Raw genomic sequence first — 121,896 nt, forward strand, 5'->3', positions numbered from 1 at the left:
CTCGTTAACAGAAAAGGTAGATGGGTAGCTGTCAATCATTCTCTTACAGTTAGTAACGTAGTAACTAGGTTACATTTTATTTTATTTATATCCTATGTTTATTTTTTAAGGATAAAGAGGATGTGATGAACAAATATTAGGGACAGATAAAGACAGAACATTTTAATCGTCGTTTAATCGACTACAGAACTATCGAGACGACAGAGCTAGGTAGAGACTATAGAGCTTGGGTGCCCCCTGGTGGCTTGGGGGCCTTAGGCAGCCGCCTACTTGGCCTATAGCAAGAAACCCGTTATGCTTATTTAAAAAGAAAAAACATCTAGAGAAATAGACAAAAATAGATTTCAAACATTAAAACCAAGGGTATTGAAGGAATATTAAATTACTAAATTAAGTGTAATCTTTGCGTGTCCAAAATAATTGTATTCAGGATCTGATGAAGAAGTTTTCTTGCAAGAATTTATTTAGAGGCCTCTAAAGACACAGTCAGGACATCACATCAGAATGCAACGATATGATCCCAAGTGTGTGTCAATTTACAGAACATCGACTCATTTATACAAAAAAGATAAAAGGTTCCTCCTCCCGGCTCTTGATTGAACAAAGGGCAGACATGTCATCTCCTAGTGACCAAATGTTGATGTTATTAGCAAGCAGACGTGATGTTATTAGTAAGCAGAAGTTTACATACAGACATGTTGATTCCAGGTTGAACAAAGGTGTAATCTTATTAGTAAACAGACATTTACATTCAGTTCCCCTTCTTGACTGGGGGAGAAATGCAATTAGGATCTAACCCCAGACATTTAGTCTCTAATGCCAAAAGGCTCTAAATAACATCATGCACATTCCTATCTTCAATAGCTTTGAGGGTGAGAGGATAAAATAAAGTTCACAAAATCATTATTCTACTGTATTCTATTAAACACTCATGATTATATCACATTGATATGCCTATAAGTAAACTCAAAAACAGTAAAACATCAAATTGAAAATATTAAATGTCTTCAGTATCAAACCAATGGCCCACAGGCCAGAACTTTTTACTACAGCTACAGTTACATATTTGTTTTTTTTTACACCGGACAATTTAATCAGTTCATGTCACTGTATTTTATGCATTATTACCATGGATTATATGAAGTTTTATGGAGGTGACAGAAAATGTTTTGGAATAAACCACTACGCCACTACCACTACATTACGAATAACTCTCATACTGCTCACCTTTCACATTGGTATACCTTAGTCACATTTTGAGTTGTTGAATAATATTCTGCATGGGGCAGACATAGGCTCTCTTTCAATCACTATTGTCTACCCCCTGCAGGACATTTAGATTATAGCAACACAAATTTGTCATATCCACCGTGCAAATAGTACCAACAGATGGCAGCAGTCTCGCTGCTACGAAGTGTAATGCCGCCATGCAATTCAATCACATGCAATTCCTACGCTACGACATTACTTTTAATGGGGGAGAGTGGGGTCATTTGTGCCAAGGGGAAAGTAGTTCCACCCCTATTATTTAGAAAACCATAGAAGAAGTTAGTCATGTGACCACAAAAGGGAGACACATGGCTTGAGAGGTAAGCACATATACATCACGAGTCTATATGGTTAGCATGATACTGTCTTAAAACATAATCCTAATTTAGGGGAAATTGTGCCAATTACTTTATTGCATTTTATTGTTGTTGTAAACTGTATTCTTACATTTGATCACTAAAACTGTGTGTCATTCTTAATTTTTAACCAAAATTAATCATGCCACCAGATACAAAAGGAAGACAGACAGGGTTTCAACTACTCTTGAGGAGTTGGAAAGGGCAGTAAAAGAGGGTAAAACCATATGTCTGATTGGAAAGGAGATAAAAATCTGCAGGGATAAGAAAAAAAATAGGCTCAAGTTTACCCTGAGTACTCAACAAGTGACAAATCCGGTTGTTTTGCTCACTTGCGTTATGTGTCTTCAGAAGTTATTTTTCCCTTGCCAAAATCCACAGAATAAAAAGAGAATTAGAAAAAAAAAAAAGAAAATTCAAGCAAGAATTGTGACTGACACACCTAAAATGGAGTTCACGAAGAAAGAGAAGATAAAAAAGCTGAACAGGAAAAGAAAAAGAATGAAAAAAAAAAAAACCTGCAAGTCAAAGTTTTGTATCGAATTTGTCTTCCTTCCAGGTGTGCGACGACAATGGCCAGACACACCTGGGTTAATCAGTTTGTCCAATCATGAAAGACAGGAAATGAAGGAGTGGTATTGAGTTCAGGAAGTAGTGGGTTTGTGCAAAGAGCCCATTAAACTTCACATGTACTTTCTCAATATGTTCAATTACAAATCAAAACCTTACCTTCCTCTCCTTTGCATTACATCAATTTGTAACACCTTGACATGTAGCAGGATCGGTGTTGTCATAAACAAATAATTGGTCTATGATTTATTATCCACATTAGCTGGCAGAGGTTGTGTTCTTCATTTTAATTGTGTACAAAAAAACACACACACAATTATGCACTTAGAATCTTTTCATTGCAGTCAATGAAGAGCCATTATCACTGCTAAATTTACCAGGAATTATCCAACCGACATAGCCATTATTCTGCTCGGCCGCGTGCAAACCCAATCTGATGTAAATCAACAATGACAAGGTACATCATTTAATGTTACTTTAATCAAAGCTAAGTAACATTAATGACTTATGTCAGGTGCTTACAATGTTCGTTTGAGTTTCTGTGTTAGAATCTTAGCTCAGGGCTTTGAGTTTGCATGTTTTCCCTCCCACCCCCCCCCCCCCCCAAAAAAATGCATGTTAGGTTAACTGAGGTCTTGTAAGTGTGAACAGTTTTCTTTTGTGTCTGTGTACAGTCGATTCTCAGTCATCCGAATTGTTATAATCCTCTAAGGTTGAATCAAGACTACTGGACTTTTCTTGAACTGATGAATCATCCTAAACAAACAAGAAAAGTACATTTGCCTCAATTCAACCTTTGTGAATTGTTAGCCAATGCTCTATGGTCCCTGCGACTAGACGGTGACGGGTTCAGCGTGTACTACGCCTCTCGCCCAGTCAGCCGTCCAATTCACCCATGACTAGTGTTAATTTTATCAACCATTTTTAAATTTAGTCTCAGGTTTAGTTTAGTTTCAATCATGATTGTTAGTTTTTATCACAGTTAGTCAACCTCATCCTGTTTTTGTTAAGTCAATTTTTAATCGACTATAAATCTAGCATTTTAGTTTTGTCGTCCATGGAAACATTTTATTTGTCTAGTTTTAGTCAACAAAAACTGTCAACATTTTAGTCTAGTTTTAGTCAGGACAAACATTTTACCCCTGTATATTTTTTGTCAGCAGGTAATGTTGAACATTTCGGATCTTAAACTATTTCATAAAATGTTCTCTCATCTTTTTGGTGAAAAACAACTTGACACACAATTACAGGACAAGTGGCTACTATGGCTCCATGCTACAAGCTAGTAAATTAGCCAGCATTAGTTAGCGGTCGGATTAACATTATTGTTGAACATTATAGTCGTTGGATTAATGCTATATCTATAATTTACTTCTTTTATTTTTAACCTTTCACCGTGAATCCACCTCCTGTCCTGTCCGTCCCATGCGTTTGTGCATGAGGCTGCAGATTTCAGGGATGTGATTTGACCAAAGTGAAATTATCTGAAAATTTAGCCGGGGGTCTGGGGGCCGCTGGCACCCAGCTAGGTCCAGGTCCAGCTCATGGGTTTTCCCATTTCAATGCACTCACATGACAAAGAAATAGACAAAACAACAGCATAAATTTTTAATGTATATTGAACTATCCCATATAAAATGGCAGTTTTAGTCAACTCAAAATCAGTCACATTCAAAAACATTGGACTGCCTTTGCTTTTAAAAACTATCACTGAGAATATCATCATATCTAACTAATGTGATTACTAAGTTAACACATAAATAATGTTGAAGAGTTCAAATTTCATGAACAAATAATTGTATCATGACCAAATGAAAAGTAACTCATATTAGAGCATACCACAAATGTCTTTGTTATAGCAGAAGATGTTATCTGTCGGAGTCATGTGCATACACAATGAACTACAAAAAAATATATAAAAATTTTAAAAAAAAAAACTAAAAAAAAAAAAAACTAAAAAAAAAAAAATCAGATTTTTTTTTTGGGGGGGGGAGATAAAAAAAAGCGGAATCCCGCGAATTAGCGGAAAAATCACATCCCTGAGATTTGAAAGGGGGTACGTCACTGTGTCGTTTTTGTTCATGAACTAAAATGTCCATAGATTTTAGTCCAGTTTTTATTAAGTGATTTACATTTTCATCTCATCTTCATTAGTAGGCAAAAATACATATTTATTTAGTCCCAGTTATTGTTTATTAATGAGGGTTTTAGTCAAGTTTAGTCTAGTTTTAGTCCGGTGAAAAATGTGTGTTGACGCTATTTAGAAAATGGCTGGAGGAATATCATTTTGACAGGCTTGCTTTAAGCCTGCTTAAGGCAATATAACTGTACCAATACCCAGGCCTTTGCACTGTTTGCTTAAGGACAGGGTGTAACCAGAACATGTCAGAACCAAATGAGCAGTAACAATGCAGTAATCTACCCTGTCATCCTGTGTTAGTGTACATGTTTATGAAGAAAAATGGGTTTTTTTTGTTCTGCGGGTGGCCAGCTGTGTGGTAAAAATTCCTATCTGTCATCCTGTCCATTACCATAGCGAACAAGAAGGTCAGAGCCGATCCCTGATGTAGTCCCACTTCCACTTTGAACTTCTCCGTCACACCGACAGCACACCTCACCACTGTCTTACAGTCCTCATACATGTCCTGCACCACTTGAACATACTTCTCTGCCACGCCAGACACCCTCATACAAAACCACAGTTCCTCTCTGGGCACCCTGTCATAAGCTTTCTCCGGATCTACAAAGACACAATGCAGCTCCTTATATACTGCATCTCTGGTCATCTTTTTTTTGGCATGAAACCATACTGCTGCTCACAAATGTTCACCTCTACTCTCAGTCTAAGCTTCAACTACTCTTTCCCATAGCTTCATTGTGTGGCTCATCAGCTTTGTTCCTCTGTAGTTGCCACGACTCCGCACGTCTCCCTTGTTCTTAAAAATGGGCACCAGCACACTTTTCCTCCATTCCTCAGACATCTTCTCACTATTTAAGATCCTGTTGAACAACCCAGTCAGAGATTCTACTGACCTCTCCTAGACACTTCCATACCTCCACAGGTATATCGTCAGGACCGAGTGCCTTTCCACTCTTCCTCCTCTTCAATGCCCTTCTCACTTCATCCTTACTAATCTTTGCTACTTCCTGGTCCACAACAGTCACCTTCTTCTACGCTTCGTTCTCTCCCAAAGAGCACTTTGAAGAGTTGAAGAATGAGGACATTCTTCAACTCTTCAAAGTACTCTTTCCATCTTCTTCATCTATAGATCAGTCTCTCCCTCCTTACTGTCCAACCTGGCATACAAGTCATCATTGTTTGGCCTTTGCCACTTCTACTTTCACTGCATTTCCCTGAACTCCTTTCTTCAGTCCTCTCAGTGTCCCACTTCTTCTTAGCTCACCTCTTTCTCTGGATCTACTTCTGCACCTCCTCATTCCACCGCCAAGTCTCCTTATCTCCTTTCCTTCCAGATGACACACCAAGGACTGTCCTACCTGTCTCCCTGATCACATTTGCTGTAGTTGTCCAGTCATCTGGAAGCACCTCCTGACCATCCACAGCCTCCTGACCATCCACAGCCTGTCTCAACTCCTTCCTGAAGGTCATACAACACTCTTCCTTTTTGTCCTCTGCTCTGCCTTTGCCATCTTTGTCTTCCCCACCACCAAAGTCATCCTACACACTACCATCCTATGCTGTCTGGCTACACTCTCACCTACCACGACTTTGCAGACGCTGATCTCATTCAGATGACACTATCTACATAAGATGTAGTCTACCTGTGTACACCTACCTCCACTCTTGTAGGTCACCTGCCTCTTCTGGAAGAAAGTATACACGACAGCCATTTCCATTCTTTTTCTAAAGTCAACCACCATCTGTCCTTCTGCGTTCCTCTCCTGAATACCAAACCTGCCCCATCACCTCTGTTTCCTGCACCAATTATGTCCATTGAAGTCTGCACCAATGACAACTCTCTCACTTCTAGGGATGCTGTGCATCATTTCATCAAGGTCCAACCAAAAGTTCTCATTCTCCTCCAGCTCACATCCTACCTGTGGCACATACCCACTAACATATAATCAGGGATGTGATTTTTCCGCTAATTCGCGGAATTTCGCTTTTTTTTATCTCCCCTCCCCCCCAAAAAAAAAAATTCGATTTTTTTTTTTTTTTTTTTTTTTTTAGTAGTAGTTCATTGTGTATGCACATGACTCCGACAGATAACATCTTCTGCTATAACAAAGACATTTGTGGTATGCTCTAATATGAGTTACTTTTCATTTGGTCATGATACAATTATTTGTTCATGAAATTTGAACTCTTCAACATTATTTATGTGTTAACTTAGTAATCACATTAGTTAGATATGATGATATTCTCAGTGATAGTTTTTAAAAGCAAAGGCAGTCCAATGTTTTTGAATGTGACTGATTTTGAGTTGACTAAAACTGCCATTTTATATGGGATAGTTCAATATACATTGAAAATTTATGCTGTTGTTTTGTCTATGGGTGCCAACGGCCCCCAGACCCCCGGCTAAATTTTCAGATAATTTCACTTTGGTCAAATCACATCCCTGATATAATTTACTAGGATTATTTAAAAAAAAAAAAAAAAAGTTAGCCACTCATTTTTTTTGGACGCTTAATTAATTTTTTTTTAACAGTAATTAATAAAATTGCCCATTTTATGCAGAATATATCTTGTCTGGTGTACTGTAGATAAGAAGACATAGATTAGAGCAATAAATATGGAAAAACTTAAACACATTATTTTTATTTTTTTATTTTTTTTTACAGGAGAGCTCAGTATTGTTCATTCGATTTGACATCATCATTGCTCTTTTTTTTTTTTTTTTTTTAAAAATCCAACAAATCAATTAAAAAAAATTTAATAAATGTTTGTTTTGTTTTTTAAATACATATACATATATATATACACATATACATATATATATATATATATATATATACACCCTTTTTTTTGTATATGGGTGAGCATGTGTATGTGCGTGTGTGTGTGTGTGTGCGTGCGTGCGTGCGAGCGTGTGTGTATTCATCAGTTCACCTAAAGCCCATTAAAAAAAAATCCCATACTAATAATATAATATAATAATAAATTGCCAGATGCAGAAACATCAATGTAAGTTATCACGATGTAGTGGCTCTCGCTAACAGACAGAATTAAGTAACCGGAATTAGGTTAAAAAATTCTATATACGTAGACCATGTTTCTATAAATTTTGATATTTGGTTTTTATTTGAGGCAGATATTTTTTCCATTAAAATGTGATTTATGAGGAGGTTAGACCATTGAACGATATTCAGAGTTTGTTTATTTTTCCAGTTAACAAGAATTGTTTTTTTAGCGATAGTAAGGGCTACTTAAACACATTATAAAGGTGCAGTAACAGTCTTGGATAAATGACGCAGCGGTATGGCAAATGGTTTCTTTTATTTAACAGACACTGACAAACATTCAGGTCGGAAATGGACAAAGAAAAAAGGGAAGATGTCGTTCAATTACAGCAACTACCTGCTTGCGAATCAGCACATGCATTTACAGTATTAGTTGATCACAAATAATGCAATAAAAACTAATGATAACAAATGGCAAAAACCAAGCGTCCCACCAAACCACCATCAAGAACATGGAAAGAAAAAAATATTTTTGCATTGCTCATAATGTCCCTGAGCAGAGAGCTAAATTAATATACAGACATACAAAGCATTATTTCCAATGCTCAAAAGGTGCACATGTTCAAAACATACATACCGTACAGTAGCAGGTCAATGGGAAACAATGTCAATTTAGCTGTACACTAAGACTATACCGTAATTATTTGCACATTGTTGCCACTCTATCTTATTTATTTTTAGCAAAGATCTTATCATCTTGTCTGTTAGGTACCCAGTGATAGTCTCTATTCATTTTGGTGACAAACATGCTCGCTGAATGCTTATGGAAATGTTTAACTTTTGCATTAGAAATCAATAGGTTCATTAAATATTTCTTTTGTTTAAGACTAGATGCGGACAGGGTGCCTGCCATCAGTAATGCCACATTACTAGCATAGAGTGGACATAAAGCATCATCATTAACAAAGGGGGATTTCATTAACGTAAGTTTTGACAAGATCATGAAGCCAAAAGTGTTTCAACTCCATTTTTGGGCGAAGGAACAACATTTAAAACACAGAGAAAGAAAAAGGCATTAAATGAGCATAAAAAGCCCATACTGATTTATGAAAATACTCTTTGGAAAGTAATGGATAATCCAACAAAGAAGCAGATATTATGTGGTAGCACCTACATAATGAAACTGAAAACTGCTCAAACTGTGTTGCTGCAAACAATAATATTAATTTACTAATAGCAATGTGAACTATGATAACAGTTGTGATTGAGTATTTTATTTGTTAGTCTAACAGTAACAAACGATGGTAAACTACATGCTGTAAACATCAACACATAATAGGCCTAGGGTTAAATTCTCTGCAATACAGTTAAATTATTTTTGCAGTGTAAACAGCAGAGTACCTCAAACATATCCCACGTGACAATAAATGTTTAATACAGGTTTACGGCAAAAAAAAAAAAAAAAAAAGCTCAAAATTTGGTTACAATGAGGAATTTGGGTAGCTGAAAACCACATGGACCGCATTGAATGCAAGCGAGTCACAGTGCAACGTAGCTCAGACAACAAAGGCCAGCAAGAAAGTTGGAGATGCATTTTACTACTTCTCAATCATTGGCTATCAAGTACATTAGTCGTTTTTGTTGCTGTGGTTTTGAAGACAATGATAAATAATCTTAGTTATGCATGATTTCCAGGAAGCCGTGACTTCAAAATACACTATATACTTAATCTTAATGTAAGCATGAGTAAAAAGAAAACAATTGTATCAGTATTGCTGTGAATGGAGATTTTTCGGAAGTTAACGTAAGGGGGAAAACACTTGTGCACAGGTAGACAATCACTTACATATGTGATGAAAGTTTTTTTCTTCTTCTTTTCTAATGAATACAGTCGTGTGCGAGAAGGAGCAGGAAAGCCCAAAGAAGGACACCATCTTTCAGTCACCACCAGACCCCCCCCCCCCCCCCCTCACTCTCTTGTTCACACTAGTCGTCCACGGTAATGTTTCGGAACAAGTAAGCCATGGACTCTCCGTTGTGGATGCGGCGGATGGCTTCAGCCAGGATCATACTGACGTCCACAGTCTTGATCTTTGGACACTGGAGCTTCTGCACTTCATGCGGGACTGTATTGGTCACCACCACCTCAAATACATAACAAATCCTTAAAAAACTAACAAAAAATGACTTGCAATTTGTAATATGTATATAAGTCAGATCTGTTAAATCAAACAATGATTTCTACTGGTGCTTCTAATCTGTCATGTATGTCTAAAATGTTTTTTTAACAAAACAGAATGCATACCAATTGGAAAAACAACTGGTACAGCACAAAAAAAAATGACTATCACAAAAAACACATTTCAGAAACTGAAACCCATAATATTATATCGATTCATTACACTAAGTATAGACCGTACCATTATCTGGTTGAATGACCATAGTGTTAAGCCTGATTTATACTGCGTTTGCTCTTGCGTAAATGACCGGCGCACATCACGTGATCTACGCCGAGAAGTGCGCCGTAGTTTGCGGCCGGGTGCTGCGCGCACATCACCAATTCTTGTACACCATTAATGGCAGGGTGTATTACCGCTCGTGATTGGTCCGTTTAGTGACATACTGCATTGACGTACAGACGCTCCCCCAACTTACGAACGAGTTACGTTCCGAGCGATCGTTCGTAAGGTGAATTTGTTCATAAGTTGCTTCCGTGCTATATTTTGTATTATAATTTATGTTTAAAGAGAATACGTACAGTACTGTACTACGTATGTTAGAGAGAGAGAGCGAGAGACACACACAGTATGTACATGTACATAATAAGATAAATAAAATGAAGTTTAACTTACTTTTGGAAGATGTACTCAATGCTTAAGGATTTGATGGAGGAGGAAGAGGAGGATTTTATATCATGAGAGGTTCTTCGTCGTCGCTGGAATCGGCTTCAAAAGTTATTTCCTCCTCCGTAACTTCAATGTAGGAAGAAGTTGAGGGTCGCGGAGAAGAAGATGAGGGTTGATGAGTATCTTCCTTGGAGGATTTACTAGAAACTGGCCGAAAGAAGCGATCTAACGACGATTGCACAGTTTTCTTCTTTTTTCATCATAAATGATGCGGTAGCACTGTATGGCATCATTCAATTGATTTGCAACCTTTGTGCAACGTTCAATATTTGGGTCTTGCTGCTCGAAGAGTGCGATGGCTTTATCTATGAGCGACAGGCGTTTCTTCTTCTTCTTCCTCCTCCTCGACACGTTGCTGAGCCTCCAATGCTGGGTGAGCTCTCACAGCGCCAAGCGTCGGTATTAGCGGCGGAAAGAAGCACTACGCGCAATACAAAATCTAACTTACAGCATCTCTTTCCGAACATTTTTTGACATGCGCGCAGACATGTTCGTATGTACCGTTGTTCGTAACTCGAATGTTCGTAAGTAGGGGAGCGTCTGTACTCAGTTCCCCCCCCGGATAGTTTCTGTGAAGTTAACTGTAAGCACAGGCGGCCGGCCGGATTCACTTCCTAAATAATCGCTTGGCCTAATCAATGCTCAAACGTTACAATATTAATTTGTATGATGCAAGTTCAAGGCATTAAAAGACACACAAATGGCAGCCAATTTTTTTTTTTTTTTGCTTTGCTCCTCGTTTCAGAAACGAAAAACGACTTCCGGAATTGACCATGAAAGGCAGAGGAATTTCCACCCTGTGGCGTCCTAGCTAATACCAGCCGTAGCAACACAACTTGGGAGTGAAACTGCAGCACATTGTCAAAACAACTGCATGTGTATTGTGCACAAGAAGGAAGGCAAATGCATAAGCGGCATTCCGCCGTATCGTGTCCGCCGTCGCCTCTCGCATAAGTATAAGTGGACCTTTACTGTGTTTGATGGCCAGCAAACACACCTGCCCTAAACCCCATGAAGAACCTATGGTGTACTTTTCAAAAATTTCTGTTGGAAATATGCTATCTTATTGATCTTATGCAATCATCTTATTCCCATTGAAACTTTCATACTATTCAAGTTAATTAAGAACAATATTGAATACACTTACAACAACTTTTTTTTTTTAATTGAAAACGATTTTGTCACAGTTGAGAGAGGCAGAATAACGGTACAACCAACAATAGGGGACAATTTGTTGCTTTTCTTGTTGACTATTTTTGACATAATTAGGTCCATTTGATGTCAAAATGCAGAGGCAAATTGTACTCTCTCACTAAAGACATACCATAGCAAAAACATGCATCGATTTTACTCTTCCTGCACATTTTAGGATCAATATTTGGATATTTCAATTCCACTTGTTGGGGAAATCGCATTGACGTGGATACATACATGCATGCTATCTAGTGGTGAGATGCCGTCACGTAGCGGCTCACACATTGTATTGTGGGAAATGTACTCAATGCACGCTTTAGACTTATTTACGACAATCAGGTATTTTAGGGTGTATTCACACCTGCGCTGTTTGGTCCGCTTTAAACAGAACAGAGTTCGTTTCCCACGCTGATCCGGACCTTTTGTGCAGGTCTGAATACACACAAACAAATCCTGGTACGATAGTGAGTATTGTGCCAAATCCATTCATAATCATCCGTTCTGTTTAGGCACGCTGCTGTCAACGTGTTGTGGTGGGGGGCGGGGCACGCGGTGTGCAACTGCCCTTCCGGTTACTGCGCGCAATCGACGATGCGTTCCAAAATTTGAAACAGCGTCGCGGAACCTCCGTTGAATGAGCTACTCTTGACGCTCGCAAATATCTTGCATCTAATAATGCCACAAATACGCAGAGCAGCAATGCAGCACGTGGAATTTCATGTTTTCCTCTATTTCCGGGTTTGGTTATGCCTTCAGCCCTCGTCATTTTTGTCCAATGGGAGCACAGATCGTCACGCGGGTCGACGTGATTACGCAATATAGTCCACTTGCAAAAAGCACAGTGTGAATATGAACCGCACCAAACGAAAAAAAAAAAATAAAGTCCACATTGTGTTGCGAAGCTTCCAACCCTACAATGGGCACACATGAATGAACAATTCAGATGTCCTCACCTCATCAATGGCTGACTCCTCTATAAGATGTGGAGCATCAGCAGACAGCAGTCCGTGTGTGGCCATGATGTAAATTTTATAAGCGCCTCTCTCTTTCAGGATCTCAGCAGCTGCCACAAAATCGCCTACATCGTCTATGATGTCGTCCTGGTGGGGAAACAGCAGTCAAGAATTAGTTCAAAAACGGTAAGTACTGCTAGTGGCCACACATAACCTAATAATATCAAAGCAGACACCCTAAAATTGTTTGATTTTGATATGGGGTAAAGTGCTCTCAATTTGGCTTTTCTTTTATTTTAATTTTTTTTTTTTTAAGTATTATGTGCGACAAGCTACTCTCACAAGTGTGGGCCAATGATGGCAAAATCTCAAGTACAGTACTTTGTAGTAAGCACAAAAATAAAATTGTGATTCAAAAGAATGCAGCGGACAGTTGAATGTATCCCCTGCTGGGATACAATCAACAAGACACTCTAGTAACCTCTTACCACAATGATGGCAATTCGTCCCCCCACGTCCCCAACAACAGTAATGGGAGGTTTCTCCTTGGCCATCATTACTGAAAAGGAAATCAGTTTGTGTTAGCAGATTTGCAAATTCTGCATTCCGCCTTATCACAAGTCATTCTCAGTAGATTGGGTAAAATGGGTTGAGAAAATGGTTTGCATTTTAAGGAAATTAGTGTGCCAAATTCCTTCCTAATAATGGACCGATCTAAATGTTTAGTTGGTAACACGGTTAACTTTAAATTGGCAATAGAATGTGTAATGATGTAACAGAATTCTTCCCCCCATTCTACCCCACCTACTCTAGAAGGTTGATCTGAAATGCCAAAATGTACAGCACATGCCATGCAAAGAATCAAGAGGGTTTTCTGCCCAGGATACCCAATCGGAAGGCAGCAGTGTGCATATGAACAACTATGCACCAGAGAAACTTAGTTGACAGTGGACAACAGTGTATGGCAACTACTGCTGAGGGTTTCTTCTTCATTCACGCTTGCCAACTTTAAGGGTCAATCGTCAGTCCGACATCACTGCTTCCAGCAAATACTTGCATACATGCGCACAATAATCACAATGCATTTCACCTGCCAATCATAGGAGCCGCTTTTTTGTGCGAATAGCAATCAAATCCCAACAATACACGTTAATTTAGCCCAATGTGTCATTTCAAGTCAAGTTGGGGCAGCTTGAACAAATCGTACTAACTTTGACAACAAGGCAAACAAAACACAAACATGTGGGTTTAATTTCGCCCAACTTACTTTTGTCTTTCAGGTTTGTGCCAAGTCACAATATGGTCAAAGCAATGTTGCCGTTGTGTTGTTGTGAATCATTCAAACACATTTGTCTTTTGTTCAGATCCAGCTGCATTGCGAGAATTGTTGCCCATGTAAATGCTTCGATTAATCCAAAGGGTTAAAGGAGACAATCAGCCAACCAAGCCAATTGTAAGAGGAGAAATATCAGGAAGAAGAGAAAGGAGGCGCATGCCTTGTGCAACACTACTGAATACCGTGAGGCACACGGCATCAGTCAGTCACGTAAACACCTTGAAGGCAAACCAATGATAGCCACGTTAGCAGTCAACACACTTTTGGCAAGTTCTTTACGACTTGCCGAGACACTTTGAAACATGAGAGGTGTCTGATCTTGGCACTGCTTGAAAGCTGCACTATTCTAAACAAATGAAAAATCAAACAAACAAAATGAACATGTATATCACTAAGCCGGTAACTAAAACTGAGTTTGAAGATATTAATTGAACGCTTAAAAAATATAAGGCAAATTCATTGTTTACGTTTCCTCTTCCTGCAATTAATGTTTTACGTTTTTAAAAAAAACATGCTTCATTGGTCTCATCGCATGCAGTCGAGAAGAGCAAAATGTTAATCAGATTTTCCAAAAAAAAGCAGCTTTTACAAGGATGCAACATGTGCAGATTGGCAAGATGAGTCCAGATATTGAAGTAAAGAATAACAGAATACAAAAAAGATGTTTGGCATGGTTCTGGTTTGATTTATGGAAAATAAAATCAGAACACGACAAAACAAAGAAAGTTTGGGCCATCTTGTAGAACTATCGGTCTGGAATCTCAGGTGAGGTGCAATCATTTTATCAAACACAATTGTGCCATACACATGGCATAGACTAAAAGCAAGGACCTTTCCTTTGACAGTACTGCTTAGAACTTTGAACGTCTTTGCACCAGTTGCCTTTCTTCAATCCAGACTATTTTCCCAGGATGCAACACAAACTCTTTGTCGGCACATGCACGAACAACTGAGGAACCGTTTGAAGAGGAACCATTTCATAGTTTGATGTAGGTTAGGTTTACGCTCGTACTTGGAAGCTCAATGCCAGGGAACGGCGCTTGTTGTTTGCCTGCTATTGCCAACAAATAAACACCACGTTAAACACAAATGCACACATATTTCACAAACACATGATGCCAAGACTTGGAAAATCCTCTTGCGGAATCACTATTCGTCAGTAGTTTGGACTTGTTGTGTCAATATTTCTAATATATTGGTGGAATTTGACAATTACTGCTCCAGGAGAGGATTTTTAAAGTCAATGGTAAGAATAAAAAAAGATGTAAAAACAGAAATATTTCTACTAAACAAAGGGGAGGTTGCATGTGAGCTTTTTGGAGTCATTTGCCAATGACACAACCATTTGATTTATTTTTTGGCAGATCCTAATAAATGTAAATAAATACTAGGAAATGATCATCTATGAATAATAACTTGAAAATCCACAGATGTCAATACATGTTCCACGCAACAAAATATACAAATTTACAAATCCATCTTGTCTCACATACCAGTTAGTATACTGTATTGGGCTCTTGCTTTATGACTGGACTACAATGCCTGACATTTTGGACATTGTTATTTTGTTCCTTACGCATTGAACTTGGTTAAATAGAGCATTTGGGTTGGATGTAAAATCAATCGGTTTCCTGCTTTTACATAATTAGACAATTGCAAACAGAGGACCAACAAACAATTACATTTAGGTTATTTTTGTGGTAGTTTGAAAGTTGCAATATGATAAGTAATGGAATATTTAGGGAACCAAAGCATGCAAACACACACATCCTATTTATTTATGTATGACTTATGGCATGAGTGAAAACAGTCTAAACCGAAAATCAAATAAACAGAAGGCTGGCAGAAATGATATATTGGTTCCAATAGATGAAACAATGTGCTGCTTTGGGGTTCATCCAACCTACAAAATCTGAAAACACAATTAAAGTCATCAATTTACTATAATAATTAAGAATGGCTCTCTTACAAGGCAGCTCTAATCCCGTGTGTCCTGTGGCGTTGCGTACACATGGCGGCGAGTGCCTTCCGTCAGCCATGTCGGACTCAGAACATTGAGCCTCGCCATGAATCACAGCCAGACCCAAACGCAAGCGTTCTGCATAGGACTGCGCTCTAGGAGAATCAATGAGACAACGTTGCACTCTTTACCCTCCACATAATAAGTTGTGCATATTCATCGGTAGACTGCTAAACAATTTGTATGATTACATTAGAATGAGCATTATTCATTTATAATTTTAGCATAATCCATTGCCTTAAGCAGACAAGATATTGAGTCGTTCAGCCTTTCTTCAAAAATTTTGGCTTTAAAAACCCCCAAACTATATTATGTACAGTATGTATATATACATATAGTACTGTCTACATATATAATTCCATTCCACTTAAAACAGCAAAGTGGAAATTAGTGGTGACTCTATTGCATATACACAGATCATCTGTGACACGTCTCAATAATAATGCGTGTCATCTTTCATAGGTCGTCGCATGAGACTGACGACATCAAGGAGTGATCAAAGCATTAACAGGCATTTCCAAAACTTTCTCCTCCTCTGGTGGGAGGGGCGCATATGTAAACATAGGAGCGTTGACCTCCATGATTTTATTACAACACCTCTTGCTTTAGTGCGTGAATATATTAAATTAAAAGTAGAAATAGACTCATTAACGAAAGAGATCTCAGAACTGAAGATTAGCGCTGTATTTGGATGACAAACATTCGCGATATTGAGATCCCATTTTTACGACATTTGCGTCTGCTCTAAGGTAAGTGTTGGTTAACTTAACGTCGTCGTTAGGCAACATAGCCATGTGTCTTGTGTTCAATTTCGTGCTGGAGGGTCACATTATTGTGTATTTTTTACTTGTATTGGTTGCAATTGCATTTATAGAAACAATTTGTGAAATAACGTTAGCAGAAAGAAATTACGAGTTATATTGTCCCAGGTTCCCCAAGACACGCTCACCCCGCGTTTGGCGTTTAATGTACCAATCGCCAACATGTCTCTGATGTCTGTGGTGTGGACGCATTTCAATTTATATTGAGCTTTGTTAAAATGCCCGTGCTAAATAGGCCTAAATGTTTTATAATAATATTATAATTTAAATTAATTATAATAAAAGCAATGATAATAAAAAATTGGCATAATTTTTTTCCCTCCGTTTCGGTTTTCGGCCAAGCATTTCTCATTTTTGGTTTTCGGTTTCGGCCAAAAAATTTCATTTCGGTGCATCACTAATTGAAATGTTTGACCCCCCCATCTATTTTTGTCGATTACTCAAAACAAACCTTAAGCCAGGGCGGGTCACACATAATGCATGCATAAACCAAGCAAAAGGCAGTTATAGGAATACATTTCCGAGAGAATTTAATTAATCTTAATGAATGTATTATCCTTTCATTTTCTAAGGATATATTAAGATTTTTTTGTTACCGGGTTTGGCTTATTTATGATGATTGAATTCCATGTTGCAACATCATATTTTCTTTCACATCCTGCCATGCCGTGGCAATGTAGAAAATGCCACTCGATACAGCATGGCCAGACACCCCTATGCCTCCCACCAAAAAAAAAAAATCACATTTTTTTCCCCTTTTGTAAACAGTTTAATCTTAAATGGAGGTCCACAATCTCTACTGATTACCGTTTTTTTTTTTTTTTTGGAAAGATTGGATTGTGGGAAGAGGCAATCTTTTGTAGTTTCTGTTTTCAAAAATGTTAGGCATCCTGCTTGTAACGCACATGCAGCTAGTGAGACACAGCAATAAACTGATATTTTTAAGATGTGGTCTGCCTTTGTACACGTGATGTTGACAGTAGAACAATAGGTCAACACAAAAGAAATTGGAATTAATATATTTTTTTAATTTATTTAATCATTATTTACAGCAAAGCTCGATTTACGACTATAGGACTTCCTCATATGCCCATACTAAGATTGAGTATATTTTGTGACACAATCTCATTGATCACAGAAAGGCAACATGTCTGAGTGACTATTTTTGTTTCCATGCCTTTACCTCTTCGCTGCTGCTGGGGATTTGGCCACAATGATGGCATTCCTATAATCTGGAATCTAGAGACATATGAGAAAAAAACATATAGCAGCTTTAAAGACGTACATTACTTAATTGCTAAGAAGTTTGCTTGGGTGCAATTATCACCTCCTCTTGGATGTACTGGATTAGAAATGGAGAGGCCCGCAAATTGTCCACCGGAAAAGAAAAGAAACCCTGGATCTCTTTCTGGTGCAAGTCCATGGTGATGATGTGTGTCAGCCCTAATAGAGACGTTAATGAGATTTTTTATGTGCCAACAGGAAATGAACTCTTGCAATAGGTATATCCAAATAAGGTGACTGAGAAGCTCTTTACCTGCTTTTGCCAACATGGATGCTAACAGTTTACATACTATGGACCCCCTCTTCCTCATCTTGCACTGTTTACTGTAGGGGAAGTACGGAATAACCCCAATGATGTTCTTTGCACAGGAGGTCTTGAGGGCGTAGGCCATAACCAGCAGCTCCATGATTGCCGTGTTGACATCTCTGCTTGGAGTAAAGGGACAGTGTAAATAAATCGTCTGAAGTTCAACTACTGACAGAATATGAATTATTACATTTCAGTGTAGTGTGCAGATGTCTCTAGTCTCTACACTCACCTTGGTATGGTCTGGATGATGAAGATGGTTTGTCCACGAACAGATTCTTTTACATCCACTCTTGTCTCTATACAAATAAATATGGAACAGCCAGCACATTTGTGATACATAAATCATTGGCATTTGGAACATTTTAGCTAAAAAAGCAGTGCTTCCACAAACCTGACAGGGCCTTTCTATTTTATCATGTCTTTGAAATACAAATTGTAATTCAATTAGAATGTATATCACTGTGTTTGATACAGAAATAACCTCGTTAATGACAATAGCTTTATGAATCTCTTATGTATTGACAATTCCGAGCTTAAGAGACAAGTCAAAATGTCGGTCTTATTCGGTGAAATGACCCTCTCTGTCCATTGAAAAGCATTGGGCTTTGGATCGTTATAATTTGATTTGTGAGGATTATTATTAACAATTTGCCTGATTTGTAGGCTAGTCACAGACAAAAGCAATACAATATACGCCTTTTATTTTCACCTTGTCAAAGAAGCATTTTCATTACGGAAATATCAGATGCCCTGGATATTCGGAATTGTCAGAAGCCAAACTCAAACTACCAAACTTAAAAAGAGCCCGTTTGAGATTAAAACAACCATACGCAAAAATAAATAAATAAATGAAGAGTGATGATGATGATGATGATGATGATGATGATGACATGTTGATTCAGCCAGGCTGAACGCTCTCTCTCTCTTAAAAAATATATATATATTAACACAACTACTGCCTGATAATCATGCACTACAAGAACGTCTTGATGTTTTTACACTACAGTCCCTTTACAAGCACTGTAGCACAAAGCAGTTTGATGTTTTCTCTTACCACTGTTAGACTCTTGAAAGACAACAGACTTTCCCAGCTCAACTCCAAGTCGCCTGAGATGCAAAAGCACAATACTTACAATAATATTCAACGTGCTTTCTACATTATATGTAGTCTAGTCAAATACATTTAACAGGCTAACATAACATGGAAACAAATACGTTACTTGGATAATTCAGTTTAGCATGGACGATGTAGCGTTACAACAGTATCTTACTCTGTTATCTTCTTCGCCAGCTCTGTGCACGCTACGGAGGAATTTGCCGAGAAAACACGATAACCACTTTTTGCGACGTTCATTGTGTTGTTGTTGCTGATGTTATTCGTCCACGATCGACGCTATATTTTGGGTGAAAACTCAGCTAATTTATTTGCAGTTTCTTTCTCCTGACGTTGAAGTTAGCTCGCGTGCTAGCTACTCTTGCGCAAGATGACTTAAACTGCGCCAATCTAAACTACAACGTTCAATGGGTTACAAATGTAAGAATCGGTATAGTGCGGAATCATTATGCGTCACTTGAAATTTTCCAAAACGTGTTGCGGTGTTCCAACGACTGGCTGACACCTGACTAGTACAGGTAGCGTGCTGCTGCGCTAAACATCAGCCGACATTTGTGACTACGGAATCTTCTTTGGGACAAACTTTATGATTCGCGTCGACCATGCTGCATAATCGTGTTTGTGTGTCACCTGGTGAGCAGCCATTCTTTCCTAATGTAGTATTTCAAAGACAATGTTGAGATACATTTGGCCTCTATAATGGGCGGTTAAACGTTGATCACTTTGTCCAGACACATACACGGATCAATTTTTTTACACCAAGTGCCAGCTCAAACATTATTTTTTTTGCTCTCCCATCATGCTGGCCAATATTAAAATTAAAAAAGGAGGCCCAGAGGTTTTATTCATTGAATGTAGTATACTGTACAGTACTTTTAATATAAGTCACTGTAACAGTATCCACATTATGCACATGAACACTGTGCGTGAATATAGGAAAAGAAAATGGTCCTTAATTAATTAATTTTGTAAAAAATTTGAAGATGATGATTCATAAAAGAGGTAAAAATTGAATGTGGTAATAAAATAACTCATGTTTTGATTTAAAATAACTTTTAAAATGTTTTTATTCAATAAGAAGGAATATGTTAAGAAAGATAAATACCATAATTTAAACTTGCGCTCTGCTGTACACTTAGTTTTTCACGGCACACAGAGAACCGCAAGCATGCAAGCAGAGATTCAGAGTGGAAGACACATGCAAACAGTGCTGCACCACTTGAGCTGCCATGCTCAAAGCGTCAGTAGCCAGTGAAGGAATTGCCATTAATTGTAATCGTTTGCGTGTTCAAATAATTCCAAGATGAGATTCTGGTGAAGAGGGTCCTTGCAAGGTTGGTTTATTACAGAGATCTCTGGTCACACAGTTGCACATCACCCAAGCAGTGTCATCCAATGTGTGTGTCTTCTTTTGCCCACACAGCCTCTTTATTCAAAACATGAGGAAACGCCTCTGTCATCCCGTGAGGCACAGAATGGGTTTGCATTTTCCCAGTAAACTAGATTGTCCTTAAACTTTTGACAACCGGATTTCTGATCAACAGCAACTAGACTTCTTAGATAAACATAGAAACATTTCAACTTTCTCATTTCTGGGAAAACAGTAGAAAAGATAGCAAGAATGTCAAAAGCATTACTCACACAGGTTATATCAGGTCAACATAATTACACCTTCATCAACACATCTATAATGAAATGTAAAACAGGTAAAATGTAAAATAAAACAATAAAAATGTTAATAATGTCAACACCAGCAAGCAGACTGGCATCTCTCCAAAGCCCAAGTCTTTCCAGATGATCTACAGTACACTTTAGATTCCCATTGCTAAAGCACAAATTTTACTCAAAATTTAGCCAGGCTATGAATAATTTTGGGCTTCCTGTGTATCTATCCATAGAGCATCTTCTAGGTGACTGGGCGAGAGGTGGGTGGGTTATACCCTGGCGTGGTCACCAGCCAAATGCAAGGGACATGCAGACAGCCATTCACACTCACATTCAGCCAGATTTGCTAACCTCTATAACATCCTTAAAGCAAATATAACATGATATTAATGAAATTAAATGTCACTATATATGTCCATTCAAATGCAATTACTTGTGTGTCCTTTGGATGTTAAGTATTGTTTACTTTACAGGATGTGAATTGAACTGAATCTCTATCTTTCGTAAGTTAACCTGATATGACTTGGTGAGCATGATATCAATCATCTGACTCTGATGACTCTTTAAGATAAGCTACCATGAGGTGCAACTAAATCAACAAGTGAGCTCTGCAAACAAGGACAACCTGGTTGCGCAAGGCTGGCAGTGGCACGTCCACGCAACATTGTGGTGCCCCTTTTTCTTTTCTTTTTTAAACCAGCTTGATCATTAATGACACACTTGTTAATGTTTAACCTGCGTCTGTATGTTGTTCACACCTTCTGCATACACATTGTAGCTCTCCAAATAAAAAGCTATGAATATTAAATTCAACATTTGTTTCTCTCAACAGGTGAGCCGGGGCTAATTCATGACTGATTGGTGTTCCTTGTCCAACCAGCAATGAAATCTGTGCACCTTCTCAGCTGTGACAACAGAACCAAGATATACCACTTAAGGAACCTTTGTCACAGGCTCACAGCAAGGGTGAATAGTATACATTTCAAAGAGTACACCACGGGCTGTGTGTGGGGTGTTTCGGGGGGGAAGAACAGACTTGAAACCATGCTGTGACGCAGTCTGTAGCAAAGAACAAATCAAAATGAATGAGTCTGTCCTATTTCTCACTGACGTCATTCTGTTTAATTTACACCCATTGGTGTGCATTTACATTTATGTTGGTCAGGCTTTGTGTGGAATTGAAAATGATTCGAGGTTAATCTCCTAAACAGTCAAGAATGGGAATAGTGGAAGAAAAGGTCGCAGTGGTGTCTCTCTATCTTTTTTCCGAGGTCTTAATCTCACATTGTATCCCTGACGGCGGATTATTTTTTCAAACTTCTATCTCATCATGTTTTCATCAAACAGCACTTAAAAAAAAAAGTGAGGTGGAAAGGGGAGCAGGAGGAGAGGGACTGTGTGAAAGGGAGGGTACAGAAGCTCCTCCTTGTTCGCTGCGTGTGTTTCTTGTGTTTTTTACAGCCTGTTCTTCACTCACACTAACACTCAGCAGAGATTCAGGGCTAGAGAGCAACGGTTCTCATTAGGCAAAGACGGAAAGGGAAGCAGCTTTCTCCCACCTCTACCCCAGCATTAGCAAAGAGCCAAGACAAGGAAAAAAAGGTAGGATTTGACTTTTTAAAGTGTTTATTTTGGGGGTTGGGGGGCTAATCTTTACCCTGCCTTCTGCATGTGTTAAGCATTGATCAACTGTGCTCCTAGATGGAGAGGATGCAGGGAGCAAAAGAGGAGGACCACCAGAAGAGAGAACTGACTGACAAAGATCGGGTGAACATCCAGGACTCCTGGGCAAAGGTCTATCAGAACTGCGATGATGTTGGAGTGGATATACTCATCAGGTATTTAGTTTTACTCTCTTGTTGACAGCATGAAAAAGAAATAAGGGAAGCTATTGGACATACACAATTTATGTCTTAAGGCTGCACATATGCAGCACTAACTGCTTATTTGAACTATCATTAATTCATTTTCTGTAGCTGCAACATCAGTTAGTTCCTTAATGATCAGATTTATTTGACAGGAATCATCAAGCAGTATTGATGCCTACAGGTGAACTTTTTGGACATTTTTACATGATGTGCAAAGGAATACAGCCAGTCATAATTTTTCATGTAATAGTCTCACTTTCCGCCTTGTACATAATCCTATTCATCAAATAGTAGAAGCAAGCCATAAACAATAATCCATCAGTCAGACTCCCTTGGCTCTCACAGGGCTCCCTCCCTTGAAGCAGGTCATGTTTTGAATGCCAGGCATCCCACGGTGGCTCGACTATATCATAAGCAATCAGACCTTCAAAGCAGTCCTATTTTTTTTTTGAGACTGTTTTCTTTAAATACTGCATCATTGAATGCTGTTATGCCGTCATGTAAACATCTACTTCATCCAAGTGTGGTGGAACATGCAATCTGAGATTTCACAGCTGTCATCTTCTCATTGAGTAAATAGAAACAGCAGGTTTTTCAATTTTTTCTATGAAGATTATGACCGTCATAATTCATTGCATGACCCTAGGTATCTTTCTTTGTGCTGTATGGGGTGAAAGTTGAAGGGAACCTCACATGGAATGTGGAGCATTTAACTCCTCCCATTCCCTTTTAGTCATATACGTATTACTTTCAGATGTGTGTGTGTCAAGGTTGACAGAGGCAACCCTGATTTAAAAAAACAAAAAAACATTGAACCTTCACTAAGATTTTCAAGAACTAGATATAATGTGGGGAGATCCATTTGAAGAGTTGCATTAAAAATCATACCTGTATCTTAAACACTGTTAGAGGGACAGTAATACAGTATGTGGGCTATTGCGGTCTATTTTGCAGTTGTGTACAAATGCACTGCATTTATATTTTGGTTCAAGCCACATAAGTAGGAAAACAGGAAAAACTGCTTCCCATAACAATTTTAAACCTTAAAATGAATACTTCTTAAACAGTGTCAAGTGTCAACTAAAACAGAATTTTCTCATCTGATGCTCGCAATGGATTGTTGATAGTGTGCCTAATGTTGCCCAGTGGGTCAAACCAAGATACTGTGTTGCTTTGATTTAAAATACATTTTTCCACATATACTGTACATTCCTTCCTGCAATCCCCAGGAAGTCAAAAAATGACTCGTAATCGATGAGTGTGGCCATGGTTAATTTCCTGCCTGGTGCTGAGAGTCCTCTTTATCAAACCTCAGAGTAAACTTTTAAGCTTTTAAACTGTCCATACCCTCTTACGCGTTGCAGATAATATCTAAAAGAGCAGACTTTGACACAGCCTGTGAAATTAAAAACTTTTGTTGCTCCTGGGTTAATCTTGAAGAACAGATAACGAAGGATTAAGACTCCAATGGCCATATAAAATACTAATGAGGCTATTTATATGCAACCACAGGTGGTGAAATTCCATGCGCGAAAGATTAGACATCATGGTCCCTCATTAGCTTGTAAGAGTCAAATTGGAATACTTACACAGAGGCCATCCATTTACATCGAGCTGAACATCTATCCTCCATCTTTTTAGGAATTTCAATTTACGAATGAAAGACTGAAAGAGGGAGCTCTGTTTTAAAAAGTTAATTAGTAGTTGATTGGTAAAAGAAAATGAAACAGGACATCAGGATTAGATTACGCTTTGGTCCTCTTCTTAAACAGTGGGAGGGGTTCAGTCCATGTGCCTGAGAGCGTATTAGAAAGAAAAGAAAAAAAAATATTTTGGTGATTAGGGATCAACAACGAAAGGTCAAAATTTAGGAAAAAATGTGAGGAATATAGCATTGATGCCAAGTGAAACATTTTTTTTTCATTTGCATGACTTCTGATTTAATGAAATATGTCAGCAGCAGCATGAATCAAAAGATTACATTTTGATATATGACGACTGCATTTCTGCACAGTCATGGCATGTTGTATTTTGAATCATAGTAAATATCTAAAAACATCCATCCATCTATCTATTTTCTATACTGCCTTTCAATAAGGTAAACTGGAGCCTTTCCCAACTGACTTTGGACAGCAGGCGCTGTGCAGCCTTGATTGGTCGCCTGTCAGTCACAGGACACATTCAGCCAAACAACCATTAGACTCACGTTATCACATATGGGCAATTTAGAGTCTCAATAAACCTAACACACATGTTTTTGGAATGTGGGAGGAAGTAAAGAAAACCCATGCAATTAAAGTGGGAAATCCGAACCCTGAACCTTAGAAATGTGATGCAGATGTGCTAACCTCTCACAGGGTTTTTCCCTGGCTGAAAATGAGGCAGAGGTGATGTCATCCTGACTATGATGGGTGACTACCGATACCAGGTATCATAACGGTGCCAATACCAGTCTTCTTAAGTATCTTAAGGTATCGGGACCCGCGGCGGTGACCTATACCATTATCGGCCGCCCTCCTGCAGCCATTTTACGATCAGGGACTAGAAATGAGAAATTATATGAATACATATATGCCATAAATTTTTGACTTTTTTTTTTAAACTACAATCATTAAAAAGTCATCCACTACTACATATTAAATTGTAAATATAGGTCAGCATTGTTGTAAAACACTATTCTGTTTATTGTATATTCTGTTTTTTTTTTTTTTACTTTGGCGATGGCTGGAGCGCACCACCTCTGCCTCACAACCAGGAAATGGGTGTGCATTGCTCCATGATCTGTGGCATGTGCACCCTACTCCCTATAAAGTGCCCTACTTAGGGGTCACGGCATTTTGTAGTGGCGTCCGAATGTCCAGGGAACAAAAATGTAGGGCACTCAAAATTACCCACAATACACTCTGAAAAGTAGTGAACATTGATGTTCACGCAACCGGGTTGATAACGCATTGCGAGTATGAAAAAAACATGGCGGGAGCGACAACATAAGCGCGGGAATCAAATCCAATACATTAATATATACTACGAAAATAATTTGTTTTAGTTGAAAATATGTACAACAAAGGAAATAGAATACAGTTTTAAAAGATTTTCATTCACAATAAATAGTCGGTGATTTATGCGCCGGTGCGACGTAAGAGTTACGGTGGTCACACGATATGCGACGAGGAGAAAGTAGTTAGCTGGCTGTCCGAATCACCAAACAGAATGAGGGCACTATATATTAGGCCACTATATAGTGCGGGGCTATGTAGTCAAGGGGATAAGGGTGGACATTCAGACACAGCCTGTTTTTTCTTTAGTACATTAAAGTTTTTAAAAAAAGAAAAAAACTTTTTGCTTCAGGTTGTTGCGGTTGTTGCTTCAGGTCTTTCCGGTGAACTGCTGTTGATATAGCGCCTCCATAATGGCACTGCAACTGCAGTTAAAATGCATTGCTGGAGCACTGTGTTGAGCGATATCAGTGGCCCAAGGCTGGAGACGGCAAGCAAATTAGGTGGAGGTGGTTGCCTCTGAATTTTGTACACAGGAAAAACCTTGCTCTCACTAACAAAAACAACTGTTGTTGTTATGCTGGTCGCATATATAAAAGAATGGAAGTCATTATTTCATGTATTACATATGTTCACTAATAACTTTATTTTCACCAGCTACTATTAAATTAATAGGTTTTCCTTCTCAATATTCCAATACCAAAACTTAATTGTGAAATCAAATTCCTTTGAGCCAAAATCAAATCTTGTTTATTTTTTTCTTATATTGGGACGTAATGTTTCTGCAATGTGATATTTTTATTGTAAATGCCTTTGAATTGAAAAACTTATTTCTGCCCAATATTAGATGCACTTTGTTTATTATCATTTGAACAATATGTGGTGTACAGTGCATGTATTTGCTGATAATATCTTAGCCAATAAGCTAGTGCAGGTGCAAATGCAATGGTTTAAAGGAGCTATGCACCCTCGTGCTCATATGTCCCATTCATATCCCCCCCACGACAGGCTGTTTTCTACCAACCCCTCATCCAAGCAATACTTCAAGTTTAAGAACATAGAAGACCCAGATGAGTTGAAAAAGAGTACCCAGCTGAGGTATCATGCCCGCAGAGTCATGAACAGGATCAATGCACTGGTGGAGAACTTGGAGAACCCAGATAAGGTGGTTACATTGCTGGAGGAACTCGGCAGAGCTCATGCGCGTCGGCACAGAGTGGAGCCTAAGTACTTCAAGGTAACATAAGTGGAAAGATGCATACACATATACACTAACTACAGACACATAAAGTGACATTGAACGCAACATAAATACTTAAGGCGCCACTGGTAGAAATTCCATCAAAACACACCTTGTGACCTTTTGTTGTGTGACTAGCTGAGAATTAGCTTCAACAATTAACTCTTCATCATCATCATCCTCATCATGTTGAGTCAGAAGGTTAGAAGTTGGATAGAACTCAAAGACTTAATACCCAAATACCGTACCACTGTTGGATGGCACTTGATGCAAGCAGAGTGGGCAATGTAGCCACTGTTATCCAACCTTTATTGAACAAATGCACATATTTCATATCTGAAACATAACCAAACAAAGTTCTCTCATAAAATGCATGCATACACTGCTTAACTACCTACTGCACCTATCTGTTCATATCTAGTTGTTCTGCCTGCTGCCTGTCACTATATGTCACTAGCATTGATAGATGAGCAAGAGAGAAAGAATTTTCTGACCGATCAAGTCAATCCATTCGTCTATACTGCTTATCCTCACTTGGGTTGCAGGTGAGCTGGAGCCTATCCCAGCTGACTGAGTGGCAGGCAGTGTACAACACTGGGCCCGTCAACTGCGGACCAATTAAGTAAAAATTGGATAATAATCTTGGCATACCTGATAATCTCTGTAGGCACATTAATGTACCACGGCAAAGTGGTTACGAACTACTGTACTGTACAGTACGAAATACAGTAAAAGTCAATAAGTGGGTGTCTCTTTCCTTCATCGAAAAACACAAAAGGCCACACACACAAAAAAATGAAGAACCAACTAACACTTTCACTACACAGTAAATTTGAGTAAATTTGACTCTATTTAGAGTGGGACCAAATAGACTCAGTTTTAGAGTAATATTTACACTTGGAAGAGTGTAAAATAAAGAAGTGGAAAAAAAGTCACTCAAGGGTTGAGGAACGAACTCAAGACCTTCTGCTTGGGAGGCAGCCGATCGACGCCCTGAGCCACAGAGCTCCTGCCATGTGTTAGTGGTAATTAGTATATCGCTCGTGTCGGCTGGAATCTTCATAACTGAGACCAAAAACATCTTGGAGCTAAGCAAACAGTAAAAGTGGCATAGCTCAGGTGGTATATCCAACATGAAGGTTCCTCAACCCTTGAGTGACTTTTTTTTTCCCAATTCTTTATTTTACTCTCTTCCAAGTGTAAATATGACTCTAAAATTGAGTCTATTTGGTTCCACTCAAAATAGAGTCAAATTTACTCCACAGAATTTACTGTGCAGTCACTATCGTCACCTTCCCCCTCTTAGCCAACCATACGCTGCTCTTTGTTTGGCCAAAGGTTTTTCATCCACGTCGCAGCCAATATTTTCCCTTGCAATGCTGCGAGGAAAAAAACGGTGTGAATGTCTCAACCATCCTCTACACTGATCCCCTGTGATATGCTTGACTCATTTTGACAATTGAACAGATGGTTTTGCATACTATGACTTACACACTGAGATCCTGCTGACATGTTTTGGAGAGGATAGCCATTAGACTGAAAAACAACTAATCCAGTTCGATCAGTAAGATTTATTCATTTGGAAAATGTGCTAAATGTAGGCACATTGTGCCAACTGTAGGCTAAATGAACACAACCACTTGCACAGATCCATTGAGGCAATTGAGACGTGTACTAAGACATTGGCAATTTGATGAAAGCAATGAGAAATGCCATTCAGTTGACACCAATTGTAAGGTGGTTTTGGGATTTGTCCATGGTATTTTGAAAATGTTATCACAGTTTCAATAAACCTATGGAGAAAAACTGTAATGATGCACCCTCTTATGATGTAAAGTTTTTTTTTTTTAAACACATTATAAAATGTATTTGAAAGTGTACATTAGCGCTACATATTTGTCTTAACTGACCCATTTGTGTGCATGTCAGGTCCTCAATGGTGTTATCCTGGAAGTTTTGGAGGAAGGGTTCCCAGACGCTGTGATAGCAGCGTGGACTAAACTCTTGAATGTACTCTACGCCACTATCACAGCCACCTATGAGAAAGAGGGTTGGCCAAAGCTCTCAACTTCAACTGGGTGAAGGTTTAAGCGGATTTAATGAATGGTACGCACCTATAGACCTCTGACTGTGTGTCCTCAAGGATGAACGACTTAGCTTTAAAATTATGTATCGCCGCAGAACCTACACTATATCTCAGAAATACCGTATCATTTTATCTATTGGTGGCTATGGAATAGCACATGGGATCCACACATGATTTAATCCAATATGAACCAGTATGGTTACCTTTCACTTCATGAGTCTGTATTAGACTAGAAAAGTGTTTCTCAACCCTGGTCCTCAGGGCACACCATCCAACCTATTTTCCACATCCCCCTATTCCCAACGCAGGTGATTCCAATGATACCTCATTAGCAAGCTCTGGAGAAGCCTGATAATGATCCTCACCTGTGTTGGAATGGGGAGACATGGAAAACAGGCTGGATAGTGTGCCCCGAGGACCAGGGTTGAGAAACACTGGACTAGAAGACGGAACATTTGAGAAGAAACTGGAATCTTAATTTTTGGTACTGAACCTAGCTAGTGAATGGAAGTTAGGAAAAGCAAAGGGTAACAAAGTGCAAGAGGACACATTTGACGCATAGAATGTGCCTTGTAATGAATGTGTATCGTATATCCTGAAAACTGCCATGTAAATGTCTCGTGATGTTTTGCTCAAGTCTGTCTTCACTTGTGTGCACCATACGAGATACTGATAATAAACATTTTTACATTTTTAACAATAATGATTGGAGATTTTCTCATCATGACTCACCTTTGTATCCATGTTTACCAACGTTTTGAAATAAAAATATGAAGACACCATGTGAGTTGTTGATATGGGATACCAGTATACGGCTGCTGTTACTGTATTTGTATTTCTACTCATTTGTTGTCCAACTTAGATATTTGGATTTGTCCTGTTGTTTCAATGAGTCAGTCTCAGAGGTTAGGCGGAGGCCAAGACCCACACCGACTGAAATTATTTGTGATGATTATTATTGTTGTTATTAAACCTTCATACTAACTATGTCGAGTGGGGGGGTCTGACCAATATGTGCAATAAGAATTCACATGTATAACGGAACATACACTACACACAAAAAGGTAGGGATATTTAGATTTAAGGTGAAATTTATGGAAAATGTCAAAAGTTAATGCTACAGTGATATCATATCATATGAAAGTAGGACATTTAAGTACAAGGATGAACTGGTGTTTTTTTGTGAGTAGTGTATGGTGTTCCACAGGGTTCAATTCTGGGGCCTCTGCTGTTTTCAGTGTATCTGCTGCCCCTGGGTTCCATATTAAGAAAACAGGTGGTTGTTTTAAACTGCTCTGTAAATATAGAGTTGAGTTGAGTGATGGGAGTCGGCATCCTAACTGCGTGCTTTGTAATGCCATGTTGAGCATTTCTATTCCAGCACAACTAGCTATCTAGTAAAACTAAAGGAACACGTTTTTTTAAGATGCATGGAGGACGGGAAATACAAGAACACAACGCTTTCTGAAGGCTTCTCTCGCTGTTCATTTTGTTCATCAGTAAACCTTGTCTTGAATTTGAAAACTAAATCATTTTATTTTTCAATAATGAAGGGTTTGGTGAATGTGCTCAGTAAATTGGTGGGGTTCAGTACCTCCAACCAGGGTAAGAACCACTAATTTAAAGTTTTCAATTAACCTAGCATGCATGTTTTTGGAGTGTGAGAAGAAACCCAGAAAGTATTTGGAGAAACAGAGCCAGAGCCGAGATTCGAACTCTGAAGGTCAGAAAGGCGAGGAAGACATTTTAACCAGTCGGCCACATTGTGGCCACTACAGATATAATGCATGAAGTAAATGTATTGTAAACTCTGCTGTCATGCTGCAAATGTGAAGCATCAGATCATGTTTTCGCCCTGTGAAAAAAAATGACTTGCATTATCCAGGTGGATTAGGTTTGCTGTGCTGACAATCAGATGATGGATCTCATGATGGTTGTTTTTGGAACAGAACCCCACAGCAGGCTCTGTTTGCCTCCTATTCCTGCCAGCCAGATCTAACCCCTCCTTGATCCCAGCTAATCCTCTGAGCTAATCTTCACGATCGAGAGTCACAGCCAAGAGGAAGACAGGAATAGTCCGATTGATACACCACAAACATTTGCCTTTTCAATTCGAGGCTTTCAATGGGAGCGGAGGTCTGGCTGCTCTAACCACCAGGTGATCCTAGGAAAAGGATCATGTGCACCACAATGATGGTCCTTACCACCATTGGGCTCATCCTGCGGCATCGATTTTCCAGTAAAATCAATCCGTAAGTAGTAGCTTATTAGTAATTTTCTGGAGAAAATCCTCTCTGGGGCAAAATATTGATATTTTGAAGCATCACTTCTTTATAATACAGTATGGATACAAAAATGGCTAATATTGATATTGTGACTATTATGGTTGTTTGCAGAAGCACCAAAGGGGGAGAAAAGTGTGCAAGAGCACATGACTGACAGGGGCCTTGGAAAATCGTATTTTCAATTTGCAGTATTGAAGTAGTGGGGCCAAAAGTTTAAATTATTTTTGGAGGAGCTCAAATCCCTGGTGGTACACCTGCTTGTCTGATATCTATGTATGAACACTTGACAGTTTTTCATATGATGAGAGTCTCTGTAATGTATTCTCCGTTATGTACCATCACCGCCTTGAGTGAGTTAAAATTTTGCAGGCTTCCACAACAATTATTTCAATTAACTGTAATTGTTTTAGGATTTATTATGAGCAATAATGTGAGGATCAAGTTGCACCATGTTCAATAACAATGGGGTCTAATCAATCAATGTGCTAAAATAGACTCAAAAGTGCAACCTTATCAGCTTACATCACTCAACCACTTACGCAAAGTGTCACATTGCAACAGCACTACGGATCAAATGAACTTTTTCGAGCAATGCATTCACTATAGAATGTGAAACTTTATCCGCTTATTGTAAAAGAGTGCAATGCTGTTAATGTTGAGTATGAATATTTTTTTATCATTGAACACAGGCAGAAGGAGGAAGAGGTGCCATATGTGAAGAATAACCAAGATGCAGAGAATAAATGACGGTGAGTATCAGTCACAGGATACGGAATAAACAAGCAAGCATTTGTACAGGAAACAGTGTCGAAATAAATTACAATGATAATTCTTCTTTCTTTCTTTTTTAACTCTACATGATGACATTCATCAATATTTAAAACTAGGGATTGGCTTGAGTAAAATAAGCAGAAACCAGGTCCTAGGATAACGTTGTCTTGTTGTGGTTTTGTGTATGAGACTGGGGCTGGGGGTGGGTGAAGGGGTTGAGAAGGGGCTCCAGACAAGGGCGGAAAGTGGAGCAGTGGAGCATGTTACTGAGGCACAGATGCATAAAGAGCTCAGACTGCAAAGATGCCTGGCCCACATTTTTCTTTTATGCACCGGCTGCAACTCTACGAACACTAAATGATTCAGAGGCTGAACAACAATCCATCTTCATCACTTTGGAGGCTTAATGCAAATACATTACCTTCCACATCTGCAGCTGTAAGAAATGTGACGAATGTAATATTGCACCAAAAAAAAAAAAGAGGTTCATGAGTCAATGATCAAGCAATTCGGTTGATGAAAGAAAACATTAGGAAACTCATTTTATTAGATTATTATATATTATAAAATATATCAATGTTACACCATTAGAAAGTCATCATTTCCCTTTTGTAGTAAAGAATGCAAAACAACTTATAGTTATACAGTACTTGTGATTTTGGTAAGCCAAGAAGTTAACAGATGAGCAGCCATGGGTGTAGTGTGACGGTGCCAGGCCAGCGTCATGCTCATCACTGGAAAAACAGCCTTGCCATTAATGAAAGACTTCAAAACAATCGGAGGCCAAATCAATTCCATCCACCAAAATGACACTCGTGCACACAGGGTGGTGTTTTTCATAGAGATTACCTCGAATAGCGTGGCCTGCCAAGCAGCCTGACCTTAACCCAAATGAACAATTGTGGGATGCGCTTGGGTATGTTTCTACACAACCACATTGGCTGACCTTCGATAACGCATGCTTTATGAGTGAAATGTCATCCCGCAGCAGTGTGTGACTATCAGGAGGGCGGTGTGTAAGTGTATGGGTTTTACACATGCTACTGATCCTAAACAATATGTCTTGTTTCTTCCTTGTTACTCATAAGAACTCAATCACCCATTTTATTATAGAGCACCAAAAAAAAAGAGTAGATTGTAACAACAAAATAAGATGTTTGTCAGATGAAGTGAAGATTTGGCACACTTTACAGAATTTACATGCTTCGTTGTGTGGCTCATCCCCACTGATCTGTATTAAATTACTGGATAGCCGATAGCCCATACACGCCCGTGCAAGCCGTTGCAGCCACAGGGCGGCCATTTTACCCCTCCCATCTCCCGAGCAGACGACTGTATACTTTAACTATACGTATACGTACAGATTAAACATATACCGCTCATAGCCTCTTAGTATAGGGCCTGTGGTCGGGGTGGTCACTATTTTTTTAACAAGTAGACGGTATGTGCTGTCATGTTTATTTTCAGTCTTGTTTACTCCCTGTCATGTTTTCCTTGTGTTTTCCCCTTGTCTTGTCATTTCCTGTTTTATTGTGAAAAGTCTGACTCCTCTCGTTTCTGGTCACTTGCCCTTCCTCGTGTGGTGTCTGTGTCAACCCTGATTGTGTCCACCTTTCCCCATTACCCTCATGTGTCATCCAATCAGTGCCCTCAGCCAGGTGTGTCTTGTCATGTCATTAGTGTTGGTGTATTTAGTCGGTTGTCTCCCCCCTGTCTGTGTCGGTTCATTTTTGCTGTTGCAACTGTCGTAAGTCTTTCGCCACGTCACGCTGACCTCTTCGCCTGATCAGGATCCATGTCATGTTGTTAGTCTCGCCTTAGTTGTTTTGTCATGTTTAGCTTCATGTTTTGTTAGTTCAGTTTATTTTGTATTTTGAAGTTAGTTTTTTTGATTAGATATTAAAACCTCTTTTTGGACTGCACCTCTGCCTCCTTGCTCTGCCTTCCTGCATCTGGGTCCTAAAGCCCCATCTTTGTGACATGTGCTGCTTTCAACACCTCCTTTTTCTTTTATCGCTCAGTTCTTTAGACCGCAATGTTAGATTTGGCAGAGTCATCTTTTGTTGAATAATTATAATTCTATAAGAAAAAATATTCAAGCTTCCTCCTGTAAACATCATTAAGCATATAATTCATACATGTATTTCAAGCCCCGTCCAGACGGAAGCAAAGCCGGCTTCGTTCCTCAAGGGGTGGCCAAGTTCGGTCCTCGATAGCCCCTATCCAGCCTGTTTTCCATGTCTCCCTCCCTCAGCGCAGCTTATGATCAGTTTATCATCAAGCTTTGCAGAAGCCTGATAACGATCTTGTTCATGAATCAGTTGTGTTACTGGAGAAAAACATGGAAAACAGGCTGGATAGTGGCTCTGGAGGACCGAACTTGGCCACCCCTTCTTAAACAAATCTCGTACACACAGAAGGATTTCAAGACTTGCGTGTGTCCAAAAGTCTGGAGTGGCGCTGTAGCAAGAATCGGCAAAGAAGACGGGCACTTTTTTTTTTTTTTACTTTATTGCAATCTAGAGAACAAACATGGCTTTGCATGTATCAAAACAACATGAAAAAGACAAACACAAGAGAAGTGACAATGGCGGGTGATTCAAGTACAACACCGCTGGTTGAACGTGGGAATAAAGAAGCAAAATATTTTGCTGCAAAAGCATAAGCAAGCTGAGGAGGCTGCGCAAAACAACTACAACACGGCTATCCGCCTTTGTTGTTGACAGACTGACGGTTCGCGCGCAGTCACGCGAGAATTGGCGCATACGTCATCAATCTGCGACAATGCGTCGTCATCGAGCTGCGACCATTACATCATCGCTCGAGGAGTATCCTGCATACGGTGTCCAGTCGGATGCGTACGAGACGCGTTTTGAAATTTTTCCACTCTGGAGCCCGGTTTCAAAACTGATCGGTTTCAAGCTCCGAAATTGTGCCATCGTGTGGACAAACGGCCTGAACAGTAAGAAACTTGTGAGGAAACTGGCTTTCGTGTGGACGGGGCCTAAGGCAAGTTATAAAATGTCGGAAGTCCTCTTGTTTATGTTTAACACATTTAAAACATCATAAATCATCAAGTACGATCTCAAATGTCAAATTTCAATACTGTAAATGTATAGGATCGTATGCTGAGAAACGTTTTTTGGGAGTGGTAATGTGGCGGCCTCGCGGCTTCAAAAATCTTGGCCTATCAGCTATCCAGTTATATACAGATCAGTGTTCATCCCTCGAGAACGGTGATCCTTAACCATTGGGCCGGGCCACGATCACCATCTAGTGGGCCCCAAAGTATATTTATGCTGTCAGACACTGCAAAAATACAAATTAACCAAGATAAAATATCGCAAATTAAAATGTTCTTGTACTTGGTCTGCCATAAAAAAAATTCTTACCAAGCAATTTGTGTATAAGCACATTTCACTTGCTTTAAGCATTTGTTTCACTTAAAAAATATATATAATAACTTGTTACTAAGGGTTTTATTACTGAACCAGTATCGTTTAAAACAAAGAAAGAAAAGCTCCCAATTCTATGTGAGTGTATAGGTTCACTATTTTGTTGTCATTAGTGAGTGTTTTTGAGGCTACTGCATGTTTACTTGGTGTAAATAAAAGAGCTATACTGTAAGTGCACTCCATTTGTTTTCAGAAATCATGCCAAGTCAAATGAAATTTCCTATTCTATTGTCACTTAAAGTGGCTTCAATTAAGTATAAATTCCTCGTTTCATTGATTCATCCATTTAAGAGCAGTTTTTGCAGTGCATAACTACACTCTCCTCCAAAAGTACAAAAACCTTTATTTTTGCTATTGACCATTTGCACCGACGTCACGTGATCACGTGACTGCCCTATGACGGACGGTGGAAGGAAATGATTGTTGAATCGAAGTGGACGTGACCTGGAGCCACTTAGTGACTGTTATTTTACAAATTAAAAGTTGTTATTGCCCATAGAGAGATGGAATCTATTACTTCAACCGAAGATCGCCTGTCAGTCGAAGTTGCACTTTTAATCGGGACTCATAGAGTGCGATATTTACTTAAGTTGGCGATCGCTAGTTTGAAAACAGTCCTTACCTTCTGTTGCCTGCTGTTTTTACCAAGTTAATCAAATCGCCGACCTCTTCTCCTTACACCGGGGCTGATTCAAAAGCTTGTCGCTGGCTGAGTCTCTGGGACGAGAAAAGTAAAACTTGTTTATCATGCCAACTGACTTATTTTTACATCGTCCGTTCTATATTGAAACGCTGTGATGATGTTATGTTACTATGTTTACTAGCGTGGAACAAATGACTATCGTAGTGGCAAGCTATGCAGTAATTTCATGAATATGAAAACCTCCAAGCACAAAGACAAAATCCCCCATTATTAAACAGTCAAATGCACTTCATAGTTTTGAAGAAGGTGCATTTTAAAACTAAGCTTGTATGTTCGTGCAGTTGGAGTGGACGCTAACTATCTGGCTCGTTAATGTGATTTGAAACACGCAATTCAACACCTGTTAAAATCTTTGTTAGCGTGTACGTTTACTAGTAAAATGTATGAACATTTATCTACTAATTACATTTATCTACTAACCTCACAAAAAATGATCGCTACAAATCCGTGAATACTTTGTGGGCTGCCAGTCCTTTCTGTTGATTGCTGTTATCAATCGACGTCGTTAGTCTTCTAGTAGGTATGCGATAAAAAGCAACATTTGGTTTACTCCTTTGTCTGTCTGTACAACTGACTGCAAAGCAAGATATGACAATTTTATAAGATAATCGATTAGATAAACGACTTTACGCTGTAGGAGATTCAATGGTTACAATACAGGCAAGTGGCTCTTTTGCCGTCCAGCGTCCCGGAGGGGACGTTCCCATGAGGGCTGTGACGTCACGTGCAAAAGGTCAATACAATGAAAACATTTGGGTTTTTGTCATTTACTTGTACATCAATCACAATTTACTCACTATTATACACTATTTGGAACATTTTTTTGGTGAGCAAAAGCAGTGGAACAGATGGAATTAAAATAGAATAAAGTGAGTAAGAGTGTATTATTATTATAATTTTTAATATTTTATGTTTGGTATCAAATCCTTTGCTTAGCCTGTGACCGAGTGACCCATCAAAACATTTGCATTCTTCTTTTGTGATATTATTCCTGGCTTTCTCTTCAGCTTCTTACAGTTGTGGTTTGTGATGAAGTTTTAGGATAAAATAACCCTTAATTGCTTCTCAAAGGCAAAATTTAATCTACTCCCTTCACTATCTACTTCAGCATGTATTAGGGTTTAAGTGGCAATCGGCCAGAATCCCCTTGATTTCTTGTAACGGATGAATTACTTGTTGTTTTTGCAGTGTGATTTAATGGGTCATTATGTTGCTGCATGATGAAGGATCATTTTAGTTGTATCATTTATCATTAAATTGGCAGATAAAATGATTGTAACCTGACCTTCCCATTCTTTTTGCGAGTGAGTGGTTTGCATCTTGTGTTGAGGGGCGTAGCCATCATCTCAGATATGAGGGTGGCGGGGACAAATTGTTCAGGGGCAAGGCAACTTTTAGGAGCAAATAATTATCGTCTGGCATTCAATAACCAAACTGTCAACCTTTGCTTGAGATGCAGTTGTGCTTGAAGTTTTACATACCCTTATGAATGCTTATGATGCTATTAATCGTCACCAAAATTCACACGCATTTCTCTACTAATGTCAACTTCAACCTCCAAAAAGATTTTAAAAAATTGCCACAGTATTTTGCATTTTATTCCGCTTTTGTGTCATCATACAGTGCGCTTATAAGTTTGTGTAAACTTTCAAGCACAACTGTAAAACACGACAGTAAAGCACAAGTAGACAAATATTCAATAAACAATGGCAACACCAAACATACACGCACACACAAAAACAGTAACACGATGTTTTTGCTTGAAAACTCATTGCCCACAAAATTAAAAATGAAACCCTTTTTTCACCACCTCTGATTTTATCCCCTCAAATGTTTATTCTTTCCAATTGTCTAAGTTCTCCACGAAAAAAGATAAATTGCCCTCGAGTTTTAAGCAAAACAAAACATTCGTGGACGCTAGCTTGTACCTATGAAGAAAAACGGATAAACATTTTTGCCCATTTTCTTCCATGTTTTGAAACAAACACTAAACGAGTCAATCACAAACGTAAATATCGCTAAGGCCCTATTTAAAGTCTGGAACTTCCTGAAAAAACAGCGGGCGGAGCAGGCCGACTCACTGTACTGGCTCATGCAAGAACCTGTCCTGCAGGGAACCCTGCTGGACTACCCTAGCTGGGGGGGGAGCGACTCTGCGACGCTTGGCAAAGTGGTGGAGCTGACCGGTCCCAGTCTCGAGGACGCCGCTCCGCTGGCCTCCATTCTGGGGCTACATTCCGTGAGGGTCGTTACACAGCTGCCGAACCACTGGAAAAGTAGACTGGCTGGACATGAGCGCTCCCTCCTCAGTCTGTATGGCAGTGTTTCCCTAATTCCGAACCCAGAGGACGGCTTCCCCCACATCGGCCTGCTCCCAGACTTGGGTGACTGCGGCGGCCCCCTGCTGGAGAACATTCCAGCAGTTTCTTTGGGAGCCGCGCCCGGAAAACTATTCTATCGAAAAATGGTTAAGACCTTACACAGAAACAAACTTGACGGACGCTTGGACACTCCATGGAGGAAAGTAATAGACGATAAACTGAAGCCAGCTTGGGGCACTTTATACAAGGCCCCAGTGGTCAAAAAACACGGCGATGTTCAGTGGCGGATCCTCCACGGCAGAGGTGGGCAATCTCGGTCCTCGAGGGCCGGAGTCCTGCAGGTTTTGTAGGTTTCTCACTTCCAACACAAGCTGATTCCAATCAACAGGATCGTTATCAGGCTTATGCAGAGCTTGCTGATGAGCTGATCATATATCAGCTGTGTTGGAGAAGGGCAACACGCAAAACCTGCAGGACTGCGGCCCTCGATGCCCACCTCTGCTCCACGGCATCGAGGCCGTGAACTCCTATATATCCGCGATAAATCCAGCCGTTGCGGATACCTGCCCCTTCTGTGGACACAGGGAAACAGTATTTCACTGTTTCTATCAGTGCGAGCGTTTGAGATCTGTTTTTGATTTGGTTGATAGGGTTTTTACTCAATGTAAAGTAGCTTTTCACAAGCACTCTTTTATTTATGGTTTTAACCACAAGGGCCAGATCAAGAGGGAAAGCCGGGTTTTAAACTTTGTTTTGAGCCAGGCCAAGATGGGTGTGTGGTTGTCCCGAAAAAGGAAAGTTGACGATGGGGCAGAAGTCGATCCCACAGTTCTGTGTAAAAAGTTGATAAAGTCCAGACTCTTTATTGATTTTAGTTTTTAGAAGAGAGCAGGAGATTTGGATAGGTTTTGTGAGATGTGGACTGTTAACGGGGCACTGTGCGACATGAATGAGGAGGCGCTATGTTTTAGTGATGTTTTGATGTAAAAACTTTTTTATTTTTCTATCTATTAATTGAATTGCTCTTGCCGAGCTGTGTGTTAGGAAAAGGATGTAAATAAGAGCGGCAAATAAATGTATTTTTTCAAAATCAAAATCAAAATCTTCTTCTTTTTCTTCTTCAAATAAATGTATTTTTTCAAAATCAAAATCAAAAAATCTTCTTCTTCAAGACATGCTGAATGATGGTTTGGTTTTCATGTTGGCTATATTTATGTGTACTCTTCACAGGCAAAACTAAAATATGAAGAGAGTCAGAACACGGAATCACCTGTGCAATCAAATACACACGTTTCAATATTTTTACTCTAAGAAAGTGGTTGCTATGGCTATCCAGATCCAGATTTAAATACAGTAAAAACAAAACTATTAATCTCTCACCTCATATTCATCTACAGTATTGATGTCAAACCAAATGTTTGCTTCTGCTCTCAAGATTGATACATGGTGTGATGTAAGAACACTTGTTATTAAATGCATTCTCGCTTTTTCTCATTGCTGATTCGGACAGGTCTGCACATGGCAGCTCATGCCAAGATTCCAACCAGGAGTGACGAAACAACAAAGAGGGGGGTTACCGTTCTTTTCTGTCCAGCACATGCTCTCTATTCTGAGGCAAAGGGAATTTGGGCTGAATTCCACTTTGACAATAACATGTTGTGTTTTTGTGTCAGTTTAAGCTGGTTAGATTTACACAATGACCCTTAATTGTTCTTTGATTTCACCACATTAAAGAGTTGACATAATAGCCAGAGCTCTATGTGAAACTAGCAATGTGCCTCCTTTAAAAAAAATAAAAATAAATACATAAAATGAACATTAGCTTTTATTTGTGGACTTGTTTTCTTCAAGAACACAGAAAGCCAATTCTCAAAAAATCTTGTGATGTTAATTGTCCTATTGCTTGAGAAAAAGTACACACATCTGCGTGCTGATGGTGCTTAATCCAAGGAAAAGAGTACAAACACAGAGAAAATTTCAACAAGTATTACTATAGGAATGTACTATTGCTTTGAAGTACAGTAAGTTCTGAAGCCAAGTTATCTCTAATATTTAATTCAAGTCTTAAAAAAATGCAACAATAAACATATTCCTTACAATGGTTAAATGATGGCCTTTTCTTTTTGGCCTTAGTACAAAGAGGGGGGAAAAAAGATATAGAGAGGGATATTCTTGTAGGCATCAGATGTATCCCCCAAAGTCCAAGGCGTAAATCATTTTGATGGGAAATGGCACATTGATTCAGATGTTTTAATTGCTGTAATGATATCTATTACTGAACTGGAACTGAACTCACTTCTTGCATCACTTCACACTGAAACGATTCAAGATGTTTTATATTGTTGCTTTTAGTGCCTTCATTAGTTGAGGAATAATTTTCAGTTCACAAAATAAAACGTTTTTGTGCTGCATGTTGGACAGAATATCAACCTACACATTTAAATACCTGACGTTTAAAAGTCTACCCAGTTAAGAAATTGAGTAAGTAAGTTTTTGTGCACAAAATGAAAAGACTTGCAAGATGAGCAATGATCAGAGATTTTTGGAAGTGACTTTGAGGTTTTGCTGATTAAGGCGCAACATAAGATAAGTCTTACTGAATTAAATAAAGGCAAATATGAATCATTCAGATGCATTTTCACACTGTTGCCACCTGGTGGTGAAGGTGTTAAGAAGCGTTAATGTGACATTAATTACAGATTAAAACAGATTAAAACAACAACATAATTTTAAATCTATAATAAATAAGCGTGTCCCATTTTAGAGGCATAAACATGCGAACGTTCTTACAAAAGTAAACATGGTTGCAGTGACCAGCGCAGTGATTCAACATCTGAAAACTGATTGAATTAACTGCTGCATTTAGGGCTAATAATGAAGGCCATCTGCCATGTAAAGGCTCCCTGAACCCAAAATGTTCAAGAACCCCTCAATGTGTGTACTTGAGATGCATTAACCCTTATATTGTGTTCAGATCAAAGTTGACCTATTTTCAAGTTTAGATATGTGTAAAAAAGTACCTATTTTTTTTGTAGTGGAACAAGACTTCATCTAATCCTCATACACACCTATCTTAATGCAGCAAAAATCATTTTCACCATTTTAAGAAATTCTAAATGTATATTTAAAAAAAAAAAGAAGAAGAAGTGACATTTGTGTTATTACGGGTCAAATATGACCGGGGAAGATATCAGTTGGATTCTGTTGCCGCATTAGTCAATATGAACGAGAGGTATCCTGGTCATGAGTCGCTGGATCATATCTTTGGTCATGACAGGTCTGAAGACAGAAAGGAAAGCTAAGGGGGATGTGTTTGCGGATGTGGTTCAGTATCACCACACATGATAAAATGACCCAGATGTCACAGATGCTGAACGAGAGGTCTTCAAGTCATGAAAAGGTGACATTTCATGGTCATCGAGCCCTCTGGGCACCCAATGGGGAAACTCTAGAAATTGCCCATGGCCAGTTTTGTTTGTAATTGTCATAACAGAGGTGGGCATTCCGTCCTAGCGCGAAGACGTGTAAATCTTAGTTCATTCATGGTGGATGGGGAAAATAAATGAGCAGGGTTGAGCACCAAACAACAACCTCCGGTGCTCATTTGAGAACCATGCCAAAATTGTTATGTGCACCCTCTGATTATTATAATAATAATAATACTATGAAATTACATTGTATATAATTGATGTTAAATAATTGTACAGTGAATATTATGTGAAATTGGACTAAAATCTGCTCTAACCAGAACTCAAACCGTGATTCCCCCACATGCCAGCCATTTGCTTTAACCACTGGACGATTGTAAACTTAAGAAAATCTGTGACATTGGATGTAATTGTATTGAATAATGAATTGACATTGAGGGAAACAACAAGTTGAAGCCATATCTGTAAAGCAGGAAGTCAAGTATATTTGTATTCATATTTGTAAGAATGTTAAAGAGCATCAGTCCGCGTCAACATTTTTCAACAAAACTGGAAAAGACAACAACCATTTTGGATTAGTGGCTCCAAAGGGATCTTTGGACACTGGCTAGGGTGATCTTAAAGGGTAACTCAATACTAAAACTTTTTTTTTTTTTTGCTGATAAACTGTATAAACTGGTGTCTACAAATGCTGTTCACATGTCTTGGTCATTATTTTGACATTTTAGTGCATGTTTATTAAAAGCTTGAATTTCGGGCAAAAAAAACGTGTGTTTGGCGCCATCTTAAGGTTAAACACTGGGACAAACACAATTTGGCTGTTTGTCCTCTCATTACACGAGACAATACATACTACGTCACTTGTGGCGCATGACGTAGTCGCCCCCGCGACCCACCAGCTCATTCTCGAACACGCCTCCTTAAACGTCTTCTTTAGTGAGTTGCTGCTGTCAATCACAGCCACACCACGCTCAACCCTCTCCCCATTTGCAACCCAACGGTCCTCCAGGCAAGACCCCCTTTGAGCGCCCATTTTAAAACTTAGTGAGGGGTGGAGCAAGAGTCTGTTGAGTTACCCTTTAAGCAGGTCACAGTTTGTTTATCTTGCTCTCTCCCTTCATGTGCAAGACTAAAGATATCGAGAGCATGTTTACAAACTTTTTGTGGAGGAATAAGCGTTGACATTTGAAATAATTTCTGAATGTAGAGCAGCTTTGTAATACCCTATAATGTAATAATTTGCTGAAAATATAAATTTGCACTTGATCAGGAATGTAATAAAACCCAAAAATGTCATTAAAAAAATCCTGAATGAAATTGTAATAAAAAAAAAAATTTGACTGAAAATGTAAAACTATTTACTTAAGTGTAAATGTCTAATCTTTGTATCTGATGATGTAATTGAACTGGAGTCTGATTGTTTGTATACATTTTTGTTTTTTCTCATTTGTTGTTATAATGACACAAGTATGTTATTGAATTATCAAATTGATTATGTCGATTAAAAAACAGTTTGGTGCTTGTCACTAGTTTGACAGTTTTTTTTTATGTTCTTTCATCACACACACACACATCCACACAAACGTGGTCTCCCGGGCTGGAAGCGAACCCGCGCCACCTGCACTGAGGTTCGATTTCACCACCTCACCACCCAGAGCTACTGATTATCTACTATTGAAACTATTGTATTGAACAATAATTTGTTACTGTAGTTTGTCAGTAATGGTGACCACAGTGAAAAGCAACGTTTAAAAGTTTAAGATCTTGCAAATACGTGTCTTCCAGCATCGTAAATGCTATGAGAAAAAAATAGTTTTATTGCTGGAAGATATGAGTGAGGGTCAGGGAATGTTTCACTCTTGACTGACATAGGCTGCTTTGACTTCTTTCGAGATGCCTCTAAATTAGCTTTCACTGAAGCAATTTGACAAAAGCGGAGAAAAGTAGACCCCTCTCCAATTTGAAGGAAAGCCTCAACGCTTCATGAAGTTTGATTTTTGAAAGTTCTTCATTTTGATTTTGTACAAAATAAAAACAAACAAATGTGTTACCCTAGATAGCTTAGCCTAGTTTAGCTCGTTAATTTGCGACTCGTGACACTTCGCCAACTATACTTACAGCTTTGCTGACAAAGGTGAGAAAATGTGCACAAGAACGACACCAAAGGGTTTTTGAATTGTTTGTTTCTTTTCCACACACACACCCACACACAAACATGGTCCCCTGGGTGGGAGCAAACCCACGCTACCTGCACCGAGGGCAAGCGACAACACCAACGGTTATATGTAATGTACAATACATATATATTTATACTAGTCCTAGAGTGAGTAGGTCGGCGAACAAGGAAGTCTCGCCGCCATCGCCGGCTTGCATAGAGAGCTCCAGCAATGGACGACTATCTTGTCCACTGTCACCACAACTTGCAACTTGAGTTGCTGGACAACAAGCCGAGGTGACAGTGGACAAGATAGTCGTCCATTGCTGAAGAAGTCTCCATGCAAGCCGGCGAGACTTCCTTAATCGCTGACCCCACTCACTCAACCATTGAAAGGAAGTTTACAACCGCAGAGCCCAACTCAAGACACGCTTAGGACCATTTGAATAACATTTCGACCTGACAGAGCGTCCACAGCATGAAACAAATAAATGTGAGAGCAGAGTGTTTTTATTTATTGATTGATATTTACTTATTTATATATTTATTTGTGTACTTATTTAAACGTTTATTTTTATTTTTTGAATCTTGTTTTTTAATTTTGGATTAATATTTACTTTTATTTATTTATTTAGGGCTACATTTTTTTTGTTTTTATTTCCATTTATATACATTTTTTGTATTTAATGTTTTAATTATATTTTTTACATTCGATTTTATTTTCACTTTTATTCATTAATTAATTGATTTAGTCATTTATTTATTTTTTATTTTGGCAGTTTTGGTCCTCCATTGGACGAACGCCCATTTTGTTGACGACTGACGATCGCCAGGAAACTTCAACGAATTGACGAACTAAGCAGTGATGGAAGTATGTTTTCGTCCGTCAATGTATTCGTCAATCCGTAAAATTCAGCAATCATGGACGGACATCCCATTTTGGTGACCAAATGATGATGAGGATGCCCACCTTAAATGACGGAAACATTGATGGACGCTCATTTTCCTACGCAATCGACGAATTGTCTGTTCGTCTTGAAAATTATATATATATATATATATATATATATATATATATATATATATATATATATACTGTATATATACAGTATATAGTCACTATTATTTATTTTATTTTATTTTTATTTTTTGGGCACTTTTGGTATTCCGTACATATTGACCTATTTTGCATATCTGTGGTTCCCAGAATGCACTGCGTGGCACAATGCGTTTAATTAAGGAAGTTATAGGGGTTAATCCGTGTCACGGGTGTTTGTGTTGCCACTTGCCAGTAATTGAATATTTAACTGTCACATTTAAGTTGCACCGTTGCAGTATTGTTTTGTTTGTTTGTTTGTTTTTGTTTGTTTTAAACAAACCCTGACAGTAGGTTGTCGTCAAGGACTGGACCACATCATAATTGGTACATGTTATAAATTATGCTGATAGCTATATTTGATTGCTATAAAATAACAATTTAAGCAGGTAATTACAGACTGTGGCTGCTGTAAATAGTGTTAAAGTTAGTAAAATTGCCAAATTGGCTTAATAATAAGTTGGCAATTTTGAAGTTACTGAAGCAGACTGCCAAAGTGACTGAAGGATAGCGTCAGTATTTTTTTGTGATTGGCCACCAGCTATTAGCGGGGCAATGTTGTTTTGTTTGAAAAAAATTAATAAATTTGGACTGCAAGTCAGTAGTTGTAGTAACTCAAACCCAACTTTTGACTTGTATCCTGCAGATGTCACTCAGCTGATTGGCCATCAGGAAGAACTTTAACTGAAGGCGCAAGGGGGCAGCTCCAGTTTGGTGCATGCAGTTTCACAGCCCCACCACAGCAAAGAGGAAGATGCAATGCTATGCTATGGACAATTTGGAGTGTTCAATTAACCTGCCATGCATGTCTTTGGAATGTGGGAGGAAACCGGAGTACCCGGAAGAAACCCATGCAAGCACGGGGAGAACATGCAAACTCCACCCAGGAAGGCTGATGCCCGACTCGATCTCACGTCTTCTGCACTGGGAGGCGGACATGCTAACCAGTCACCACCGTGCTGTCCCTGCTCATTAATATGAAATGTTAAATATTGTTACCACTTCGTGAATTGTTACAGCAGGACGAGGGTTATTATAGTTTGGGAATTTTTCATTTTAGTTGTTTTTTATTTCGTTTTGAGTTTTGTTTTTTAAATTTAGTTAGTTTTAATTAGTTTTCAGGGTGGTTCTGTTAGTTTTTATTAGTTTTAATTATTTCATAAATGCTTGGTTTTAGTTAGTTTCAGTATTAGTTGGTTTTTTTTAAGTGTGTATTACTTGTGCGCAATATTTAAAAAAACACCATAGGAGCAACGTCTTCTGAAGGTGCTTTTCTATTGGCTGCTGCTAGATGACATCACTTTTGTGTGGCACACTTTCAAATGTCCTTATTCCGGTTAATATCAGAATAAATCATCCCCAAAGGCTCATGCATTAAATTGATAACCAAAGACTAAAACGAAGGACATTTTTGCTATAAATATAGTTAGTTTTGTAAACATAATATGTAGTTTCAGTTAGTTTTCGTTTTTTAAAAAGCATTTTCGTTGTTATTTTATTTTGTTAACAAACTCGTTTTTGGAATTTTAGTTTTCGTTTTTTCGTTAGTTTTAGTTAACTAAAATAACCTTGAGCAGGACCCAACATGCTGCGAGTGCCATGCAGGCACAGCTCAGTTGATCCCACCCCGTGCCTGTTGAAAAGGAAAATAAATTGAGGCTGTGTACATCTTTTTCGTTGTTATGAAGATGCATTTTCCTTTGCAAACTGGAAATTATTAGCCTATGTTGTTACACCCCCGCCTCAATATGTTTTCCCAAAGATAAAGTGCTGAGATGGCTGTCTGAAGGACTTTTTGTTTGTTTGTTAGAGAGCTTTGTGAGAATCACATGGTTTGATTGTATGTTCACCTTCTGTCTCCAATTAAAGGACAACTTTAATTCAACTTCAACTGTTATTTCATTAGTCCTTTTCCTCCATGACACGTACACCATAAGTGTCATAAGTGTCAAGCGGATGTGAATGACAACACAAACCTGAATTTGGAAGTAAATAGCAAGTAATTGAATAGTTAAGTTCCTTTTTAATGGGTTGATCGTATGAATCACTATGGTAATGAGTGATTGGCACACACGACATTGCAAAAAACAAGACGCCAATACGGGACCGGCATAATATCAGGACAAAACAAGTGAGTTGGCAGAATCCGCTGGGATGCGGGACCCATGGCTCCAAACAGTTCTGCCCCGGCCAAAATAGGATCTGGTCAGTGGTCACCCTACATACCTCACATAAGACTGACATCCCTGCATGCATGTAGCATTTCTAGCTAGCAAAGATGGCTGTTGAAGTGTAATTAAGTAAAATTCTTAATTGAAATTATAAATGTTTAGGTTGGAGCAACATTACCAGGACATTTAGGGCTACACATCGTAGTTATTTATATTTGGCAGTTTGGCACCAAGATTATGAAGGTCATTTGAGGACGTTGCCCCAAGAACACCTCAATATGTGTGTGCTTCAGAGGCATTAACTTTGTGCACATGTAATATGGCGGAGGTGACGACGCATCACGTGAGATGTGGTACTAGAGGACGCTGAGACAAGTTGGGCAGGGGGTAGCGAGTTAACTTGGGAACAAATATACGATGACTTGGAGAACAGGTCAAAATAGAAAAACAAATAGAGGCAGTACCAATATCACATGGCGTGCACAGCAGTGGCGCTTTCACGGGATCGCTGGAGACGACATTACCCACAATGCAAGTGGACGAGTGAACAGGAAACGTACCTAATCTACAAATTCAAATCTCTAGATAGATTGAGTTTGTGTGCAAAAACAAAACCGCCAGACTCTTTTCATACGTGTTTTGCATGACTTCTATATGTTAACCGTCTCATTTTAAATGGTGCCTCATGAGTGGATAGTGTTTGCGATCACCATTGGAGACGAGACGCCTCACCAGATTGATGCTAAAGTAGCCAGCTAAGTGCTGCTGTAAAGGTAAACAAACCAAAATGGTGAGTACACCGTAAGCGTAGCGGCATCGTTAATGTAGCTATCTATTTATTTATTCATTTATTTTTAATTGTGATGCCATTTTCAGGCCACCAAGCCAAAAGGGAAGCCACCTAAAAGTAAGTTTCTAATGTACTTAAAGAAGAGCTGACATACAGGAGAAGTGCCTACTGCCATTCCAAATATAATACACAGTTACAGCCTCAAATGTAACAAAATGAAGAGCTCCATGCTGATGAGATATTTTCATGACTCTCCCAAGGCTCATTCGGTGATGGAGAAATCCTCGACAGCTCCTTCGATGGTGAAAGTAAGTGATAGCAATTATGCGGATTAAATGGGGGGTGTTATGAATATGACTGCAATAATGGGCCCATGAACCCGTGGGCAGTATTTTATTTTGAAATGGCTTGGTCAGAACCAACAAAAAGCCCAAAACGGGTCACAATACCTCCTAGGGGTTAATATTTAACTATTTACTCACCAGAACTTCCACTGAGAAGGAAATCAGGACATGGTGGATTACTTCATAGGTATATGTTCGACTAATTAAATATAACACATAAGAAATGGTACCACGTTTTACATATGAATACCTTTTTTCTCCTTCAGCACACCTGACATTGAAAACCTCTTCAGTTTGCTCGACGACATAAACCTGGATGAAGACAACATTGAGGTGTGTTAAAAGCTATCCATGTTATGGCCCTGTATATTATATTCATGATATAAAAGTTTCAACAATTATTTCATTTTTAGCATCTTTATATTTTATTATCTAAGCCTGTGCTAGAGTTTTTTTTTTCAGGATAAAATTTGATTATTTAACATTTGACATTTTCTGGTCTGTACACCATCTTCAACCTATTTTTTTTCATGGAAAAACTGTTTTTAACCTGACAATGATGATGACTGATTAATTTAAGTGGATGATCCTAAAAAAAAACAATATTAAAAATGCAATATCATGTTTATTTTGTCGCATTTATTTATGGAATTGTACTGGCACAATCAAAAAACATTAAGGAACAATGAAATACAAAAATACTTAACAGAAAAGGTGTTTGTGCCAGTAGGGGGCACATCATAATCACTTGTGTGAATTATCAGAATGGTTTACTGTTTACCACCTGAATTTAAGCAATGCTTGTTTTTGTCTTTGTCCATGTTAACTGCTCGTATCTGTTGTTTTTAATCTTTTCAGAGTCAAAATGATATGAATGCTGCATCAAAGAAGGCAACTAATTCACCTTCTGCAGCAACAAAACCATCTGATTCTGAAAGGTTCTTGCCAGAACCAGATATAGCGAGTGATACAAAAAAAACAAGGGAAGCAGGTAATGCAGTGGCGCACTTATGAAATGGTTTAGTCATACTCATGAAAACTGGCTTCAAGGTTTTCCTGAAAGCAATGAGAGCTTTGTTTCCCCCCGCTTGACCTAGATGAAGCTGCCATACAAGGGAAGAAGATCCATTCATCTTTCGCACGTACCAAAAAGTTCAGCTTCTCTGGTGAGTCTGCCATTTGTCTTTGTCATCTAAAACTGAAGCTTTTAATGACTTAACAAACCGTACACAAAAACTACCCTATTGACTCAACATTTTGAAGGTATTACCTTATCATTTGAATTAACCTATCTTGAAGTGGCAGCGTTTAACAAGCCTCACTTCAAATCTAATGTAGGCTGCAGCAGCAGGTTTGGTTAAACAATGTGATCCACTTGATGCCTCTCGCGTCGTGACGTTGAGTATAATCATTTCATAAATTAAAAAATAATATTAGCTGGTTTAATAATAATCTACACAATATTAATTTTTGCTCATATGTCAACATGGTTGCTTATGTAGGAATTTAAATGACAACTTTGGATTGTTTTCTATTTGAGTGCAGAGCAGCCCCTAACGTGTTTGGCCAAATCGTAGCTAAATGGCTTCTTATTTATTTTTATTTTATTTTTTTTAACTGCAGACCTCGATGACCAGGATGATATGGATGACCTAGTTGACCTGCTGGGTGGTTTACCGCAAAATAAAAACAAGACGCCATCCAAATCCAGTTCACACCCGACCAAACCTGAAAAATCGGTACCTTCACATTCGGCATCTGTCGTCCAAAAACGTAAGCCTAAAAAATGTACAGGATGTCATGTTTCTCATGTTTCAATGTTAACCTCTCATGCGGAATTCCTCTCTTCTTTCTCGTGTGTGTATGTTTTTCTTTTCTTTTCTTTTCTTTTAACCAGCTAGTGCAACAAAAAAACTAAGCGAACTTGCGTTTGATGATGAGAAAGACGATTTGATCGATGAACTTGGCCTGGACTGTGAAATTCCCAAGAAAAAGGAGAATGTGGTTTGGGCCAAAGGGGAAAGGTGACATCTTAACTTTCCCTTTAATGTCCTGCTATTCTTCTTCTTTTTTTATTATTCTTATTCTTTTTCATTCTTTTTATTTTTATTTTTATTTTTATGTAATACTGCTGATTTGGTGTGCATCTAAAAATAATTCTAACTTTGTTGATTCCCACTTGACTGAATTATTTCGGTCTGGTTGCTTTTATTGTATTTTTTTTTATTTACGGCCTAAATTCTTATATATGTGTTATCATCTCAATTCTGTAGTGAGCAACCACAGAGAGCTCGTACCAGACTCGATGAGATTCTAGAGAACTGTAATTCCCTTCGTCCGGAGTGGTCCTCGGGTGCTAAGGACCAGCCTCTGTCTCGGGAGAAGAACTACAATATGAAAGCTGGTAAGATGTAAATGTGTCTAATCCTAACACAATGTGTGGTATGTAGACTTTAAAAGTAATTGAGGGCCTTTATGTCCATTTCTCAGAGACCCTTTTAGAAGATGACCTCAAATTTGGGTCCTATCAGCCCACAGTGGGAGACACCGCTTCAGGGCACCAATCTCGTAGGCAGTCTATTAGGTGTGTGCGCACTCTACAAGTACAGTGGTACCTTGTGAGTGCCCCAACTTTTTTTGGTGGACATTCTCTTTTACTTTGTTTGAATGTTTATGTTCTATTCTAATATGATTTCAATTTATATTTTACAACCCAGTGCTATTTTTCTTTATTAACTCTTTGACTGCCAAAAACGTTAAATAACGTTTAGTAAAATCCTATGGAGGATTGCCAAAGACGTTAAAAGACGTTTTTTTCAAAACTGAGGTGAAACTAACCATTTTCTATTGTTGATTACTGAAAAACGGAATAAGGTAGAAACAAAAAAAAAATTCTGATGAAAGATGAGAGTCCAATCTTTCATTTGGTAGTATGTGTGTTTCCATAGTCTAAACACATAATTTTCTGTGGGCCTTGAAAGATCAGTCAAAAATGCTTAAATCGGCTGGCACCCACGGCATCCCTTTTCTGAAAACGTCTGGCAGTCAAAGAGTTAAAACATTGGTGGTGGCTTTTTCGAGCCTGGATTGGGTTAATGGTATTTCAATTCATTTCACTTTTACTTAAAAAAAAACAAAACAAAAAGATTCCCCACAGAGGATGTCAGTGTTTCCACCCCGGAGAAAAAGCCACCCATTGCCCCAGCCTCCACTCGATCCCGCAACCCAGCTGACTGGCTGTGTCTCAAGGCAAACGATGAGCACAGCTACCTTGAAGATGACATCAAAGAGAAGAAGACTTCTACAGAGTCTCCAAAATCTCCTTCTCCTTTATTGGAGAGAAAGCGCTCCCTGTCTGGTGAGCAGAATTTATCAGCTGCTAAAATGGAAGTGAATGCCTCACTTTCAACTGACACCAAAGCAGCAAAGCCTGAGGCGATCAAAAGCCAGAAGAAAGAGGATGACTGGTTGGCGGGAGCTCTTAGCAGGAAGAAGTCGTTCTCAGGATCAAACTTTGATGCCAAAATCTTAAATCAGGAGCAATCTTTGGGTCTTGGAGAAGAAGTGGATTCACTTGTTAGGTAATGTGAATACGATTACGCAATCCCTCAATGGTCATACATGGAATCAGTTTCATGATCTGGTTTTTAGTAAGGAAGCCCCTTCACAAGCCCGCAGAGGCAGAAATAACATCCCTGAGAAGCAATCGTCGTCCTCCAAGGATGCCGGGTAAGCTTTGGGTGGGAAAACAAACACCCTAAAAGATTGTATGCTTTTCAACATTTTCTTTTATGTAATATATATATTTTTTCTATATTGTTGAAATTTGTGTCAGCTCCTCACTTGGACAACCGAGCCTTGCTGCACAACATGCCTTTGAAAGAGAAGAGAGAGCCAAGCAAGGTATTGAGTGACTGCTTTATTCAACATGTACTGTACATTATAGCGAAAAAGTATTAAGGTACCCATTACACCTTTTTGTCCACTCAGCCCTAAAAATATTGTGGGAAAATTAGAAACTGGCATTCCCAAAACCACATTTGAGGGCCGCGTACAGAAAAACAGAAAGATGCAAGGGCTACTTTATTTATTTTTTTAATTAAAATGGTATTCATTTCTAGGTTTTTGAACAGCTGCTACATAACAGCTCTGTGTTAAAGGCAGTAATAAGGCAAATAGTTTAGACCGTGTACTTCACTCGACTAGATCCAGCCCTGCAATGAATAGCAACATAATCTCATCTCCTCATTCAGAACCACCACAAGATGAAACTGTAGTAATCAGACCATTTTTAAAACAGTTACTTGAGAACCATTAATGTTATAAATCAGACCTTCACACAGAGCATAAAGTGGAAGGGATATTTTTTTCTTAAGTTTAATCATTTTTATTCCCTACATTATTATTGTTATTTTTAGCGGCAAATAATTTATTTGCATCTTTGCATATCTAGAAAAACTCTGAATTTAAACAATTTATAAACCAATTTATTTATAGCAGTGGCACAAATTTTGACTCCCTAACTTTTTTAACTAGCCTTATTGATCATGTCAAATGTCATTTTATGTACAGTTTATGCCGCAGGCCACTTAAAATTGGATGGTGGGCCACATCAGGTAAAGATTATGGTTTAAATATAGAATTTTTGTGCGACATTCACTGATCCATAGCGCCATCTAGTGGTGAGCTAATAATTCATTCATTTAAAAAAAAACGACTGTTTATGTCAGTGTTCACTAATTCCGGTCCTAGAGGTCTCCGGAGTCCTGCAGGTTTTTAGATGTTTCCGCCTACCAACACACCTGATACTAGCGATCAGAATCGTTATCAGGGATGCTGATGTGCTGATTATATGAATCAGGTGTGCTAGTGGGCAGAAACATATAAACCTGCAGGACTCTGGACCTCAAGGACCGACATTGGTGAACCCTGGTTTATGTCAATAGAAAGCAAAAAAATATGTTGTATCACATAAATGTCCTTTTTTTTAAATGTTTTTTATAAATATACTCTTATGTCCAGTAATCACTAATTATATTACACGGCTGTAATCTCAGTGCCATGTTTCGCCACCATCTTTCTGCTACGGATGCCCAAAAGGACAACTTTGCGAACGTAGTTTGCCTTGGTGTGGTGCTTTGATCGAGTGTCGGACCCAATGGGGTCAACCGCAGCTTACCTTCCACAGCTGGGGCCTGCAGGTGGTCGTCACTAACTCCCTTGATTTCTGCTTTGTTTTCGCAAGCTTTTACTATTTAAAAATAATAATACAAAATACTAGCTTCTCCCACTAGCCGCTCTCGTTAGCCACTCCAGCCTATGGCTCCGACTAACTCCTGTTAGCCGCTCCTGTTAGCTGCTCTGGCTAATTCTGGCCCACTTGGTCTTACGCCGTTGCTCGCCAGGCTTCACAATGGCTGCCAAGTCGCTGTCCCTCGCGGAGATGCTCGTTTGCTCACGCAAAATTAGAACTGGTGTTAGGCTCTCTCTCTCTCTCTCTCTCTCTCTCTCTGAGTGTGCGTCCTCCTGCATGCTTCTAATGCTAATCTTTGACCACTAGGTGGCACTTAGGACTACACACTCGGTCTTTAACATGGGACAAAAACTGATACACATTTGAACTGACTTTATTGTTAGACCCTGGTATATCCATTACCATAAATTTCTTTCATTAGTGCATATTGTCATTCCCATTGATGCTTTTTCCAGCACTCCCACACCAAAACCTAAAGCTAAACTCATCAGCTCCTGTCCAGCAACAGGTATTGTTTTAGTTTGTATTATTTCGATTTAGCTTGCTGTATTTGAATTTCTTGTCCTGTTAGCAGGTGCCGTTTTCGGCTGACAGCCTGCAGCAATTGCTACTACAACAGCAGGTAAACAACTTAACTCTGTGTCAGGTTCATTTCAATTATTTTCACTTTGTAAGACTGACGCAACACACTTTTGCATGATGGCCACTTCTGTCTGAAAGATGATGCAGTCACAGTTATTGGGGTTCCGGGGTGCTTTGGATGTTGGCGCCCTGAAAAAGCTCAATGAGGAGCACCATGGTGACGGAGAGGATTTGCAGGCACGCATCATTCAGCTGGAGGGACAGGTAATCTAATACTATAGTGTGAAACAGGAGAATACGGCCGTATGCAGTTAATGACTGGTTATGTAACCTCTGACCTCTATCTGTTGTTGTCCAGGTTAAGACTATGCAGCTGGAACGAGACCATAGCCAGATGTTGCTGGAAAGTATCCAGAAGCGACATAGACAGGACATGGAACTCATGGAAAACGCACACAAGTATTAATTTCTAGATAAAATGTACACTCTGTGTTGGTTCCATCCACCATCTGTTCAAAAGTGTGAGTCATGCTACCAGGGATGTGATTTTTCCGCTAATTCGCGGAATTCCGCTTTTTTTATCTCCCTCAAAAAAAAAAAATTCCGATTTTTTTTTTTTTTTTTTTAGTTCATTGTGTATGCACATGACTCCGACAGATAACATCTTCTGCTATAACAAAGACATTTGTGGTATGCTCTAATATGAGTTACTTTTCATTTGGTCATGATACAATTATTTGTTCATGAAATTTGAACTCTTCAACATTATTTATGTGTTAACTTAGTAATCACATTAGTTAGATATGATGATATTCTCAGTGATAGTTTTTAAAAGCAAAGGCAGTCCAATGTTTTTGAATGTGACTGATTTTGAGTTGACTAAAACTGCCATTTTATATGGGATAGTTCAATATACATTGAAAATTTATGCTGTTGTTTTGTCTATTTCTTTGTCATGTGAGTGCATTCAAAGTACTTAAAAAGCATACCTGGACCTAGCTGGGTGCCAGCGGCCCCCAGACCCCCGGCTAAATTTTCAGATAATTTCACTTTGGTCAAATCACATCCCTGTGCTACACACCGTCTTATGTGCCACTTGCAGGACTCGCGTCAAGCTTCTCGAGGAATCGGCAGTCCAGAGGGAGACGCGGATGCGGCAGGAGAGCGAAGACTTAATTGAACGGGTGGCCGCACTAACGCAAGCGGCTGAGAAGGAGCGTTCAGACCTGCAGGCTCACTACCAGCGTAAACTGGCCCAGTTCCAGCAAGACCAAGACCGTGACAGAGAGAGACTCCTGGATTTGCAAAGGTAAACTTCTTGTGTGGATAGACCTTGCTTTCAAATATATCCATGGTTTTGTGCATTAAACAGAAGATCCGCAAAGGTTTGGATTATGGGAATGATGAAACGAATCTAGCAAAAGCAATATGCTTACTCTGCATTATACTAACAATTGAACTCATGAATTGTTGCTTTACATCTACCGTTCTTTCTATGACATTTAGAAAATCTATCACGGAGATGAAGAAAGATCATGAAGATCATGTCAATCGACTGAAAAGGCTGAAAGAAGAAGAGGTTGATGCTGTAACAAGTGCAACATCTGAGACCAGGTACGTCATGTAATTGATTTTTTTTATATGCATAAATGTTGTGCATAAACAGAGTGTCTAAAATGTGTTGCATTGTCATGCAATGAAGTTATGGTAGTTAGGATTTGAGATAAGAATACTGAATGCCATCTTTGTCCAGGTCACTGACGCTCGTCATCGAGAAAATGGAGCAGTTTTCTTTTCGTCTTGGAGATCTCTCCACTTTGGTCGAGAGCAGGCATGAGCACACAAACCACGGCTTGGAGCACGGGGTGCGGCACAGAGATGAGCAGCTTCGAAGTATGCGCTTCACTTCACACCCACAGCGATCGAGATTCTCTAGTGGACACGATCGAGCGTTTCATCTCTATATGTTTGTTTCAGTCATGCAGGACCGTTTGGCTCAGCAGCAGAGACAAATTGAGAAGGTGAGTAATGTACTAACTTGACTCCAATGTATGGGCTTTAAGTTTTGAGGTTTTTTGGCTTTCTTTTGTGAGCCAAAATTTGAGTTACAATTGCTATTTAAAGTAAAGTCATGCCTTGCAAGTGGGCAAGAGCCACAGTTGCTGATGCACTTCCAGCTGTTTAGTGAACGGAATAAGTCAAACACAGAAATGAGTGACTTATCCAATATAAAATTATTCACAGAACATACATTACTCAATATATGATGAAGAAAATGGGACTCTCAGACTCCGACATTTGTCTCCAATGTTTACAAAACACTACAGACACTTATGTTCATGCTTTATGGTTATGTACTCCGGTTATGTATTTCTGGACTAAAGTCTTAGAAAAACTTTCCGCTATTTTGGACTGTAGGATACCTTTATCTCCAAACTTGTGTTTGCTAGGCGACCTAACAACAACTGACTTACCACATAAACAATTTCAATCTACACTTGTAGCCCTTACTATCGCAAAAAAAACAATTCTTGTTAACTGGAAAAATAAACAAACTCTGAACATCGACCAATGGTCTAACCTCCTCATGAATCACATTTTAATGGAAAAAATATCTGCCTCAAATAGAAACCAAATATCAAAATTTATAGAAACATGGTATACGTATATAGAATTTTTTAACCTAATTCTGGTTACTTAATTCTGTCTGTTAGCGAGAGCCACTACATCGTGATAACTTACATTGATGTTTCTGCATTTGGCAATTTATTATTATATTATATTATTAGTATGGGATTTTTTTTAATAGGTTTTAGGTGAACTGATGAATGCACGCACACACGCACGCACATACACATACTCACCCACATACAAAAAAAAATATATATATATATATAAAAATGTTAATAAAAAAAGGAGAGCAATGATGACATGTCAAATCGAATGAACAATACTGAGCTCTCCAAGAGAAAAAAAAGGAGAAAAAAAAGAAGAAAAAAAGAAATGAGCGACTCCAGTTTATATGGATTTTATTGAGACAAACTGCGTTATTTGTTAGAATAAGATTCTGATATTTTTATTATACTTATTTATTGGTCCGTTAACGCTTTTAAGAATAGATGTGTATTAAATGCAGAACATTTGACTACTTTGTCCTTTATTATTTATTTAAAATTTACAACAGAGAAAAATTGGTAAATATGAGCCAATTTTTTTTAAATATTTTTTTTGTCAGGAAAATGTTAGAATGTCTTCATTTTTGTCTTATGTTGTAATGTGTTGATGTGCAAAAAAAAAATATATACATAATCGGCAAGAAAAATTGCAGATTTGGGATGATTTTAAAAGAGCTATTATCAGCCAAATAAATGAGGCCCTAGTTTTCACAGCAAGACACTTAAGATAATCTAAATGTAATGCATAATGGTGCTTTTCATACAAAAAATGCAACTCAAAGTGCCTTACATGGATTTAAGTCCCACCACCCACCCACAAGGATAGCCATAACTTTTGACTATTAATACTAGCAATTATTTGACAGGAACGCTGGAAGATGACAGCAGAGCAAGGCAAAGTCGAGTCTTCCCTAAAAAGCCTGGAAGAAGAACGACGCTCTCTGACTATGGAAAGAGAGGAGCTGGAAAGAGCCAAGGTAAGGCTGAAACCTGACAAGAATGTGAAGATGTCATTTGATTTCCCATCACTCTTCCTTTCTCGCTACACATTAAGAGTGCGTTATTAGAAGAGCAGAAGGCAGTGATGCAGCAGTGCGCAGAGGAGAGAAGAAAGCTGGCGGCGGAGTGGAACATCTTCCATGCCCAGGAAAAGCAGCGACGAGAAAGGGCCGAACAGGATGTCAGCACTTTACTAGAGAGGAGAGAGGGCTCCATTATGAGTCTTGCGCAGGTGAGCTGAAGCTGCTTTTCAGCAAACCCACTTGATTACAAATCCCAAATACATTAACCTTTTTCTTTTGTCATAGGAACAAGCTGCTTTGAAGCTTCGCAGCGGAGAGCTGAAACTGAAAGAGACGGCTGTGGCACAGGAGAGAGAGGCTCTGGAACAACTGAAAGGAGAACTGGAGCAAGAAAAAGAGAGAATAAGCAGCACTGCTCTGAGGCTCAAAATCCGAGCACAGGAGGTTGATACCTTCAGCAAGGTAAATCACCCATTGTCTGAAATGTCTCAATTCCATCCACGTAACTACTTTTTTGCTAAGAAATAAAAGGCCCTTTATCCTCATCCACCCCCAAATGTTTGTCTGTCCCGAATTGTGTGGATGCTTTTGCATTACTATGCCTCTTGATGTGTGCAGCTGGCAGCAGAAAAGTATGAGGAAGGAGAACAGGCATTGCAGGAAGCCAAACGTGTGGAGTCTGAACATGAGGCAAGGCTGCGAACGATTCATTCTCGGATTGAGAGGCTGAGGCAGCTCGAACAACGTGCTCTTCAGGTATTTCATCTGAATTGTTATCAACCCCTTCTGACCCCAAATATAGGTCACTTGAAGGCTGGCAATATAACTTGCACTCTCAATTGTAGGAGCGAAGACGGTTTAATCCACAGGAAACAACGGAGAAACCTAAAACAGACCCTCAGAGTGGCCCCTTGACACAAACCAATCCCACTCTACCAGGTGATGGAAACCTATATTCAGTTTTACAAATTGAACCATTAGGTGAATAATAACCATGATTTGCATAATGATTTGTAGAATGGGGTTCAGCAATGCGAGAGCCAATCTTGACCCCAACCTTAAAAACCTCTCAGGTAACACCCAATTCTCAATCTGTGGCACTCCGGGCAAGTCTGGCTATATGGAAATACAATGCGCAAAAGGTAAGCAGAAATTGTTGAATATTAAAAGGAGTCTGTATGTTCATATATATCCTAAGTATATACAATATTTAGAATTTTTATTTGTAAATTTATCAAAATTTAGTTAAATTCAAAAAGTTACTCAGTGTATAGAGCACCTCACGGCGAAACATTTTTTGAGGGGTAATTTTGATTATAGCTTTAGCAAAAATTTAATTTTAAGAAATTACAAAGCCGATTTTTTATTTAAAATAAGTAACAAAAAGTTTTTACTGTACCATGCATTAGAATCTAACCGCATCTTGTAGAAAGTGCATGGAACTTTTGTAATGCTTACAACTTTTATTGCAAATCTCACAATGAAGAGTAAACAGATCAGCAAAACACATATGCTTTATTTTTTTTAAATCAAGTCTTTCAACCCTTGTATGGATTTCCACTTAACTGAGTTACTCATGCATACAGGACAATGACTACCTGCAAGAGCAAAAAATCTTCCTTGAAAACTTGAAGAAAAAGTCTTATAGACAGAAGTCACACTGACTCCAGCATTGTGATTCTTGCTCACTTTCAGGAGCTTTACATAGATTTTGTACAACATTGTTTATTAAATGAATTCAGAAGTCAGTTTTCCTTGTGACTCGTTTTCTTCAGGCCATTCACACCAAACAGATATTCACCCTAAGGGGGTACAAAAATAAGACATTACAATCATACATTGAAGGCATCTAATGAACAAGTGAAACTTTAAAGATAGTCAAGCCTCAGATTACCATGACTCAACATTTATGTTCAGACAGGGATAACTTTTATCATCACTGGCTTGCTTGCTTCTGCACAAATCCGACAGTAAGTACCTGCTAATCTCCATTCCCGCAGAGAACGTTTGTTCTGATGACAGCTACTTTACTGCACCTAAATAGAAACATATCACAGTCATTCTCTTTTGATCAGCTTTCATACAAAAAATAAATTTGGGGGACTTTCTCAGATCAGCTTAATGCCATCGTCAGTTATCGCATCAGACGGCACTTCCTATGCAGCAGTTATCATCATTGAAACTATCACGCAACGTGGTGTGACTAAATACAGTACAAACCTTTACAACGTCCTCTCGTTCGGGCATTTTAAACCATTTGGAGCACAAGTGACCTGAAACAAGAACAAGAAGTTAATGAGAGATGGAAGATCAACGAGTTTCTACGGGCCCCAATCGAATGCTGATCAGGCACCATTGTTCTCTACACGTGGTTTTCAGACTGGTGCAACAAAATCATCACATTAAGTGAGCGGATTACAATTTAAAAATGTATATCACACCAACTATGAGACCTTACCCGTGATAATTGACTTCTACTTTACATGGCCGAGGGACTGACCTGCAGTCTGCACGAGGTGCTGCATCCAATCAAGCTAAAAAGCTAACTAGCCAGCACCATTTCAAAGTCGCTAGATTCTGCACCCAAGTACTCGGGAAAGGAAATCGCTTAGTTCAAGGAGGAACATCTATGTTCAATAACTTGATATTTGAACAGAAAAGCATTATATGCGGCTGCATGTTGGCCTGGTTGATAGCTGCATCCATTTTCAACGCCGAAAAGAGAAGAGAGACCGGAAAGCTCGCGTGATCTGGTTTTATTTGGCGCTTACGTCACAATCAACGCGTTAAAGAATGGGCGTGGCTATAATACGTGGTTATGAAATGGTCAACATTGGATATCATATACCTACTACACTCAACACAGTCAAATGTAGACTTTAGAATAAAAGGGGAAAATCACGATAATTATAATTTTGTAAATTTAAAGAAAACGACAATATTGGTGATTTGTCACAATTTGTCACATTATTGTTCATTTAATGTTAGCCTATCCTTGAAATATGCTTACAAATAATATACACAAACAAATCAAAAGCCTGTTTGGCAAATTGTGTATTCCTTGAGAATAATTATAAATTGTGCTACAAAGTTAGTGTACACATATGCGGCTGTTCCGGGTAAATTTGACCAGTGTCAAAAATAGATTGTGTTGTATCTGAATTTCCCTTTTATCTGAGACGTTCTTCAAGGATTACTCATCCATCTGTTAATGTCAGACAGGCTCGTAATACATTTTGAATTTGACATCGATATTTATTATGAGGATATTATTAGCCGGCTCAAAACTGGCCTGAAATGTAAAACGTGTGCATGGAAAATGGTGCTTGTTGGCTGCACTCCCTCTTTTAGCCGCTAGGAAGAGACTCCGAACCAAGAATGATGTCCTCGCGCTCGGAGCGTCCCGCAGCAGAACTCCACTTGAGAGTCGGTACCGCACCACCATCCTCGTACTGGCCTGGCCGGGATGGAGACGGACGCCCCTGAAGCGGAGCCACCCCGCCAGCGGAACGGCTTCGTGGGCATGCTTTATGGGGAGTTTACGGACACACTCGACGACAAGGTCCGCTACTCCGTGACCCTGACGGAGAGCGCCCTGACCATTCAGAAGATCTCCTCGTCCCCGGGCCGGACCAAGGTGGTCTTCAACTTGACGGACTGCGTCGGCTGCCGGGCGTACAGAGGAACGGATAGCGCGGATGTGGGCGCCTACTTTACCGCCTATTTCTACCCCTTCAAAAGGCGCTGGATGAGCGCCGGCGTGGCCCGGCAGCGAGTGGAGCAGTGCTTTCGGGTGGCGCTGGTCCAGGACCCCCGGACTAACCTGCGGGAGGCTGAACGGTGGGCTTGTGCCATCAGGGATGCCTCTGTACAGCAGGCGCTCCGGAAAGACGGTGAGCAAGGTCACGCTTGTTTACATTCATGCATTATGTGGGTCATCCCAGAATTGGAGAATGAATAGGCACGGACTGTTTTTATGTTATTGTATTTTGTGGGCGTGTTTAAGCTACGCTATATATCTATTTAAAGAATACCTTTGATGATAAAGTGTCTTTTTCTTATATTATTATAGCTTCTTTTTTGGCCTTGTCAGAAAAATATGTATTCATATCAAAGTTTTTCTTAAGTTACAAGTTTCATTGGTTTGATTTGCACACACTATCATGGGTGAAAATGTTGAGAAAACACCTTATAAGTATGCGTCAGAGCAATTAACTTTAAGATATAAATTCTGCTGAGTCATATCTCCCTTTTTTTCCCCTTCCTAGATGTTGAGAGACACAACCTCAGAGTATAACAACCACTATTTAAAATGTATTTGATATAATGCATTTTTATAACAGTCAAAGTGGCGCCTGGAGATACATGTCACCTAGCTCATAGTTGTTCGAGATATGAGCCATTGTTCGGCCAATATTCTTTCTTTGACTGCGAGCAAAAATTTGAATTGCAAGTGCAGTATAGTGGCAGTGAACTCACAATTCTCAAAAACAGGTTGTACGTTCTTTATAGCCACTCGCAAATGAAATGTACTGTCAAACTAAACATAAAACAGATATAGGCCTAAATACAATTTGTGTATTTAAAACAACACAAAAGTTTGTCTAAGAGTCCGTCAACTTAGCGAGGGTTAATTCTAATGGGAAAAACACCATGGATGGGCTAGCATCAGTTCCGCAGTGTTATAACATTTCAGCAACAGCCATTTGAACAAACATTGAAGCAACACATGTAGACAGATAATAGAATACTCACATGCATACATATATTCCATATCCTTTGCCAGGAACAACTAATAGTGTGGCTTACTGACGTGTTTTGACTGTCTCCTTGTCTATTCATTTAATGGTCAAAGATGAATTAAGTTAGGTTATAAGTGTTTTGAGTTACAAGCTTTGTTACAGAAGAAATTAAACTTGTATCTCATAACAATGTTTTTGTTTTGTTGCATTCTCTTCTACAACAGCTTCCGTTGCATTTTATCTTAGGACAACTATAATTTCCAGAACAAAGTGCATGGTACTCCAATTCTGGAACGACTCAAAATCAAATAAATATAAGTTTATGAGAGCATTCAAAACAAATAGCACTTCTTTCCAATTTTCAATCCTATCTGTTAAACACGTTTGTGAGAGAGTATGCCATGCTTGCATTCCTTCTGCCAATAACCTGCTGGACTTGCTTGGGAGGGGATACACCTTCCATCCATTAAGTCAGCCAGCCCGTGTGAAAAGCATTCTAGAATAGCACACATAGCTGACTGCATTAGTAATATGGGCCAAAGTCTTGGTCACTGCTGTTTTATGCACATATAATATCCTAAAAGTAGTTTTTGCTGCTGAGTGAATGAAGTAGTTATGATGAATGGTATGCAATAACGTTGCTGAGTGGATAATATGAGGAATAACAAAAAAAACTGTCTGCTTTAAAGTAGCTGGTGCCTGATGATCACAACTTGCATCACACGACAGCAGGGAGTTTGGCCAGTGAGAAATTCCCACTCTGAAATCTTGGTGCGAGTTTGGAGGCTGAAACAAGGGACCAACTCTGTTTTCTTCCATTTTCCTGAAGACTGACTCTCCCATTATTCTAGTCCACCCGGGCTATTTACATTTCAAACTGCTGCACTGTCAACAAGAGTGTGGCTGCTGCTTACGCTCCATTCATCTGTGCAGTCAATTCCCAGCGAGGGTTTATTGTTGATGTGTGGAAAAATTAACACATCTTTTTTTTGCTGCAGCTAAAATTGTCTAATGAGGTCTAGTCCTCCTACCAATCTCATTAGCCTCTCATCGTGGAGTTGTTTACTCTGTTAATTACTCCGTCACTCATATGGGAGGAATATGCATGTGATACTTGGTGATGCAGTACATCTGTTCGTGCGCAACCATGAACTGATAACTGGGCATATATCTATTGGCCACTTGGTTAGCTACTCCAACAGTCTAATGAGGGTCAAAACAATATGGACAGTTCTTATGTTTGATCTGGTGAGCGTACTGCAATTACAATTCAAAATTGCAAGAATCCACTCTTAACAAACTGCAGTTGGTTGTGGAAGGAACTCATTTGGAATGTTGGTTGCCAAAGATGGAAGCAAGGAGAAGACATATAAATAAGATGTTGTGTGCATCCAGCCTCCCTGCGGTCTGCAGGCAACGGGAGGTTGGCAGGCAGAAGGCAAGACGGTAACCTGAGCGGTAACAGTGGCACTTGCTCTCTGTCCCTCTATTGGCTTGATCACAAAGCGCCATCTGAGGTTGTGGAGTCTTGAATATCACTTATCATTGATCCAGTTTGGCACTTTGATGAGAATCTCATGCAGATTGTAATCTTTTCTCTCTTTTTTTTTCCCCCTCAAGATCACACATCTTTAACTCATTTACTGCCATTGACGGCTATAAACTTAAAAAAATTATTTGAAATATTTCTATTAGTTTAACATTTTTTCCACTTTTGTTAACAATAGTATGAAAACCTAGATTTTTTAAATTGTACATTTAGAACAGATATAAAATGTGTGATTAATCGTGAGTTAACTAGTGAAGTCATGCAATTAATTACGATTAAAAAATGTAATCGCCTGACGCCCCTAATTTTTAATAATCTTTTTTTTAAATCACGTCAGGCGATAATTTTTTTTTAAAATTGTAATTAATTGCACGGCTTCAATAGTTAACTCACGATTAATCAAAATGTTTATATCTGTTCTAAATGTACAATATTTTTTTTTCTAGGTTTTCATACTCTTGTTAAGAAAAGTGGGAAAAAATGTTAAACTAATAGAAATAATTTAAATGAATTTTGACGTCTATTGCCGTCAATGGCAGTGAATGAGTTAATTTATAATCTTTAGCATTCCAAATCCAAAGCAGCCTGTAAAACCGACGGACTGCACAGAATACTGTTGTGGTAATAAATGCTGCTTCTGTTGCAGAGGGTGTATGAAAGTCAGTGTGAAACACTAATCCCTTATAGAGTATTTATCCTAAAGTTAATTACATTTGAGCTTGCTGCAAATGGGAAGGTTAGATTAGAACTGCAAGAGAAGTGCACTGCGCAAGGTTTGTTTTGCGTCAAATAGCTGGCAAATGACAAAGAAACTCAATAAGAAAAAGGAAATGTGTAGATTACACCTACAGACAATCACATGCGTGAAGTTGTCCCCCCCCCAGTGCAAAATTTGATGAAAATAGTCTGTTACGTTTGTGCCATAAAAAGTTTTGTTTGTGCTGCTAGTGTTTTGCGGTTATTAGAATTTTTTTTTTTATGGTCATCCAGTTCACCTCTATACTTTGCGCACCTGAGACACGGTTTGCAGAGAGTTAGAAAATGTTCATCTGATTTGGAATCAAAAACATAATGACTTGTGTCGTCAAACATGACATTTGTATTACCCTTGCTAGTGAAGTTCAGTTTTCTGTATTTCGTTGTTCTTCAATTCTAAACAACATTTAGTGCAATGGAAGCTCCAAACATCAACTGTTCAATGACACTGATTGACTTTTAAGTTTTGTCCCATCACAGATAATATAAAGTGAATTCATTCATCAAAAGAGTGTTAGAAATGACATATTGTAACATTTTAAATAAAGACAAGATAATCAATGTAGAGTAAGACAGAAACAAAGCACCTTCTGATGGAAGGTGTTTAGCCTGATACTGTCCATTTCTGTTTCTATGTAGTGGATTGATTTTGCTTTCTTCTAGCAGGGTTATGAGGATTATACTTAGGGAAGCCATTCATTGTTATGCCGATTGGCACAGAGGTTTCATTCAATGACCGCTGTCAAATTCTCACTGGGATGAATGAAATGTAAATAAGGAGGCCAGTCATGTGGATGCTAACAGAATGTGACAGTGCTGCATCCAAGCCGCATATAAAATTTCGCCACATGTGCATATTAATGTAAACTGCCCACATACTGTACTGCACGACTGCTGAGTTCACATTCAGCAGGACTTTTCCTTTGTATCTTAGTTTAAAAACTCCCATTTGTCCTCATTTTGAGGGGGGTGGGGGCTAAAATCTTTGTGAGGGTGACAGGTCGGGGACAACGTGGACTTGCGTCACTCGAAGACCTCTGACCTCAGCCAGTATCTCAAACTCTTGTGAATCTATGTCTTCCCCGCTGTGGCACACTGGCAACATATTTTCCCTTCAGCCTGGTGATGGAATTTTGCTTATTTTCACATATTAATCTTATGCACAGGTGGGCAAAAGTATGGTCCTATGGCACCAACACCAACCCATGTCCTTAAATTCACCCCGCCAAGTGTTAACATTACCAAGAGCCACATATTATTTATTAATTTAGCTGTTTGACACACAAACACACACAAAAAGTTGTATAATTCAAATATTTATATAATAATTTCTGTGCATGTATTTTTATTCATTAATGATCATCAATTAATTGGTGAATTTATTTATTGTAAACAGTAGCATTTAAAAACAATAGTGATGATGATGATATTTTTAAGCAATAATTATTTTGTTAAATATTTGTTAAATATTAAATTGTTTGACACACACAAAAAGTTGTATAATTCAAATATATATAATAATTTCTGTGCATGTATTTTTATTCATTAATGATCATCAATTAATTGGTGAATTTATTTATTGTAAACAGTAGCATTTAAAAACAATAATGATGATGATGATATTTTTAAGCAATAATTATTTTGTTAAATATTTGTTAAATATTAAATTGTTTGACACACATAAAAAGTTGTATAATTCAAATATATATAATAATTTCTGTGTATGTATTTTTATTCATTAATGATCATCAATTAATTGGAGAATTTATTTATTGTGAACAAAAGCATTTCAAAACAATAGTGATGATGATATTTTTAAGCAATAATTATTTTGTGAAATATTTGTTAAAGATGAAATAGTTTGACACACACAAAAAGGTGTATAATTCAAATGTATATAATAATTTCTGTGTATGTATTTTTGTTCATTAATGATCATCAATTAATTGGTGTAAACAATAGCATTTCAAAACAATAGTGATGATGATATTTTTAAGCAATAATTATTTTGTTAAATATTTGTTAAATATAAAATTGTTTGACACACAAAAAATTGCATAATTCAAATAAATATAATAATTTCTGTGTATGTATTTTTATTTATTAATGATCATCAATTAATTGTTGTAAACAATAGCATTTAAAAACTATAGTGATGATGATATTTTTAAGCAATAATTACTTTGTTAAATGTTTGCCTAATTAATGATAATTAAATCAATTCTAAATTGAAAAACATACGAATATAATAAATTTGAATGTTATAGTTGCTGTAAACTGCTTACTAGCATATTTTGCGTATCGCTGGCATCAGGCCAAAATCTTGTACCTTCAAAATCGTCACTTTTCGGCATATTTGTTCAACAATTACAGGAGCATTGTGGTCACTTTTTTTTGTACTCGCAACTGCCACCTCTGGCCTAAAGTGTAACTGCAGCTTCTGTGTAAAGCTCATGCATAGTGCCACTAGCCCCCCTCAAGAAACTGTGGCGTGCTCGGGGAAAACAAGCTGATAGGCAGGGCTCTTTGTACTTATCTGGGCATTAGTGGAGCATGCATGATGTGGAAAAACCTTTAACATTTACATTTTCAACTCCACATTGCATCTTTAACATTGTATCATCAAAGAGAGCAAGCCTTTTTCAACACATTGGATTGGTCGATAATTCATAAGAAATACAACCACACGTGCGTCTGACCAAAAGTAAGGATTTTTGAAAAATATTTTAATTTACCAAATCGTGACTTATGAGGTTTCAGCTCGACGGCCAGCGGTATACATTTGTTATTTTAACCTTTTTACAAATACCCATCTACCTGTTTTAAAAATCAAAGGTGGCCTTTGAGCACAAAAGTTTGACCATATTGCTCTGGTTAGGGATGTAACGATAACGGCACTATCGCGATATTGTGAATTTGTGATATTAAAAGAACACCTCAGTATAACTCATTTTCCAGTATTCGATCATGCATTGTGCATAAAGGATAAAAGGGCATCTTATTCCCTGAATGTTTTAAAAAACAATTAAGTATCGAAATAAGAACATATACTGATCTTGTGATCGTGATGACGTATCCGGTGCGTAAATGACAGCCGACTTTGTTCATTTGAATAGGCGTTTGTGTCATGTTTATTTTCAGTCTTGTTTACTCCCTGTCATGTTTTCCTTGTGTTTTCCCCTTGTCTTGTCATTTCCTGTTTTATTGTGAAAAGTCTGACTCCTCTCGTTTCTGGTCACTTGCCCTTCCTCGTGTGGTGTCTGTGTCAACCCTGATTGTGTCCACCTTTCCCCATCACCCTCATGTGTCATCCAATCAGTGCCCTCAGCCAGGTGTGTCTTGTTATGTCATTAGTGTTGGTGTATTTAGTCGGTTGTCTCCCCCCTGTCTGTGTCGGTTCATTATTGCCACTGTTGTAAGTCTTTCGCCACGTCACGCTGACCTCTTCGCCTGATCAGGATCCATGTCATGTTGTTAGTCTCGCCTTAGTTGTTTTGTCATGTTTAGCTTCATGTTTTGTTAGTTCAGTTTATTTTGTATTTTGAAGTTAGGTTTTTTTTTTTTTGATTAGATATTAAAACTTCTTTTTGGACTGCACCTCTGCCTCCTTGCCCTGCCTTCCCGCATCTGGGTCCTAAAGCCCCCAGCTTTCTGACAGTTTGCTGACCCTAATGGGCAAGAAAAAGGCCGTCTTCGATCACAATTACTGCGCCGATTCTGATCGGCGTAATCTTCGGACTTAAAGTCACCTGGATGTTTATCGTCCAGGTTAGGGAGTGTGTGCTACTTTGTCTTTAACTTTCACATAAATAATGAAATACACTTGTGATTATACTTTTGCAATGTGCTGTACATATAATATAAGTTTACACAAAAGCGTCATGCCAACTTGAAAATAACTTAGCTATAAAATATGCTTACATTTATCTCTTGATTGCTCTAATGGGTGGCTGTGGCTGTAAGAAGGCCAGTCCTGATGGCACTAAATGGTATGCAATGCTTATTTTTTACTTCCATCTGGTCTCTGCAAGGTATTCAGTAAATGTAAAATGCAGTGATATTGTATATGGGTAATTGGAAATGTACATGTAAAAAGATATTGGCACCGCATCGGAATTGGGAACTTAATCCTGCAGTGCAAATCCAGCCACTAAGAGCGCACCAGATTCTGTCCACCATCATTCTTTGTCCTCCATCAAGCTAGTGTGTGTTTACTTTGTGTGTGACGCACAGAATGTACCTGAACGTGTCTGACTTCACGTCATGCACAACACATCCTGTCTGCTCTTTTTGGATTCTTTCTCTTTTAACTCTAGGCACAGCAAAGGACAAATAAGATACATTTTCGATCAATCAAGATGAATCAATAAGACTGTGAAACCATGACTTGTATCAAATCCTTATGAATCTGCACTAGTAGGCGAGCAGTGTTTCTATTTCTGTCTAGCTCCAATCCATTAATGATTGTAATGAAATATTTAAATTCAATTACATTTTAGCGAGGCAGCACGGTGCAGGTTATGAGGTTCCGGGTTCAAATCTTGGCTCCTGTGAGTGACTAGCGATCAGTCCAAATTCGCCCAAAGTCAGCCTGTGATAGGCTCCATCTCCATGCAACCCGTAACAGGCTAAGTGGTCCGGAAAATTGACGGATGGATTAAAGTCGTGCCACAAAAAAAGCTCTTTCACAATTCCCACCATTGTATCTGATATTCTGGAAGTGTGAAGGCCCTTTTTGTATATGAATGCCACATTGTGCTTTGATACAAATCAAAACAATGCTGACCGTGTGTGGCTGAATGGAGTCACAGTTCGGGCATGCGCGTGTTTGTTTTTACACTCTCTCCTCACTCCTCCTGTTGGAATCACACCTGTATACCGCATTGCCAACGTACAGTCATATGTGACTAATAGGTTTCAAGATGACTGATGTTGGATCACAGAGGGTTCTTTTTTGTTTCTTAACTCTTTGACTGCCAAAAACGTTAAATAACGTTTAGTAAAATCCTATGGAGGAGTGCCAAAGACGTTAAAAGACGTTTGTTTCAAAACAGAGGTGAAACTAACCATTTTCTATTGTTGCTTACTGAAAAACGGAATAAGGTAGAAACAAACTTTTTTTTTCTGATGAAAGATGAGAGTCCAATCTTTCATTTGGTAGTATGTGTGTTTCCATAGTCCAAACACATAATTTTCTGTGGACCTTGAAAGATCAGTCAAAATGCTTAAATCGGCTGGCACCCACGGCATCCCTTTTCTGAAAACGTCTGGCAGTCAAAGAGTTAAGTGTGTGAATGGATAGATATCCTGTTCAATATATATATTTAAAAAAAAATACTCTTCTACTTTGTGATTGATGTGATCAACCCGGTGTGAAATGTTTTTTTTTTTACACATTTGCAAAGCACGTACTTGCTCAGATCCATTCATGCAGCATCTTTGTGTTTTGATTCGCAGGCGTCACAAACTCGGAAGTGCGGCGGCCTTGCAGAGTCATGATACTGGTGAACCCTCTCAGTGGACGCGGCCAGGCTCTCCAGCTCTTCACCGGCCACCTGCAGGGCATGCTGACTGAAGCCGCCGTCCCCTACACGCTTGTCATCACAGGTTGGCAATGCACACACGCACAAAAAAAGCTTTCTTTCCTCTGAACTTGTGACTTGCGAACAGTGTTTAAATCATGAGGTAGTCTGACGTCATTCATTCTCTCCCAGTAGAGCTCTGTTTTAAAATGCATAACCTTAATATCTGGTGGTGCATAGTGAGGGCGCTCGCAGCTGTTGGTATGTGAGTCATGCATCAATGTACTTTTGTGGTACTCAGCAAAAAATGTTCTCATTTCTTTGTCCAATTTATACAGAAGATGGGAAATGTGCGATTTTTCATTATGATAGGCGGGCTTTACCATGAATTGGTCTGACAATCTCATGGCACACCCGAACCTGAACTGTTGGCAATGAAACTAGTGTATCAATACTAAATTCAAAATTTGATCATAAATGCTTCTTATTTTGTGTTAACAGTGTGTATGAAAAGTGTTTCACTCCCATTCTGACCCTCCTCCATCATAAAGAACCAGTGTGCGTTCCTTGGCGCCCTCCAGTGTTCAAAGAATAGCATGCAGGAGCACGCACACTACGGTGGCTCAGAGAGACCATATTTCACAAGCCTACCACTAATTCTTATTTTGCGTGAGCAAACGAGCATCTTGGCGAGCGACAGCAACTTGGCAGCCGTTGCAAAGCCCGGCAAGCGACGCCGAAAGACTTAACAATTAGCCAAAGCAGCTAACAAGAGCGGCTAGCTATAGAAGCTAGTAAAAAAAAAAAAAAAAAGCAAGTTAAAGCTTGCGAGAACAAAGCAGAAAGTGACAAGCGATGGGCCCAATTCACGGGAGTTAGTGATGACCACCTGCAGGCCCCAGCTGTGGAAGGTAAGCTGCGGTCGAGCCATTTGGGCCGACACTCGATGCAAGCACCACCAAGGCTAGCTACACTCACAAAGTTGTCCCTTGGGCCTCCGTAGCAGGAAGATGGCGGCGAAACATGGCAGCTCTAATAAAGTGAGACTACAGCCATGTAATATAATTAGTGATTACTAGACCTATGATTATATAAATAAATAAAAAAAATTATGCTATACAACATATATTTTGCATACTATTGACATAAACAGTAGTTTTTTTAAATGAATGAATTAATAGTTCACCACTAGATGGCACTAGGGATCACTGGAAATCCCTCTAATATCACCTATATGACAATGAGAACAAGTGACATTGACAGAGGTGGCAAATCCAGGTCCAGAAGGACCTAGGCACCTAGCTCGGCACCTGGGGCTAAAGCCAAACTGTGACAGGGATTTTTACTTTCTGGACCTGGATTTGCCACCTCTGCCACAGTTTGGCTAAGCAGCTAGCTAGCTGGGGCTAAAGCCAAACTGTGGCAGTGTTTTTACTTTCTGGACCTGGATTTGCCACCTCTGCCACAGTTTGGCTAAGCAGCTAGCTAGCTGGGGCTAAAGCCAAACTGTGGCAGTGTTTTTACTTTCTGGACCTGGATTTGCCACCTCTGCCACAGTTTGGCTAAGCAGCTAGCTAGCTGGGGCTAAAGCCAAACTGTGGCAGTGTTTTTACTTTTTGGACCTGGATTTGCCACCTCTGGACATAGAAAATGGATGGATGGATGTAAAAGTACTATTTTTAAGCCTTTTAAATGATAATATGAAAATAAAGCCAAAGAAGCGAGCATCTCAGGGTGTGAGGGATTAAACTTTTAATCTCATCGTGGGACCACTGCACTGACAACTGGGCCATCCAAGCTCCCACTTACACATTCTTAATTTGGAATAGCCCCACTGTCAACAAGCTTAAATTTTTGCAGATGTTATACACTCTTTGTATAAAATTAAAAAAGATACCCGATTCAAGTCATACTGTATGCACTTGCAATATGTGTCCCGTTCTGTATGATGTGCTGTTGTGCATCATTAACTCGCCGAGCCGCATCTTTCTCTCACCCTGTATGACTACCGCAACCCTGTTTTGACAGCATCAAACCACTTAACACACAAGAATACACAACTCTTCACACACATAGCAGCATCAGCCTGTCAGTGCAGCAGCTGAATCGCTCGTGCAGTTGAAACAAAGGTAGAGTGGATGAAAGAAGAAACGAGCAGGATGCTGGGTTTATTCGAGAAATAGTACTCTGTGGAAAATACCTGTAGTGACAGGCAAACAATTAACTCTTTGATTGCCAAAAACGTTAAATAACGTTTAGTAAAATCCTACGGAGGAGCGCCAAAGACGTTAAAAGACGTTCACCAAGTTTTTTTTTTTTTTTTTTTTGGAAACGGGTGGAGGAAAGCCTTGGCCAGCTGTGCTGAAAGTATCAAGCAGATCTAGTTAGTATAATGACTATTTTTGGCCCCTAGATGGCAGCGATGACTCTCTTTGGACAAGATCGGGTAGGCGTCAGTAGAAGACGTGAGGCGGAGCTAGAGTGTTGAGGGGACAATGGCTGAGAAAGCGAAAATGGCGACCGGTGGCAAGCAGCTCACGCTTGATCGTTTTTTTCAAAGAAGAGAAGCATCAACCAGTGCTAAAGAGCACATTGATGACGACGATGATGATGATGGTGACTCCGAGGTTGACACCGAAGTTGGAAGCGTTGACGCGGCGGCTATGATCACGTCATAAAGCCTCACCGGCTAGCGATGCTAACGCCGGAAAAAGCGGAGCACAACCGAGCACTTCTGCACAGGCGGACGTTCAATCGGACGACGAAGAGTGCCCCAAGTCCAATGCATATTCATCGGAGGAGTGGGTACAGTCTGATCACGGAGAAGACACTGGTTATGGACTACGATGCCACCATGAATGGAGCGGATAAGATGGATCAGAACATCTCTTACCAGCCGGTATAGGAACTGAAGGACATGAGGAAGCCAGACGTAACACCACCGTAATGTCACCGTATCACGATCCTGAGAGTAGACTTGATGGCAACATGGCCAAACACACACTGCAGTATATACTTGCTATTCCCCGGAAAAAAAAGCCAGCAAGAAAGTGTAGCGTCTGCACGCTAAGGGGCAATCGCAGTGAAACTAATCTGTTGTGCAAATCCTGCTGCGTCTCCTTGCACGCAGGGGAGTGTTACAAAAAGAAAAACTGTATTTGAAACATCCACACAATTGTAAATAGTACCACGGTTGCACACATTTGTAAATAGTTTGCCAAATTGTTTTGTCAAATTGTTACACTGTTGAATGTAAATAAACGTATTTTGCTATCAAAAAACACTTTTTCATTGTTGGTGGTAGTGTTTTACAGACTTAAAGCACCGTTTAGGTGTTTGTGGCATCATTCATGGGAAAAAAAGGTGTCAAATTCACTTTGTTTCAAAACAGAGCATTTGGGTGAAACTAACCATTTTCTATTGTTGATTACTGAAAAATGGAATAAGGTAGGTTTTTTTCTGATGAAAGATGAGAGTCCAGTCTTTCATTTGGTAGTATGTGTGTTTCCATAGTCCAAACACAAAATTTTCTGTGGACCTTGAAAGATCAGTCAAAATGCTTAAATCGGCTGGCACCCACGGCATCCCTTTTCTGAAAACGTCTGGCAGTCAAAGAGTTAAAGGCTCTGCCACAATTAGCCTGCACCATTTGCCATTCATACAACACAATTTTGCTTTGTGTTCAACTAAACATGCTCAGATTTCACATTAAGTAAAAAATTGTACGTAAATTGAGACAAAATCCTCATTATTTTAGGATGCAGTGCATGCATTTTGGGACCTTTTTTTGGGTGGAGTGCAGTGAGATTTTTCTAATGTAAGCACTGATTTAAATTGTATTCTTTAATAAAAATCCCATTATCAACTGACTTTAGCATTTCCCACAATAAAGTGCATTTTCCAACTGGAAGTCTAGAAACAACAATTTAAAGACTGTCACAGAGCATTTGCCTGAGGTGAGGACAAGAACCAGTGAAGCAGCCTCCTCCTGAGTCTGCAAGTACCGTTTACATACTGTATGAAGCATCCAGTGCACCCTGCCTCCTCTTCATCCTGTCACATGCAGGAAGCTTACATATGCATTTGAAGTAAATCAACTGGAATTTGCAAAAAGAAAAAAAAAAGTGGTGCATGACCCATCAGACTGATTTCTAATAACTGAGCAGCCCCTCCCCCTAGTTTGAGGTTAGCATGTCACTCCTGAATAGGGAAGTGGCTGGGAAGTAATGCATCAGCTTGAGACCTGGCAGGCTCCAAGTGCTGAGTTGGCTGCTGAGCACAGTTCACTCCTTCTGCCGCTTTGTCTGTCAGCACAGCACAAAGCACCTCGTCACCACATCCTGACATATTGTACACACATACAAGAGGCACAGAAGAGTGAGGGAATTGTTGTTGTGTGTGTCAGTAATTCCTTGATCAATATTGCGGGTGAAACATACCTTCAGTGCATCGATTAGTGCTAATTAGCTGTCTTTTTTTTTTTTTGCTTTGTTGACAATTATCTGCACACTGCTTCCGGTTCCACGCATACACTACACCACTGCAAAGAAGAAACAAACTGTTCTGCTTTACCAGCAACTCCTCTTTTATTTGAAGGCATGAAAAAGACTAGCCAAAAGACAAGACAAAGCAAATGTGATTGCTTTGTTTTAATGAACCCGGTGCTATCAAACGTAATGTTTGGGGTAGATGATTGACAATAAATATATATTTTTTGGTGCATGCTCATTCACATGTAAATCACACCCTGTTTTCATATCCAATGTCCGGCACAGAGCACAGTCTGACAGTGTGGATTTTGCTACAGCACATATAAAATAGGGCATTTGCACCATTGTGGGATGGAGCGCTGCTGACTCCTAGCCAATTGAAGCGGCTCCCCTCATTCCCATTAAAATCAGGGTGGCGGAAGCGCACCCATTGCTTGACATTGCGGAAGCAGAAATAGTGCTGCGGGTGTCCGTGCATGAGATTGTTGTTGTGTTTATGAACGAAATACGATGACATCCACCCCACACGTCCGTGGCGCTCTGAATCTGTCCACCTGCGCCTCGGTCAAACCAAAAAAATCGCATTACACCACCTGCGCCACCGTTTAGACGTGCTTTTTACAAGTCTAAAATCTAGTCTACTTATTGTCACCAAATCGCGAGATGCACCGGGTCACAGAATGCCGATTAAAAGATGAAGGATGAAAATAAGATGCGTCCTTTTTTACGCTGATCGCACAGGCACTTGTTTCATTCTGTTCTGTCTTCTAACTATACAGAATGGACGGTTAGAGCCTTTGTGTTTGCTCACTCACTTTATTCCACAGCACGTCAGTGACATCACTCATACACTTACTTCCGCTGTGCAACAGTTACAAAAGTCCTCCCGGAAACACCTACCGCCAGACTAACAATCTTTTCTTTTTTTTTCTGTTGAAGTAACATCCCTTGTAAAAAAACAACATATCTCAACAGTCAACATCTTTGTGATTTTGCTTACTCTTTGACAAAACAAAAGTACTAGGATCACAATTATTTTATAACCGAAAAGTTTGCAAGTAATAGAAAATGTAAAAAATAAACGCAATCACAAATAAGGCACTTTACCCTCTCTCCACCATCTTACTTAAATGATATGCAATAAATAAAATACTGTAAACACAAACCCAATGTATCCTACTTTAGGTTTCAGTTTCACCAAACAAAGAAAATTTACACATCAAAAACATGTGATTGCTTATACATATTTATAACCATGCACAAAATTGTATCCCACCAACAAAAAAGATCTGTGGCTCACCGGTTTCACCACCTTCGCCTTCCTCCACACTCCTTGTGGTTGAAACGGCTGAACTCTCACAGCGTCCACAATGTCCATATCCTTCGCCGTGCGATTGTAATATTTCTCCTGTCTCTGCCTGTTCTTCAACAAGCCTTGCGCATTGCTGGTCACCTCCGTCTCCAGCAATGTGTCCGTCCCTGATAGGAACAAGGGTCCTTGTTCTCCTACTCAGCCTTCCCATTGCTTTGGGCATATTCTGGCAAAGACGACCTGTGCTCCTGTGCTACTTGTAGTGCCAGGCAAATAATCCACTTCCCAATAGTTGGAATAGTAGTCCACAGTTATTAAGTAGTCCTTGTTGTAAAATGAAAACAGGTCTGTTCCTATTTTGGCCCAGGGCCTGCAAGCTACATCATGGGGAACTAGCGTCTCTTTTTGCTGCTTGGGGTCCACTGACCGGCAGATGTCACACTTGGAGATGAAGGTCTTTATTTACTCATTCATTCCCTGCCAGTATACACACTCCCTTGATGAGACGAGTGTACACGGTCTTTTTTGCTTTGTGGCCACCCCGATAGAATCATCCCTATCACTCGCTGCAACTTCCCATCCTCTGTCGTAGCCTTCCTAATGGAGCTCAGCCTCTCAGCTGAAATACGTGAATATAATAATACCATATTCACAGACTCTATCACAGTCTCTATGTGCGCTTTAGTGTCCTCTAGTAAATATGCCCTGCTCAGTGTGTCTGCCAGCAACATATCTCAGCCTGTTACATAGGTTACCTTCATGTCATATATCTGTAATCTGAGTGACATCCTCTGTCGCCTCTTTGGGGCACTCAGAAGTGGCTTCTTGTGTATATTTTCTAGTGGTTTGTGGTCGCTCTGTACAGTTACCTGCCTGCCATACGTGTATTGGTGAAATTTCTCCATCCCCAATACAATAGCTAAGCATTCTTTTTCTATTTGGGCATAGCCCCTTTCTGTCTGTGTTAGTGCCCTGCTCCCATATGCTACAGGCCTACCTCGCTGTGTAAGAGCAGCACGCAGACCCGTTTCCGAGACGTCACATTGTAGTGTCAACTCCTCATCCTAGTACTTCAAAACCGGTGTACCGTAATGGCTTCTTCCTATATTTCAGCCCATTCACACACATTCTCTTTGTGTGTAAAACACAGGCCAGTCGTCATTAAAAGCAACCACATCAGCCAGGTGGGTTCTGAAGAGGAATAAAAAATATTTGTCCTCTTTGCGTGTTCCAAAACTTGAAGACAGATTTAATGTAAGAAAAAACACCTTTGCAAAAATTATTTTAATCTAACAGAGATCTCTGGACATCGTGACAGGTTCCAAACATCACATAACAGGTGGAATTTCAGAGTGCCAAATGTGTCTCTTCCGCGTGTAAAATGGCTTCTTATAGTTAAAACCGACCGCCTCTCTTTCATTTGTAGACAAAACATACTCTCTGGGCACTTTTCCATGAGCGATGGCGAAAACAGAGTCAGGGGTGCGTGTTCGAAACAGATTCTGTTCTCAAGGACCAAATGTGTTTTCCCACAGAGAAGGAACTTCTAGACCAAATAATATGTCCCATCTTAAAGTCAAATTATATTGAGTTCAACACTACTTACTTTACACGTCTATAAAACCTTTCAACATGGTTAATTTAAAGAATTAAGATGTTAATAATGTATAACAGTGGTTAATATATGAAAATAAAGAATTTAAATGTTAATAATATCTAACAGTTCATACAGGTATCTGGTCCACATCGATAACAGACTCAGCTGGAGGGTACATGTTGGAAGTCTCTGCTCCAAACTCCAACAGCGTCTCTACTTCATACGCAGACTTAGGGTCTATGGAGTGGAGCAGAGGATCATGCTGTTATTCTACCAGGCTGCATTGGAAAGTATCATCAGATACGGCATTGCGGCCTGGTACGGCAACCTGACTGTGCAGTCAAGGTCACAGATTGCTGGTCTGGTGCGGACTGCCATGAAGATCATGGGGGTCAGGAATCTTCCTTCCCTACAGATGCTTCATGAGCGGTCCGTCACCGGACTGGCACAGAAAATTGTTACTGACCCGACTCACATTCTGCATCATGAGTCCCAGCTACTGCCTTCCGGCAGGAGATTCAGGGCCCCCAGTACCAGGCTGAACCGCTACAAGAACTCATTGCTGCCGACATCCATCAAACTGCTTAACAACCGACATTAACTCAGTGCAATAAGATATATATACAGACGCTTCCCACCTTACGAACGAGTTACGTTCCGGACGATCGTTCGTAAGGTGAATTTGTTCGTAAGTTGCTTCAGTGCTATATTTTGTATTATAATTTATGTTTAAAGCCTATATAAGTATATTGAAGGTTTATATAAGTATGTTTAAGGCTTGTACAAGCAACCTGCATTGGTTTGTACTGAAAAAAACTTAACAAAATGGAGAGAATACGTACAGTACTGTACTACGTATGTTAGAGAGAGAGAGCGAAAGACACACACACAGTATGTACATGTACGTAATAAGATAAATAAAATGAATTTTAACTTACTTTTGGAAGATGTACTCGATGCTTAAGGAGATGATGGAGGAGGAGGAAGAGGAGGATTTTATATCATGAGAGATTCTTCGTCGTCGCTGGAATCGGCTTCAAAAGTTATTTCCTGCTTCATGGGGACCGGCGTTTTCTTCCTCCTCCTCCTCGCCACGTTGCTCAGCCTCCAATGAGCTCTCACAGCGCCAATCGTCGGTATTAGCGGCGGAAAGAAGCACTACGCGCAATACAAAATCTAACTTACAGCATCTCTTTCCAAACATTTTTCGACATACTGTACGCGCAGAAATGTTCGTATGTACCGTTGTTCGCAACGTGTGTATATATATATATATATATAGGAGTGTGTGTGTGTGTGTGTGTGTATATGGGTGTGTGCAATGTACTTCTCTACACATGTATACTTCTGTGAAGACTTCTGGGAAGTCTTCTACTTATTGCTGCACTTCTTATTGATTTAATTTTAATTTTATCTCTTCTATTCTGTTGTTTTCTCTTTACTGTAAACTGGAGCTGGACGGAGTCCAGGAAAAAGTTCCCCACGGGGAAAATAAAAGTATATCGTATCGTATCGTATCGTAGATTGTCTCAAAATGTCACAGTCATCAGACAGGCGGTCATAAAACTTTGACAGGTAGTTTATCATGCCAACCGGTCTCTGTACTGCTTTAACATATGTTGGCCTTGACATCTCTCGGTTTGCACGCACCTTCTCTGGATCCACACGTCTATCAGCTGTCAACAGATGTCCAATATATGGTACTTCCTGCCGCCATAGTTTTATCTAGTCAAAGTTCAGTTTGGTGTTCCGCTCCCTGCATCTGTTTAGGAAGCACCTGAATTTGTCATCACGGTCTTTACTCCAATCCGTGCTACACTCAACCGGTGCTATAATGCCTTTCCTTTCCAGACCCTTTAATTCCTCTTGGGTACTCTGCGCTTTGGTAGCTTCACTGGCGGCACACTGCTGTCAATTTCGATGGTATTTTCTCCCTCCGAAAGCCATCACCAGTGAACACGTCTCCAAACTCTGATTTCATTTTCCTCCATTGAAATGTGGTCACTTTGTCCTCCATCTGCAACCTGTCTTAGTTCGTTTTTCACAATATCATCAATGGTAAGGATGTTCTTGTACTGTACATTAATCAGCTTCATCGCTTCGCTCGCCTTCCGGCCCAATATGGGTATTTTGTCCACCTGGTCGACCACTTCAAACTCCAGTCTGTACAGTTTATTGTTTCGAGGGTTTCTCACTTCAACCCCGCATTTACCTAATGGACACAAACTGGTCTTGTTGTACATCACTAGCATTTTCTCTCTGTGCTCCACCTGTGTGTCCGGGCTTAAGAGGTTTATGGGGATAATATTGCAGGTTGCCCCACAGTCAATCTGAAAATGAACATGCGTGCCGTTTACTAGCATCCCTGCAAAGAGCTGCTGTTCCTTGTTGATATTTCACCATCCTGAGACAACATGCATTTGTTTACTTTTCTCGCTGTGTTCCACTTTTGACTTGCACTTTCGAGCAAAATGGTTTTCTTTCCCACACTTTTTGCATTTTTTCCGAGTAGCTGGGCATTTAGTTTTGACTCGCTTGTGTGTTCTGCCACAGAACTTACAATCAACTTCATCATCTTTGTTTTTTTTAGTATTTAGTTTCACTGCATGTATTTCTTCCACAACATTTAATTCCAACGTTCTGCTATTTTCTTTTTACAATTCAGCAGCCCTACATATTTGTAGGCATTTGTCTAGCGTCAGCCTATCTTCCCTGACACCCAATTCACACTGACTGTGGATCGGATGCGGTACGTTTTCCGTATGGCCGCCGCAAGAAATAGAAAGCATTCGAGTCTGCGTGTCAATTCACACCAGCTGCAGTGCGTTACGATGCGCTGCGGAACGGATGCGGCGCTGCGGAAGGTTTCTGCAAAGGTCCTTTTTTTTTGGGCGGACGCCGCATGCGTATTTTCATGAGGTTGAAGAAATTACACGAGCCGCACAGGAAGTCGAGTGTCGGCATCAAGGTAGATCCGGTATATTTCAAAATAAAACCGTTTGCGAACTCTTTTTTTTCATACACTTAGTTCCGCTGTGTAACAGTTACAACAGTCCTCCCGGAAACACCTACCGCCAGACTAACAATCCTATGGGGTTATATGCCACAGAGGGGGCGGGACTTCCGACTGGTTTTCACACACCAGCTTTGTTTCCGTTTCCTGTTTGCAACGTGTGGGCCGTGTCGCAGTTCGTGCGCTTCCGTCTTTGTGCCCCTCGGTTGTGTGTTCCCGTCGCTGAGTGCGAGTGTGTAGTGTGTCTGTCTCAGTTGTCCGAAGCATTTCAGAGTTGAGACGCCCTGTGCGGTTCCGCCGATGGGCGGGTCAGCGGGAGTGCGCGGTTGGGGGGTGCAGGAGTATTGGAAGTTGTAAGCCCGTGGCATCTACCCCATTGTAACACTGTCTATGAAAATAGGGCCCTGTCTGTCAGTCATTAAACTAAGAATTTTGCTTATTTTAATGTAAAGTATCAATGCAATGCAATGCTTTTGATGACACCATGAGCTTTATGTAAACATTTTTTACAACCTGAGAGGAACATGCCGCTCACAAGGAGACCTTTATTTTATTAACACAGGACTCAAACGGGCATCAGAGAAGATCCAAAATATTAATACAGACGCTCCCCAACTTACGAACGAGTTACGTTCCGAGCGATCGTTCGTAAGGTGAATTTGTTCGTAAGTTGCTTCAGTGCTATATTTTGTATTATAATTGATGTTTAAAGAGAATACGTACAGTACTGTACTACGTATGTTAGAGAGAGAGAGCGAGAGACACACACAGTATGTACATGTACGTAATAAGATAAATAAAATTAAGTTTAACTTAGTTTTGGAAGATGTACTCGATGCTTAAGGAGAGGAGGAGGAAGAGGAGGATTTTATATCATGAGAGGTTCTTCGTCGTCGCTAGAATGGGCTTCAAAAGTTACTTCCTCCTCCGTAACTTCAATGTAGGAAGAAGTTGAGGGTCGCGGAGAAGAAGATGAGGGTTGATGAGTATCTTCCTTGGAGGATTTACTAGAAACTGGCCGAAAGAAGCGATCTAACGACGATTGCACAGTTTTCTTCTTTTTTCATCATAAATGATGCGGTAGCACTGTATGGCATCATTCAATTGATTTGCAACCTTTGTGCAACGTTCAATATTTGGGTCTTGCTGCTCGAAGAGTGCGATGGCTTTATCTATGAGCGACAGGCGTTTCTTCTTCTTCCTCCTCCTCGACACGTTGCTGAGCCTCCAATGCTGGGTGAGCTCTCACAGCGCCAAGCGTCGGTATTAGCGGCGGAAAGAAGCACTACAGTACTCGGAAAAAGGTGCGCAATACAAAATCTAACTTACAGCATCTCTTTCCGAACATTTTTCGACATGCGCGCATGCGCGCAGACATGTTCGTATGTACCGTTGTTCGTAACTCGAATGTTCGTAAGTAGGGGAGCGTCTGTATACAGTAATGCCTGTGAAAAGATTATGTTTCTGACTCTAAATCTCTCCAATATCAGTCATTGATGTTTTTATCATTTGTTTTTGTGTTGTTTTTTGCTCTGACACCATTTTTATTGCTTAAAGGTGTGAAAGTACTTTTATCAACAAACAACGGCGATATAAGCATGTACAATTGCACATCCATAAAATACGCGAATGCATCCAGCAAGTGCAATGTGTAGATACACATGAGTTGGCCACAGATGTTTGCAGAGTGGTTAAGCTGCCTTGGAGCTGCCGAGGAGCCATCGGGCAGCCTAATGTCACGTCTGGCCTCATAAGGGCAAAATAAACGCGTAATCTCCCCTGGCCATGATGTAAGCGTGTCTGTCTTTGCCCTTGCCCTGATTTTTTTGTTTTCCTGTCCCTCTGAGAAATCTATGTTCTTCTTTTGTTTTCCCTCTCTCATGTATCTTTCGCTGTTTGTGTGTAATCAGAGCACCAGAACCACGCACGGGAGCTGGTGAAGAAGGCGGACCTATCACAATGGGACGCTCTGGTTATCATGTCGGGAGATGGGCTGCTCTTTGAGGTGCTTGGACTAGGCCCAACTTCTGTCCTATGTCTAGCTAATATTTGTCCTCAGCACCTGTCTGATTGTATCTTTGTTCAACCAGGTGATAAACGGTCTGATGGAGCGTGACGACTGGCAAGAGGCCATCCAAACCCCTCTGGGGATTCTCCCGTGTGGCTCTGGCAACGCCCTGGCTGCCTCTGTCCACCACTACTCTCAGTGAGTCAATCCATTAATGAGTCATTTAAATGCATGGGCTAATCGTGCAAAAGAAGAGCCAAGAAAAATACTTGCTGAGCCTAAAAAAAAAGAACTGATTTATCTCCTTTCTGTATAATCAAGCTCTGAGGGAGGAGAGGCACAAGAGTAATGTGAATGTGCTTCACCGCAGCAGAGGTCACTTTAGGCAGCTGATAAGCTACAAGAAATTATGTAATAGTTTACAGGGGTGTCAAACTTGTTTTTGTCATGGGTCAAATCGCCAAATCATTTGTGTGATGTTACAATAAGAGCGTTTCCATTACAGTTTTTTTGCAAAAATAAAAGCGATATTGTACTATTTCGATGAAGTACAATTTCGACTTGCCGGTGTTTCGCTTCTGAGGTGCATTTCTTCTCGTAATGTCCCGTCTCGCGGGATCTCCTAGTTCTGTAGGAGGTGCTCATTTATGGAAGACAGACGCCCGCAGTTATTAACATTACTTTTTGGGCGGGTTTGGGCATTTGGTGTTGTGTGTGTGCGCGCGCTTAAAACTTGTGTTATGGTGCGGACGGATGGATTTCAACAAGAACGTGCGCCGTATGCCGCTCGATTGCTCGTTGCCAGGGGCAACAGCCATTTCTCATGCAACGATATGGGACATGCATTGAACAGCAGCATATTGGCTCCATAGCTGAATCGCTTTGTACTTTAAAAGACTTGTTATCCCCACCGGAGGCAGCTCCGACACGAAAGCAAGTTGGCCCCGTACTTCCTTTGTCCTTTCCTCCGTGCCGGGCGGGGGTCACATGACTACAGGGAATGCGCAACAAATGTTTCCATTACACTTCTGCGAAATACTTGTTACGGACGCTCCCCACCTTACGAACGAGTTACGTTCCGGACGATCGTTCGTAAGGTGAATTTGTTCGTAAGTTGCTTCAGTGCTATATTTTGTATTATAATTTATGTTTAAAGCCTATTTAAGTATATTGAAGGTTTATATAAGTATGTTTAAGGCTTGTACAAGTAACCTGCATTGGTTTGTACTGAAAAAAACTTAATAAAATGGAGAGAATACATACAGTACTGTACTGCGTATGTTAGAGAGAGAGAGCGAGAGACACACACAGTATGTACATGTACGTAATAAGATAAATAAAATGAAGTTTAACTTACTTTTGGAAGATGTACTCGATGCTTAAGGAGATGATGGAGGAGGAGGAAGAGGAGGATTTTATATCATGAGAGATTCTTCATCGTCGCTGGAATCGGCTTCAAAAGTTATTTCCTGCTTCATGGGGACCGGCGTTTCTTCCTCCTCCTCCTCCTCGCCACGTTGCTCAGCCTCCAATGAGCTCTCACAGCGCCAATCGTCGCTATTAGCGGCGGAAAGAAGCACTACGCGCAATACAAAATCTAACTTACAGAATTTCTTTCCAAACATTTTTCGACATACTGTACGCGCAGAAATGTTCGTATGTACCATTGTTCGCAACTCGAATGTTCGTAAGTAGGGGAGCGTCTGTATTTCGACATGTCTCAAAAACCACCTCATGAAAGTGTAAAAACGTTTTTTACGATATTTGAGAGTTTTTTTCCCCCGAAAATCGCATGTTTCCATTACCAGCTTGCTTTTGCGCAACTTGCCTTTTGAGGGAAATGGAAACGCACCTAATAACAGTAGGAATTATGTTGCTTTATTAGATTATTTGTGGCGTAATTTCTGGCAAGCTTTTGCGGGCCGCCTAAAATGATATGGTGGGCTGTATTTAGCCCACGTGCCTTGAGTTTAACACCTGTGTTTTATGATCTGATCAGCAATTGCAGCCTTGAGGATGGCTGCACTGTACAGATACTCCAGGTGACTCCTATAGTGGGAATTATAAAGGGAAAAATATTTGCATTGTTTGCTATAATCACATTCCTCTTTGCGGGCGGTAGAATAATTCCGCGACCTCCTTCTACTTTGATAGTGTGGGCCAAAAAGTCCTGCTGGAGCGTAACAGTTTTTCCCCTGTCTGGTTCTCCCACATTTACCAAAGCTGCACACTCAGAAACAGAAGACAACTTCAATCAATTAGGGTGCAATTAATTTCATTCACACATCTGTTCCTACAAGCGACTGCCTCTTGCTCAAGCTAAATAAAAACGTAGGTGGTGGTTAAGGACCTTGTAAAGTGGTTGACGAATAGTAAACAAGTGACGGAGAACAAGTTATCTATCATAGAACACAGTGATAAAAATGTCATGCTCTCTCCTTTACCAAACAAGAAACATAACATCCTGCCTCATGATTTGCACCAGATGGCAGCAACATTTGATAACCTAACACTCCCATTCTTTAGACATTCCAAACCTAATGGTACAAATTGTGTATTTTTTTTCTTTGTATCTCCCTAAACCCAAACATTCAAAATAATCGAATAGATTAAGTACACAATACTCAAAGTATCATAAAATCTACTACTAACTTAACTTTTTGGAGCTGGTGTAACTTTGTGTGCTTTTACGAGTAATTTGTATTAATACTTTTTGATTAAATTGAACTATACTAGTTTTTTTTGGTATGGATAACTTAAAAAACTAAATATAGCTATTTTGTGATAACATCTTGTTTCTATTATTTCAAAAAAGGTCATATTTACAAATACAATTATTTTTATACAGTACATATTAAAAAAATAAAAGTTTAGGTTTTATTGTATGATTTGTTTTATGTTTGGTGTATATGTTTCATAATTTATTTTACTTGTTAAAGTATCATAAAATCTACTACTAACTTAACTTTTTGGAGCTGGTGTAACTTTGTGTGCTTTTACGAGTAATTTGTATTAATACTTTTTGATTAAATTGAACTATACTAGTTTTTTTTGGTATGGATAATTTAAAAACCTAAATATAGCTATTTTGTGATAACATCTTGTTTCTATTATTTCAAAAAAGGTCATATTTACAAATACAAATATTTTTATACAGTACATATTAAAAAAATAAAAGTTTAGGTTTTATTGTATGATTTGTTTTATGTTTGGTGTATATGTTTCATAATTTATTTTACTTGTTAATGTATCATAAAATCTACTACTAACTTAACTTTTTGGAGCTGGTGTAACTTTGTGTGCTTTTACGAGTAATTTGTATTAATACTTTTTGATTAAATTGAACTATACTAGTTTTTTTTGGTATGGATAACTTAAAAACCTAAATATAGTTATTTTTTGATAACATCTTGTTTCTATTATTTCAAAAAAGGTCATATTTACAAATACAATTATTTTTATACAGTACATATTAAAAAAATAAAAGTTTAGGTTTTATTGTATGATTTGTTTTATGTTTGGTGTATATGTTTCATAATTTATTTTACTTGTTAATTTGTAATTTTATACTAGCCTTATTTTACTGTCTGCAGTTGACATTGTAAATAATAATCTGTTCTCATATTCTTAGATTATGAAAATAGCAACCACAACTCTTTTTTTTTTTCTTCTTCCAAGCATTAATATGATTCATCCTCATAGCATGGTGGCCGACTATATGTATCAACAAAAATTAAGTTGGGTGTCATCAAACCATTAACGTTCTGTAAAACTTAAATGTTTGAGTTATTCAACTCAAAGAAAGTGAGGCAATCGATTACTTCACTTTTTTTTTTTAGTTCTGTTTATTCGGGGTTAACTTATTTGTTGTGTCGCTCAGGTCACCGCCTGCGTGGAATGAAGAACTCCTCCTGAGTTGTGGCTTCATACTGTGCAAGGGCCTGGTGGGTTCCTTGGACTTGGTGTCCATCCACTTGGCTTCCAAACAGCGCGTTTTCTCCTTCCTGTCCCTGGCCTGGGGCTTTGTGGCCGACGTAGACATCGAGAGCGAGAAGTACCGGCACGTGGGCGCCATCCGCTTCCTGATGGGCACCCTGGTGCGACTGGCCTCGCTCCGAGTCTATCAGGGCAGGTTGGCGTACCTGCCCGTCAAGGAGAAGCCCAACCTTTCTTCCACGCCTCAGCGAACCTCACTGTGCTCCTCTCTCCCTTGCCAGCTCATTCCAAACTCACCCGCTCACAAACTGCGCCACCATTGCAACTCCTCCATTAACGCCAAAAGACTCAAACCTCCCAAAGGCGGCAAAACCCGAGCGCCCCTTGACTCTCTGCTACCAGGACTGGAGCAGCCGGTCCCGGAGAGCTGGACTGTTGTCAAGGAGGAGGACTTTGTCTTGGTGCTGGCAATTTACCAGTCTCACCTGGCCGAGGACTTGTGGGCAGTCCCCGGCGCCACGGCGGACGACGGAATCATCCACCTGTTCTACGTGACTGCCGGAATCTCCCGACCGGCCCTCCTGCGCCTTTTCCTCGCCATGGAGAAGGGAGCGCATTTAGCGTGCGGCTGCCCCCACCTGGTCTACGAGAAGGTGCAAGCGCTGCGGCTGGAGCCCATCTCGAGGGAGGGCGTGATCACGGTGGACGGGGAGACGGTGGAATACGGGCCGGTTCAGGCTCAAATCCATCCCGGACTGGCCAGACTCATACATGGATGAAGGCAGATTATGTTAATCTTCTTGTTGGAGAGCTTTCAAGTTTGGCCTTTTCACTCAGTGTTGATCTCTTTTTATATGCTGTTTTCATAAGTGCCAAAGACGTTCAATCAGTCTGTGAGAATTCCTCTATTTTTATACCGAAACAACTTGTCCTGTTTTTTTTAAGCTCTTCGCCAGCCTTTTGGATTCAGGATCCAAGCCGTGGATTGTTGTCCTTCACTGCTGGCTGGTCCCAGCGCAACCGCTTGACAGTCGTAGTGAGCTCCTCGCGCACGTTTGTGTAAATGTAATACAATGTATGTGTGCGACCGTGCATGAGGAGCTTTGGCACATTGTTGCCGTGGCAGAGGAGTGCGTTGTGCACTCTGCTGTCAGACCTCATCAGCGACGCACACATGAAGACAAGCACATTTTCTCATCCGGGGGAGATTCCTGGGGGAATAGCTGAAGAGTCCGACAGAGCACAACATTTTTTTTTTTTTTTTTTTTACTAATCTTTGTGTAGCTTAGAGAAAGTTGAGGGAAAAGCTGATCTAAACTAAAGTGAGCGTTACGTTGTCTTTACTCTGACCTCCATCATCTGCCGCCATCATTAGACTGGAGGGAATGAACCAGTGTGTCCCAACTTTCAATGAGCCACGGCGCGAATTTTACATTAGAAAGATTTGATGGAATGCCGTCAAAATAAAAGTGCTTTGTACGTACCTTCTGCCATCTATTGGTACTGAATTGTTCTGCCTGTCACTATATATTACTGGCATAGATAACAAAGATACATGATTTGTATTAAGAAGAAAAATCAAGATCAATTAAGTGAAATTGGATAGTACACCGATGATCTCTCATGGCACACAAATGTGCAGTGACACAGTGGTTGGGACACATTGGACCCTTCACTTTATACACTCAGATCAACACACACACACTAGCAAACATTACTTTAGGCCTCACCTTTTCAATCCTGCCAATTTTAAATGTTTATTTCCCATTTTCTATCTTTCAATCATGTGCCCTTAGAATGGTCATCACTTTTCTCTCCCTTACGGCACCCCTGGATAGGCGGCCATTATTAATCGCTGTAGGAAAGAAAATTGAAAGAGCTTTACTTAATCTTTTCCTCTTTTTAGTTGCTATAATAGCTTCCACTGTTCTGGGATGTTATCTTGAAGAGACATGGTATGGGTGATGTCCAAGAGAAGGCCTGGCTCACAATTCCGTTGTAGGTCATTTGATGGGAATGAAGTCATTTAGGGCTTCTTTTTTTTTATTTTATTTTTTTACATCATGTTGGGACAGAAAAGAACCTTTGCCAAACAGTTTCCATCAAGTTGTAAGCACAGAATTGTCAAAAATGTACTACTAAGATTTGTGAATAATGGGTTTAGGTTAATTGATCAGTTCAAGTGTTGTCTGAATTCTTTTGTCTCCGTATTAAGATTCTATGCCTATTATATCATCTACTCTTAAATTGTAAGATTGTACTCGCCCTCCTTCCCTTTTAGTTAATGAGCCATCACCTAATGGATGCAAAAAAAAACGTATGTGGTGTGTTGCATTTAGAGCAACATGCAATCGAGTGTTGCTTGGGAGTTGTGCACTGGCCGCGTCATTACCTCATCTACACGCTCAGGCACAAATCATGTTTTTGAACGGTCCCGTTGACCACGCCGCACAACAGGTATGCAGCAGCTGAATAGCATCATGCAGCAGGAAGTCTTAGCTTGACACAACGAGGCTGTTTTTGGACTCAGACGCAGAGGAAGAGGTTGGAGGGTAAAGCAACTTTTAATTAACAAAACAAAAGCTCTTCGATGAGAGGGAGAAAATAAAGACTATACAAACATTAACTGAAAGCGCTCCAAAAGGGAGGAAGTTCAAAACTACATTCAAAAACAAAAATCACTCTATGACTAAAAAAAACTAAGCTATACAAAATTACAAACAAAGGTTCTCTCACGAGACAAGGCAATAAAGGCAACTGGGTATCAAGGCTGTGGTCTATGGCAGGCTTCAGTGGCTCAAACGAAAACACTTCGGCACAAGACAGGGAAAACGCAGACTATTTAACACATGAGGGTAATGGGGAACAGGTGGAAACAATCAGGGATCAGGGTTGACACAGACACCACACGAGGAAGGGCAAGTGACCTGAAACGAGAGGAGTCAGACTTTTCACAATAAAACAGGAAATGACAAGACACCCTCACCGCGGTGTGACATAGCTGACCTTTAAGGCAAATTCTTCTTTCCTGACACAGCAGATTAAAGGAAAACTGAATTACGGCTAAAGTAAAATGTCAAATATTAACATTCATGATCCAGCCTCTGCATTTTTTGAGGGCATGACAGTAAGGTAGACATAATCTAAAAAGTCTGCACACCCCTGGTCAAATTCTGGACTTTTGTGATATTTCAGAACATCAAAATAAAGAACAAAAATTCTATTCATATTTTTCCACACATTTGGGCGCTTTCTAGTGGGCTGATGAAACCAAGGTTGGAAAGTTTGGCCGTAATTCCGTAAGTTATGTTTGACACCAAGAGGACCTACAGTAGAGTGAAGCAAGTTGACAGCATCATTACTTGGGCCTGCAACCCCCCCGCCCCAACTGGGGCCTTATTTACAAGAGGGTGGGCACAATTATCTGCAAGCACATTATCTCACTTTATTAACCGGTTATTTGAAAAGGGGTGTGTTTACTTTTTACTGTATGTATACTGTATGCCAAAAATAGCATTGTGCTCTCATACTCACAGAAGAACTCTTACAGCACCAAAAAACCCTCTCACATGTAATAAATCAATTTTCTCTCTCTTTGTGTAAAGATTTGTTTTAGTAGGAGGTTTTATGGTGTGTAAGAGGCCATTTTTGTGTGAGTGGGAGATATTTTTGTGCATGTGTGAGTAGATTTTGGTAAGTATAAGAACTTTTTGTGTAAGTGCATGGGATTGTTTTGGGGGAATGAGGGTTGCTTGTGTGAGACTTTGTGAGTGTGAGTTTTTTGTTGTTGGTATCACATTTTTTATGTATGTGAAATTGATTTTGGTGATTGTGACATTGAGTGCGGATGTCAATTTATATATTTTTAGTTTTGGCCTAAAGCATTTTCCATGAATGTTGAGGTGTTTTTTTTGTTTGTTTTTATGTTAGTGATAGTTTTTGGGATAAGTGTGAGAGGTTTTTTGGTCTGGATGAAGGTTTTATTTTGTGTGTGAAAGTTGTTGTTTTTTCTTAAAGGTTTTTTTGGGTGGCCCTGCGTGTGTGTACGTAAATGTGCGTGTTTGCTTGTGTGTGAGTGTGTGTTTGGTTGCGTTTGAGTGTGAGAGAGGGATTTATGAGGCGTTTATGAGAGTTTTGGGCCGAGTGTAGGCAAATGAAAGTTTTTGGGGTGAGTTCAAGATTTTTTTTCTGGTTTGAGTGGGAAAGTGATTGTTTTTTTTTTCCCGAATGTGAGAGTTGTTGTTTTTTTTGACTGTGAGAGAGGTCTATGTGTGAGTTAGGTTTTTTTGGGTGGATGTGAGCATTTTTTGGTGCATGTGGGAGGATTTTGCTGAGCGTGACGAGATGAAATGAGAGCTTTTGTTGATGTACTGTATGTAACAGTTTTTTTTTTTTTCTGAATGTGAGCGCATTGTGTGTGAGAGAGCTTTTAGGAGGTGAATGTGTTTATTTAATTATTTATTTATTGTCGTGAGTGTGAGAATTTTTGGTTGCACGTTAGGCTATATCATAGTAATGCAGCAAAATATTTGCACACATTCTTTTTTCTGGACCTTTCATTTGAATTGTAAATCAATATTGCAATGTACCTTGAAGCAGACTTGACCCAAAAGCATTCTCATTCCAGTGCCCCCTCCCTTTTTTTCCCTTTAAAAAAAAAAAAAATACATTTAAATTTGTTGTATAATGCTCATGATTGACCACAGCATGTACAAATTGCATCCATATGCAATATTTGATCAAGGTGCTGTCTGGATGGCATGCCAAACAAATGCATCGTCATGGTTACACACATGAGGAGCGAGGGTTCCACCTACTGGATGACTTACAGTAAATATTGCTATCTAGATTTACCCTAAGCTTTTTGATTTATATAACGCACTTTCCTCAGACTGCCACTACCAGTCATGTCTTTTTACTTCAATCTTGAGAGGATTAAGCACAGTTGTATTAGAATTTGATGGGGAAAAAAGCCAACATTCATCTTATTGTAACTTACTGCCAGATATATTTATTGAGAGCCTTGCATAGAAATGATAAACAAATATACTCTTGGTAGGATGTCGTTGCACTACATGTGGTTTGCTATGATAAATAATTCCACTTGCTGTTGTAATGCAGCATTAGTCTGAACACAATTAGAATGGCTAGTGTCTTTGTCATGAGTTTTTATTCATAATTTAGGAGACGTCTCACTGAGTTATGTGCAGAAATCAGGTCAAAACTAACTGATGCAGTGAGGTTTGTTGCTAGATTTTTATCCTACTTATTTTTCCCCCTCTTTTGTGATTATATAATGATGTACAATGAACACAATGCTGGACTCAATGTCTCATTTGTGAGTCGCCGAAGATATCATTTACAGATGCAGTAGGATATTCATTCAGTTTTGTTATTAACGTGACTGCAAATGAATTTTAAATGCAGTAGATCTGTATACTGTTCACTAATGCTTTATGTTGGCAAGACAATAAATTTTGTATCTGGAAAATGCTGGCTAAAATGTGATGCTTTTTTATGTTTACAAGGACAAGGACAAAAGGGAAAACAAAGGTAAATAAATACATTTTTACATTCAGCTGTGTTGCCCCACTCACTCTCCATAGATGAAATAATGAGTGCACACAAGAATCTATGCACAAACGGTAGTTATTGTATGTGCATTGGCCTGCCCTATAGACTCCATATAGACAAGCACAGATTTCTCCATACCCTTTTACATTATTGTAATTTCTAGATTAGGTTTTTTAGATTAGCATATTGGGGACAACAGAAATGCACATTCTTTGTTAATGATATAATTAATAATGGTAATAATAAGAATAATATTTATTACTCTTAATTATTACTAATACATTTTATTATTTTTTGTGCATGTTGCAATGCACTTACCGTATGATGGCTAGTACAAATCCTGAAAATGCACAGTTTAAGGTTACGGTTAGTTAATATAAAATGCAAAGACATGTAGAAATCCTTATCTTATGAATGTGAGTGTGAATGGTTGCATTTCTATATATACCCTGTGATTAGCCGGTAACCAGTTCAGGGTGTACCCCGCCTTAACGCCTCAAATTAAAATTAAAATCTATGTTTTTGTTTTGTCCTTTTGCTTGAGTTGAAGTGTGAGATTGTGGTCTTCCACAGATAGAGGGCGCTAGGTGTTCACAGCGGAGCTTTCTTGTAAAAATGACGGCACGTTTGTTAGACTGTAAGGTACCCTTTTGTCCTCTAGATGGCGACAATGACTTCTTGAACCAGTCAGGCATTTCCTTAGTGTGGGCCCGTGTTTGTTTGTCGACATTTGAATTTTGTATTACAAACCTTTCTTGTCCTGCTGAATGTATTATGTATTTATTTGAGGAAAAGACTACTTTAGTTTTACCGGATTCAGCTGGTGTGCCACTAACCGACCGCCATTTTTGTCAAATCTTTGACGTTGAAAGTAAACAACACAGGTGACAAAGGAGGGTGGAGACGACAAGCCAATAAACAAAAACAGGTAGAATCGTGCCAACGCCCAAAACAAAACAAAAAGGGGGAAGAAAAAAAAACAGACACCTGATGAGAACCTGCTCGCAGGCAGAGAGGAAAAGGAATGGTGTCCATTAATTAGCATAACCAAAGCCACACTCGGAAATCTGGATACAAACGGCTGCTTATGTACTTGAATGAGGAAATGCATCTGTCTAAACGCCACAAACGTGCCTACCACTTTGCTTGATACCAAATCATGCGATGTGAGGCAATTACAACAGTTTTTTTTTAAATTGTTTTCAGAAACAAGCAAAGTACAGTGTGACAACATAGTGATCGTTAATTAGCTGTGAGATTAATTTATGAAATTACCACCAGGAGGCTTTTAAGAGTCTTTGAACATGAAAATGATTGGGCTACTAAAACTAAAACATGCACTGACAAGAAATTCCAATAGATCATCACATCATGGGTGACTAAACAAAGCAGTAAAACTGTCAGACATGATTGGGACAAAAACTAAGCCCTATTTTAACATAAATCCGTAACTTTTTGCACAATGACAAGTTTAGTAAGGGTGTCTGTATGTGGAGCTAGTAATGGTAGCACAAGGTTGTAGAGGCAGTTCCACATTACAGTCAAAGGGTGCTGGGTTTGAATTTGTATAATTTAGAATTGATTTCAATCTGATCTACTGAACATTGTCACTATGATATGCTTCATGTGTATTTACATGTTCTGCTCTGTGTAGGTCATTGCCTTACCAGACCAGGATCACAAAGTAAGTCCAACGAGGAGATCAGTCAGTGAATGATGCTTCAAGGTTTCAGGTTAGTATAGCTTCTCCCTTCATCCTGAAGGCCAGGATAACTTTACTTTACTTTTACTTCCCATTATTATATGGAGTGGTGGCAATTTTTGAAGTGGGGCAAGTTTAAAAGGGATGTCTGCTCATATTTTATTTAGCGTCCCCAAGTAGTTGTTAGAATGTGTGCAGATGGATACTTCCAGAAGCGGCAAGCCACACCTGTTTTTCTGTGGCAGCTCTGTATACACCAGCTTCAGCTTGTCATCAGTTACAGAAAAGCATGATGATGTAAGTGAGATACACCTCAGAACTAATTAGGTAATTGGCTGCTTGGAAAGAATCCTTAATTCCCCCTGAATCTTAATTATTTTTCATATCAACATTGTAGACGACAGAAGTCCAAGCTCTCAATATTGTAAACAGTGAGAACACGTTTTCTAACCTCTTGCAGGAGCTGATATACGGTCTACTTTTCTCCATGTGCGTTGTAAAGTACATCAATTAGGAAATGGTGAGATCGTGTCTCTAACGAGGCAGTTAGCACATCTGACTATGCATTTCAAACCCCTTTGCAAACCCTAGTCTCAGGAATTCCACAGCCTTCTGTGAATTTGTCTGACCTCCATGAAGGCTCAGAGCGGGACTGTTTGACCCACATTTAAGTGTGATACTGTATTGAGGTTTATCATGTTCAGAAGCAAACGGGTTGAGTCTCCCTCCCTGACTTCACACCTATTTACGCAACATTATTAAGTGTCATGTTTGTTGCACCACATCCCCCCACACCCTCTAGTTGGTTGATTAAAATATCTTTATTTATTTATTTATTCATTCATTTTGTGTTCATTTATTTTATTTGTGGTTAGGCCTAGTCAAATTGTCTTGGGTATTGTCATTAAAGCTACTATGTGTAAAATTGAGTGCCATCTGGTGGTGAACTAATAGAATAAAATTTTGTAAGCATGCACACTATGGTACCTCAGACAGACCACACTTTGCAAGCCTACAACAAATTACTTCTAATTATTATTTGGAGTGAGAGTGCAGGCGAGCAGGAGTTAGCGTGAGAGGTGAGCCAGAGTGGCTAACGAGAGAAGCTAGCAAAAGTTAGTGAGAGAGAGCAAAGCAGAGTGGACAAATGCTAGGAGCCTGAATTAGGGACTCAGCGACAACCTGCAGGCCCAGCTATGGAAAGGTAAGCTGTGGTCGACTCATTGAGTCCGACACTAGCTGCAACCACCACCAGATGCTAACTATCTTTGCAAAGTTATCCTCCTCCGGGAAATCCATTTTCGGCATTCGGCCAAAATAAAATTGAAAGTGAAAGAATTTGGCCGAAAGAGGACGTTGTAGTGACGCAAGCAAAAAAAATAAAAATAGAGAGAAACAAGAAAGCGTCTGTTTCAACTAAACACCAAACGCGGGGGTGAGTGTCCGCCTCACTGCTCGCTGGTGTTTGTCAGTACCGGCAGCTTCATTGTGCACACCGGAAAAGGAGTAAAGCTTGGTAAACTATGTCAAAAAAAAGAGCGCTGCCGAGTCCTACTGCACTACAGGTGGGCCACTCTTTCTCCTGCAGCGCCTTCCTTTTTTTTTTTTTTTTTGATGAGAGCCCCTCGTGCGCTTCCACTTTTTCACTTGCATTCTGGTGACCGCGATAAATACTTTAGCTGATGTTAGCACGATTGCTATCAACAGTTTTAAACAAGTAAACACTTACCATTATCTCCGGGTGACTACAGACCTGTACAGGACGGCGTGTGTGACTTTGCAGTCCGTCCCTAAAGCCCATTGTGAAGAAATTAAATAAAAAAATTAAATGAAACGTTGGTGAATATGTGAATGTGACGATTTTAAATGTGCCACACCGTGTCCCGCTCCAGTCTGCAAATGCCCCATCCGCACCGCACGCAGTCGTGCCCGCCAGTGCGAACTACTGTACATTTAAAATGGTCAGTTGCTCACCCCGCGTTTGGTCTTTAATATACCATTCGCCAACATGTCTCTGATGTCTGTGGGGTGGAATGTGCTAAATAGGCCTAAATATTTTATTTTATTTTATTTTATTTTATTTTATTTTATTTTATTTTATTTTATTTTATTTTATTTTATTTATTTATTTATTTATTTTTTGGGGGAGAGCTCAGTATTGATCATTTGACATGTCATCATCATTGTTCTCCCTTTTTATATATATATATATATATATATATATATATTTTTTTTTTTTTTTGGAATGTGTGTGTGTGTGTGTGTGTGCGTGCGTGCGTGCGTGCGTGCGTGTAAAAAAAAAAAAAAAAGAATTATAGGCCTAAATATTTTATAGTAAAATTATAATTTTAATTAATCATAATAAATGCAATGCTAACAAAAAATTGACCTGTTTTTTCTCTGCGTTTCGGTTTTTGGTCAAGCATTTCTCATTTTCGGTTTCGGCCCAAAATTTTCATTTTGGTGCATCCCAAATTATTAGCAATTACTAGACCTATGATTATATATATTTTAAAAAAATGTGCCTTTGTTGATGTGAAAGAACATACTTTTTTTAATAGTGTTTTTTTTTTTTTAATGAATGAACATAAAAAAATTGACAAAATCTGCACACTGTGAGTCAATCCGAGGGCTTTCATGAGACACCTACCATCTGAATTCAAACTGTCTCTAAGTCTAGATATAGAGACTGGTGACATATAGTCTTGTCTACTCGAATGACATTTAATAAACAACAGATAGACATAATATATGCTCTAAATATACTACATTAGAGGATCTAGCATCCGATTTTAACACTTGGTCCAGCATTGTCAATCCACACATTTTCCTATCATTCCAGAAAGACTGGTGAAGTTCAGTCCAGCTGTATTAAAATCCTTTTTTTTTTTTTTCATCATTTTCAAATTTACTCTGTGAGTGGTTTGGACACTGCCAGATGAAGTTAGGCAGTGAAGGTAGGAAGGTATGGCCTCTGGAAAACATGATTCTATATGAGAGTTGTACTGGATGAAGTCAGCATTCTCCACGCCATTTGTAGACTTTTTATTTGAATGGAAACTGCGCCTAAAAAGCAAGCCATAAAAGCATATCCAACTGTACAAATGTGGAAACCCTGCGGCTATATGTGGCAAGCTGCCACCACAATTATCAGTGTGTGCCGAGTTGCACTGCATTAATGCTGCTTCGCCGCTTTCTCTGCAGACTGATCTTTGCCCCTGTCACATCTTCAAACCAGCTGTTGTAATGCACCATCTGCAAGTCAAAGCTGTGCTTTGCGTGACGATGGTGTCTGTGTTGGTGTTGGACTTAAAATGACACACGAACATACCAAAAAATTAATTAAAAATATAAAAATCACACTTGACTAGGCAAGTTTATTTGTATAGCACCATTCAAACACATGGCAAAACCAGAGTGCTTTACAGAGGCAAAGGAATAATGATTAAAAACAAGCTTAAGATATTGATCAAGTTAAAATCAGTGATGGAGATAGTGAAAACTAGAAATTAGATTTTTGACTTTATGAAAAAAGCAGCAGTGAATTAAACACGTTTTTAGGCCCAAAAGCTAGACACCATTATCCGCCAACCTCCTGCAGCCGTTTTACGATCAGGAACTAGAAATTAGAAGTTATATGAATTTCCATTAATTTCATGCAATGTTAAGGGAAAAAAAAATACTGGGTATACAGTATACTGTAGGTCTTTCTTTAAAATCATCTGTCATTTTTGGGTGGGGAATTGTATTTACTAGCGGTATCGGTATTAGTATTGGTGACTACTCAAGAGTTGATTATCGGTAGGAAAAAAAAGTGGTATTGAACATCCTTAATCCTTGACCATGCGCCATTACATGCATGTATTCTGTAAATTAACTGACTCGCTTTCATTTTTTGCAGCCAACATATAATACTCCCATGTTCCAATAATAATAAATACAGACGCTCCCCAACTTACGAACGAGTTACGTTCCGAGCGATCGTTCGTAAGGTGAATTTGTTCGTAAGTTGCTTCAGTGCTATATTTTGTATTATAATTTATGTTTAAAGAGAATACGTACAGTACTGCACTACGTATGTTAGAGAGAGAGAGCGAGAGACACACACAGTATGTACATGTACGTAATGAGATAAATAAAATGAAGTTTAACTTACTTTTGGAAGATGTACTCGATGCTTAAGCAGAGGAGGAGGATTTTATATCATGAGAGGTTCTTCGTCGTCGCTGGAATGGGCTTCAAAAGTTACTTCCTCCTCCGTAACTTCAATGTAGGAAGAAGTTGAGGGTCGAGGAGAAGAAGATGAGGGTTGATGAGTATCTTCCTTGGAGGATTTACTAGAAACTGGCCGAAAGAAGCGATCTAACGACGATTGCACAGTTTTCTTCTTCTTTCATCATAAATGATGCGGTAGCACTGTATGGCATCATTCAATTGATTTGCAACGTTCAATATTTGGGTCTTGCTGCTCGAAGAGTGCGATGGCTTTATCTATGAGCGACAGGCGTTTCTTCTTCTTCCTCCTCCTCGACACGTTGCTGAGCCTCCAATGCTGGGTGAGCTCTCACAGCGCCAAGCGTCGGTATTAGCGGCGGAAAGAAGCACTACAGTACTCGGAAAAAGGTGCGCAATACAAAATCTAACTTACAGCATCTCTTTCCGAACATTTTTTGACATGCGCGCATGCGCGCAGACATGTTCGTATGCACCGTTGTTCGTAACTCGAATGTTCGTAAGTAGGGGAGCGTCTGTATATTAAAACAATGATGATGATAATAATAATAATAATAGTTCCAATAAGAATATGACTATTATCATGTTAAAGCGGTTCTGCCGTAGCATTTCTCAAGTGGGAAGTATCGGCCACGGCCGTTGTTTTTCCCTGACGGAGTACGTGCTGCCTCGGGCATATTACCGTGGGTTAATTTTTTCGTAAAATAAATTTTCCCCATGACGCGAGAAGGCACATTAATTTATGTATGGCGGCGTATTAAAAGTATCGATTCATGGTTTTATGTGTCGATATTGGGCTATGAAAAGGAATATCGAGTCGCTATATCAATTTGATTTTATTTTTTAACCCAGCCCTAGTTCTGAAGACTTAATTAGCCAGCGCCAGACTACCTTAAGGTTCTGGAAGTCTCACAGGGAATGAAAATGTCTTGAATTTAGCCCCAAGGCCATTCTGAGTTTTGTACAGCAGTAAACCAGTGTAAGGATTTTAAGACCGGTTTGTTGTGGTCCAGTTACTAGTAAGAACTTTAGCAGGAGCTCCAGCATGTATGTTAGGCAGAGCGCATGGTTTTCATCAGCCTGAGGGATCCTCGTGGATTCACACCTGAAGATGAAGTCGTCTTGCCAAAGTAACGGCACCAGGAAGCTCTTTTTGAAAGTAATATCTTCTTCTTAGATGCGCCCCCCCCCCCGCTGATCCGCGTGTGTCCTGTACATGATCAGAAGGCCGATTGAAAATCTAATCATCCACAGGATTGAGTGAGCGCCAGCACGCTCATTATAGACTCATTCGACATTAATGGCTGTCATGAGCAAACTCCTTGCTTCGCGTATGCACGCACACACCAGCTTCCTAATTCGTATCATATCTGAGTGTTTGCAATGATAGTGTGTTTCTTTTTTTATCTGTGTTTCCGTGTGTGTGGTTGTTGCATCATCGCCCCTAAGGATGAGTATATGTCAGGAATGATCACTTATGATAAGCGCTTGGAGGGTCCAGTTGAATGGATGACTTTACAATAAGCCCTAGAGCATAATGTCCGTGCTCACCTTTATTTTTATGCGACACCGACCATCACATCCCACCTTTATTGTGTGGAATTTGTTTTGGAAGGGGCTCCTTTCCCTATGTGGATGCGAGCGTGTCTGATGGGGAAGCCAAGTCTCTCATCTCCATATAAATGGCTTCAGGGAGACGAGATGGTCGCCATCCAAATGTGTATTTGAATGTGTGCTGTGTCCTATTCCGGGAGGTGTCCACTATCATCCAGTCCAATCTCTCATAAAAAACCAAAACATCATCATGTGTGCGTGTCTGTGTTGCACTTAAGAGAGTTGCAGGATGTTTTGCGCAAGAGTAGAAGGTTCACAGTTTGGTCCTGCCCACTCACTCCCTGTACGGGTTTGACAAAAACTTTTTATCGGTCTGGAAATCGTTCAAACAATAGATGGCTTTCTTTTCTGTTCAGGTTGTCCCTTGTCAGTCCTAACAAATACCGTACATACATGCCCGTCCCCACCCTCCAGCACAGACAAGAATGTACGTAGTGCTTGCAGAGAGCACAGTTTTGCGGTAGTGTAAAACTGCACTGCACTGGTTGTAGCTTTATTTAGGTTTTAAGAAAGGGGCGAAATACAAAATAGTAAAAACAGTTGAAAGGACACAGGCATTTCATTGTCACTTTATTACAGTTTACAGTTGTTTTCATACAATATAAGATTTCCTTGGCGGATTTTCCTCTTAGGTTCAGTGTGCATGCACACTTACATTAAAATAAAAAGATTAAAAGAAGGAATTGAACTTTTTTTTTTAAATATAACTTGTGACTCTGATTCAGATTAGGAAAAAAGATTCCTGTGAGCATGGTTACATTACTATCTATATGTGTTAACACAGCATTTTTCGGTGAATATTTATTTGAATGTAAAACCATCCCATTACTTTTAATGGTAATTATTGCTAGCTCGACAATGAGGTTTTCCATCAAATGCTAGTAATAAGATGGTAATGTTTTCAAAATGAGTTTTTTCGTTGCTGCTATGTGAAAAACACATTTTTTACATATTCAATTTTTTGGGGATGTCTGCATTCAGTTTCATCCCCCCCCCCCCCCCTCAAAAAAATATAAATATATGCCAAAAATGGACGTACCGGTAAGTGTTTTTCACATAGCACCGACAATATGTGTCTTCTCATTTTTTTTTTATTATTATTTATTTTTACATTTGTATGTTTTTGGGATTCCTGCATTCAGTTTCATCCCAAAAAACATAAAAATGTTTAAAAAAAAAAAAGAGGCAAAAATGGACTTAAGTGTTTTTCACATAACAACAACGATATGCTGTATTTACATTTGCAGCGTGTGTAATTTTGTTTATTGTATGTTTAGATTTACAGAAAACTCCAACTAGGATGTCAATAAACGGGAAGAAGAAGAAGAGAAAATTTAGCTCACATTAAGAGAAAGAATGCGGATCGGTTTGCGTGGTGCATGCAACAAACACATGGCCAGACACAAATAGGCTACTAACCCTGATCACGCTTTTAGGTAGTGATGATCTCTGCTAACACTGCAGTTTTGCTTCCCTTTTTGGATTTGACACGGTACGACTCCGACCCTCGCTTATAAGTGCAAATCTTTAACCAGCCTCACTGCCAAGTCATGGGCGGAGCAATGCGGTGTGGGGGCAGTAGAATGTAAATAATGAGCTCAATCATGTTGGCAAAATTCAGACGTGTTCGCTCTTAGTCACGTTTTCAAAAAATAGGAAGCTAACAAAAGGGTTTACTTGGTTGCTTAATTTCACACTTCATGGGTAGGCAGACACTCGTGGGATCTAACTATTTGTATGCTGTACAAGCAATTCAAATAAGATGTTACACAATATGTCTCTTTAAGCTTCTTAAACAGCCATTGACATACAAACAGTTCACCTGCTTGCTGCTACTCAGAACTCATCTTGGGTGACAACGAGCCCCAGATCAAATGTTTTTCTTTTAATCATCATATTAGGTGTCCTTATTTCACGTCTACTGTGAAAAGTAATTTACAACCTGTGCTGTCAAAACAATGAATCATGTTGCTGCTGTCAATGATGCATTCTCAAGACAACGCAGCAGAAATATCAGATTCCAACATATGAAAAAGCATTTTTTTTTTTTTTAGATTGATGATGAAGGGTTAATCAATTGTGTTTAGTAGATTCCCTGTGTTTGCATCGCTCAGCCTCCGACGCCAGTTGCAGTTTCTTTCTTCTTCTGACTCCATCTTTTAAGATTTCAAATCTTTTCTGTTCCTCTCATATTCTTATCAATGTCTACTCTCAATCACTGCCTTCTTGATCCCCTGCTGCTTCCTCACACAGTTTTACTCATTTTTAATCTGGATTAGGAACCCAGACAAGTATATCCAGAGTGTTTCATCTTGCATTTCTATTGTGGATTTTTTCCTCTATTACCGCAGTTAGCTGTATCAAGATTTGTTGGTGAGGAACCGATATTCTCACAGAGACATAAATCTGTGTGTGCTCGTGCCTGCGCCTGCTTACTCATCACTATATTTTGCAACAAACACACTAATCTGTCCATTTTATCTCCCTCTTGTTCCCCCCAAAAATGCTAATCCAGGCTTGTGTAAATGAGACAGCAGACATACCAGTTCAAGTCAGAGTGATCCTTTAAAACAGCAAAGAGAATTTGGAGAAAGTGAAACTTTTATGCAACTTGCACAACCTCTCTCAGGTTTTTTGGTGAACTAAAACATGGTTCCCACCCATGTCCGATATTAACAAAACTTGAATGGGACTGTGGTTTAACTCTGCAGCCTTATTTAAGACGTACTTAGATATTCAATCCGTCCGTGCTTGTTCTGCCTTGAGGCATGCATGCGTTTTGGATGCAAGTCAGCGCGCAGAGTCTTTCATAGCTGCTAAGAGGAAGTCATCCATGATTTAAGAGCCATAGCCGATGTCGAAGAATTGAGGTCATCTGACTTTGTGCAGTCCAAAACAATGTTTGCCTATAAACTTGTCAGAGGAACAGTTTGAGAAATGTGGCTTAAAATGATGAATTAAACATAGCAAAGTGAGACTTTGCTTTTTAATCGTTCAATAGCAAATAAATCATATTGCATCACACTGTGGTATCTAATAGGAGTAAAGTGTTCTTTTGAGAAGATTTGTATAAATGCATGTGCCTAGTAATGTTCAATAATAATACACAATTCTTTATGGTACAGTTTTTTTTTATTTTCTTTTAATCCTGTTTGGAATAAATACTCTTAAAAATCTCCTTCAGCTAAAATGTTTGTTGATTTTCTCATAAAAGACTAAATACTGTATCAGGGATGGCTGTCTTATTTCATAGTATTGGTACTCGCGACGGCGACTGATACCAGTATCGTTTGCCATCTTGTGGCTGTTTTATGATCACTAGAAATGAGAAGAATAAAAAATTCCCATTAATTTCATGCAATTTCAAGGAAAAATGCTATTTTGGATAGAAAGGTCTTTCTTTAAAATGATCTGTTGTTTTTTCGGGGGGAAATTTTATGTATCAAAAGTATTAGTGGTATCAGTACTTGGTATCGATACTCAAGAGCTGAGTATTAGTAAGTGTCTATTTGTGGTGCGGAAATATTTCAGTCATTAAATAGCAGCCATGTAATTGATGTCTTCAATGGGTTTATTTGTCCTGAAAACAAAAGACTGTGCAGATCACCAATGTCAAACTTGAGTGCCAACATGCACGCTGTTGCTTTTTATCGGTAGTCTCCTCACAAACAAGTTGGCCGTTTGTACATAAACTGTCTCTTTCTGCCAAGAAAACTCTAAATATAAATAGTAAAAAGAAAGAAAACAATCCATAACTTGAATTCACTCAATATACATCATGTCCAAAAATAGCATGTCATAACAATAGTAATGCAACAGAACATTCTGTAAAACAGAATATCTACCTTCAACATACTTTAAATGTAAAGTGCACAAATGAGTGTCAACTGGAAAATAGCCGTATCGTCACTCTAATATACAGTACAATGTTCCTGCACATACTGTACTTGTGTTAGATCTTCAAATATTGTTATTATTATTATTGTTATTGTTATTGTTATTGTGACTATGACTAGACAAAAAATGTACACATAAAAAAACTTGATAAAATATTGGTTAATTCTGTGAAATTCTAGTTGAATCACAGTTCCTTATGTTACGACTGGTCTGTGAGCATATTGGCATTTAATAATACATCTGGAAAAAAATAACAAAACCAAGCGACCCACTGTTTTTGATTGGCACATTTTAATTTTCAAGCCAGTTGTGTCTCTTTTCAGATAAACCCGTGGGAAGCTTGGTAGCTATCTTTGGTAGCAAAAGACTCCGCAACTTCGCACTCACATTGTGTGATATTGTTTGGATGTTTAAAATTGACCAACTGGGAATAATGAACATTTGTAATCAAACGATTTATTTTGGTGCAAAAACACAAAATATAATTTTGCATAAAAAGTATTTGTGAAGCATGTAACAATTTTAAATTCTGTATATAACAAAATGTTTACATTTTTTCATAATTCTCCATAACAGGGGCACCGTGAGACAAGAATGATGAATTGTAAGAGCCCAATGACTGACGGGGCCTAGAAAATAGGCGTTTCAATTTGCAATCTGGATTGAATTTTACTAAATAAATAAAAAAATAAAACTAGACCAGTGGTCCCCACATCTTTTACCCCAGTAGGGATCAGCTAATAGTATAGTACATCCATGAATTGACGACAAGGGAGGAGGTGACGATGGGAAACTCTGGGCGTATAATGCTCCACTACATTAAAAAAAAATATAATAAAAAATCCCCAATCTATCTGGAGGTTTAGACTACTCACCAAAGTCATTCATTCGCAGCTTCCTTCACAACTGATCAATTTAAATTCCTGTACCAATAATACCTGATAACAAGTTTAAACACAAAGACTATGGTCGTTCACCCAACTTGAACGTGCCCTTAGTTGTAATAGTTCTAACAAGGGTAAGTAACATTTGTCTATCCCTTTATGATAAGTATAAAAAAAAATGTTTTAATGTAAGATGAGCTATCAATATGAACACTCCGCCACCATGGCCCCAGGTCTCATTACATGTACTTACATGTACAGTAGACATTTAAGTTTAACTAGTAGCACATAAGTGCATCAAGCTTATCTGTAGTATGATGGCAGTGTGCGCAGGTATGGACGGCAACATTAGCAAACGTATCAGCTCGATAAAGCAAAGTGTTATTGACATGAGTGAATCCCGATGCGCACAAATTTTCATTGATTTCATTTGTTGGTGTGTTCTAAGTACTTTAAATTGTGTGATTTGCAAATGTGTTTGTGATACTGCAATAAGAGAGTGAGCATGAGTTCAAAGACCACAGCGCGTACCAAGATAGGTCTGGAAGTGAAACAATATTCTTGAGAATATTGTGTTCAGTATTGTGACTGACTTGTTCTGGAGCAATTGAAAATGACTCTTAGGTGTGTCGTCTTGTTGCTGAACTGTCTGGCTTAACCGGTCAGACAGTGCGAGGGAAAGGCATGTCAAGTGGCAGCCCATCTGGAAGTTCATCTAGTTACCAAACTGTCAGTTAGTACTCTCTTGTGGTCAAACAATGGCAGCGCTCGGCTGTATTCAAAAGTGCGCTTTGTTAGTTTCTCCTGTGAAAATAAAATGACTAATTGCCGTTTTGCAGAAAGCAAGTCGTCATAGTGAAACTCCGGTTTTCCGCCACATCGCCAAAACATGCTTAGATAATTAAGGACTGTCATTGCACATAGTGAATGTGCGTGAATGTGACCATGAATGCTGTCTTTATGCGACTATCTACAGTACCTGTCTAAGGTGTACCTTAGTTCTTGTCAAAAGCCTGCTAAGATTTAGTTACCTGTGACCCAAACCAGGACAAGCAGGTATAGAAGATGGATGTCACTCTGCAATTACGGGAGCTTTCTTAGTTGTCCATCCTGCCGAAGGTGACATAGAATTAAACTCATTTGTTCCTACTAAGATGGCTTTCTAAGAATGACAATAAATCATTTGAGGTTCAGTTGTGAATGGAGGCAAGTTGTTGCTTTAGTCCAGCTCTTGGCATGTTGTTCTCTCGCTGAGAATGCCATTATAGGAAGTCTTTTCGTACAGCTTCTCATGAAGGCGGTTGCCCCAAAGATTCGTTGTGAGAAGACGATAAATAGTCAAAGACCTCTGAAGTGCTGCGAGTCGCTTTCCTTTCTGTTTTGCTCACTGGCGCTGAGATGGGACGTTTGGGTGGAGCTGTGGCTTTAAGCTGCGGCAAAAAGCAGAGTTGCAACACTTCTCAGTAATGTCGTGCCAACTGACCCAAGATCATTGTTGCAAATTAAGGAGGAATTCATTATATTTTAGTTGTATTTACTGTATATATTTTTTTATCTAATGTCTGAATTAGGTCGAAATGTTGCAGTACATGCATGTTAAGCCGACTATCTGTCAAGACTGAATTAAAAAAATGTGGAATGCCAGGAAATGTGACACCATCAATCTTTAAACGATTCATCAGGTTGTGCTTCTATCCTTTATTAAACATCACTTTTACACACTCATCTGCTTACTCAATTATAAATAATGACAATGTTACATGTCTCAATGTAGTTATGCTCTGCTGGTTGCATACTGCGCTGGCAATAAACACGAGAACGAGGTACCGTAATTCTGTCCAAACTGAATGTGATTTACATGTAAGTTATTGACAGTAAAGAAATATCTGCTATAGTCAAAATATTTAAACATAGACACCTGCACAATCAAATTGGACCCAAACTCTTGGAATTGACTACATTCCAAAACACAACATGCATTATGATTCTGTCCTATCGACTTGCAGAAATATTTGTGAACCGGACCTTTTTAACTCATTGTGGACACCTGATCAAATGGGATCCAACACCTTTATGAAGATGTCCCCCCCCCCCCCCCCCCATACAGGTATTAATTTAGTATTATTTGTATTCTTGAGGTTGTGGATTATAGTGGTTTAGAACTGCTGTTGCTCTCATTGTATGTTCATACCTTCTGACCAGCAACCTCTTTGTTGGATCCTGTTGCCCTTTGATATCGTGACTTTCTCATGACAGCTTGATTTTGGCTCTCCTTGTCTTTCTCAAAAGTCTTTGGTTTTGATTCCTCGCTATTTCGCCCCTCTTTCCCTTTGGAATCTCCATTTGAAGCGTTTTTGATTCCACTGTCTTTACTTTTCACATCCTCCTTTTCCCTCATTTTCACTTTACTTTCAAGACCCTGGGTTCCTTTGCTTGAGGTATGCTTGTCTTTATTGTTAAACAATGTAACATATGCACTATAGTCTATGAATAAAGGACTGGTGGCACCCTTGTTAGATGTATTTGTTTGTGTGTTACTTGGATTATAATTATCCGCTGTACTGTGACTGCCATATTCAACATGGTCCTCTGAGGTTGTGGAGCGATAGGAGCCATCTATTGAGCGACGCCTGCCACTCTTATCTGATGTAGGGGTTCGAAAATCTGGGGTGAAGGCAGGTGAGTCTGGAAGAGCTTTCTCTGGTGTGTGAGAAAGTATTTGTTCTTTTGGAGATTGCGGGTTTTCTTGTGAGACTCTTCTGGTGTTCTTTGCTGAATTTGCTGTGTGTTCATCATAGAGTTTTCCCGATGTGTTATCCATGCCATCATTGGACGGCTCAATCATTGCAGCCTGAATCCGCTCCCACATGGTCAATGGGGAACTTAGAGTGTAAGATATTCTTTGTGGTTTGTTTTCTTTTACATGGTATGTTTTCTTTTCAGATTCATTTTCATTCAGGATTTTTGGAGATTTAGGATCAGTGAGCTGTCTCGATGTAGTCTTGCTGTCACTTTCTACAGTGGCTACAAGGTTTTTCTGTGGCTTTAAACCTCTATCACAGTCAACTGTCCTCACATATTTTATGTCATCTGAATTTTTTTCTTGAATATGAACACTGTCTCTATTTGGTGTTAAAGCGGCCACGGCATCTGACTGGATTTGTTTATTGCTCCCAGAAACTCCTGGAGTTCCTCCCTTTCCATCATGTCGTCCAACTGATGTTTTATTCTGACTTCCCGCAGAGGTTTCTTTTTGGTGATGCTGTTGATTTTTCTGAAAGGAGTCGCTCTTTCTGTCATCTTTCTGCAGTCCAGTTTTTCTGTTGCTATTTTCATGCATTTTAGTGACAGTCTGTTGCTTGTTTTCTCCAGTGGACTTGTGCACGGCTACTTTATTATCTGTGGTCAGGCTGTTCAACCTCTTAAGTGTGCTACTATTTGGCATGCCCAAGCCATTGCTGACGTTGCCGTCTTTGGTATCTTGATGGATAGTGTGAGGTTTCAGGGTTTGATTATTTGAGCTTGAAGATGAGGAAGTGGAGGGGTGGGAGGTGTCAACGGTATGATTAGCTTGAATGATATGTGGTGTCGTTTTAGTTGCTGTGTGTTTGGTTCCTGAGTTTGAGGCATTTAGCAGGAAAGGTGATTGTGTAGCAGGATATGAACTAGACCCAGTTTTTGCTGATATTCTATTCTTTTGTTGAGAGGGTTGCTCCATATTACTGGTACTTCGATTAATGTGTTCATTGCTGCTGGACAGGGGTGATACGCGTTTCATGGTCTGACTTTCATTTTGACTGGTTACTTTTGTACTGGTGGAATCCATGTGCTGCAACCTGTCATAGACAGACTCTTTAACTTTGATCCGATCTTGCAATGGTGGAGGGTTTGTCTTCTCAATTTTAGAATGAGTCACTCCGGGCTTAGCAACTTCTGACACAACTTCTGACACAACTTCTTTGGGCGTGGTCAAAGGATTTTTGAACCGAATGGCTTGACTGGTTTCAAACCTCTCGGAACGTTGCAGATGCACTTGAGTCGGTTTGCTTGTGTCCATGATGTTTATAAAACCAATGACATCGCTTGGAGGGTCAGGTTCCGGCCAGGTGGGCAAGTAAGGGATCAAGTTTGCCTTCTCTAGATTGACAAGCCCAGGATGGATGCTTTCCTCTTCTTGCCCAGGTTCTTTACTTCCTCTTCTTTGCCTTCTCTTCTTAGTATCCGGCACCTCTGGTGTCTGGGACTCCTTGTGGCTCGCTTGGTCAACAGAAGTAGGGTTAGCATTTTCTCCAATAAGTAAGGCATATTTGGGATTGTACAATTTCCTTGTTGTGGTAGCGGAAGGAAGGGCTACAGGAGCTAGCTGTGGGAGAGGCTCACGCTCAGGCTCAGGGTCGGTGGCGACTTGCTGGAGATCAACAAATACTGAAGTCATGTAAATATGGCGAAAGAGATGATCAAAGGCCTCTACTGCCTGGCCAGTAACCACGGTGACAAGATTTTTGTCCAGTCGTGATGACATCCAGGTGAAACTGTAGATCATTCGGAAAACACAACATACATTATACACGGTACATTCATTGCAAAAAAACAGCTGACAGCTGATTACAAAAAATAAAACTGATACAGTAAAGTACTGGCAATGAATGAATCAACACTGGCACCAAATTCTAAACCTGCCAAGAAGTGAAGTATTACCCTACTTATTAAAACGTTTGGTTTAACATGGTATCACTATTTAGTTACTTTATAAAAATACATTTTCGCTGTTATTACAAAGTATGACACATTTTAAGCATGTCTGTCAAGTATCTAGAGAACAGTAAGAGACAGTAAAATGTATTAACACAGAACATGTATTATTCATGTGTCACTCTCAAGCTGACAATCAAGTACACTGACCTGAAAGATCCGGACACAGCTTTATCTCCATCGATGAACATGAATCTGTGTCCCAGTCGACCTTTCACCATGGTGGAGGAACGAGTGTAGAACTCTGATCCCGCTGTGCAGCGTACTCGTAGGTGCTAAAATATATAAACATACACATAGTATATGAACTATTGGTCATAGGAACACAAGGACAGTTACTCAAGCTTTTGCCAAACTAAAGTCCCTGTAAACTAAAAATAAAATTGTCTTGTAAATCTGACACATGACACATGGTGGGCATCGTCATTGACTGGACTTGATGATTGATGGAAGTGCCCACCTTTTGGAGTGTACTTCAGCACTTTCAGCGAATGCTGGATAATGCGAAGCCTTACAAAAATACATGGATTGCGAAGGACCGTGTGTACTCACCGTGATTGACAGAAGTAATCCTACTACACCCGGTGCGCAGTCTGTGCATTTTTTTCAAGGTTTCACATTATCAAGCATTCGCTGAAAGTGCTGAAGCAAACGCCAAAAAGTGGGCACTTCCATCAATCGTCAGTTCCGGTCAATGACGATGCCCAACTCTGTTAGCAAGCCTGCCCAATTTGAATGAATACAAAAAATGACAAAAGAGGCTCCAAAATATTGAAAATAAAGGCCTCTTCCCTTGTTGTTTTCAGACACTGTGGGTGTGTCCACTGCATGTGCTGAAAACACACTCCACTTTCACCTGTCAATCAAATAGGTTTGTTCTTGCAGTGTGCTCATATCGCTGTCAGTGTGAGCCACGGGTTAAATAACGTGCTGTTGTGTTCAGTGAACAGTTAACTTTCCTTGAAGTGTCTGTTATGTGGACAACACCAAGCGAGGACGTATTGGACGAGCCCATTGCTGGTGCGTTCCTTAGCTACCGAGTCCGTTAGTTCGCAGGCCGGCGTACAAAATGAACCAGTAACTTTTCACTTGAAGTGTTGTGAAGACCCATGTGCGGTGTGCGTGGAATGAGGCAGTGGGGAATTGGGCAGCCTTAAAGCTGGTCTGCCGGTCCATGAGCCCGCTAGCTTGCTAGAGGGACCTCGCCGGCGGGACCCTCCGATACACGGTCTAGGGTCTTGCTCGGTCCGTCACGCATGAGTCCACAAAACAGATATTGCCCATATAAAATAAAACACTGCAGGCAGAATGTTTCTTTAGCATAGCATGCTAGCTTACTGCCTGCTGCAGTGCAAAAATACATTAAGTTATTATTACAAAGCAACTCACAATTGTACTGGACAGCCACTGATGGAATCAAGACACTCTACTTATACTCATGTCAGTCAGCCCAAATTTTTAGCCTTGCCCAAATCTGGACAACTGTGATGGTGAAATAAAGTTTAACGCTATAGCTCAACAATTTAGTACTAATTATTTTCAGTCTTTGCACGTTTTCAGCACTTATCTTCAAATATATTTGATACATTCACAAACAAATCAACTGAACTCACTACAGAAAATCACGAGTCATTCACTATGAGCACTTAAAGTAGCTGCCAAACCACTAAGGATAAACTTGTACATGCCTAAGTCTATCTTATCAGGTCAAACTGAAATTTCGTTGTAGGGTGTGCTAACACAAAACAAGTTTGTTGAGTTAAAACAAAAATGCCGTTGTTTCTTTGTTAATAATAAAACTCATTTCGATAAACTTTTAGTCATGAGCTCGTGACCAAACAACCGGTAGATCGAGAGCTTCGCCTTTCGTCTCAGCTCCTTTTTCACGGTGACGACCGATACAGGGTCCGCATCACAGCAGACACTGCAGCGATCTGCTTGTTACTTGCTCACTTCATCTTGCCCTCACTCGCGAACAAGACCCCAGGACACTTGAACCCCTCCTCCCAACAAGAGGGCCAAGGTTTTAGATTTGGAGGAAATTTGTAGGTCAAACCAATATGTTAAAATTTGATACGGAAAGCAAAACAATTAAATTCAATTTTACCCAATCATAAATATGAACTCATTCTTAGATGTAATATATGATTTAATAACGCTCTTTATTAAACAGAGGAAACAATAATGTTCCAGAAACCTGCCTCGTATACCTAGCCCAGCTTCCTACACAATAATTTGAGAAAATCAATTAGGATGGACCACTTTTTTAGCAAAGTTTATGAACCATACTGTACGTCGTCAGTTTCAGAGGAAATCCAAGGTGTTTGTTGGTAGCTGTAGCATAAGCCGTTGATCATTCTACTTTCATAGCTAGTGAAATATCACTTCTATTTGTACATTGCTTGCCATACAAAAGTATCAAATTCAATTTGATCAGTTCCAACTGCACTGCTAATTTTTGAACTTCATTTTCTACCCATTATTATGATTGGGTACATAGGGTTTGTTCTAAATTATCTTGACCAATTTGTATGATTCGAAAGATGCATTGCAATACATTATGCATCATTTTGGCTAGGAACTATGAAGACTATGCTCAACTCCTTGCTAACCGCTTGGTGATTGGAATACTTGGAAAATTTGTGAGGTCCTGAATATCTTGAAAAGAGTCTTTGTGATGACTGCATTTAAAATGAATAATACATTGAGTTTATGAAGTAGGACAGTGTGGCCTTGCTATCTTCTGTCTGCACGACATAACTTTGTGTGTCATGTGATAGAAGTTCCCCTTTCCTCCCCTGATGATCACATCTTTCTCTACCTCTTTGCACATTCCTTTGAGTGATTAGTAAGATCAGCAAAATTTATTTTTAGCCTTTGGTCGTTCAAGAAAGAATGTGGTGTACTCATGAATTTAAGTGTTAGTCACAGACAAATACATTTGTAGAAATTATATTCCCACATTTCGAAGGACAAATGAGAAGAAGCTGCTGTACTATCCGAAGAGCCGGAAGTTTCTCCATTTGCAGTTTATTATGAATGTGGTCATCAAGCTGTCACACTTCTCTTTCCCTCCTTCAACCAGTCATGGCAAGATGACACAAAGAATCGACTTAGCACGACTACTATTTCTGTTCATAATTGCCACTTATTCATGAAGACATCCCCTGTGATATATAATGTCCACTGAGATGCCATGTGGAGAGATGTCAGTTAAAGGCCCATCAGAAAGAGAATTTGATTGTTACTAACAATTGCTCTGCACCACTAAGAATTTCAGTCTCAACATTGGCTTCAGTGATGAGCATGGTAGTGTCCTACAGTGTGCCAAAAAGCCCCTGCCCACCAATGCAAACACAATTTATATGGAATAGGGTTGAGCAAAGAAACAGTGGGCCTCTGTCTGTAAAGTTGAATAAAAACCAAGAGCTTGAACCTCTGTTGTGTGAAACATTTCAAAACATAAAACTTCAGCATATCCTGTGAGACCGAAACAACAACCAAAGAAGAAACAGCTTTCTTTTCTTTCTTTCTTTCTTTTTTTAAAAACTTTTTATTGTACCGAAGAAGAACCAGATCATGGAGCAACCGTTGCACGCGCCCATTTTCCTGGTTGCAAGGCAGAGGTGCCACGCACCAGCCATCGCCAAAGTCATAAAAACACAGTATATACAATAAACATACAGTGGAACCTCGGAGTTTGAACTTCTCGGAACTCATACAAATCGGACTTCAACTAAAAAAACTAGAGTAAAAAATGCCTAAGAGTTTGAACCATCACATCACAACAAAAAAAGGTAACATATTTTTTATTGTTTAAATACTGTACAGGGCGTAAATGTAGAAAACATAAATAGAAATTAAAATAGGACATTTCTATTTTTTGGAGCTTGTGAACGGATTAATTGCATTTACATTATTTCCTATGAGAAAAAAGGTTTCGGAGGTTGAACAATTCAGACTTTGAACACTTCGCAGAAACGAATTATGGTCAAACTCTGAGGTACCACTGTAATGGTGTTTTACAACACTGAACTATATTTATAATTTAATATGTACTAGTGGATTATTTTTTAAAGATTGTAGTTAAAAAATGGCAAAAATTAATTGTGTTCATATTTTTAATTTCTAGTCCGTGATCGTAAAATGGCTGCAGGAGGGCGGCCCATAACGGTATCGGTCACTTCCCCGATACCTTAAAATAAGACTGGTATTGGCACCGAAAACCGATACCTGATATCGGTAGTCACCCATCACCTCTGCCTAAATTTGAGCCAGGAAAAAACCCTGATTATGCTTATTTAACATACAAAAAACATATTATTAAACACTGTTGAAACTATTTGATACAGTTGTGTGTTGTAAACAAACACTGTTGTATCATATGTGCACTCTTTGAGCAAACTAAAGCTTAAAAAAAACATGTAGCTGGGAATTGTGGAATCCCTGAGAGTTGGTGAAGGCATATGTTGTGAGAGTAAATCGGCTAACTTGACAAACCCTAAGAGCCTAGCTCACTTGTCATGTTTGGCTGTCATGCACAGAGTTTAGTGAGCCCAGCACGTCACATGAGACTTGCATTTTCTGCCGTTTGCCTGATAATCCAGAACCAGATGGTACTGAAAGTCTGTCAGACTGTCTTTGTGCTTTCCTTTCGTTCCTCTAAGGCACAAACTGGGAAAGGGGAGTTTGAGCGTGTGTGCGCGCCTGTTTTGTGATAGTTTTTTTTCCCCAAATCCATGCATTTATTCATTTGTGCATTTCTACTTCATAAACTGCATAGCCTGTTTTAAAGCCAAACACCACTTCCCACCTAAGAGCACAATCACTTGCACTTTTCACTTTCTTGAAACTGAGCTAATTTACAGCAACAACAAAAAAACATGCACAAAAAAAAAACAACTGAAATATATGACACACAAATGATGTTTAAGTAGTGTGAGTGAAGGTACAACTAAGTGTGACGTTAAGCGAAGAGAAGCAATATTTACCCCAAAATTTTGTTTGTAAACCAATTTGTTTGTGAACTGGGGAGTTGGTGAGCCGAAGATGATGATGGCAGGAGTTGACCGTTTGTAACCATGTGGATGACTGAGAATGGTGGAGTCAGTAAGTTCTTTTTACATTTGTGTGAAATTAAATGTTGAATCGAAAGTAGCCTCAGGCACAATTCCAATGAAACTTTTATTACACTTTGCTCAGTCGTCATCAAAGTTATGAGAGTTCATAGAGAGTTTTATTGTTTTAATATTAATATTACAATGGTTATTAACAACATATTTTCTAGATCATTTATAGCAACTGATCTTTGAAGAACAACAGAATATTGTGTTCTGCGACAATATAAGCACTGAACCTACCAAAAGTAAGTGTCGCCTTTTTCTTTCACCAGGAAGTTTGTTTCTGTTTTTTTCCCAATTTTTAGTAATTAGAACATTGGTTGGTTGGTTTCACCGAAAACACAGGTTTATGACCAAAAACCAGAGAAATGAAACATGTCAAGCAGAACAGTGTCTTGACGCTGTTATTCTTTTGTAACTCTTTAAACTGCAAACAACAAAAACAGTATTGAGGTCTTTTTATGGCAAAAATAATAATTTATTTACAGAAATACAACCATGTACATATTGTACAAGGCTTAAAGTACTTTTCTGGCGTAAGAGCCACTAGCGCAATGACAAATGCAGCAAAGTAAACCTGTTTGTATGTGGGGAGTATTTGACAGTCTGGTAAAACATCGCTAATGCGGAGAGAAGGCCAGCTTCAAAATAAACCTTCCCATGCCAAGTAATATGTGGAGCGCAATGCCAATGAACGCTTTTATTTTGAATTTTTTTCCGGGAGCGTTTTGCCAGTCGCGGCACAACGGATGACTTGACCCATCTTGCGGAACGTGTGTCTGTCGTTCTTTTTGCCGGCGTAAACTATTGCGACCAAAGTCAACAAAACAACTTTGTCCTGAAATCCCGTTCGATTGCCAATTAGGGGAACTAAAAGAAGACTTAATTATGCTGGCATTGTATTGCACGGTGCCTGTTGCTAGTGTTTGGTGTGCCAACGGTGCTAGCGGGTGCAGCTAGAGCCATGATCGGACTACTTTTCAAAGGCAGTCTAATCGTGATGATTTGCACACTTTGATGCTGACAGCCGGACACAGTTGCCGTTCCTAGAGATCAGTTTAATGAACCAAGCTCATTCAATTGTGCAGTTGACGGTCGGCAAAATCACAACTGTGGTAACTTCTGACGTTACTTTGTCCCACAGACTAAAATCTACTCAACTTGGAATTTCATTTCATACAAAGTGCTGTACATGGAGTAAAAATCAGTCATGGAATAAAGAGAGGTAAAACAAAAATAACACCAAATAAAATAATAAATATCTTAAAGGTGCATGACGCAAGATTGACGCAAATTGGAGTGTTAAAATAACCATATTTTTCACACATGTTTTAAGAATTGTATAATGGACAGGAGGAACTACTGTGGTACAATGGCTGTTGCCCCTATTTTCCTGTAGAGTGAAATAATGATCGGGTGTTTGGGACCGAATCTTAAGGTTTTGTCCCCTGAGAGTGACGTCAGGCGCGTGCACGCTCGCTCTCTCCGCGGGAGCGTTGGAAGGCGGAAGTGTTTGAGAGCGTGTGGACGAAAAAGACAAGCGGATATAAAAGTGTGTCAAAATAATAATAAATCAACACTGCAGTGCGAACCTCCGTCTCCCAGTGGAAACTTTGGCGACATGCAACGGGAGTTGTCCCCGGAGATGACTCTGACCATGGAGGGAAATGCGTCCTCCGACCACGGTCAGGATACCGGCAAACAGGAAAGGATAACGCCTGTCAATTTCGACAAAAAAGGGCAAAACTGAAGTCGCACAAGCGTTGCGGGAGGACGTGGATCAATATTGGAGCAGCGTGAATATTGTAGTATGTGGAAAGAACTAAGAGGATGAAACGGGACCCAAAGCTTGCGAAAATGCGATAGGGTCTATTTGTGATAAGCAATGCACAATAACGCTTGGGGAGGACTGGCCATCGGGAATTTCATGAGTTTCCCAAATGCCCAGTCCATCCACGGCGACAAATCCAACAGTAATGGCTTGATGTTAGTCGAACAACGAATCGGCACGTTGGACACTGCACGACCACTCCCCGGAAAAAATTCAGGCTCAGGATTTTTTTTTTTACTTTAAGCCCGTTATCTAATTGCGTCGTGAGCAACTAACCGGATGGCTCGCCTCGAGATGAACGTGAGTTGCTTTTTTACATGCCGTTCCTCTTTGACTCCATGAACCGCATCATTGTTTCTTACGATTGCAACACTTTCTACTAACTACTGCAAAACATAGTCTCTTCACACAAATATAATGTTGGTATTATTTGCTAAATCATTGCTAAAGGTCCAAATATGACTTTTCTCACTGGTTTAATGTGTTTACAGCCTCAATCTTGTCACCATAAGGTGACAGTTTTCTGTGTTTCTATTTCTTATTGTTTGACTAGCCTTGTTCTTGAAATGATACATACTTTGAGATGTCCTGCATGCATGTTGGCCCTCTGACACATGGACAGGAAATGAGGTAATGATGTACTTTCCAACAGGATGTAGACGGAAACCTTCCTCCTAAAACCAGCGTCCAACAAATCTCGGAAGATGTCAACATCGGTGAAGACGTCCATTACAACAGCGATGACCTGAAGAAACACAAGCAGTAACACTAGGTTTACATAACTTATCACCTTTTGGGGCATTCAAAATGCAGGAAGTCCGCATTCAGTATAACATGAAATGAAATTCAAGTGGTTCCACAGGTTTTAGTTCTTGTTTAACTAAACCTATGGAAAACACCAATTACGGTAAGGGGTTTTGTCTGCACACATTGCTTGCTGTCTACCTCATCTTTATTTGTCGTCAGCTCTTAAAACGCCCCAAGGGTGTTCCAAGCATGCTGCGTTATGGCATATCGTGACTGTTAGTCACACTCTTCCATAATGCACACTTGTGTAAATATTCAACACAGCGTGAAGGCACAATATAAGGAGATTCCTTTAGTTCTTTAAATTGCTGATTCTTTACTGGTGGGGCAGGGCGCAAACGTGGGTTCCGGGACCCATTATGAGTGGGTTGTGGAAAGAAACTCTTTTTGTGGTAACAACATAAAACGTTTTAGGCTATTTACAAGAAAACAATGAACTAGTTTTCTGGCTGATGTATGAAAATGAAGTCACAAGACACAAAAAACATGCATGCTCTGTTATTTATTGGATTGTTTGACATTCATGGCCATGAAGTGTTTTTCATAAGAATACAAAATTGTACGTTACTTTAAGTTAGTGATAGACTACAGGGCATTTTGGCTTCCACAAAAATGGGCTTTGCCACCGCCCTGTGAATGGAGCTCAGTCATAAACTGAGTCAAATATTTAGCGTGCTTCCCAGGTCTGACTCAGACTAAAAAAGAAAAGAAATTTGACAGGCTTGTATCAGAAACGTGAAGTGTAACACACATAATACATGTACATATTTGGTACGTCTATGTACCATGCTAAGTTCTTACACGTAACGTATTAGGTAAGGGATGTTCCTAAAAAGACGTGATCAGTGCCAAGTTATAAATGACATTTTGTGGCCATGTTTGGCGCAATTGTGATAATTCATTTTTGGACACGCAAATTGTCATGTTCGTTCTCGGTTTCGTAATAAGATGGTGTGAATCTGAAATGTGCTTGGAACTTGTAGATGTGTAGTAATGTCTAAAATATGATAATACATATCTTTTCAAAGGCTATTTTTGAACAAATTTCCTTAATATTATTTTTTTACTTCTATAAAAGTGGGTCAAGAGTTAGCGACTACAGTTGAGAACCACTGCTTTAGATAACACTGTTTAACCATGTTGCACTTTACTCTCACTGAATTACTTAAGTCTGGACTATGACCGCAAACTGACAGCAGTCTGCAACATTATGCCAGCTTCATATTTTGTATTGGATATGAAAGCTAGCAAAAACACAGCAGCAGAACCCAAGCATTGCCTTGTCCATGTAGCCGACGTGTCCATGTAGCCAATGGAATTTGGTTGTTTGTAACCTGTATGATGATATGGGGCGGTATGGCTCAGTGGTAGAGTGGTTGTCTCCCATCCGTGAGGTTGTGGGTTCGATCATGACCCCTGGTAACCACGTCAAAGTATACACTGAACCCCAATTTGCTCCCAGTAGACCTGGCAGCAGCCGACCACTGGTGTGTGAATGTGTGTGTGAATGGGTGAATGTGAGGCATTGTAAAGCGCTCTGGGCACCATAGGTGTAGTTAAAAGCGCTATATAAAACGCAGTCTATTTACCATGATATGGAACTGCATTGAATTTGGGCAGGTTCATTTGTTTGGTGTACCCACGGAGGTCACATTAGTGCTCATCAAGATCAAGGTCAGACCGCTTTGAACATATTCCTGTCGATGGCCAATTTAAAAATCGGAATAATTTTTCTTGGTGAGAGGAAAGATTTTCCAGTATACGACCCAAAGTGCTTCACTATTTTAGGAAGGGTGTGTCTTCTATTAAATTCATGATCCTATAGCAGCTGGGGTTAATCTGTGCATGTTTTTATAGCCCTTTACCAGCAGCAATTTGAAACTACTGACTTTAAAGGTTGTCTGACAAAGAATGGCCAAGGCAGCTCGCATCAAGTTCCCTAACAGGGCTCTATTTGTTTCAGTGTTTCACATGCAGTCATCAAACTTTCAAGAATCATTCTGTTTTAGCAACACATTAATTCTAAAGCATGTAAAAAAAAATAATAAAGTACCACACATGTTCAACAAGGCATTATTACTCAAAATGATACAGGAAGGTGGTGTTATAGATAGACCTGGCAAAAGTAATTACACTCTGTACTTAAAGAGAGTGTAGAATTTTTCAATTTTTCAATGTTCATTCATTCAACAACAAAAAAACAACACAAAAAACGATCAATTTAAATAAAAAATATGTTCTATCACGTCAACATATATTTTTTTCATATAATCATAGGTCTAGTAATTACTAATTATTTTACATAGATCTCGCCGCACCTTACAGGAGCCTGACATTTCGCATTACGTTTCGCCGCCATCTTTCTGCTACGGATACGGATAAAGGAGAAGAAATTTTTGGGTGGTATGCAGACTGAAATATACAGAAGTAAGAAGCGTTTTTTACTATCATATATATATATATATATATATATATATATATATATATATATATATATATATATATACAATTTTGGCACAATAAAAATACATTCTCTATAATAAAGTTAATGTCACTGCTGTCCCTTCCCTGCTGCAGTGATTAGAGTGACAGGGTTGCACTACATTAACAGAGTTGTAATAAAAATTGGACTGTTGATCTGTAAGCTAAGTTAATCAAGACTTTTGATAGTTTATCACCTATAGTATTGATGAATATAACAGAAATTCTGAAAAGTGAAAGTTTACTTTTCAAGTATTTTGTAGCCCAAATCATTCTGGAATGACCCAAATGCGTTGTGTTGTTTTCAAATTCGGCATTCTTTATGTTATTAACATAACATTTCCATTTGTAATGTACGTTAATGGCTGCTTTGCAAAGAAAACCGTCATGTTAAGTGCATGCAAATGTAGTAGGTTATCGCACCTTTTGCGCCTGTGCGATCATCCTTCTGACCACCTCCTTGATGTGGGTCTGACCCTCTAGCGGCGGTTGCGCGTACACAGCAGTGCGCGTCACCCCGCGGTAGGCCTCAGTCTGCGGCCAGCCCAAGTCCATCTGCGGGATGGACAACTCGGACAACTCCGGCCAGTAGTGCAGCGACAGCGGGGGCTCGTTTTCCTCGGCAGCCTCGGGGAAGAGCTCCGAGCCGGGGTCATAAGGCTCCAGCGTCTTAGTGAGAGTTTCCTGCTCCATGTCCGAAAGGAAGCGCCGCATTTGGCGTTCCTTCAGATACTCGAGGAACGGCTCGCGACCATCGCGGAGCAGAACCTCCAGCGCGAGCCTCTGGTCCTCGCTGTAAAAGAAGTCCGGCTTGGACTCGTTAGTCCGCGGGTTTACGTTGTTATCGTCCAGGCACTGAATTTGAGACAGAGCCATAATGAAACTCAAGAAAAATCTAGAATAAAACGTAAGCTTCCAACAAGTCGACGTGACCACTTTTAGTAAACTCCGGTATACTCCAGTTTGAGTAAAAAGTTGTCGTTTGAATTACAACAGCGGGGCACTTTAACTCCGGAATGGTTAAAAAACACTCCTAACACTGTAATGGAATCGTAAACAACAGCCATGTTACATTAAGAGCTTCCCATTGCCTGGAGAGCCATCTCATGATGAGGAAGAATCAGCCCGACCGGCCGGCGTTCGAGCGCGTGGGTGACGCCTCTTCTGAGGCACCGCCCGACAGGTGTGAACTTGGCAGCGAAACAGACATACCTTTCCTCATCTGTCGGGCAGCGATTTGCAGCACTGGGTGTGCGCTGGATGAGAGGAAACAAAATGTATATAGGAGGGACTTAGTTGAGAATAAAGGAAACCCAGCCCTTCTAAAACGTTCATTAAATGATTAGTGGCCATGCTGAAAACCACCAGGTAGAAGCCTGGGGCACTATTTTAGAGAATTCCCCTTCCTGTACGAGCATGGGAACGTCAGAGATTTCGAAAAATGATCCAAATGAAGCACATAATCACATGGAGCAGAAAACCGTATATGGAAACAATTTAGTGGGATCAATATGAGGTGCTTATTTATTTATTTTATGTATGTATTTTATTTATGTATTTTTTTCTGCCCCTGTAAAGTGAAAATAAAATGAATTATGTGGATCCACAAATAACGAGTGAGGCTGGAACCTGGTACGAGCGGCGCAGTGGACAGGTGTTTAGCATATGGGCGTCACATTTCTGAGGTTGTCTGTGAGAATCGGGGCTTTCTCCTTTGTTTACATGTTCTCCTCGTGCTTGCATGGGTTTTGTCCGAGTACTCCGTCTTCGTCCCACATTCCAAAAATGTGCTTGTTAGATTAGTTGAAGATTTTAAATTGTCCTTTGGTGTGACTGTGAGTGTGAATGGTTGGTTTGTCTTTGGCTCCCACTGGCTGATATATTCCTTGTA

At 39.5% G+C, this 121,896-nt stretch overlaps 5 protein-coding genes, 3 long non-coding RNA genes and 2 other non-coding genes across 18 annotated transcripts; 5 read left to right on the forward strand and 5 right to left on the reverse strand.

Annotated features, from left to right (window-relative positions):
- Positions 1 to 7,637: 7,637 nt before the first annotated feature.
- LOC144043424 (phosphoribosyl pyrophosphate synthase-associated protein 1) lies at positions 7,638 to 19,584 on the reverse strand. Of its 4 annotated transcripts, none has more exons than XM_077557053.1 (11): positions 19,436 to 19,584; positions 19,219 to 19,271; positions 18,394 to 18,460; positions 18,108 to 18,280; positions 17,898 to 18,013; positions 17,754 to 17,809; positions 15,699 to 15,844; positions 14,742 to 14,783; positions 12,882 to 12,952; positions 12,394 to 12,540; positions 7,638 to 9,485 (listed from the first exon to the last, which is right to left on the reverse strand). In XM_077557053.1, the coding sequence occupies exons 1-11, from the start codon at positions 19,516 to 19,518 to the stop codon at positions 9,327 to 9,329; spliced, it is 1,113 nt and encodes a 370-aa protein (XP_077413179.1). In that variant the 5' UTR covers positions 19,519 to 19,584; the 3' UTR covers positions 7,638 to 9,326. The 4 variants fall into 4 exon arrangements, with proteins under 4 accessions (XP_077413179.1, XP_077413178.1, XP_077413182.1 ...); XM_077557052.1 differs by having other exon boundaries at positions 18,108 to 18,283; XM_077557056.1 differs by lacking the exon at positions 14,742 to 14,783.
- A 205-nt stretch (positions 19,585 to 19,789) lies between these two features.
- LOC144043425 (cytoglobin-1-like) lies at positions 19,790 to 29,913 on the forward strand. Of its 2 annotated transcripts, XM_077557058.1 has the most exons (6): positions 19,790 to 19,911; positions 21,776 to 21,909; positions 22,433 to 22,545; positions 22,645 to 22,781; positions 26,816 to 27,044; positions 28,977 to 29,913. In XM_077557058.1, the coding sequence occupies exons 4-6, from the start codon at positions 22,645 to 22,647 to the stop codon at positions 29,127 to 29,129; spliced, it is 519 nt and encodes a 172-aa protein (XP_077413184.1). In that variant the 5' UTR covers positions 19,790 to 19,911; positions 21,776 to 21,909; positions 22,433 to 22,545; the 3' UTR covers positions 29,130 to 29,913. The 2 variants fall into 2 exon arrangements, with proteins under 2 accessions (XP_077413184.1, XP_077413183.1); XM_077557057.1 differs by lacking the exons at positions 19,790 to 19,911; positions 21,776 to 21,909 and having other exon boundaries at positions 21,963 to 22,545.
- Positions 29,914 to 31,194: 1,281 nt separating this feature from the next.
- LOC144042708 (uncharacterized) lies at positions 31,195 to 40,489 on the forward strand. The gene is made up of 3 exons (XR_013290963.1): positions 31,195 to 31,385; positions 32,108 to 32,167; positions 40,179 to 40,489. It is a non-coding gene; the product is annotated as an uncharacterized LOC144042708 (long non-coding RNA).
- A 7,483-nt stretch (positions 40,490 to 47,972) lies between these two features.
- fbf1 (Fas binding factor 1) lies at positions 47,973 to 59,933 on the forward strand. Of its 3 annotated transcripts, XM_077556892.1 has the most exons (29): positions 48,015 to 48,308; positions 48,395 to 48,425; positions 48,569 to 48,616; positions 48,794 to 48,839; positions 48,919 to 48,985; positions 49,511 to 49,643; positions 49,750 to 49,818; positions 50,276 to 50,425; positions 50,550 to 50,676; positions 50,926 to 51,056; positions 51,143 to 51,236; positions 51,799 to 52,233; positions 52,304 to 52,381; positions 52,488 to 52,555; positions 54,362 to 54,414; positions 54,478 to 54,528; positions 54,627 to 54,752; positions 54,847 to 54,947; positions 55,591 to 55,797; positions 55,995 to 56,102; positions 56,242 to 56,381; positions 56,466 to 56,509; positions 58,030 to 58,140; positions 58,218 to 58,394; positions 58,471 to 58,647; positions 58,804 to 58,941; positions 59,031 to 59,124; positions 59,203 to 59,327; positions 59,772 to 59,933. In XM_077556892.1, exons 1-29 carry the CDS (start codon positions 48,306 to 48,308, stop codon positions 59,847 to 59,849), a joined length of 3,210 nt encoding a protein of 1,069 aa, XP_077413018.1. In that variant the 5' UTR covers positions 48,015 to 48,305; the 3' UTR covers positions 59,850 to 59,933. The 3 variants fall into 3 exon arrangements, with proteins under 3 accessions (XP_077413017.1, XP_077413015.1, XP_077413018.1); XM_077556891.1 differs by having other exon boundaries at positions 47,973 to 48,308; positions 54,481 to 54,528; positions 56,242 to 56,509; XM_077556889.1 differs by having other exon boundaries at positions 47,974 to 48,308; positions 56,242 to 56,509.
- On the reverse strand, positions 59,682 to 61,511 carry LOC144043353 (uncharacterized). 2 transcript variants are annotated; one of them, XR_013291096.1, is made up of 4 exons: positions 60,686 to 61,511; positions 60,406 to 60,458; positions 60,164 to 60,221; positions 59,682 to 59,987 (listed from the first exon to the last, which is right to left on the reverse strand). It is a non-coding gene; the product is annotated as an uncharacterized LOC144043353 (long non-coding RNA). The 2 variants fall into 2 exon arrangements; XR_013291095.1 differs by having other exon boundaries at positions 60,644 to 61,510.
- LOC144043352 (sphingosine kinase 1-like) lies at positions 60,026 to 92,609 on the forward strand. 2 transcript variants are annotated; one of them, XM_077556893.1, is made up of 6 exons: positions 60,026 to 60,155; positions 61,537 to 62,078; positions 70,690 to 70,839; positions 83,077 to 83,171; positions 83,257 to 83,372; positions 87,055 to 92,609. In XM_077556893.1, the coding sequence occupies exons 2-6, from the start codon at positions 61,652 to 61,654 to the stop codon at positions 87,887 to 87,889; spliced, it is 1,623 nt and encodes a 540-aa protein (XP_077413019.1). In that variant the 5' UTR covers positions 60,026 to 60,155; positions 61,537 to 61,651; the 3' UTR covers positions 87,890 to 92,609. The 2 variants fall into 2 exon arrangements, with proteins under 2 accessions (XP_077413019.1, XP_077413020.1); XM_077556894.1 differs by lacking the exons at positions 60,026 to 60,155; positions 61,537 to 62,078 and adding an exon at positions 69,185 to 69,221.
- LOC144047465 (small nucleolar RNA R38) lies at positions 60,064 to 60,133 on the reverse strand. The gene has a single exon (XR_013293035.1). It is a non-coding gene; the product is annotated as a small nucleolar RNA R38 (small nucleolar RNA).
- LOC144047467 (small nucleolar RNA SNORD49) lies at positions 60,292 to 60,366 on the reverse strand. The gene has a single exon (XR_013293037.1). It is a non-coding gene; the product is annotated as a small nucleolar RNA SNORD49 (small nucleolar RNA).
- A 757-nt stretch (positions 92,610 to 93,366) lies between the features above and the next one.
- LOC144044500 (uncharacterized) lies at positions 93,367 to 118,815 on the forward strand. Its single transcript, XR_013291287.1, has 3 exons — positions 93,367 to 93,612; positions 94,339 to 94,417; positions 117,370 to 118,815. It is a non-coding gene; the product is annotated as an uncharacterized LOC144044500 (long non-coding RNA).
- On the reverse strand, positions 103,787 to 121,254 carry LOC144044499 (uncharacterized). Its single transcript, XM_077558951.1, has 5 exons — positions 120,429 to 121,254; positions 117,295 to 117,462; positions 109,917 to 110,041; positions 107,206 to 109,546; positions 103,787 to 106,444 (listed from the first exon to the last, which is right to left on the reverse strand). Exons 1-5 carry the CDS (start codon positions 120,879 to 120,881, stop codon positions 106,304 to 106,306), a joined length of 3,228 nt encoding a protein of 1,075 aa, XP_077415077.1. The 5' UTR covers positions 120,882 to 121,254; the 3' UTR covers positions 103,787 to 106,303.
- Between the last annotated feature and the right edge of the window lie 642 nt (positions 121,255 to 121,896).

Source organism: Vanacampus margaritifer, chromosome 2, assembly GCF_051991255.1.
Source record: "Vanacampus margaritifer isolate UIUO_Vmar chromosome 2, RoL_Vmar_1.0, whole genome shotgun sequence".
Taxonomy (NCBI): Eukaryota; Metazoa; Chordata; class Actinopteri; order Syngnathiformes; family Syngnathidae; genus Vanacampus; species Vanacampus margaritifer.

Coding starts and splice junctions, on each gene's coding strand:
- fbf1 (XM_077556889.1), top strand. Junction 49,819..50,275: donor CAAAAAGTTCAGCTTCTCTG/GTGAGTCTGCCA, acceptor TTTTAACTGCAG/ACCTCGATGACCAGGATGAT. Junction 54,529..54,626: donor AATTGCTACTACAACAGCAG/GTAAACAACTTA, acceptor TCTGTCTGAAAG/ATGATGCAGTCACAGTTATT.
- LOC144044499 (XM_077558951.1), bottom strand. CDS start 120,881: ATGGCTCTGTCTCAAATTCAGTGCCTGGACGATAACAACGTAAACCCG. Junction 117,463..120,428: donor TGATCGCACAGGCGCAAAAG/GTGCGATAACCT, acceptor GTGTTTCTTCAG/GTCATCGCTGTTGTAATGGA. Junction 110,042..117,294: donor TGCATGCAGGACATCTCAAA/GTATGTATCATT, acceptor TATATATTTTAG/CACCTACGAGTACGCTGCAC.
- LOC144043352 (XM_077556893.1), top strand. CDS start 61,652: ATGGAGACGGACGCCCCTGAAGCGGAGCCACCCCGCCAGCGGAACGGC. Junction 70,840..83,076: donor CTACACGCTTGTCATCACAG/GTTGGCAATGCA, acceptor GTGTGTAATCAG/AGCACCAGAACCACGCACGG. Junction 83,172..83,256: donor GAGATGGGCTGCTCTTTGAG/GTGCTTGGACTA, acceptor TTGTTCAACCAG/GTGATAAACGGTCTGATGGA.
- LOC144043425 (XM_077557058.1), top strand. CDS start 22,645: ATGGAGAGGATGCAGGGAGCAAAAGAGGAGGACCACCAGAAGAGAGAA. Junction 22,782..26,815: donor GGAGTGGATATACTCATCAG/GTATTTAGTTTT, acceptor CCCCCACGACAG/GCTGTTTTCTACCAACCCCT. Junction 27,045..28,976: donor TGGAGCCTAAGTACTTCAAG/GTAACATAAGTG, acceptor TGTGCATGTCAG/GTCCTCAATGGTGTTATCCT.
- LOC144043424 (XM_077557052.1), bottom strand. CDS start 19,518: ATGAACGTCGCAAAAAGTGGTTATCGTGTTTTCTCGGCAAATTCCTCC. Junction 18,014..18,107: donor ATCCATGTTGGCAAAAGCAG/GTAAAGAGCTTC, acceptor CGTCTCTATTAG/GGCTGACACACATCATCACC. Junction 12,953..14,741: donor CCCTGGCATTGAGCTTCCAA/GTACGAGCGTAA, acceptor TTTCCTTTTCAG/TAATGATGGCCAAGGAGAAA.